The sequence below is a fragment of the Talpa occidentalis genome, unplaced genomic scaffold (genome assembly GCF_014898055.3).
Source record: "Talpa occidentalis isolate TD23 unplaced genomic scaffold, MPIMG_talOcc4v2.1 talOcc4.5, whole genome shotgun sequence".
Taxonomy (NCBI): domain Eukaryota; kingdom Metazoa; phylum Chordata; class Mammalia; order Eulipotyphla; family Talpidae; genus Talpa; species Talpa occidentalis.
Window position 1 is genome coordinate 57,980,364 of NW_023604861.1, and position 144,179 is coordinate 58,124,542.

A 144,179-nucleotide genomic window follows, 5' to 3' on the forward strand; every position below is an offset into this window, starting at 1 on the left:
CAGCACTGTTTTTCACAGTGACTGTATTAGATTACATTGCACCTATGATGCACCAATGATGTTCTCCAAATCCTCACCACCAGCAGCAACAGTGGGGTTTTGCTGAAGCTGCCCCCTGGGGAAGGCTGGGAGTGGCTTCTGACCACCAAACCACCACCCTAACCCATTGGCCCTCCAGGAGATCTAAAACTCAACAATTTCTTTCACAAATTCTGACTGTTTAAACAACAGTCATAACCCTTTCTGGCATAATCTTATAACCTTTCCTCCTAAGCTACAGTCCAAAATATAGGACTCTTTGGATGTCTGTCTTCCAAGTTCTTGTGACCATTTTATGGTAAGTTCCTGCACCGTCAGACCCTGCACTGTCTGATAGGAGTGGATACAGTGGATGAGGTTTGATTTGCTAAGTTTGCTAAGCACACTTAGCCCCACACACCTTAAGGTTAGCATGGGGAAGAGGTTCAGAATCTCTGGACCTACTTTTCTCTCTACCTTTGTGGTGACAGTTGTGCCCTACAAGTTCCAGCCATTTGGTCATATCTTTCATCTACCACATCTCGATGCCTCAGCTTCCGGAGATTGTGCACAACTCTGTTTATTTGGCCCTTCCATGGGCTGCCTTGGTGATCACTTGCTTTAGCCAATCGGATACCATTCCTCCAAGGACTAGCTCTCAGACCATATTTCCTTATACTTGAAAACTTTGAGTCTAGCACCATGCTCTGCACATGGCAAGCCCTCTGTAAAAGCTCATTTAATTCTATTTTTAGTAGACCTGACTCTTTCTGTTCATTCTCCTCTTCTTTTTACAGTTTCCATAATGTAAGTCTTACCTTTCCAAGAAAAACATTCCCAAAATATATTTTCCAGACTCCCTTTCTCCAATTGCAACCATTTTATTTAAAGTCTGCTAATTGGATGCACTCACACAAGACATGGATAGGACGTGAGCAGTGGCAGGCAGTGCAGGGAGACTGATCTCCTGGCAGGACTGGTGGCAAAGGCTGGTGGTTCTTTTGGGTAAGTGTAGTGGAGAACCTGCTGTGCTGTCCCCTGCATGATCTGTACCAGTGACGGGCCAGAGCAGAGCAGCAGTGGTGTTTCCACTAGGGTTCCAAATGGCAGATTAGCTGTGTTCCTGGCTCTGTGGCAGTCCAGGCGGGGCCTCTGCCCCTTGCAGAGGCTCTGGGATCTAGATTCAACTAGAAGACTGCATTTTGTTATTACAGCTAAGAACTGCTTCCAGCCAAGAGGTGGGGGCTGAAGTAAGTAGACAGACCTGGGTTTGAAACTTGACCAGCTGTGAACTAGTTGTATGCCGTCGGACAGCTCGCTTAATCTCACCATGGATAAAATAAGTAAAATTAGACCTACCACTGCCTTGTTCAGAGGGTTGAGAAGAAAATATTGGGAAAGCACTTAGCACAATGTCTGACATATAATTGATACTCAGTAAATGAAATGGGGGCTATTCCAGTGAGGCACGCATGCATTCCCTTTTTCAATCTATCAGATTATTTAAAATTTTTATGCCATACAGGGCCTCCCCGGTGGCGCAGCAGTTGAGCGCTGGGTTGCGAAGCTGCCCGCAGCCTCTGCAGTGCCGGTTCGATCCCCAGCTGCTCCCCGGCCACCTGAGGAGGGTCCCACATGGCGCGCAGACCTCTCCTGCCGCCCGCTGCTCCCCTCAGCAGTGTACTTCGGTCCTTCTGCCTGTTCTGTTCCCCGCTCTGGCTCTGGTGAATTCTCTCACCCTCCCACGCTTCTGACTGTACCCAGTGCTTGTATAAATAAATAAATAAAAATCTTTAAAAAAAAAAAAAGACATAAAAAAAATTTCTATGCTATAAAGATGCAAAATAAAAGGTTGGAAATTGCTGGAGATAAAACCTCCTTCTGTTTGCTGTAGAGGTGGTTTTCCCACCTGTCCTGTTCCGCAGGACATTTGGAATCCTCTGGAAGCCAGCACACTCCTTCAGAATGTGGTGTGGTCTCTCTACACTGGGCATTGACTTGAATTAGGCTAATGCTACCATGACCCTGAAGATAGTGATTTGTATGGGACAGAGGTGGAAGTAATAAAAATAATTAGTATCAGGTATGATTCCACCAATACTTTTGCAAAAAAGTATCACTTCATCTCATGAAATAGAAAAACAGCTTCTGCTCAATTCATCTTTGTTCTTTAATCATACATTTTCCTTAGTGTTTAAATCTTTCATGCTGGCTTCCCACTCCATTTGGTCCAGATATCCTCTTTGGTTATTTCTGGTTCAGCTGCTTAGAACATGCTGATTTACAGTGCTTTGCTAGAGATATGTGGTAGGGGAGGGAGCTGCCAAATGCAGTGGAAGACATTTGCAATTCAGCAGAGTGGCCTTAACGATGGTGCCATCTTTGTGCTGTCTAGAGATGATGTGATGCAGGAGGAAATCTCAATGTGATTAAAAGAACAGACGAAAATCCAGACAGGCAGCGTGGCTGCATTGAAGACCCTATATTTGTTACATATATAAAAAAAAATACCCACACTCCCAAATTGATTGTGCTTAGCTGGGAAAGAGCTGGACACACTGCAATGGTTGGAAGAAACTGTGCAACAAACTTTGTGTAAATGACCCTCACTCAAGAGTGAAATCCATGGTGGAGTCAGGAGCCCCATTTGCCTGCACGCTCCAGAGGGCTCATCCGCATTGCTTTGTTCCCACGACCCCTGGGCTCAACCTCATCCTCCCAGCCCTCTATTCTGTTCTACTCCATTCCCCTCCCTAATTCCAAAGTGAACATTTTATATAGATATGCTCACATAAAAATATGTATATTTGCTCGTAGAACAAATTAATATTTTGTCTTAAAATTTCACAAATTAATATTTTGTCTTTAAAATTTAGGCTTAGTTGAAATGTCATAGATCTGGCTTTTATAAACTGTCTGATCTTGCATACGTTATTATTCTTTCCTGTGCTTGGTTGCTCTTATTTGTGCTGAGTTTTCAAACATCTTTTCTTCATGGTCTCTGTGGGGTATTGTGGAAATGTAAGTCCTCCCTTCCCACTTTAAACTGAAAGGGTGCAGAGTGCTCTAACAAGATTGAACACTGGGGCACCAAACCAAGGCTCACCCCCCATTCCCTGAGGACCACAGCAGTGGGAGCTCTTGTTCTGACTCTGTCTTCTGCTGCCAACATCAAAGTGGTGGGAAGAATTTGGCACTTGACTGGGAAGGGGGTAGGCGGAGCACCCTCTTCCCCAGCAGCTCCCCTTTCCACATGACCTTAATTGGATTGACTGGCCATGGGTGGACTACAGGACATTTGTGTATTTGACTTTGGTAGAAACAGGACCTAAGTTGTACATGGGGGGTCCTAGCTGCCTTCCAAGGGCGGAATCAGAATCTTAGCCAACCACCGGCCTGCTTCCATCTGATATAGCAGGACCTTCCTTTTTATTATTTTTTATTGAGGTAACATTGGCTTACAACACTGTATATGATTTAAAGGCATAGGATCACATCCTTCAGGTGCATGTTTTCATACCACCCCACCACAAGGCACCGAAGACCTCCAGCTTAGCCCATCAGGCCCTGTACCCCATTTCTCTCCCATCACTACATCCTCCTCTAGTCGCCTCAATTCAGAGTTTATTATTGGTTTGGTTTTATCTGACCCTTTGTTCAGTTTCTTTGTATTCCATGTGTGTGACACACCATTTGGTATTTGTCTTTCTCCTTTTGATTCATTTCACTAAGCATAATCATCCCCCCCAGTTTCTTTTTCTTTTTTTAAATATTTACTTATACATACAAGAACTGGGGTACAGGCCAGAGGTGTGTGGGAGTGAGAGGATTCACCAGAGACAGAGTGGGGAACAGAACAGGTGGACTGACTGAAATACACTGCTGAGGGGAGCAGTAGGCAAGTCAGGAGAGGTCTGCTGCGCCATGTGAGTATCTCCCTGGCCAGGGATCGAACTCATGCTGCAGTGGCTGAGGATAGCTTTATAGGTTGTGTCTTAACCCCTTGCACCACCAGGGAGGCCCCCCGCCCACTTTCATCCATGTTATTACAAATGGCGAGAATTTATATGTATGTGTGTGTATTATACAAATATATTTTTAATTTTTAAAATATTTAAATATAAATACATATTTATTTTTATATATTATATATTTATATAATTGTTGCCCCATAGTATTCCATTGTGTATATACCACATCATCTTTTTTTAATTTAAATTTTATTTTTATATTCCCCATACAATTGCAACCCCCTTATTTTGACCCCAAGCCCTCCTTTCCCCGCCCCCCACCCCCCATAGAGTGTCTCTGGTTCATAGTTGTTTGTTGATTTTGATATTTTCTTTCTTATAGTTATTCTTTTTCCTGGTCCCTTATTTAGGTTTTCTAGATTCCTGCTATGAGTGAGACCATCCACACCACATCATCTTTACCCACTTGTCTGGGGCACTTGTTTTTTCCCTTTTCTTGGCTGTTGTAAATAGTACTGCGATGGACATAAGAGCGCAGGGTTTCTTTCAAATGAGTGTTTTTGTGTTCTTTGGGTAGATACCTAGGAGTGGAATTTCTGGATCATATGGTAGCTCCATTTTGAAAATCTCCCTACTGTTTTCCATAGGCACTACACCCATCTATATTCCCCCTAAAAGTGCACCCATCTATATTCCCCCCAAAAGAGTTCCTTTCTCTCCACATCTTCACCAGTACTTGTTGTTTCTGGCCTTTTTGATTTGGACCATTCTCATTGTGGTTTTATGTGCATGTCCCTGACAATAGTGATCCTGAGCATTTTTTCATGCACCTGTTGGCCATCTGTATGTCTTTTTTGGAGAGGTGCTCATTTAGCTCCTGTACCCCTTTTTAAATTGGATTATTTGTTTTCCTTTTGTTGAGTTATATGAGTTCTTCATAGACCTTGTATATCAACCACTTTTCAAATGTGTGACATTGATCTAGTCCCATTTGTTTATATCTTTTGTTTCTCTTTTGGAGACAAATTCACAAAGACATCGCTGAAGCCCATATTGTGGAATGTTTAGTCTACATTTTCTTTTATGTATTTGGTGCTTTCAGGTCCTACATCCAAGTCTTTTATCAATGTTGAGGTGTTTAATTTTATTTATTTTGGTGAATGGTGTGAAGGAAAAGTCTAACTTCCTTCTTTTGCTTGTGGCTGTCTAGTTTTCCCAGCAGCATTTGCTAATGAGGTTTTCTCCAGTGTATACTCTTGGCTCATTTGCTGTAAATTAACTGTCCATATAGATGTGGATTTATTTTTGAGCTCTCAATTCTATTTTATTGGTTAGTGTATTCTGTTTTTGTTCATCAATATACTATTTTGACTACTATTGATTTGTTAATTAGCTTGAAGTCTGATGTCTGAGAGTTTGATACCACTGTTACTCTTTTTTTTTTTTCTCCCAGGATTGCTTTGGCTATTTGGGGTCCTTTATGATTCCATATAAATTTCAATAATATTTGCTTGAAAGCCATTGAAATGCTGATTGGAGTTGCATTGAATCTATGTGTTGCTTTGGGTAAGATGGGCATTTTAATGATGTTCTTCTAATACATGAGCAGGGAATACCTTTCCATTTCTTTGTATCTTCTGTTTCTTTTAACAGTGTGTTATAACTTTCATTGTATAGGTTCTTCACCTTCTTTGTTAAGTTTACTCCTAGGTATTTAATTTTTTTAAAGATTTATTTATTCATGCATACAAGAAACTGGGGCACAGGCCAGAGGTACAGAGAGTGTGAGGATTCACCAGAGACAGAGTGGGGAACAGAACAGGGAGATCGACTGAAATACACTGCTGAGGGAAGCAGCAGGCAAGACAGGAGAGGTCTGCTGTGCCATGTGGGTAGCTTCCTGGCCAGGGATGGAACTCGTGCTGCAGCGGCTGCGGACAGCTTCACAGGTTGTGTCTTAACCCGTTGCACCACCATAGAGGCCCACATTTAATTGTTTTTGATGTGATTATAACTGGGATTGTTTTCTTGATTTATTCTCTTCTAGTTCATCATTTGCATTATAGGAGAACAAGTGATTTTTGTCAATTGATTTTGTAAACTGCCACATAGATAAACCGATTTGTTTCAATTAATTTTTTAGTAGATTCTTTAGGGTTTTCTATGTATATTTTTATATCATCTGCAAATAGCGATAGTTTTATTTTTCTGTCCCAATTTGGACTCCTTTGATATCTTTCTCTTGCCTACATGCTCTAGCTAGGACTTTCAATACTATATTGAATAGTAGTGGTGAAAGTGGGCATCCTTGTCTTATACCAGATCTTTGAGGGAAAACTTTTCACTGTTGAGAATGTCAGCTGTTTTGTCATATATGGGTTTAATTATGTTGAGTTATATTCCATCTAGTCCCACTTTTGAAGCATTTTTCATAATTGGATCTTGAATCTTATGCTTTCTCAACATCTATTGATATGATTGTATCCTTTTATCTCATTTTGTTGATGTGGTGAATTAGGTTGATTATTTTCAGACATTGAATCATTCTTGCTTCCCTGGAATAAATCCCACTTGAGGACCTTGCTTTTAAAAAGGAGACGCTTTTCTCTATAACTAGTCTTTATTAATGACCATAATTAAGAGGAGAAGAACTTTTAATGGAATCTGCTTATAAATTCTGAAATCTGAATTTAGTCTTAAACAGTTATCTGCTACTAACCAGAATTTTACTATCAGATTCATTTAGGTATTGTATTTGGAAAAAAAAATAAGTATTGCGGATTATGCTTACAATGAAATATGTGAATAAGTAGATAAAATACATTAACATTTTATTAACAAAATGGTAAGTGATGGTAAAAGAAAATTTAATGTGATACTGGGTATTTCTGGATTAATCTTGTTTTGGGGAAACTTGACTTAAATTTTACTGCTTGGAAGGGCTCTCTCATACTTTATTCTTAAAGTAGTACCCCTCTTCCAAACCCAGCTCAGTTGTTATTGCTTTTCCAGGATTGAGCCCCTAATTCTCTACAAGAGTGTTCATATCACTTGTCACACACCTAACTCTTCTAAATATTTTTTTTTTTTGTAGAAAAGTTCACATACTCTGATGTAACTTAACAGTGCTCAGTAAATTTTTTTTTTGTGTGTGGGACCCTCGCTGGTGGCGGGGGATCGAACTGGCGCTGCAGAGGCTGCGGGCAGCCTCGCAACCCAGCACTCAATTGCTGCACCACCAGGGGAGGCCCAGTACTCAGTAAATTTATTTAAAACAATGAATAAGTGTTTGCCATTTGCTAGCTGTGTAATCTAGGGATATTGCTTATTCTCTGTTTGCATGTAAAATGGTGAGAAGTACCTCATCCATTCAAAAGCAAATGAGAACTTTGGTATAAAATACTTAGCATAAAGCCTTGCCCCCTGAGTTCTCAGTAAATATCAGCTATTTAGTTTATCATTATTAACATAAAGTGTATTTTTCAGGTGGTTTCTTTGTGACCAAGGGCATAATGCTAGTAACTGAAGGATAGATATAGTCTACAGTAGCTCATAAAAGCAAGGTAACAGCAATAAAGCTAGAGTAATTTCAACTGGTAAAATGTTTCTAGTTCTATATACAATAAAGGGCAGGTTTCCATAGGGCCTGATGTACTCTCAAGGATACACTCAGCATATAAAAACACAACTCAACCTCATAAATTTGATCTATTCTCAAGATAACCATACCCATTATTAAGTGCATGCGTGTTGTTCTGGCCTCCCTGTGATAGTATGTGCTTTTGGTGGGTACTTTGGGTGGCCTGTTGATTTAAGAGGACTCTCTGAGAAAGGCAATGTTAATACCTGATTTATGCCTGTGTCCAATTTCCTATATTAAGCAGAGACCTCTGCAACCATTCTCTGACGGTCAGGTCAACAGCCAAGGTAGTTTTGATCAGTGTCTATTGACAATGATTGTTGAGGCCATTTTTTTTCACTGGACATTCTTTTTCCAAAGTTAGAATGGCATTAATTATTTTTCAACTTTTCCAGTTTGACTGCAGCTACTCTCTATCCCTTTGTCCAGCATCATGAATTTTTACTCATCTGCCTGGCTCAAACATGAGCATGTGCCCCTCCAGAAAGCTTCCCTGGTTTCCCAGGAAGAGTTCACTGCCCCTGCCAACAGCTCTGGCAACACAGGATAACTCTTATTTGTTTGTTGCCATGACCTTATTATGGGGGAAGTTTCTACAGTAAACTGTGAACCAATCAAAGGTGTGGATGTTTTTGATCATTTTTATGTAAATTATTGTAACAGGAAGGTTTGGGGACAGTGGGATGGACAGCTTTGTGACCTCAGAGCCTGTCTGTCTCCCTCAGACCAGAGTTTACTTCACTGACCACAAAGGCCGCCACCATGGAACAACCCCAGTCCCGTCCTTGATTTTCCAGTACTGCACAAGCCCACATTATTATGTGACCCCTGGGGAGCGTGTGGGAGCCCTGCTGAAGATGAAGGTTGAGTTCCTTATGGGAGCTGTAGGCAGGTGCTTTGGGAGATACCATCTGACCTGTAGACCTGACAGAGCATGTACTCTAGCATTGAGGACTAAAATCATACAGATATTTGATATACTCATCATTTGTGCAAGCATTCACTCATTTAGCCCTTTGACAATATTTATGGAGCAGCAGGCCGACCGTAAGGACAATGGTATGTAATCAGGCAGCCTCTGCCGTCAAGGAGGGTGTTTTAGTCAGGGCACCAGAAACAAATGTGATAACCAGGAATAGACAACTATAAATTGTGATCGGTAGAAAAGGCCAGAGTTTGAGCTGGAGAATAAGAGGAATGGAGGGGGTGGGAATGGATGTGTGTTTGGGGATAGATACAGACAGATGGTCAAGGAGGCCTTTTAAAGAGATGCCAGTTAGGGCCTCCCCTGGTGGCGCAGGCGATTGAGCGCCGTGCTGTGAAGCTGTCCTGCAGCCTCTGCAGCGCTGGTTCGATCCCGGCCAGCCAGCGAGAGTGCCAGATGGTGCAGCAGACCTCTCCTGTCTTGCCTGCTGCTCCCCTCAGCAGTGTATTTCGTCAGTCTGCCTGTTCTGTTCCCCACTCTGTCTCTCGTGAATCCTCTCACCCTCCCGCAAATCTGGCCTCTACCCAGGTTCTTGTATAAATAAATAAATCTTTAAAGAAAAAAAAAAAGAGATGCCAGTTAAATTGAGACTGAAAGGATGAGAAGAGACATGGGAACAAAGAGAAGAGAGAAGCACAGCTGGGCAGAGGGGCCTGCGTGTGCAGAGCAGGGCTGCTGGACAAGCTGCAGGAAGTCTGTGGGGCTGCAGTGCAGTTGCAGCAGAGGGAGTGGGATGCAAAGCTGGTAGAGAAGGAGGCAGATCAGGCTGGGCTTTGTGGCCTGGAGACAGGTGATTATTTAGTCCAAGGATATGGGAAAACTGCTGAGGGACTTAAAAGTGGGATCTTGAGTGCTTCCACCAGCTCCTCTTCCTTTTTGTGTTTCCTCCTTCCTGGGTTTCTGCAGCATCTTTCATTTTACAGGAGGGTTTTCACGGCGTGCTTTCAGGTGGCCACAAAGCTGTCGATGTTCTTGGAGGAAACACCATAGCTTTGAGGGCAGAGAGCCAGTAGCACCCCTTGGAATAGGCTGATTGCCCCCCCTCTTTGGCCGTCCCCCTCCTTGATCATCCATTGCTGGGCTACCGCACCACATTCCCAGTAACCTGCTGTTGGAGAGTCTGCTGTTTTCCATTGCATTTTAAAAATAAGTAATTAACATACAGCCTGTGCATGGACATGACAAAATGCAAAGCCAACAGCAGAGTCTGGGAGGTTCCAGGGTGTTGTGGCAGCTGAGAGGTTCTTGGTGCTCAGCCCTCCTGAGAGGAGCCCATTGCTATTCTGTTACCCACACAGCTTTGGAGGTAAGAATGGCCAGGGTGCAGGACATTTTTAAAAGCAACAATAGAAATGTTTTTTAGTCTGAGGTAAAGAACAGGTCAAATACCTGAGCCCCGGCCCTCCCCCAAAAGGCTGTAATCCTGACCTGACAAACATTGAAGAGCAAATGAGCACATTCTCACCACTTCAGTGTTCCTCTCAAACACGTGAATTTAAGCCAGCTGAGTTTGGATTCTGTTCAGTTTGTGCTTTTGCCAAGAGTTTTGTGGGTGTAAAGTTTAAAAATAGTTATGTACACATGGGATGTCTGTAGGGAAATGTGGGTAAATGCTGGGTTGGAAAAGGTTCTGTGATCAAGTGCCCTCAATGTTTAGCCCCAAATGTTTGTAAAAATGAGAAACATTTTAGAGATCAGAGTGACAACTGCATCTTGCTCTTGTTCCAAACTAGGGCACATCTGGATACAAATTGGGTGTGGAGAGAGTGCCTCAGCAACACACAGTGTGTGAGAGCTGGGGGGAGGAGACTGAAGGCCAGAAAAAAAAAATTTAGAGGCTAGGGCGTGACAGGGAGAACAAATTTCATATAGACAGACTAGAAAAGTCAGTAGAAACCAAAATCTATGATCCTTTGGGGCTTATGTATAGGGACTTGCTGGGGAGCCACCTTGTGAGTTTTCTCCCAGCAGTTTCTCCCTCTCAACACTCTAGGACATTTAAGTGGCTTCATCATGAGCTGGGCAGCCTGTTGGGGTCAGGTGCCTGGACTCAGGGATCTGAAGGTGGGGATTTATCACGAAAGGAGCACCAGTGAGGTGAGCCAAGCAGCTGTGCCTCAGGCAGACACGTACTTGCACACTCATTTGTTTAACTTTTATTTTGGACTGTGGACTGGTCTACAATTTGCCAGGATGAATAAACCTTGTACCTAAACATCTACAAGATTAAGGTGACAGGGTCTGTCCGAGTCAAGGACAAGCAAATGCTTGCACTTTATAGTGGCGGGGCTGCGCTTCCAGCAGCCATCACCTGACAGTCTGCTGAGGGAAGCAGTGTATGCACTGGGCCTGGGTGGATGGCAGGACCTTGATGTAGAGAATTGGACTAGCCTGAGCTTCAGCATGCAGGTGGAGAGCATAACGTATTTTTAGTGAAGAGTTATTTCCTGTTTGAGGTACCCAGCTCTGAGGCCACTGCTGGCATATCCCTGGGACCCAGTGGCTGCTTGTTTCATGATTGCTCACAAGCAAATCTGCTCAGAGCAAAGAAGAAAGCAGCACCCAGGTGCATTCCTATCAGTTCTTGGGAATCTCAGTGGAGGGTAGGGTGAGAGGATTAATAATTTACCAAAGGACCTGAAGATTCTTAGTGGGGGGTGGAGACAGAGGGGGTGAGATTAGGGAATTGGGCCTGGCTTTGAAACTGCAGAGCATGGATGAGGACGCAGGAGTTCTAGCAGCACTGCCATTCACCCACGTGGACTAGAAGGATGGGTAGGAACCCCTGGCTTCCCCTTAGGTGCTGGCCTCACCACCTCTTCTCTGCTTGTCATGGTCTAGATTTGGCCTCAAGAGACCAGAGGCCAACCTCTAGGCTTTAAGTCAAGGACAAAATTTCCCTTTACCCACAGTGCAGCTGAAGATGTCTCAGGAGGTGCATCCAAAATATGTGGCTGTATCATCTCCAGGTGTTGTACATTCCACCCTTTGATCAAAAAAGCTATCAACTGGAACCTAATTAGTGACCTTAAAAAGAAAGTCTCTTGTCAAAGTCCACTTATGAGGAAGTGCTGACAAAAACCTCTTCTCTGTTGCGGAATGGTGATGACTGGCACCTTAAATTGCAATGAAATAAGACAATGTCACCAGATTCTTTAATCATGAATAAGAATTACTAAGCTACTCATGTTTCTCTTTTTGCTTTGGCTTCTAGGAAATTCATCCACAGCAATTACATTTTTCTTTATGATTGGCATATTTAGACTCTTAGTCCTGGTTTTCTACTTCTACTTGCATTGTCTACTGTCATTGTAATTTCAGCTGCTTCAGTACTTCTTGTAGGAATAAAACAATGAACTGCAGAGTATAGTAGTAAGGCTTGATATTTATGCAGGTGGGCTCATTTTTATGAAAAGGGCAGTTGCTGACCCTGCTGGGGACAGTGGCCACCAGGTGGCACCAAAGCTTTCTCACAGCCACCTTTAGTGATGCGATTTGGCTTAAAGTATTTTTGTTTCTGCCACCATTTCTTGGACTGAGCGACACACATTTGCATTGGTTTCAGTCCAGAATGCTCTGAGTTTAGTAGACAAAGATGACCTAAGGGGGCCTCGCTGGCTTGTTTCAGATGCTCAGCTTTACAGATCAGTGTTTTAAATGGGAATGGACAACTCCCAACCAGACCGTGTGTGTGTGTGTGTGTGTGTGTGTGCATGTGTGTGCATGTGCTTGTGTGTGCGCACGTCCAAGAGGCCTCTGTTTCTCCATTCCGTCAACTGGTGGTAGAACACTCATCACAAACAAAAAGTTTTGGGGCCACTGGGAAAGGGCCTTTTCACCTCTGCCAAATGTTCTGGTGACTTCTGCCTAAAATGAATATATTGCTCCTAATTGTAAGCTCATCAGTGGACAGTAGTTAATCACTATCTCTAATATAGAAATTGAGTGTAAAAAGCACGCACCCACACAACATGCCAACACAAATATGCCAACATTACCTTTCATGTTTGCCATGTTCATTCACTCAGAGAAACTGTCACTTAAAAGACCCATTTAAGTGAACTTTTAAGCCCAAGAGTAGGAAAAAGCCTTCAGTAGAAGCTGGAAGAATGTAATTACCTAAAAATCTTTAAATGCAGGTTCTTGACCCCCTCATGAATCTATTTGTTATAATTGTGACAAAAGATGTTTCCTTTGAAAATCATGTTGATTTCTCCTGTTATTTTCTCAAGCTTTTGTGGTATCTGATCAATTATATTTCCAGAGAATTACAGAGATTCAGAGTCCTACAACTCATAGAGGAGCATTTGTGTCTGGACTAGGCACAGGGGGCAGTGAGGCCTGGGCAGAGAGCAGGTGACTGTGTAGTCACTTCCACTGCTTTCTTGAAACTGAGACTTGGGGCTATGGACCAGATCTGATAATCCATGTGGTTCTGAGGACCACAGAGAGAGAGGCACTCCTCAGTTTTATGCATTTAAAATTGTCTTGTAGGAATCTTATGAGTCTACTCAGGTGCCTCCCACCTGTTGGAGAATTGATCATCTGATTTACTTGGGGTTTTCTACAGTCCCATGAGCCCTCCCACCATCACAAGTCTATTTACCTCCATGGGTGACCCAGCTGGGGCAACCTATGATGACTTCAGTGGGATTTAGCAGATTAATTATGTCTTTAAAGCAGATACCAGGTGGCGTTCAAGGTAGGCCATGGTGGTACTGCGAGCAGTAATTTGGGGGACTCTTATTTGGAAAATAAGGGATGGAATGTTAGATATTAACTAGTCCAGGCACTTACTAATATGATCCCTCGGGCAATTCTGGGAGGAGGGGGAAGGGGTGCATGGCCAGGGAGACCCCATTTGGTTTCATATAATGACAGAAAGCCAGAGCTACAAATCTAAATTTCCCCCACCACAATTTAGTCCAGGAGAGAAATAATTTATGGGACAACTTCAATGTTTTTTAATTGAACAAATTTATTGAGCACCTAAAGTATACCAGCATCTTTTACAATAATCATCAAGATTCAGAATCCACCCAGTGGGTGTCAGGATCACCCCTCCCCTCCTCCCCACCCCCAGGGTGAGGAAAATGCAGTGTATGATAGCCAGAAACAGAAGCTAGTAAGCCAGGGTTTTGTCAATAGTGTCGCTCTGACACACCTCACAGAGCACATGGCATGGCGTATGGGGGGGCACCTGAATGTGGTCTGTAGGGAACTTCCTTTTCCTTCTCCCCTGTGTTTTGGGGGCATCTTGCATTTTCTGTTAACATCCTTTGGGGACCTTCTGCTTGGTAAACTAGACTGGACTTGGCGGGGGTCAGGAGGGTGGTGGATCACTGAAAAAGGGTGCCACCAGAGAGCATTACAGTCAGGTTCTAAAGCAAACCTAGGGGTGCATGCGGGTGCACTAAGCTAAGGGCACTGATCAAGGATGAAGACAGGAAGGGCTGTTGCTTGGCAGTTAGTCCCCTCATTTATGTCTCATTGGCTTGTGATACTCATGAGTTTAACCACTGTCCTTCGGATACTGCATCATCACCTCTTTATTAGTTTTCTCTTAGCATGTTGCTTTTCATCATGTCCTGACTGTGAGTCACATCTGTCAGGTGTGGGCAGCCTAATGGCTTTCTAGGAGTCCTCTGTTCAGAAAGAAGCTCCTCACTGTTCTGAGCCCCATGGTCCTGCAGTCACTGTGGAGCCCATTATCTTGGCCTGCTGACTTAGATCCTTTGTTGTTGACTGGAATCTTGAGTCAACCTCAGTCTATTACAAAGCTTGGCAAACTATTACCCTTGGGCCAAATCTGGCCCTCTTTCTGTTCTTGTAAATAAAGTTTTATTTGAACTCAGCCACAACCATTCATTTACATAACTCCCATGACTGCTTTCCCACTGAAATGTTAGAGCTTAGTAGTTGTGACACAGACGGTATGGCTGGTAGAACCTATAATATGTATTACCTAGCCTTTTTCAGTAAAAGTTGCTTACTCGCTCTAGGTTTATAAGAGACCACATTTTCTATTTACTTAAATGGAATCAGAATATCATTATCCAGAGACCTGGAATATCTGGGATGTATGGGGCAGGATGTAAGGTCACCATGACAGGGCTGGCAGCATCTGGAGGCTTCAGCTCAAATCTGATGGTTACTTGGAAGCTGTGTTGGAAAGGATTCTGAGGTTGTGTCTGGGCACTTCCTGAGGAGTAAAAACTGGGCCATGAGTGATTTAGGCAAAGAGCACCAGAGTGAGGAACAAGCAAGGTAACTCCTTGGTTTTCTCCTCCAACGGTAAGTAGCATCCAGGGAACAGCTGGGCACTGCCCCTGATGCCAGTGCTTGGCATTGCTGAGGCAGGGATTGTAAACATACCTTTGCTGCAGTGGGAGAGTGGTGAGATTTAAACACCACTTACGCTGTGACAGAAAAAGACAACAGGCAGGAGAAGCCAGGGCTGGGTTAGAACTCCTTAAGTCAAGGCTCCTAGGCCCTCATGGAAGCTAGCGATACACCAGTGTCCACAAGAGCAATTCATGTAAAGCTTGAAGAAGAGGGAGTGTTTACTAAACTGTGCAATTGAAATGCCAGTTAAAATACGACAGTGTGTTTAAAAATGAGAAAGGGTGTGTGACGATGCATGTCTACTGGAGAAAGCAGTCTCGAGTGTGGCTACTTACATAGCTCTGTCTACAGCTCTTACATTGCAATTTGTAAAACCAAAGACTTTTAAGTCTACCTACACAGGATGTCTAATACTTGTTAATCTGTGATTCCTATAAACCATTTTTCCTGGTAAATACAGGTAGTGGAATGGGTCTTCTGGAGACCCTCACTTGTTACGATGACTGTGTTGCTGAAGGTATACAAAAACGTAGTTTTGGGAACGCAAGTCCAGAAGTCTGACCAAGAGTCTGTTACTCATGCTAAATCCTTATGAAGCATTATTTACCGCTTTTGGGTAAATCCAGATTTCCAGAAGCTGCATGGCTGCAAAGTGAGGTATGACTGTGGTCTGCTGAGTCTGCAGCTGTCGGATCAAGCTGGCTTCCCCTCTAGAAGCAGTACTTGGAAATTCTGAGGCCACTGTTCCCTGGTCATGTAAATATCACTGGGGACCCCAGTGAGGTGCACGTTGTGCCTGTGGTTGTGCATTAATCTCATACATGCCACTTAATATCTCTTCCACATTCAACATTTTGGCTTTTTCCTTCTCAGTGTGAAAAATTGCCCAGTTTTTCTTTTCATTTCAAAAAATTATATGAAGTACACTCAACCATATTTCAAATGGAAGTGAATATTCAAAAAATATATTTTATGACTTAAGTTAGTTGAAAATTTATTTGCATAAAAATGCCAGTATTTTCTCACAGAGCCCCTAGAAATAGACCACCTCTCAGGTAAGAATGGGTGGATGGCAGATGCACTACCAATCTCCGTGAAACAGACAGTAGATTCCAGACAGACCTGGGGAAGCGGGGCTGAAGACATGGCAGCATCAGGCCCCAATGGGGCAATGAGCCCTGAGCCTGTAGGTCTGAAAAGTAGGAGTAGAGAGTGCTCAGATGTAGAATTCTTCCATGTCATTGTCCCCAGATCCAGACAACACTGGGCCTGGTGGGATGTCTCTGCCAGTCTGCTCAGCCTTGGGAGAATGACAAGGGAGCTCTGGGGGTGTCTCTGTCAGTGAAGAGGCGCTGGAAGCTGGGGGATCAGCAACAGTTGTCGCCAAAGAGCTGTAAGGTCCTTTGGTGAAGAAAGGGAGGGACGCCCAGGAGGACTCTGTGCTCACCCTGCTCCCAGCAGGCAGCGGTCCTTCTCTGGAATCCCTGTGCTTTGACGAGAGGCTGGTGCACCTTTCGGTTGGGAGGGGCGCTTCCGTGGTGCTGCAGAACCTACTGGGTGCAGAATACGCAGAGACCACAGAGAGGTCTGAGGCAGATAGTCGCAGGCCTGTGTCTACATCTGTTTCCTGGGCTCCCTCTAAATCATCGATGGAGAGGGGGTGGCTGTGCCCCAACTCTGATGCCCTGTGCCCTGGGCTATCTGTGTTTGAAAACCACTGTGGTACAGCTGAGGAGGGATCTCCTGTAGGCAAACAAAACAAGGACTTGCTTCTCTGGAAAGACCAGGGAAGGCTGGGAGGGGCGCTGGCTTGTCTGGTCATTTCCTGCTGCTGCCCAGTAGGCAGACCCGTCTGGCTGAGCCCCAAATATGGACGGTTGTGCAGGGGCTGCTGGCCACTGCCAGGAGTGTTGCTCAGTAGGACAGCACCTGGAGAAGGCATGGAATGAGGTTTCTTCCCTGAGCAGTGGTGCCCTCTGCTGGGTTTAGGAAACTTCTGGTGTACCCTTTGTGCCTGTGGGGGAAGAGAGCACATATTGCATTAGCGCAGGACTGGGGGGCCACCCGGGGGTGTTAAATGCAACATGGAAGTTGCTTGCTGATACCTGGAGACTTCTAGCAGCTAATACGTTACCAGGAACTCTAAACCAAAGACACAGGGAGCAGAGTCCAGGGATACAATCCACAAACTTCTCAGTTGGAGACCACTGAGTCTAGGAGGAGAGGAGGCCCCTTGGCGCAGCTGGGAATAATCCTTCCAGGACACAGGGGCTCATCAGATTAGCAACAAGAGTGAGGTCGAGGCTGAGCATGACAGAGGAAATAAGAATGACCCTTTAATGCAAAAAGAAAGCTGGTATGGCTTGTTTCCCTTCAGCCAAAGCACCGGGGTTCTGGAGATGTCACTGATGAGAGGATGGACGCCATCAGGCTGGGCTGTGAGTGGGCCATTTCAGATCAGGTCAACCTCCCCCTGCAGTGCCCGCGTGGTCGCCATCCCGGGGCGCCGTGGTCAGGGCAGTACGCCTTTGCCCAGTGAGGGTCTGTCGGGGTCAGCTCTGGTTCACTTGCTCCTCTCTGTATTTTGCATTTCAGAAAAAGTACAGGAAAAGGAGCTGCTGACTGTGGACTGACTCTGCAGATGGCCTACTGGGGCTTGGAGGAGCAGTGTCACCCTCACCCGCTCACTGTCCTCTTCTCCCCCACCCTCCCTGCAGCACCAGGGCCCTGTTGCTACTGCATGGAACAGGGAAATTTTTTCCAATTCACATTTCCTCCTGGGTCTGCTGCTGATTGTCTACTTGGTCCAGCTTAGTGCCCAGCCTACCTTACTATGCAAATTTTCAATTAGCTAATGGACTTGGGGACAGAAGGTCTGGATCATCTAATTTATGCGTCCCTAAATAAGAGGTTCTGACTGAAGTTAAGGTGATATGGAAGCCAGCAGGCTGAGACACACACTGGACCTTTGTACACAACCAACAGCCAGCCTCTCTGTTAAACAGAAACAAACCACAGCTGCTTAGGGATTTTTAGTTCAATGCAATATATATTACGGTAATATATATTACGGTAATATATAATGTAATATATAATATATATTACCACTACAGATATTGGAGGGGAGACTTAATGAGGACTCAGTCTTTGACCATGGGAAACTTCTGTTTCATCCAAAGGATGGAAGACAAAGAGAATGACTCAGACAGGAGAATGCAATCAAGGGCTCTGAGGGAGACACGACGCTGGCTGGCTGAGCTGCAGGGGAGGTGAGAGGATTCACCAGAGACAGAGTGGGGAGCAGAACAGGTGGATCTACTGAAATACACTGCTGAGGGGAACAGAGGCAGAGACAGGAGAGGTCTGCTGTGCCCTGTGGGTCACCTCCCTGGCCGTTCGGGGATCGAACTTGTGTTGCAGTGGCTGGCGATAGCTTGATAGTGCTGTCTTTAACATCTGCGCCACCAGGGAGGCCCACTAATATAGATATTCAGGAATTTCTATGGGTCCTCTACCCAGCATACCCCATTCTCTTCTTAATCTTCAGTCCCCACACTCTGTGTGGGGGTGTGCATGTGTGTTTGTGCCTGTGACTTGCTGATCCTCTTGCTGCCCTTCTGTCTCTGCAGCATATTGAAATTCCCAAGTCACTCTAAGGGTGGAGTTTAAGGTGAAGAACCGCGATTAAGGACATTGCTGTCCTTAATTGTAACTGTCCTGAGTTACAGATCAACAAATATGATGGAAAATGCTTCTAGCACGGGTTGTAGCTGGGTATGGTGTGCTCCTGATAAAGATTATGCTCCACAAGGCATTCTCACTGTAAGACTTGAGTTTGGAGGGGTTCCAGATTGTGGGGGGCTCAGCAGAATATAAGGGAGGAAGGTTCTGAGTAGAGCTGGTTCCTTCCAGGCTGTGAGTTGCCCACCAGGGCTTGCTGCTGTGTTTCGGGCCCCTGACTTCAGCAGCCCTCTGGCTCTGTGCTGCACTGCTCTGCTCAGCGACCTGGCTTCCCCGCACACTCTGTGCTCCGCAAGCGCCACCCTGCTCAGCACACACTCTGCTCAGTGTGACACATAACAGGAGTTTCAGCATGAGTGAAGTCACACTTTCAGGGTGGGGTACAGAGCAACCTGAGAAGGCCCAGGTGTGCCTGATATAGGGGGTACTGTGATAAACCAATTTCTCAATCACTTGAGTTTGGCTAAATAAAAGAAAAAATACTGCCTGATGCTCTTTAGAGAAGAAAGTACTAAGTTATGGAGTTGCTTCCAGGAGAGCCTATGTTTATCAGTTAAAATTTCTCTTATTTTTCCCCAAAGCCCAATTTCCCTGGTGCCGGATAGGACTTTCTTACTTGGTGTGTGCTAGTGTGTGCTGCTCTCTAATTTCCGTCTTCAGAGTCTTATTTGGGAGCTTGTGCTCGGGCTAAATCTGCACCAAGGAGGAACCTCTGTGGGTGTGCTTCGTGAGAAGCATCAGGCTACGATCCCATGCAAGGAACTGCGAGGGGACAACTGAGTCTTCCCACTGTCAGGGCAGAGGAGAGTTAAAATGATTTCAAATCAGGCACAACTGGCAGAGGATGAATACTTGGTAGTTTTGCAGAAATTTTCATCACTGTACTTGTTTAAGTCACTCCCTGTGCTCTGTCTTATTTCTTACTAAATCATGCAGGTGGAGTACAGATAAATCCAAAATTCTGCTTTGAAGAAAGGTGATTTTTCACCTGGTCGTTTTCAACACAGGGGTGCCTATATGCACTGGGAGGTGCCTGCAGGTGGGGGGCATTCCAGCTGGCACAGTGCTGACTGGTAATAATGGCAGGATCTCGGGCGAGAACTGGAGAAGGATGCCCTTCGGGGACACGCCTGCTGCGGAGCTGGTGGTACTCTACAGCTCTGCAGCTCTGCCTGAGGCAGAAATGTCAGCTTCTGTGCCCTTCCCGGGTGGCTGTGTCTGGCTTCTGTGGTTGGTTTGTCTGACCTGACCAGGAACAACACTAGAGGCATGAATGAATCACTGTAGGTGTTTCAGGACATTCTTCCCAGGTGACCTTTCTAGAGTGAAACAACTCCCTGTACCCTCCTCCACGGGGAGACTCCCCTAGCACTCGGGGAATGAATCTGGAACTTCTCCAAGTGACAGCAGCAGTGTACCTTGGAGTCATTGGCTTCCTTTCCTTTTCTTGGAGGCACTGTAGCCTGGCTGACTCACTGGACTCCTCTTTCTCTAAGAAACAGAATAGCATTACATAAAGGAATGTGCTTAAGGCAACTAGCCAGGAGATCTGGGTTTCTCTCTGAAACTACGAGAAATTGAAAGGCAGTAGTGGACTCATGAGCAGCTTCTCCTGCAGCTTTGAGCACAGGCAGTTTGCAGCTGGGGTGGTAAAGTGGTCTGAGTCAGGGTCTTTGTTCCGGGGCACAGAGATCGCATTCTTAGTGAAGGGGGTTCCGCCCTGCCTCGCTGCTCCAGGCAGTGTCTCATGTTCACCTTCCTACCTCTTCTTTCTGAGAAAGACCATGTCCTCCTGCTCTGTCCTCGGCAGAAACATCACCAGCATGACACTGTGTGCTGTGCAACAAGCCAGCGATGGAACTTAGGAAAATTAGGAGCAGTCTCAAAGAAACTGGACAGTGGGTTCACATGACAATCAGACTTTGCTCTAAAGAAAAACATACTTCTCCTTTCACTGTTCTCTGGGTGGTTTTCATATGTCCACTGAAAGGCACACTTTTTTTTTTTTTTTTCCCTTTTAACCAAGGTATAATGAACATGTTAGCTTCAGGTGTATAACCTGATACTGCAAGTGATCACAATAAACCTAGTTAACCCTGTCACCACACTAGCCACAATTTTTTTCTTGTGATGAGAACTTTTAAGATCTACTCTTAGCAACTTTCAAATATGCCACACATACTGTACATCACATCTCCAGGACTTACTTATACATGCAAGCTTGCATCTTTGACCCTTTTCATCCATTTTGCCGACTCCACACCTCTCCAGCTCTAGCAACTATCAATTTATTCTCTGTACAGATGAGCATTTTTTCTTTCTGAGAGTCCACGTGTAAGTGAGGTAATGCTTGTCTTTCTCTGGCTTAGCATAATGCCCCCAAGGTCCACGCATGTTATCAAAAATGGCAGGATTTCCTTTCTTATGGCTGAATACTACTCTACTGAGTATATTTGCCACATTTTCTTTATCCGTTTCTGATGGACACTTGCTTCTAAGCTTTTAGAAATAATGTGTCAGTAGACATGATTGTGTAGATAATCTTTTGGACTTACTGTTTTCGTTATCTTTGGATAAACACCCTGAAGTGGGATTGCTATATCAGAGTATGGTCATTTATTTTTTGGGCCCTGTTGATTTTTCTCTTCTCCTTAAAATGCTCTTGTCTTGGTTTCTGTGTCAGCCTGCAACATCTCTGGTTGCTCCTTTCGCTACCTGTATGAATGTCTAGCCTCTTCTACTCAAGGGCTGTTGACATTCAAGATTTGATCTTTACTTCCTCACTCTTTAACTCACATCTCTGGAAGGAGCTAGGTGTGGCTACTGTTTCCTCCTGCCTAGCCTCACCACCATGGCTTATATGCCCTGACCTTTCCCTCCCCTCTCCCTCTCAACTGCAGAGCACTCAGTGTTGACTGATGTCCACTGACTTTTGAAAGGATTTTGTTATTGAATTGTCCACTGTGTGAATGTTAAGTATTTATTCTTATTGTTTTGACTTGCTTTACTACACACAGTTCTCTTAAACTCCTTCTATTTTGTTAAAAATGGTTGCATTTCATTTTTTTCTTATGGCTGCATAGTATTCCATAGAATAGATGTACACGTGATCCACTCGTCTATTGGTGTACATTCAGGAACTTTCATGTCCTATCTATTGTAAATAATACTGCTGTGAACACTGTGGAACATAGAGATTTTTGTGTTCATTAGCACAAAAATTTCATGTTCTTTGGATAGATACCTAAGAGTAGGATTGCTGGGTCAAATGGTATTTCCATTTAATTTTTTTTAAGGTAAATCTAGATTGCTTTCCGTAATAGTTGTACCAGTTTATATTCCCATCAATAGTTGTCACAGAGCTCCCCTTTCCCACATCCTCTTTAGCACTTGTTGGAGGTATTTTTATTTTTTTAACAGATGATTTTTAATTTTTTATATATGTATTTTTACATCATTTTTCATTTTTTCACAATGTATGCATTTTCATCTTGGTTATAGCCCTCATACAATTCCCACCACCCTTGTTTTGATCCTATTCCCTTCCCCTCCCACCCCCCTTTGTAGTGTGGCTCTGGTTTATAGTTGCTGGTTGATTTTGATTTTTACTTTATTATAATTAGCCTTTTTCCTGGTCCCTTATTTAGGTTTTCTAAATTCCTGCTATGAGTGAGATCATCCAGTATTTTTTCTTACTGGCTTATTTCGCTGAGCTTAATCCCTTCCAGCTTCATCCATGTTGCTACAAATTGCATGAGTTTATCCTTTTTGATAGCTGAGTAAAATTCCATGTATATGTACCACATCTTCTTGATCCAGTCATCTATTTTTGGGCATTTGGGTTGTTTCCATAGTTTAGCTATTGTAAATAGTGCTGCTATAAACATAGGGGCCAGGTGCCCTTTTGAAATGTTTCTGTGTCCTTTCGGTAAATACCTAGGAGTGGGACTGCTGGATCATATAGAAGGTCCATTTTTAGCAGATTGTGGAATTCCACACAGCTCTCCATAGTGGTTGGACCAGTCTGTACTCTCACCAGCAGTGCAGGAGAGTTCCTTTTTCAGTTGGAGGTATTTTTTTTTTCTTTGACATGTGATTTTATTTTATTTTTTTTAATTTTATTTTTATATTCCCCATACAATTGCAACCCCTTATTTTGACCCCAGTCCCTCCCCTCCCGCCCCCTACCCCCCATAGAGTGTCTCTGGTTCATAGTTGTTTGTTGATTTTGATTTTCACTTTCTTATAGTTATTCATTTTCCTGGTCCCTTATTTAAGTTTTCTAGATTCCTGCTATGAGTGAGACCATCCGGTATTTTTCTTTTTCTTTCTGGCTTATTTCGCTGAGCATGATCCCTTCCAGCTCCATCCATGTTGCTGCAAATTGCATGTGTTTATCTTTTTTGAATGCTGAGTAATATTCCATGGTGTATATGTACCACATCTTCTTGATCCAGTCATCTATTTTTGGGCATTTGGGTTGTTTCCAAAGCTTAGCTATTGTAAATAGTGCTGCTATAAACACAGGTGCTCTTTGGAATTGATGTTTCTGTGTCCTTTGGGTAAACACCTAGGAGTGGAATTGCTGGATCATATGGAAGCTCTATGTTTAGTAGGTCCAGAAATCTCCACACAGCTCTCCATAGTGGTTGGACCGGTTTGCACTCCCACCAACAGTGCAGGAGAGTTCCTTTTTCTCCACACCCTCGCCAACATTTGTTGTTGCTAGTTTTTTTAATATGTGCCATTCTCACTGGTATAAGATGGTATCTCATGGTAGTTTTGATTTGCATTTCCCTGATTACAAGTGATGTTGAACATTTTTTCATATGCCTGTTGGCCATTTGCATTTCCTCTTCAGAGAAGTTTCTTTTTAGCTCTTCTGCCCATTTTTTGACTGGATTATTTTCTTTGTTGTTGTTGAGTCTCATCAGCTCTTTGCAGATTTTTGTGATCAGTCCTTTATCATTAGTGTTGTGTGCAAAAATGTTCTCCCAGTTGGTGGGGTTTCTCTTTGTTTTTGTTATTGTCTCTTTTGCTGTGCAGAAGCTCTTTAATTTGATGTAGTCCCAGCTGTTTATCTTTGCCTTCACTATCACTGCTTTGGGTGATGTGTCTGTAAAGATGTCTTTGATGTGCAAATCACGTAGCGTTTCGCCTATATTTCCTTCTATGTATTTTATGGTTTCAGGTCTTATATCTAGTTCTTTAATCCATTTTGAGTTGATTTTTGTGTATGGTGTGAGGTAGTGGTCAAGCTTCATTCTTTTGCATGTAGCGACCCAGTTTTCCCAGCACCATTTATTGAACAAACTTTCTTTGCAGTTGGAGGTATTTTTAATATGTGACATTCTCATGGCTGTGAGGTATTGTCTTAATGTAATTTTAATCTGTATCTCTCTTATTATAAGCAATGAAGGACACTTTTTCATATACTAATTGGCCTTCTAGATATCCTCTTTGGTGAATTGCCTGTTCGTATCTGCTGCCCATATGTAACTTTTTTTTTAATTGAAGTGTGTGGTTTTAAAAAGTGTATATCTTGAATATTAACCCCTAACCAGTTACTTATATCTTGTGTCAATGTTTTCACTCATTCGATAGTGTGTCTTTTTAATCTTGCATTTTCTTTTGTGATTAAAAAAAGCTCTTTAACTTGAGGTAATCCCAATTGTTTATTTTTGCTTTCATTTCCCTTGCCAATAGGGGTCAAGGCAATAAAAATATCTTTATAGCTAAATAATCCATTTGGAGTTTATTTTTGTGTGTGGGGCTAGTGAGTGATCCAACTTCATTCTTTGATAGGTGGCTTTTCCCAGCACCATTTACTGACAAGACTGTCCTTTTCCCATTGTATGGTTCTAGCTGCTTTATCATAGATTAGGCACTGGTATGTGTTTGGATTTATTTCTAAGCTTTCAGTTCTATTCCACTGATATGTACCTATTTGTGTGACAATACCATATTGTTTTTAGTACTGTTGTTTTATAGTAAAGTAACATGAAATCAGATGATGTGATACCTCCGTTTCTTTTCCTTTTTCTCAGGATTGCTTCTGCAATTCAAGGTCTTTGTGGTTCCATATAAATTTCCATAATTTTTGTCCAGTTCCTTTGGAAAACATTGCAGGTATATTGGTAGGGATCATGTTAAGTTTACCATTTAGGCAGATCAGTCACTGGTTATATTGATTGTCCCCAGTCACGAGCAGGGGAGGCTTCCATTTCTCACACTGCTACCTTGTGGTTGGCACTCCAGGCGCATCCCAGCTCCTGCCTTCCTATTATGTCAGTGGGGCTGCTGACCCAGCTACAGCATGGTGGATGGGCACAGAGCACAAACTTGTGTTGTGCTGGTGGTAGCATACTCTGGGCCCCTGCCAGTCACGTTAGGCTGCCACTGTGAGCTGCAGGAATGTCCAGGCAACAGCTTGTAGGGTGTGGCAGTGACTTAAGGAGGTTCTGGGCAGTAGGTGGTGATGTGTAGAAGTTTTTGGGTGCTGAGTAGTGATACATGGTTATGTTTTCGAGTAGGTGGAGATGTCAGCAGAGCTTCTCCAGTCTCTAGCAGGTTCTAAGATGGCATCCCTTGGCTGGAATTAGTAAGACTGCATGAAGTTTACAAGATGGCTTGTTAGTGTTTCTGACCTGTCTGGGGGTGCTATCCCCAAAGCTTCCTACCTTTCAGATATGGTGAGAGTGGTAACTGTGTTTTCTTCATTTAAGATTTGGGGGCTTGGGCCTCCCCTGGTGGCGCAGCAGTTGAGCGCTGGGCTGCGGGGCTGCCCGCAGCCTCTGCAGTGCTGGTTTGGTCCCTGGCTGCCAGCGGGGGTCCAGCATGGCACGACAGACCTCTCCTGCTGCCCGCTGCTGCCCTCAGCAGTGCATTTCGCAGGTCTGCCTGTTCTGTTACCTGCTCTGGCTCTGGTGGGTTCTCTCGCCCTCCCGTGCTTCTGACTGTGCCCAGTGCTTGCATGGATAAATAGATGAATCTTTAAAAAAAAAAAAAAAGATTTGGGGGCTTTATAGACTGATGGTACTGTGCCAAGTTCTGAGATGAGTTTGTGCATGAGCCCTTTAAGAGCAGGTTCTTTGTTCCTTGTAGGGCTTAGATTCTCCATGGTGTTTTTCCCACCAGCCCTGAATGCTGGGGCTCATCTCTGTTGTGCAGAATCAGAAGGTCGGGATGCTTGATGGAGGGCTAGCACTCCTCATACCCCGAAAAATTTTCTGCATATTTAGAATCCCTCCTGACTGCAAATCTCCACACCTGGGATGGGGCCTCTTCCTCAGAGAGCTTTGTTTTTCCTGCTTGTCTCATTTTATCCTTTGTGTGGACCTGTATTTGTCTGGTTTTCTGGTTCCCTTCCTTGAAAATTATTCCCTGCATCATTAGAGATTTGTCATGTCCATGGTGAAGGTGACTTAAGATTCTTTTTTAAGTAGGCTTTTTTTTTTCACTTTTGAATTGTATGAGTCCTTTACGTATTTAAATATTAAGCACATATAAGATGTACAACTTGCAGCCATTTTCTTCTCTTTCATAGCTTGCCTCTTCACTGTTTTTTTTTTTTTTTAGTTTGATGTAGTCTCACTTGTTTATTCCCTTTGTTTTTAGAATAAGATACAAAAAATCATCATCAAGGAGATTACCATCCATGTTTTCTTCTCAGAGTATTAAGGTTTCAGGTCTTAAGTAATTTTATTTTTTGTGTGTGGCATGAAATGGTAGTCCACTTTCATTCTTTGGCTTGAGGGTATTTAGTTTTCACAGCACTGTGGTGAATAGTCTATCCTTCCCCCTTATAGATTCTTGGCTCTTTTATCATAAATTGACATTATATGGATGGATTTATTTTTGGGCTCTCCTTCCATTTGTCTGACTCTGTTTTTATGCTAATACCATACTCTTATTACATAGCTTTGTAATATAGTTTGAAACCTAAGAGTTGATGCCTCCTGCCTTACTGTTCTTTCTCAAGAGTGAGATTCCTTTGTAGTTCCATAAAAATTTGAGGATTGCTGCTTTTTCCTGTGAAAAATAGCCTTGGAATTTTGACAAGGATAGCAGTGAGTCTATAGAGTGCTTTGGAAAGTATGGGTATTTAAATATTCCAATCCAAAATTCTTCCAATCCACAAGCATGGACTATCTAAGTCTTAAATTTTTCATCAGTATACGTGTCTTTCATGGTTATTCGTTTTGATGCAATTGTAAATAGGGTATCCTTTTAGCTCATTATAGAAATACACTGGCATTCTGTATTGATTTTGTACCCCGCAATGTTAGAACTAATGAACAAATTTAAGATAATGTTTAAAACAACATTTTTGGTGATGTCTTCTGTATGTTTTACATGGATGCTATACACTGGGTTGTAGGATAAGTCGTATTTTTTCAAGCAAAAACATGTCGTGACTTTTCTGACAACCCAATGTAATATATACCAGTTGTACATAGTGTATATTATATATTGTATCCTATATATATTATGTGTACTATATATTATACATTTTTACAAATGTATAAATATGTGATATATATCATCATGCATTATGTTATATATAATTATATATGGTTCATAAGGCATGTCATTACACATGGTAATATTTATTACATATAGCATATACCACATATTACATATGGCAGTCACAGGGTAAGTGTATTACATAGTACATACATTTATTATATATATATAATATGCACTATACCAAGATATGTCATTACACATGGAACATAAAACCACTTACTGCATGCATGATGTCACTACATGAGAATTATGTAATATGTCACTTATTGCCTGTGTGCTATGTTTATCACATGCACATGTTATTGCATGGGTGGTATATAATCTCACACTTACCACATGTGTAATGCATCACATTGCATGAGAGCTATATGTCCCTTACCACACACAAAATATGCCACTTACTCTCATAAGGACCATATAATATGTAACTTACTGCATATGCAATATGTTGCATATAACATGCACACTATCCCACTTATTCCATGGCAGCCATGCAATAAGTAAGATTGTGCATGTGGTAGGCAACATATTGCATATGGACCTCATGAAATAAATGGTGCATTGTATATGCAACAAGTGACATATTTCATATGCACTGAGAAGCACAGAGCTCCCATGCAATAAATGGCATATTGTGCATGTGATCAGTGGCATATAACAATGCAATAAGTAATGCATTGCACATGTGGTAAGTGTGATATTGGCAGCCATGTGATATGCTGCTTATATTAAATCACAATCTCTCTCCAGAAACCAACTCAAAGACATGGAAGATTATATCCCCCTTTGGAGAGAGTTCAAAATAGCTATCATGAAGAAATTCTAAGGTTAAAAAAAACTTTGACAAGCATACTAGCGAGGTCAGGAAAAAATTGAGGAAAATGTAAAAATTTAAGAAACAGATTGAAGATGTGAAGAATCCAATAAATGAGATCAAGTGTTACAGAATGCCATGGAAAGAGAGGAGTGAGCTTGAAGATGGAAACCTAGAAATAACCCAGGTGGAAGAAGAGAGATTAGAACTCTCTGACATCTTTAGGAAAGGATTCTGTGAAGAGAGAGGGGAACAGAGAACTTATTGAAAGAAATGACAGTTGAGACAGAGAGAGGGGCTGAGGATCAACACAGTGGTGGGGAAACGCTGTGAATAAGTCCGCCCATTAAAAAAAAAAAAACAAAAAAAAGCCCTAGGGAGGAAAAGCGCAGGTCCCTGTGAGAACCAGAAGATAAATGGGCGACTCCGTCAAACTGCCCAAAGAGGAAAGTTGCCATAAAAGAGGACTAGAAGAGAAGAAAGCTCAGACCCCTGCTACCCTCCCCCACCCACAAACCTGGCACACTCCGGCCAACAGAAAGGAGGAAAAAAACCCAAAAACAAACTAGAGATCAAGCGGGACGGTGAGTGGAAAGGAACTACTGCAGTCACCATGCCCCTTGAACAGGAACTGTGGAGAACCATGCGGGAATCACCACGGAGGTAAGCGAATGGCCCCAGAAGATAAGGACTCCACAGAGAGACCTGCAAATAGCCCAAGGCCAGTGGTAAGCTTGTGTGGAAAAGCATGGGAGCTCGAAAAGCATATGCAGATCGCGGCTGCCCAGGGCCCCAAGCCCTTGACCTAGGTTTGTGGGGAGACTTGTGGGAACCATCACTGAGATGAATGACCCTCACAGTAATCAAAAACCAGGCACACAGGCAGGGTGCAAAAGGTGCCACTTCTGCGGACACTGAACTGGGCTACCGCCCGTGTCCCGAATCTGAGGGCTTTGGAACTGAGAACTGAGGACTGAAATTCAGGTCCTGGGATCCCCACAATGGCGGGACACAGGGCAGAGACAGCTCCCCCAACCCATTGAAGCGCTCCACGCAACCCCCACTCTATTCCCCAGAGACCCACTGGGGGGAAAAAATGCAGTTCTGGAAGGATACTAGGAAAGCTCTCTGGCACCACCTAGTGACCAGAATAAAATCACCAACTTCCTGATGGTTGGAAGCCAGGGATCCCAAAACCACCCTCAGACTCTCAGAGAGGGTGGGCCATGCAAACGGGGTTAAGAAGGGAAACAAGGCGTGAAGCAAGACCCCATTCTGGAACTGAGAGCCAGGCACAGGATCCAGGGCATGGGACGCGCCATAACAGTGGACACTGCACAGTGTGACAGCCAGCGTTTTGGATCTGATAGCTCTGGAACTGAGACCTAGAGTGCAGAATTCAGGGCACCGGATCCATACAGCTGTGGACACGGGGCAGACACAGCACCCAGTTTGAACAAAAGTCCCTTTGTTGAGCTGGTCCTCTCCCCTCCTCCTTTTCTCAGAGAACCACTGGGAAAAAGCACAGGTCAGCAAGTACAGGTCTTGGGCACCACCTAGTGACCAGGACAAAATCACCAACTAGCTGATTCCCTGCTGGAACTAAGTAAATATAGAGGAAGGGAACTGTAAGGGACAGTGCCCAGCAACATAGCATCAACAGCCTGGTGGAGTTTTGGCATACAGTGTTGGACTCGGTCTGGTAAACAGTTTCTGACACCACTGAAGGAGCACCCCAAAGAGATGTCTGCCAACACCAGTGGCACAACATCCCAATGCATAGAACAAATTAGAAAGCAAACAACAGGGAGAAGAAAAAATATAAATAACTAAAAAAGCCCGCAGGAGAAGGACACACCACAAAAAGAAATACAGTCACCAGAGCTCAACAATGACATGGAAGAACTTCTCGGCCTATCAGAGAATTAATGATCATCATGATTAAAAAGCAGAAAGAAAACAAAGGAAAAAAATGATGTGAGACAAATAATCACTGAAGAATGAAATTGAGGCCTTAAGAAAAGAAAGAAAAGAAATGCAGGAGATTAAAAGATTACTAGAGGAGATAAAAACTCTGGGAAAAGCAATGAAAACAATCGATGAAAAGGAAGAATGGATTAGTACTATCGAAGATACAGAAATAAAAAGAGCCAAAAGAAAAGGAGAGAGAAGTGCAAATGAAGAAGTATGAGGATACTCTTAGACAATTATCAGACTTCATGAAGAGAGGAAATGTAAGAGTTATAGGAACTGAGAAGTTATTCAAGGAGATAATTGAAGTAAATGTCCCAAGCATGAAAAAGGGGACAAACATAGACATACAAAAAGTGAGAAGAACTCCCAATTACCACAATGAAAAGAAAACTACAGCAAGACACATAACAGTAAAGCTTAAAAGAGTCCAAGACAAAGAAAAAATAATGAAACTAGCAAGGTGGAAGAAACAGATAACTTATAAGGGAAAACCAGTCAGGTTAACTTCAGACTTCTCCGAAGAAACATTATGGACAAGAAGAGAATGGAGTAACATATTCAGCAAACTTCAAGACAGCAAATGCCAACCAAGAATACTTTACCCTGCAAAGCTCTCCTTCCTCTACGAAGAAAAAATATGGACCTTCTCAGATAAACAGAAACTCCAGAAATTCATTACAATGAACAAGAAGAACAGAATAAAGCAAGGAATAAAATCACAAAAAAGACCAAAAAAAAAAAATACAGATGCCAACAGATCAACAGTAACTAAATGTAAATGGATTAAACTCATCAATAAAAAGATACAGAGTAGCAGGTTGGATTAAAAAACAAAATCCAACCTTCTGCTGTCTCCAGGAAACACATTTAACCACAAAAGATAAACATAGACTGAAAGTAAAAGGTTGGAAAACAATCCTACAAGCAATGGACCAAAAAAGAAGGCAGGAACAGCCATACTTATATCAGATGAAATAGACTTCAAATTAAAAAAGGTAGCAAGAGACATAGATGGATACTACATTATGATCAAGGGGAAGATATAACACTCATCAACATATACTCACCAAATGAAAGGGCACCAAAATATATTAGACAAATATTATCAGCTCTGAAAACAGACATTAAAGAAAATACATATATAGTGGGAGATTTCACCAATGGACTCTCCCCACACTCACCAATGGACAGATCAATGCGACAAAAAATAAAGACACTAGAGCCCTAAATAAAGACATAGAACTCATGGAATTAACAAATATCTATAGGACACTGCACCCCCAAAAATCCGAGTACACATTTTTCTCAAGTGCGCATGGATCATTCTCCAGAATCAATCACATCCTGGGCTACAACACAAACATCAACAGATACATGAAGATCAAAATCATTCCAACTATCTTCTCCGATCATAAAAGCATCAAGCTAGAAATAAATCATGAAAACAAGGAACTCTCCACGTCATGGAAATTGAAATCAACACTACTGGAAAACCACTGGACTAATGAGGATATCAAAGAGGAAATTGAAAAATGCTTTGAGTTGAACAACAAGGAGGACACCACTTTTCAGAATGTATGGGATGCAGCAAAAGCAGTAATAAGAGGAAAATATATAGCAATACAGGCTCAATCAAGAAACAAGAAAGAACTCAAAGAATCAACCTAATCTCACATCTCGAAAAGCTAGAAAAAGAGCAACAAAAAAACCCTGAAGCCAGTAGAAGAAAGGAAATAACAAAAGCCAAAGCAGAAATAAATGAAATAGAATTAAAAAAATTCAAAAGATCAATGAAACCAAAAGTTGGTTCTTTGAAAAAATAAACAAAATAGACAAACCTCTAGCCCGGCTCACAAAGAAAAAACAGGAGAAAATACTTATAAATGAAAGAGGAGAAATCACAACAGAAATCAATAGAAATCAAAAGAATAATCAGAGATTACTATGAACACTTATATGTAAACAAATTCAACAACCTAGAAGAGATGGACAAATTGCTAGAACGATACAATCATCCAAAGCTGGACAAAGAAGAAATAGAACTAAACAGACCAATTACAAGCAGTGAAATTGAAAGTACTACCCAAAAACAAAAGTCCAGGACCAGATGGCTTCACAAATGAATTCTACCAAACGTTCAGCAATGAATTAGTACCTATCCTATACAAACTCTTTCAAAAAATTGAAAAAGAAGGAATACTACCAAATATGTTCTATGAAGCAACATTACACTAATACCCAAAACAAAGACAGCACAAAAAAAGAAAATTACAGGCCAATCTCCCTAATGAACACTGATGCAAAAATCCTCAACAAAATACTTGCCAACAGAATCCAACAGTGCATCAAAGGGATCAAGTAGGATTCATCACTAGTAGGATTCTAGTACACCATGATCAAGTAGGATTCATCTCAGGGGCACAAGGATGGTTCAACATATGAAAATCGATCAGTGTAATCCAACACATCAACAAAAAGAAAAATAAAAAAAAAATATGATCATATCAATAGATGCTGAGAAAGCATTCTACAAAGTCCAATATCCATTTATGATGAAGTCACTTGAAATTCTCAGGGTAGAAGCAACATACCTTAACATGATAAAAGCCATATACGACAAACCCACTGCCAATATTATTCTCAATGGCGAAAAGCTGAAGGCCTTACCTTTAAGATCAGGAACAAGTCAAGGTTGTCCTCTCTCACCACTGCTCTTCAATATAATACTGGAGGTCCTAGCCAGGGCAGTAAGAAAAGAGAAAGACATACAAGGAATCCAAATAGGGAAAGAAGAAGTAAAACGATCTCTATTTGCAGACAATATGATAATATACATAGAGAACCCTAAAAACTCCACAGAAAAACTACTCAAAATAATCAACCAGTTCAGTAACTAGCAGGATACAAAATCAACACACAAAAATCAGTAGCCTTACAATACACAAACAATCAATCTGAAAAACAAATCAAGAAAACCATCCCTTTTATAATTGAAACAAAAAAATCAAATATGTGGGAATAAATCTAACAAAAGAGGTGAAACACCTATATAAAGAGAATTATAAAACACTGTTAAAAGAAATCGAAGAAGACACAAAGAAATAGAAAGACATCCCCTGCTCATGGATTGGAAGAATTAACATTATTAAAATGGCTACCCTCCCAAAAGCAATATACAGCTTCAATGCTATTCCAATAAAAATCTCAATGATATTCTTCAAAGAAATAGAACAAATACTGATGAAATTCATATGGAACCACAAGAAAACACAAATAGCCAAAGCCTTACTGATGAAAACAAAGGAGAAAGGCGATATCACACTTCCAAACTTCATGCTATACTACAAAGCCATAATAATTATAACAGTTTGCTATTGAAAGAAAAACAGACACACAGACCAATGGAACCAAACAGAGAGCCCAGAAATAAAGCCACACTTATATGAACAACTAATCTTTGACAAAGGAGCAAAGAATATGCAATGGAACATGGACAGTTTGCTCAATAAATGGTGCTGGGAAAACTGGACCACCACATGCAAAAAAATGAAACTACACCACTACCTCTCACCATGCACAAAAATCAACTCAAAATGGATAAAAGAACTGGACAAAAGACCTGAAACCATAAAATATATAGAAGAAAATATAGGGAAAACACTACAAAACATACATCGCAATAACATCTTTAAAGACTCGTCACCCAAAGCAGTAATAGTGAAGGCAAAGATAAACACCTGGGATTACATCAAACTGAAAAGCTTCTGTACAGCCAAAGAGACATTAATCAAAACAGAGAGACACCCCACTGATTGGGAAAAAATCTTTGCACTCCATTCAGCTGATAAGGGATGATCACAAAGATATACAAAGAACTCACCCAGCTCAACAAAAACAAAATAAACAATCCAGTCAAGAAATGGGCAGAAGAATGTAAAAGACATTTTTTCCAAAGAGGAAATGCCAATGGAGAACAGGCATATGAAAAAATGTTCAACATCCCTTATAATCAGGGAAATGCAAATCAAAACCACACTGAGATACCACCTTACACCAATAAGAATGGCACATATCAAAAAAAACAAGCAACAACAAATGTTGGTGAGGATGTGGCGAAAAAGGAACTCTCCTACATTGCTGGTGGGAGAGCAAACTGTCCAACCACTATGGAACCTGTGTGGAGGTTCCTTTAGTCTACTAAAAATGGAGCTACCACACAACCCGGCAATTCCACTGCTAAGGATCTACCCAAAGAACACAAAAACATTGATTCAAAAGAACACCTGTACCCCTATGTTTATTGCAGCACTATTTACAATAGGTAAAACGTGAAAACAACACAAATGCCCAAATATAGATGACTGAATCAAGAAGATGTGGTATATATACACAATGGAATATTATACAGCAATCAAAAAAGATAAACTCATGCCATTTGCAGCAGCATGGATGGAGCTAGAAGGAATTATGCTCAGTGAAATAAGCCAGAAGGAAAAAGCAAAATATCGCATGGTTTCACTTATAGCAGGAATACAGGGGAACCAAATAAGACATTAGTGAGAAAAATAATAACAGTACAAAACACAACAAAGCAAAAATGGACAATTATAAATCAGAGACATACTGCAGGGGAGGGAGGAGTAAGGAGAGGGATCAGAGGGAGGGAGGGAGGAGCACAGGGGACTGAGGTGATGGTGGACAGGTGCACTGGTGAAGGAAACTCTATGGGGACTACACCTGAGGGGGTGTGGGGAAGCAAATATTGTTTAAAAATGAACAATGATGTAAAAAAAATTAGATAAAAAGAAATAATAGTTGAAAACTTTCCATACCTAGAAGGAACTGAATATACATGTCCATAAAATTAACAGAATACCTGGTTATTTAAATGCAAAGAGACCTAACTGAGACACACAAACTATTAAGAGTTTAAGACAAAGAATATAAAAGGTTGCAAGGGAGGAAAAAAATATCAAGCAATTTATAAAGAGCCATTAGGCTCTCATCAGATTTCAATACTCAACAATAAAAACTGTCAGACAAGAATAGTATATCCTGTATGACTTTCTTTCAGGTATGAGGAGAAAATAATGGCTTTCCTTTAATTCAAATGAAAGTGAAGGAGTTTACTACTATTAGACCTTTCTTTCAAGCAATGTATAAAGGAAATCTATATAAGAAAGAAAAAAATGACAACAAATTGAACAAAACAGAGGGACAGAACCAGGAAACAAAAGACAAAAAGGCAGTAGCAAGCCTTCAGCTATCAATAATCACCCTAACTTTGAGCTGTAGCTAGATGGAACTCATCAAAAGGCAGAGTGGCTGGATGGACTAAAAGCAAACAAACAAACAAAAACCCAACCCAACTATATGCTGCTGCTAAGAGACTCACTTACGCAAGACAAAAATAAATGAAGAGATGGAGAATGGTATTCCAAGTCAATGGATAATTTAAAAATGCATTGATAAATGCAATGACCACTATACATTGATAAAACAGACTTCCAGCCAAAAGAAGTAACAAGAGACAAAGACTTCAATACAACAGCAAAACATAATATTAATATATTTACACCAAAACATACAAAGAAAATGTTAAGGCCTAAAAGAAGAGACTGACAGTAACTTAATAATAGATGATTTTAATATTGCACTTACAGCAACACACAGATCATCCAGATAGAAATCACAAGGAAACAGTGGCCTTAAATGACAAACTAGATAGGAAGGAATTAACAGATATTTACAGAGCATTCCATCCTCAAACAACAGAGTACACATTCTTTTCAAGTTCACCTGGAATATTCTCAAGGTTGGATCACATGTTGGAATCTAAAACCAGTCTCAATAAATGTATGATTGAAATCACATCAAGCATCTTTTTGGATCACAATGACATGAAACTAGAAATCAGATGAAAGAAGAAAAAGAGGGGAAAGCACAAATTTCTACAGAATAGACAATATGCTACTGAATATCTACTAGGTCAATGAAGAAACCAAAGGTGAAAAAAATACCTGGCAATGAATGAAAATGAAGACATGACTTATCTTCTAACCTATAGGATGTGGCAAAAGCAGTGCTAAGGGGGAAGTTTATAGCAACAGAGGCCTACCTCATGAAATAAGAGGAATTACAAATTAATGTAAACTTACATCTAAAGGAAGGAGAAAAAAGATGCCAAAAGTCAGAAAAAAATAAGGAAATAATAAAAATTAGAGCAGAAATAAAGGCAATTCCAAAGTTCAAGGAAACCAAGAACTGATTCTTTGAAAAGAATAGTAAAATAGACAAACCTTAACTAGACTCACAAATAAGAGATGGAGAACATCAATAAAATCAGAAATGAGAGAACTTATAAGTTACTATAAATATACAAAACATGGATATTATAATTATAGGAAACAAATTGGATAATCTACAAGAACTGGACAATTTCTTAGGAACATTGAGCATTCTGAGACCAAATCCAGAGGAAATAGAAAATCTGAACAGACCAATTACAAGTAAGGAAATTGAAATAGTAATCTAAAAGCCCAGGACCAGATGGCTTTGCTAGTGAATTCTACCTTTCAAAGAATTAATAACTTTCCTTCTCTTCCAAAAAAATTGAAAAAAAGGGAAATCTTCCAAACACATTCTATAAAGCCATCATTACTGATTTCAAAACCAGACAAGCATTATTATAAAAAAGAACTCTAGATTAGTATCACTGATGAACATAGACGCAAAAATACACAACAAAATACTAGCAAACTGAATTCAATAATACATTAAAAGAATTATACACCATAATGAAATGGGGTTTATTCCAGGGATGCAAGGATGGTTTATTATATGCAAATCAATAAGCTTACTATACCACATCAACAAAAGGACAAAAATCATATGCTCTCTCAATTGACACACAAAAAGCATCTAACAAGATTCAACATCCTTTTATGATATAACTCAAAATGGGTATAGTGGTAATTTACTTTCACATAATAAAGGCCATATATGACAAACCCACAACCAACATTATATTTACTGGTGAAAAATCAGGTATTTTTCCTCTAACTTAAGAATAAGACAAGAATGTCTACTTTCACCACTAATTTTCAATACAATGTTGGAAGCCCTAACAAGAGCAATTAGATAAGAAATGGGTATAAGAGAAATGCACGTTGGAAAGGAAAATGTAAAACTACCACTGTAGATGACATAACATACATGCAAAACTGCAAACACACCAGTAAAATGCTATTGGAGATAATAAGTGATACAGAGTAATAATAAGTGAATAGAGTGGCAAGCTACTGTTTTGTTTCTACGTGCAAATAGTGAAGTAGCAGAAAAATAAATGCCATTAAAATTGACTTGAGAATTAAGTACCTTTATATAATTTTAACCAAAGACACACAAAACCTGTATGTACACTAAAAACTATAGGACTTAATTGAGAGACATCTTGTCTATTCTGAGAAAGATATTCCATACTCATGCACTGGAAGAATGAACACAATTCATGTGGCTATATTGGCTGTATTACCTAAAGTAATACCCAGACTTCATAAAATCCCTATCAGAATCCCAATGGCACTCAGAACTCAGGCTGTAGCAGTGATAGAGTTGAGACTTAACCCCTAGGCCACCAAGGTGGCCCTCTATGTCATTTTAAAATTAAATTTTAATTTTTATAAACTGATAAATGGACAGTTTTAAAAACAGCAATTTCATAAGGCTTACTATAAAATAATGGAAAGAAGTGAACTGAATTGAATTCAAAAGCATTGAATTGAAACTCTCACAAGACCCTGGGTCTTATTTCTGAGAGCAGGTATATTCATTAGAACCTTGAGCAGTGATGGGTATGTCCTGTATCTGCACTGTCTGGTACAGTAGTCATGGTTAATTTTCTCCAGAGAGGAATTCCTCAATTTCTCATGTGGACATGTGTCAGAAACCTGGAAGCTCATATTGTTGAAGAAAGTCAGAGTTTTGGTCTGGGGGTGGGGGATGCTGTTGAGGACAGAGAATTGTACTTCTTCCTGGTTCAGTGCAGCACTTCTACCCTCGACTATCCTTGGTGTCCTCAGATCCCCTGGTTCATCTTTCCTGAGAATAAACTTCATTCTTCTAATGGAATAGGGAAGGGGGAGCTGATCTAGGGGCTCAACTGCTATGCCTATGTATTCTAACAAAACTTTATTTACAAAAACAAACAGTGAGCCAGATTTGGCCAGTGGTCTTTTGTTTAAAACCGGTTTTCCAGTTGTACCACGCACTCACCAATTAAGTCAGGCTGACAAGCACTGCACATGCACTTGTTCCACTTCTGTTTTAGCTTGGCCATCTCCTTCCTACTCTGTTCCTAGGGTTCTGACAACACCATGCCTGGGGCTTCAAGTCATGCCCATTTACTGGCTCAGAATGAGAAAGACAAGAGTCAATCACTAGTTCCCTAGTTTGTGAGGACCGGCAGGGATCACAGTCTTCACTCTCAACCTTGCAGGGAACAGAGGGTATGCATCTCTCAATGATAACCTCTTGACCTCACATGCCTCCAGCTCTATCAAATGAAAGTGAGGATGTAAGCAGCACTGGTTCTCCTGAAGTGGGTCACCCAGCATACCATGAAAAGGGAAACAATGATCTTACATTCAGAGATTCTCTGACCATCTTCAAATGTAGGGGATTTATCACCACCTTTGTGTTTTGGTCAGTACTATGATCACTAGTGCAAGGATAACGAGGCACCATGGCTATCAAGTGACATAAATAAAAATGGACTGCCAAAACTCAAAGCTAGTGCTACTGTGAGGTGGAGCTAACTGCCCATATCGGAAAAGGAATCACATCCAAGAAAAGGTAATACCAATGAATCAAGTCTACTAAACATCTTCAAAACATTTCAGGGAACTTAGCCAAGTTTATGCAATGACCAGACTACCGCCAGTCATCATAGTTGACTCCTGGATTTCCTCAACTTTGCCCCCCTCACCCCCATGCCATCACTAGGATCACAGAATACCTGTGCTTGCCAGAAAAGATACTGGCAAGGTATTGTCTAGACTGAGGCCATGAAATTATGTCAAGAGGAGCAGAAATGAGAGACTATATTGTATATATTTTGTAATATATACTTTGCAATCCAGTGTGTATGTAAGAACCAAGTAGGAAAACAAAAATACCCCCCCTCCAGAGCAATTGAATCTATCTCTGGGGTGAGTCCCAGGCATTAGTGAAAAAGCACCCCAAGTGATTGTAACTTACAACAGAATTGGTATTGCAGTTGTAGGTCAATTTTCTGATTTCCCTAATCATGGCTCTATTTTTCTTAAGTCTAAGTAAGGCCCATTCCTACTTTTATGGCTGCTGAAAGAAACAGTCTAAATGATTAGATTTTATATATTTTCATAACTATACAATCTTCACAATTATTAAACCCTCTTTCTTACTCTCTGTGAAGAACACTCTTGCAGCTCTCCAGCTTAAAAAAATCTGTGATTCTGAAAAGCTGTGAAAATTGAGACCCAGGAAATTGTGCCTTGTAAAATATGCATGAAGACAACTAGCAGGAGAGGTGGAATTAGCACAGACATATTCTTATCTTGGTTCTTATCCCCACAATCTAAATCAGATCAGCATCTTCTCTTCCCCTCTTTTTATACAACTATTTTGACTAAAGTGCATTGAACTTGTCCTCTCACTTAACTGTTAGAAAATGATATGGATAATGGAAATTCCAAAGAGTTTCCATTGCTATGTTCCCCTCTCAAAAATTTTTGCTTTGTTTTTATCTGCAAATCTATTTTTCTTAAAAAACTTGCCTTTTAGCTTTGAGTCTTCATTAGTTCCAGCCACAGCTATGGCTCATGTAAGTTTTGTGCTTGCAATATTATCTGTTAACTCACTTAAAAGAGAGAACTGTTGAAAGTATTTGTAATGCTTATGCCAGAAACACAAGGCTGCCTTCAAAAGACTTCAGCCAAACAAAACCTCCATCCAGCCTTCCTCAGAACACATGGATGTCACTGTCATTGTAGATTTGAAAGAGCAGAGATGAATAGAATCTTTTCCTTAAACCTGCCTCACCGGGGAAAAATGATGGCTGAGATTAGTCTTATAATACTAATACCTCTACTTAGCAAATAGAATTTAGAATAGCATCTTGAGGTTTCATGGGTTAACAGTAGCATGCCAGCAGTATGTCAAGAACTCACTATTGTTACTTATGCAAAACAACATTACTCATGCGCTTAGATGCTTTCCTGGCCAGAACTGTGTGTGGATTTCTTGGGTGATGAAAAGTAAGTAAAAATATTATATAAGAAAGAATCCTGTCTTTGAAATGCTTACTATTCAAGACACAGATGCAGAAACAGAAGGACCTAAAGATGGGATAATTTGATAATGTTCAGTGACTATGTCAATTAACTACATATTTTCACTAACATTAATGGTATGCAAGTATCTTTGCGTGTTGTAGATGAGTTGTTTCAGTTTTGCACTTTCAGATATAGTAAAAACCTGACATGTGGTCAGCTGGCCCTCTGCCTAAATAAGTATCAGGCATTTTAACCTATTGGGACATCAGGGTTAGAGGACAAACAAGGGTCCAACATTACCTGCTTGGGATTGAGCCTACTCTAGAGTTAGAAGACCATTGAGAGGATAGGCCAGATTGCCATTTCTATGGGATCATGGAGAGACCTAATAAATAACAGCTCTCCTGGAACACCATGAGTGGTGAGTGTGTCCCCAGAAACCACTTACTGGTCACAAACTCACCCAGGGTGGTCCTTGGGCCTTCTATAGACTTGTGGACCAGACCCAATTGCATTTGGACTAGTTCTGCCTGAAATTAAACTCAGTTAAAATTCTGGACCATTAATGTAGGTTTTCTGATCTGTTTTTGCGTACAGAAAAATATCCAAAAACTACTTTAAAAGTTAATAACCAGTTAATTGAAGTTAAAAATTTCTAGCCCAAGTTTTTCTTAAATTTACTAATGAATTCAACTTCCAAGTCTTAAAACTCTATTTGCTAAATAAATTTAGCAAATTTTGACAATACTTTTTTTTTTTTTAAAGATTTATTTATTTATTTATACAAGCACTGGGTACAGTCAGAAGCACGGGAGGGTGAGAGAATTCACCAGAGCCAGAACGGGGAACAGAACAGGCAGACTGACGAAATACACTGCTGAGGGGAGCAGCAGGTGTGGCAGGAGAGGTCTGCGCACCATGTGGGACCCTTGCCAGTGGCCGGGGATTGAACCAGGGATCGAACCGGCGCTGCAGAGGCTGCGGGCAACTTCGCAGCCCAGCGCTCAACCGCTGCACCACCAGGGGAGGCCCAATAAATACTTACTTTTAAAAGGGTTCTTGTGGCTTAATTAACTAGTTTCCTTAATATTTTAAACTGTATTCTACCTTTAATGTACTGACTTTTTAAAAGTAGTTCAGTGATCTGATTAATAAAGAAAGTCTTTTAAGTATTTAACTCTTGGAAATGTAATCAATTATACATGTTAAAATATTAAATCATCTTAAATGTTTCAAAGTTACACATTTACTAAAACATTATCTGCAACTTAAAACTACATATACAATCAATTCTAAACTCCATGTTGAATTGCAATGACAGGTGAGTGACCCAACACCTGAACAGAACAGCTTCATGGGTGGACACAGAGCCACCTGAGGTTCCAGCTGCCTTGACCACCACCCAGTGAAAACCAGAACAGTGTGTGGGAGTATCCATGACCAGAAGCCCCAACTACAGCAATGCATACCTGAAAGCAAATAGTGGAGAGAAATAAAAATACAAATGGCCACAGCTATATAGCCCTAGGACTTCCCTAGGGAGCTCAAGAACTAAGATTGGTGGCTGCTGAGGGGAAAGAATAGGAGGCAGCAAGGGGGAGCATGTCTGGGCTGGGGGTCAACTTCCCAAACCAACTGGAGGGAAACCCAGGACACTGTGAATTCCTTGGATGATTTTTTTCCTGACATGAGAGTGAGCCCAGGCCCAACCAGGCAGTAGGAGCCTAGCAGTCTCCAACCCAGGAAACTGGGAACTCTGCAATTGGTGTCATGTGGCTACTGAAAGCTCCCTCCCAGCAGAAATCAAAGAAAAGCCAGGTTGGGACAGGCTAGACTCCATAAAAAGCTCTACAGCAGAAAGAAGTACTTTAGAGCAAACTCATAAAATCTCTAGGAAGGCAAACCAAGCATGTACTTCCCAACCCTGCAGAGTCAGGCAGCTGAGGCAAAGGCAGAGCAGCAATGACCATTATGGGCATAGCGTTAAATAGGTACAAGTGTGCCCACTACACAAACAATGCTGCCTCTGAGCCCAGTGCAAATTATTCCTGGAGTAGGACTCTGGTGGTGCTGACATTGGCCTTCCCACGGGGAGGCCCAAGCCTCATACATCACAACCCTGAGAAGAAAGGACAAGGAGGTGAGGAGGGAAGTGAAGACAACCTGAGCACAGAATTCAGCTCCTGTGGGATAAAACAGTAGGCAGAGGTGACTAATGTCACTCCTCAAACTGAGATTGAATATTAAAGCCCCAGACCCCCTCTTACCTACACACCAAGGTAAATTAAGAAGAGGACAAAGATAATCCCCACTGCCCCATCCACACGGACACATGTAAATAACTATAAATAAGGCAATATCCATGCCTAGAAAGGAATATCTCAACACAAGATGGAGAAGCAAAACGAGAAAGACAGAAATCCTGGGACAAATATAAAGGAGACAGAAATAGAGGAACTACCTGATAATGACTTCAAAATAACATTAACAATATTAAAAATGTTAAATGAGGTACTGAAAAGTTAGTCAAAGGCAGAGAGATGAAGATCTCAGAAAGCAGATCCAAGAACAAAGAGCTCTTCACTAAAGAGACTGGATATATAATAAAAGGTTCTGAATGAAATACAGATAAACTTAGTGCTTTAGGTAGAATCAAAATGGTAGAGGAAAGAATTTCAGATGTAGAAGACTCAGATTAACAAAGCACACATTTAGAAGACGAGAGAGCACCAAGACAAAGGAAAAATGAGGAAACTCTATGAGAAACAGCAGACTCAATTAGAAGAGGAAACCTATAAGTGATCAGACTTCCACAAAGGGAAGAAAATGAAATAGGAGTAGACACTCTATTCAAAAGAATAATGAGAACTTCCCAAACCTACAGAATGAACTAAATATGAAAGTCCAGCAAGCAGAGAAAACACCTAAATTCTTAAATGCTAAAAAATCTACATCCAGACACATTGTCAAACTATCAAAAAAAAAAGACAAAAAAAAAATTTTGCAGGAATTATGGGAAAAAAATAACTTATAAGGGCTCTCAAATGAGGATTTTCCAGGATTTAATTCCAGAAACTCTCTAGGCAAGAGAGTGGCGGACTTAGTTGTAATTCTGAAAAACAGGAATTGTCAGCCTGCAAAATTGTCAATTAAGCATTAAAGGGTAATAAAGGTTTTCTCAAACAGAACCTAATGAAGTTTGCCATTACCAGACCTGCTTTTCAAGTAATACTAAAAGGAGATCTTTTACAAGAAAAGATAAACTGAAGCACAAACTCCTTTACAAAATGACAAGAGCAATATGACATCAAGAGCGAAAATAATATGAGTCAACAACCCCAAATACTAAGAGGGAGGAAGAAATGGGTAAAACCAGTACAGTTAAATGTTGGAGAGCAGGGATCTAAATATAGGAATTCTAGTAAAATCCCTACGGTAACCACTCATCAATAAACCAGAATGGGTGCCAGCAGAAAAAGGAGCAAATAAATTGATAGAAATACTAAAGAAAGCCATCCAAAAAGAATAGAAACAAAGAGAGAAAGAACAGAAAATAAAACAAGCAAAAATCAAAAACAAAATAATTGAAAATAAACAGTGCATATCAATAATTAAAGGTGAATGGTTTGAATTTAACAATAAAATGACATGTGTGAACAATGTGAGTGAAAAAATAACAGCCACTGATACCTTGTTTAAAGGAGTCCCATTTTGAAAGACAAAAACTAAAAATAACAGGCTGGTATAAGGTGACACACTTCAATAACTCAGATTAAATCAGGAACTGCTATTCTCACATTTAGAAGCTAGATTTTCAACTGAAAAAGGTAATCAGGGACAAAGATAAACACTAAGTAATGATCAAGGGAACAACAAGAAAAAAACTCTTCATATTTATGCTCCAAATATAGGAGCATCTAGTTACAGAAAGCAACTATTAACAGACCTAAGACAATGTTGTTATCATAGACTTCAACACAACACTGACACAAAAGGGTAGATAATCAAGAGAGAAAATTAACAAAGAAATACATCTTAAAGGAAGTATTAGATGAGATGGATTTACTAGACATTTAAAGAATTTTCCATCCTAAAAACAATACACACATTTCATTCTCTAGTGCACAGGAAACATTTTTTAAGACTGTATCACATACTAGGACATACAACAAGTCTTAGAAAATACATGAAAATAGAAATTATATGAAGCATCTTCATAGATCACAATGCTATCAAGTTAAAAATTACCATAAAAATAATTCTAGAACCACCCAAAATATGTGGAGATTAAACAAAATGCTTTTGAATAACATGAGCTAGCAAAAAAATCAAAGATAAAAATCAACTAGATTGTAATAGAAACAGAAAGACAAGCTAACAGACCCTATGGGATGCTTTAAAAGCAGTACTATGTGGGAAGTTCATAGAAGTACAGGCCCACATAAAAGAAAAATCAAGAAAGATCTAATTTAACAATTTAAACCTGCAGTTTAAGAAACTAGAAAAAGAAACAAAAAGGCACCCCCAAAACACACACACATCAGAAGACAAGAAATAATAAAAATTGGAGTAGAAATAAATGAAATATAAAATGAAAAGTCCCAAAGATCAGTGAAAACAAGAGGTGGTTCTTTGAAAAAGTAAACAAAATTGACAAGCCATTAGCTAGGCTTGTGAAGGAGAGAAAAACACTCCAAATTAATAGAATCAGAAATGAAAGAGGTAAAAGTATAACAAATGCTGCAGAAGTAACACATGATCATAAGAACCTACTATAAAAGTATGCAAACATACTTTTGGACAACTTAGAAGAAATGAACAAATTCTTAGACTCATACAACCTCCCAAGATGGAACTAGGATGAAATATACACCTTAAAGAGACCAATCACAAGTACTACATTTTTGAAAGCATAATAAAAAGCCTCCCCAAGAATAAAATCCCATGACCTGATGGCTTCACCAGTGAGTTCTACCAAACCTATAAAGATGATCTAATATCTAGCTTACTCACATTCTTCAAAAAAAAAATTGAAAAGGGAGGAAATGTCTCCATACATTCAATGATGCCAACATTTCAGTAAAACCAAAACCAAAGACAGTACAAAAAAAAATTATAGACCATTATCTCTGATGAATATAGATGAAAAAATTCTCAACAATCCAAGCAAACTGATTACTGCAACATATCAAGAGAATCGTCCACCACTATCAAGTAGGCTTCATCCCACACATACAAGGCTGGTTTCATCATACATAAATCACTGTCACCCATCAGGTCATCAAAAAGGAAGATGAAGGGCCTCCCTGGTGGCGCAGGCAGTTGAGCACAGCACTGTGAAGCTGTCTGCAGCCTCTGCAGCGCTGGTTTGATCCTGGCCGGTTGGGGAGAAACCCATATGGCGCAGCAGACCTCTCCTGTCTCACCCGCTGCACCCCTCAGCAGTGTATTTCGTCAGTCTGCCTGTTCTGTTCCCCCAATCTGTCTCTGGTGAATGCTCTCACCCTCCTGCACATCTGACCTGTACCCCGGTTCTTGTACAAATAAATAAAATCTTTAAAAAAAAGGAAGATGAAATCACATGATCATTTCAATAGATATCAAAACAGCATTCAAAAAGATCCAACATCCATTTATGATAAGAATACTCCAAAAAACTGGGAATAAAATGGAACCTATCTAAATATTATAAAGGTTATGTGACAAACCTACAGCCAATACCATACTTAATGGCGAAAAGCTGAAAGCTTTTCCACTAAGAAGAACAAGACAGGGATGTCCACTGTCTTTAGTGTTATTCAACATAGTCCTGGAAGCTCTAGGTGAAGCAATTAGGCAAGAAAAAGATAGAAATTGGAAAAGAAGTGAAACTGTCACTGTTTGCAGATTACATGCTAACGTACTTAGATAAACCAAAAGATCCTACAAAAACTTCTCCAGAGATAATAAATACATTAAGGTAGGGTGGCAAAATCAACACACAAAAATCAATGACATTTCTGTATGCAAACAATATATCAAAAGAAAGGAAATTAAGGAATATAGTTCTATTTACAATCATGCCAATAATAAATACCTGGGAATAAACCTAACAAAGGAGGTGAAGAACTTGTACAATGAAAACTATAAAACTATTAAAGGAAATAAATGAAGACACAAAGTAATAGAAAGATATCCCATGGTCATGGCAGGAAAAATTAACATTATTAAAATGGCCATTCTACCCAAAGCATTTACAGACTTAAGGTAATACCTATTAAAATACCAATGCCTTTCTTTTTTTAAGGAAATGGAACAATTATCAAATTTACATGGAACCACAGAGCCCTCCCAATAGCTAAACCAATCTTGAGAGAAAAGAAAAACAGAGATATCACTCTTCCTTACTTAAAACAATATTTCACAGCAATAGTAATCAAAACAGTATGGTACTGGAATGAAAAACAGAAACTCAAATCAGTGGGAAGGAATTGAAAGCCCACAGATAAATCCATATAAATATGGACAGTTAATTTTTGATAAAGGAAATATGCCTCACAGCAAAGATATCCTTTTTAATAAATGGTGCTGGGGTACATAGATAGCCACAAGGCAAAAAAAAAAAAAAAAAAAAAAAAAAGCAAAACCTATATTTAAAATCATACATTAAAATTCACTCAAAATGGATTAAAGATTTGGACATAACTGAAACCATAAATATAGGGGACACACTATAGGACTCCTACCACCAATATGTATTTGGAAATACTACCCCAATAGCAAGGGGAACAGAAGCAGAAATAAATGAATGGAACTATATCAAACTTAAAAGCTTTTGCATCTCAAAATAAACTGTCACAAAAGCAAAAAGGGAACCTACAGAAAGAGAAAAAATATTTGCATATCACACAGTTGACAGAGGTTAATCTCCAAAATTTACAATTTACACAACCCAACAACAAAGAAACAAATGACCCAAATAAAAAAATGAGCAAAGGATCTCAACAGACACTCCTTTAAAGAAGACATTCAGATGGCCTATAGACATAAGGAAAAATGTTCAACATCACTAATTATAAGAGAAAGGCAAATCAAAACCATACTGAGATACCACCTCGCCCCTGTGAGAATCATCAGTATGAAAAAAGAACAGAATTAACAAATCTTGGTGAGGTTGTACTGAAAAAGGAACTCTTATTTGCTGTTGTTGGGAATGCAACCTGTACAGCCCCTGTGGAAAATAGTATGAGGATTTCTCGAGAAAACAAAAATGCAGGGCCTCCCCTGGTGGCACAGGCGGTTGAGCGCAGTGCTGTGGAGCTGTATGCAGCCTCTGCAGCGCTGGTTTGATCCCGGCCCGCCGTCAAGGGTCCCACATGGTGCAGCAGACCTCTCCTGCCTTGCCCGCTGCTCCGCTCAGCACTGTGTTTCAGTCAGTCTGACTGTTCTGTTCCCCACTCTGTCTCTGGTGAATCCTTTCTTCCTCCTGTGATTCTGGCCTGTACCCCGGTTCTGTATAAATAAATATCTTTAAAAAAGAAAAGAAAAATGAAAATTTCATTTGACCCAGCAGTACCACTATTAGGTATTTACCCAAATAACATGAAAAGTCTAATATGAAAAGATCTATCTACACCTATGTGCATGACAGCACTGTTTATAACTATCAAATCATGGAACCAACCCAGGTACCTTTCAGATGAAAGGATAGAGAAAATGAAGCATATATCCAAGGGAATATTACACTGCTATAAAGATGAAACAGTGGCATTTGGAACAAAATGGATGGACCCTGAGATGATTATGTTGAGTGAAATTAGTCAAAAAGTGAACGGCAGACTTGAGATTGTTTCACTCATTTGAAGAATATAAATATAAATAATTACATGCAAACAATAGCATAAATAAAATTTGAAGTTGGCAAAAAGAAGATAATGGTTACCAGAGGGAAACTGGGGAAGGGTAGAGGTGATGGGAGACTGAGGTAGACTGGATATGGACATGGGTGGTTTGGTGGAGGGGAAAAAAAATAAATAAAAAAAAAGGAAATAGCCAACCTGAAATGCAATGAATATAAAAGACAAAACAAAACAAACAAAAAAAACCAGACACACAAACCAGTGGGATAGAAGTGAGAGCCCAGAAATAAACCCACATACATATGGACAGCTAATCTACGATGGAGTGAAGAATATATACTGGAACAAGGAAAGCCTCTTCAATATATGGTGGTGGGTGTTGGGAAAACTGGGCAGCCCCACTCAAAAGAATGAAATTAGACCACTAGCTCACAGCATACACAAAAACTTACTCAAACCATGGAAAATAGTATGAGGATTTCTCAAGAAAATAAAAATGCAGGGCCTCCCCTGGTGGCGCAGGTGGTTGAGCGCAGCGCTGTGAAGCTGTTCGCAGCCTCTGCAGTGCCAGTTCGATCCCAGCTGGCCAGAGAGGGTCCCACATGGCGCAGCGGGCGTGAGAGGAGAGGTCTGCCACACCTTGTGGGAATCTCCCTGGCTGGCCAGAAATCGAACCAGCGCTGCAGAGGCTGCGGACAGCTTCACAGTGCTGTGCTCAAACCGCTGCACCACCAGGGTTTTCATAAAATACCGAATATGAACAAGTTATTTCTGAACCTAACACAAACATTTTATTATGGGTTTTGTTTACTATTTCTATACTTCTATTTTTTTTCTTCTGCCATTAAAGCACAAATATCCACCAAGGAGATAATTATGTCATTTCAAACAATTTGGTGTTGCTAATCTACGTACATACTCTACCACTGAGTGACACACCCTACTTGGGGTCACTCTTCTTGCTACGTTGTATCAATACATGGGCAAATATTTTTGCCAGTGGTTCTCCCAACAGGGAGGGACAAGTAGGGCCTTTGCTTTCATGGTTGCTTAACACAATTTCCAGAATTTAAAGAGGTTTTTCACATGATCCATCTCCCTTAATTTAAGTTAAACTTATGAAAAGTATAATAGTAATAATAATGATGCTAATATCCCCCTAATTCCTCTCTACTAACAGACTCCTGCAACTTCCACTCATATTGTGGTTAACTTTGATCACTGTTTCATTAGTTCTGCATTCCCTTTATTTCTCTTAAGCTATTTAGATACTTTAATACCTAAAGTTACATGCTACTCCATTGGATTCTACATCTCTCAACACTGATAACCAGACGTTCATGGTTCATGAGATAAGAGGAGCCAGTTGAGTCTGAGGCCCAAATATTTGATATCCCATGTAAATCTGGTGTTAAAGGAGTGACCCCAGAGAGCTGAGCAACTGAAGAGAGAGGTATGACCAGGAGAGAGATACTCAACTGCTCACAACTCAGCCACCAACATCACTGGACTTTCAGGGATCTTGGAAGGCAAATTCATGTATTCACTTCCAGGGCCCTAGCACATGGCTCCTTATTGTTGCCATTCATGGGCCCACCAGCCTCCAACCTGTGCCTCTTCTCTCGCTACTGGCTTTGTCTGTTCAAGCTACATGACCCTGCTCCTTCCACCTAGGTGACTGAACCAAGTGTTGAGACCTGACCAGGAAAGCAAATAAAACACTCAGCTAAGTCAACTGTATTCTCTCCTAAACAAAAACACACAGCTGGGGGTGGGGGATGGTCACATCAATGGTATAACACGAGTCTGGAGTTGAGCATAAAAGAAAAATGGTTAGTTCTGACTTAACCATTTCTTCAGGGGATTAAAGAACTTTTTATAGTATTAGGAGGTTATAAAATTGTTTTATTCAGCAATGCCCAAGTTGTAGAAATTTCATCCTAGATTTTCCTTACTATTTCTTAAACAGTTTTCAATTGGCCCTTTCAAAAGATGGCTATCAATATGGAGAGCTGTGTGCGATTTCTAGACCTACTAACATAGAGCTTCCATATGATCCAGCAATTCCACTCCTAGCTATTTACCCAAAGGACACAGAAACATCAATTCCAAAGAGCACCTGAGCTTTGGAAACAACCCAAATGCCCAAAAATAGATGACTGGATCAAGAAGATGTGGTACATATACACCATGGAATATTACTCAGCATTCAAAAAAGATAAACACATGCAATTTGCAGCAACATGGATGGCGCTGGAAGGGACCATACTCAGCGAAATAAGCCAGAAAGAAAAAGAAAAATACTGGATGGTCTCACTCATAGCAGGAATCTAGAAAACTTAAATAAGGGACCAGGAAAATGAATAACTATAAGAAAGTGAAAATCAAAATCAACAAACAACTATGAAGCAGAGACACACTATGGGGGGTGGGGGGCAGGGAGGGGAGGGATTGGGGTCAAAATAAAGGGGTTGCAATTGTATGGGGAATATAAAAATAAAATTTATTTAAAAAAATACAAGAAAGAAGCTACCAGGGGAAAGTTCTAAATTCTCCATAATATTTGGAATGGGAGCTTTAACTACCTTATTAAATGTTAAATAAAAGTGTGACATCAGAAAAAATAAATGTCAAAATTGTAAAAAAAAAAAAAATGTCTATCAAAAAACTGAATTTTGTCTCCTAAGACTGAATGTATTGCTCATTTAGTTGTCAGAGACAGAAACTCATCTCATATAGTTCAAAAGGGAGATTTACTGTAAGAATATTGAGAAGACAGAACAGGAAAAATTGAGTGAGCCCCTAGGAATAAGTGGAGCTAAGGAGACACATGCAATAACCCCCATTCTTTTTCCTCTCTGGCTTTTTCATGCAGTCAGTACCATTTTCTCTAATGGCAGGGGAGGTTTCTGTGTGTGATGGAAAATACAGCTCCTTGCCACTCTTCCAAGCTCCACATTTTGAGAGCTTCAGCTATCCAGGAGATTTTTCTTTCAGTCAATACCAGTTCCCCAATATCAAAATGTCACCAGTAGGCAGTATAGACACATCAGCTATAGAGTCAAGATAAGATTATTTTAATGTGGTGCTTTGGCTTAACTTGTGTGTGTTCAAGGAGAGGGCTCACCGCAAAGAAGGGAATGCCTTAGTTGGTCACAATATGGAGATACTCAGTGCTGAATATTAATTAAGGACATCTTAACCCTTATGCTTTAGTTCATGTTTATATGGTTAGACATTAGGTTTTCTTTTAAACAGCTTAATTAGATTTCTTATTTAAAATTGTTTAAATGTCTTCTCAATTAGAAAAGAAGAATATTAAAAAACATTAACATGAAAGCTAAGTGACAAGAAAGACTGTGAAACCTAATTTTGTGGAAATTTGTAGGAAATGAACAGGAAGCCAACTGCCTAATGATTTAAGTGTTATTTCAGCCTTGAAGTTTTAGGCATTTTTCTTTGCTTCTCAATTTCAGATAGACAGCATTTTCTTTTGTCCAAGGGAAAACATATTTGCAATTTTCTACACCTACTATTTCATATAAACAATACACAGGGATCAGACTAAAATGTCATACATTTTGGAATTTTCAATATTCTATACATTTTTTTGTCAAGCACTAAGGAACATTTTCCAGTATAGGTCATAAGTTAGGCAACAAACCTTAATAAATTTAGTAAGATTGTAATCACATCAAGCAATTTTTTGACTACAGTGTTATGAAACTAGAAATTACAAGAAGAAAATGGAAAATTCACAAACATATAGAGATTAAACAACATACTACTTAGTAAATAAGTCAAAGGAGAGAGGTCAAATTTCTCCTTGACAAAAAGAAAAATAAAAAAACACTGTGAGACAAATGAAATACAACATACCAAAACATGGGACTCAGTAATAGCAACTATGGAAAGGATGTTCATTGCAATAATAGCTTATATCAATAAACAAGAGCTCAATCAACCTAACCTCTACCACAAGGAACTAGAAAAAGAACTAATTAAGCCCAAAGTTGGTAGGAGGAAGAAAAAGCAGAAATAAAAGACTAAAGAAATAAAAGACTAAAAAGTCAATAGAAAAGATAAATGAAATGGAGGGGCTTTTTTTGAAGGTAAGCAAAAATTATAAACCTTTAGCTAGACATACCAAAAAAAAAAAAAAAAGGATATTTAGGAATTAATTTAACCAAGGAGGAGAAAGATCTGTAAACTGTAAGACATTGATGAAATAAAGTGAAGAGACAAACAAAGGTATTTCATGCTCACAGACTGGAAGAATACTATTAAAAAATTTATACTCTGCAGTGTCATCTATAGATTCAATACAATCCCTATAAAGACTTCAATTACATCTTTTATAGAAGTAGAAAAAAATACTAAAATTTATATGGAACCACAAAGACCCTGAAAAAGTCAAAGCAAACCCCAAAAGAGAGAAAAAAATGGGAGGCTTCGCACTTACTGATTGTAAGGTGTATTATAAAACAAGAGTAAATCAAAATAGTGTGGAACCGGCATAAAAAGAGACACATAGGGCCTCCCAGGTGGCGTAGCGGTTGAGCGCTGGGTTGCGAAGCTGCCCTTGGCCCCTGCGGCACCGGTTCGATCCCCGGCTGCTCCCCGGCCACCGGAGGAGGGTCCCACATGGCATGCAGACCTCTCCTGCCGCCCGCTGCTCCCCTCAGCAGTGTACTTCGGTCCTTCTGCCTGCTCTGCTCCCCGCTCTGGTGAATTCTCTCACCCTCCCGTGCTTCTGACTGTACCCAGTGCATGTATAAACAAAACAAACAAATAAATAAATAAAAACATGCCTCTATTAAAAAAAAATTAAAAAAAAAAAAGAGACACATAGACCAATGCAACAGACTGGAGAGTCCAGAGCAAACCCACACAACTAATATTTGACAAGAGAGCCTAGAATTCTGAATGGAGAAAAGACAGTCTCTTTAATAAATGGTGCTAGGAAAAATTGGATTTTCACATGTAAAAAAATGAGACTGAATCTCTAATATTGTGATTTGTAAGATATATGGATTTGGTCATTCAGATATATATATTTCTCATACATACACCTGAGCATGGAGACTGATCACCAGGGAAACCAACATGAATAGATGGTGGAAATTTCCTACCCCCTGTTTTCCTGGGAGGGGAGTGGGTCTAGATATTTAGTTCAACTGGCATTTGACAATCATTTAATCAATTAAACCTGAGTAATTAAGCCCCATAAAAACCCAAAGGGCAGAATGCAGAGTTTCCAGGTTGGTAAACACTTGGAAATTTGGGGAGAATGGCACACTCGGTAAGGGCACACCTGGAGAAAGTCCTGTGCCTTTCCCTATACCTTGCTCTATGCTTCTCTTCTATCGGGTGATTACTGAGGTATATGCTTTTTAATAAACTGGTGATTTACTGAGTAAATAGATTTCCTTATTCTGCTAGTTGCTCTATCAATGTACTTGATCCTGAGGAGGGTCTCCCAAGTAGGTCAGGATCACAGGTAATAAGCTGTCACCTAACATCTGAGGAGGTCATGGGAACCCTCAATCTGTAGATGGTTGGTCAGAGGTGAAGAAAACAGACTAGCCTTTCAGCTGGGGTCTGAAGTGGTGGGTGATCTTGGGGGGTCTAAGCCCTTAACCTGTGGAATTTGAAGTGTTTCTGGGTAGGCAGTGTCAGAATTGAGTTAAATTCTCCCAGACTTTGCTGATGTCTGAGAATTACTTGTTGGTTGGGGTAAGCCAACACACACTCTCAACTTACAATTGGCTACAGGACACCTATACAATCCCTACCTTACACCACTCACAAAAATTAACTCAAAATGGATTAAAGACTTAACTGTAAAACTGGAATCATAAAGCTCCGAGAATATTGGGAAAAAAAGTTTCTTAACATGGGTTTTGGCAATAATGTCTTGGATATGATATCATACTTTAGATAAGGAAAAAGCAACAAAAACAAGCAATTGGTACTTCATCAAACTAAAAAGTTCCTGTGCAGCAAGAGAAATGATCGACAAAAGGCAATCTAAAAAACTGAAAAATATATTTGCAAATCATATTTGATAAGGGGTTACTATTCAAAATGTAAAGAACTCATCATAGAACTCAAAGGCCAAAACCCCCAAATATCTAATTAATAAATGGGCAAATGATCTGAATAAGTGTTTTCCAAAGAAACATACAAATGGCAGCAGGCACACAAAATGGTGCTCAATATCATGAATCATTAGGGAAACACAAATCAAAACCACAATGAGATATCACTTCACTCCTGTTAGAATGACTGTCATCAAAAAGTGAAGAGGTAGCAAAAGATTTGTACAGCAAAAGTGACAGTAACCAAAGCAAAAAGACACCCTACTGACTGTGAGAAAACTTTTGCACTCCATACAACTGATAAGGGACTGATCACAAAGATCTACAAAGAGCTCACATGACTCAACATAAACAAAGTAAACAATCCAGTCAAAAAATGGGTAGAACTAAGCAGACACTTCTCCAAAAAGGAAATGCAATGGTCATCAGGCATATGAGAAAATGTTCAACATCACTTATAACCAGGGAAATGCTAATCAAAACCATAATGAGATACCACCTTATACCAGTGAGAATGGCACATATACATATATATATATATATATTTTTTTTTTTTTTTTTTAAACAGCAACAACAAATGTTGGCAAGGGTGTGGAATAAAAGGAACTCTACTACACTGCTGGTGAGAATGCAAACTGGTCCAATCACTATGGAAAGCTGTGTGGAGGTTCCTCAGCCTACTAAAAATGAAGCTTCCATATGACCCAGTAATTCCACTCCTAAGAATCTACCCAAAGAACTCAAAAACATTACTTCAAAAGGATACCTGCATCCCTATGTTTATTGCAGCACTATTTACAACAGGTAAGCTATGGAAAACAACCCAAATACCCAAAAATAGATGACTGGATCAAGAAGATGTGGTATATCCAGACAGTGGAATACTATTCAGAAATCAAAAAAGATAAACTCATGCCATTTGCAGCAACTTGGATGGAGCTGGAGGGGTTTATGCTCAATGAAATAAGTCAGAAGAAAAAAGAAAAGTATCAGATGGTTTCACTTACAGGAGGTATATAGGGGATCCAAATAAGGGATCAGGGAAAAAATAAATAAAAAAACCAAAAGTAACAGGCAACTAAATCAGAGACATCTTGTAGGGGAGGTGGAGGGAGAGGGATCAAAACAGAGGAGGGAAGAGCATTATGGGACACTAAAGGATTATGATGATGGTGCATGGATGAACTGGTAGGAATTTTTCTTTTTTAGTATTAAGTTGGTAGGAATTTTACAGGAACTACACTTGAGAGGAGAAAGCAAATATCGCACAAAAATGAACACAGATATAAAATATATTTTTTAAATATTAAAAAAATCAAATAATATACTGAAGATAAACTCCAAAAAAAAAAAAAAAAAAAGAGAGAGAGAGAATGTAGGGGAAAGGGAACTCTTGTGTACCTTTGGTAGAAATGTAAATTGGTATAGTCATTATGGAAAACAGTCTGAAGTTCTTCAAAAATTTAAAAATAGAACCAGCATATAATCTACCAATCCCTATTCTGGAGATATATATATATATACACACTTCCAAATTAGTGGATATATATATATATATATGTACACACACACAAACACAAAGGAAATTACAACACTATGTCAAAGTTGTCTGCAACCCAGGTTTGCACTTGCATTATTTATAATAGCCAAGACATGGAAACAACCTAAGTGTTCACTGATGGATGAATGGATAAAAAAGAAGTGGTGGCATACATATGTACATATATATACATGTGTACGTATATGTACATGCATGTACATACAGGGGAGTACTATTCAGTCATAAAAGGAAAATCCTGCCATGTGTGACAACACAGGTGAATCTTGCGGGCATTAAGTGCAGTAAGTCACACAAAGGCAAATACTGTACTGAGATCTCACTTATGAATGTGGAATCTCAAAAACAAACAGACCTAAAGATCAAATTTGTGTTACCAGAGGTGAGGCAGGGAGTTGTGGGAACTGGATGCATATGGCCAAAAGGTACTAGCTTCCAGTTATAAGTACGTACAGGGGATGTAATGCACAACATGAAAACTGTAGTTAACACTGCTGGATGTTATATCTGAAAGCTGTTAAAAGAGTAGATCCAAAGAGTTCTCATTACAAAGCACTTTTCCCCTTTGTTTTGGGTAGCTATATGAGATGAAGGATATTAACTTATTGTGATCATCATTTCACAATATATTTAAGTCGAGTACTCAATTACTGAAATTGAGGTGATGGGAGACAGACCAGGGTTCCAGTTTATCCTCATTCTTGATCTCTGACTTCCCGTTAGCTTTTTCTCCTCAGTGTTGGCCTCACTGATCTAGGAAGAGCTCAGGTCCAGAAGCACAGCCTGTCCTGCGTGCCATTCTCATGCTAGAGTATTGCAAGCCTCTCTGAGTGAGCACTGACTGATGCAGCAGTCTTAACAAAGTACTTGTATTATCCTCACTTGACAGATTAACTATCAAAAGTGGGGGAAAGAAGCTTCACAGTCATAGAACTAGTATCTGGAAGCGATGAGGTAGAAGTACAAAACGTGACTCACAGGTTGAAATTCAGATCATCCTTTTTTAAATACGCAAATGGTAAAATGATTCTTAAATTTCAGGGATTGAATATAACATATATAAAATGCCTAGAACATGAGAGATGCAGTTAAAGGCTTAACAAATGGAAACCACTGCTAAAGAAGATAACACAGTGCATGCCATTTCAAAGCCCTATCTGGTTTTAGTTAAAAGACATCTTAAAGCATAAGCCACCCAACCCACTGCCCCAGGTGCTGTGGCAGGAGGGGAGGATTGTGTCCCTGAGGACACCAAAGGAGGATTAGAGTTGGATCGGGGTTTGGCGGGCTTTATGACAATATGAACCTGGACAACTGGCAGGAAAAGAGGGCACCTCATGGCTCTACCCAAGTGGTTGCTCCCATTCAGTCACTATGACATTTTATTTATGCCATTTTGAATTTATTACCTCTCCTGAACTCTTTGGCAAATAGCAACCATAGGCATTTAAAACACTTCCAAAAGCCAGAACAGCATCTCTGGTCTAAAGACATCAATGGTTACAGCTATTAAAGTCACAGCTATTAAAGTCAGCAGCCCACATTGCCTTTATCCATGATCACATGAAAAACATTTCTGCATCTTCCGAAGAGTCATAGTGGAAGACCATCCACCCGCTGTTACCCTGGCTGATTCTTGTAAGAGGAAGCTACTGACATTTAGTACCTAGGAAAGTTTTTCAGATCTAGGTTATTTATTTCAAATAATGAAAACTGTGTTTCTCTGTTTGGCGTTCAGGAAGTTCACTACTTCACCCTCAATTCCTTTCTGTCTGTCTTTCTTATATGCTTTCTGTTCTGTTTATCAGGCCAACTATGCTGCTCTCTCCTTCTCAATATACTTAACTGTTTTTATAAATAAGCCAGTTTATAACTTATACATTCCAAATACAGATACTAAGAAGTTCTGAAGAAGAAAAAAATAAAATGAAACAACATCATGTTAACTTTGTAATAAGTGAAATGAGATATACATGACTTGCTTTCTTCCCAGAGTGGGCTGAAGATAATTACATGGCCAGGCAGAATGCTATGTTTGGTTCAATCAGGTTCCCCTACTCACAATCATGGAGTCTGAAGCTCCCCATTGAGACACTGTGAAGATGTGGCTCTGTCACTTGTTAGTAACAGTCACTTTTCTGTCAGGGGATGCACAATGTTCTTGTGGCAGGAACTTAGCCAGCGAGGTCGGGGGCAGGAAGGTGGGCAAAGAGGCTGGGAACCATTCTGGGCAAAGCAGAACTATCACATCAGCCGTTTTCCTTTCTGTGTTGCAGAATGCACACAAAGGGTACTCTGGCCAATCTGCCAGCTAATGTACACTCAACTTGGTCTCCTGGTAGCAGAGTTGGCATTGTAGTGTTCAGGCCAGTGGCTTCCAGCAGATGATTGGACTATCCTGCAAGCCAGGACTGGAGGTTGTCCAGGTTCTGCCTCCTGCTACTGCCTGTCTTCTCCTGGCAGCTCCCTCTCCAACCCCCAACCCCTGCCCTGAATGAGGCCTTTCACTCCTTAACTCCTGCTTCCCTTCAGGGCCCACTATTTATCTCTCCCACCTTTGGTTCACACAGCAGAGAGAGGGTTCACAGCAGCAGTCACTCAGTGGGAGAGGTGAGGGGTTTCACCCACAGTCTGAGCCTGACTGGCTGCTGCTGACTACTGCAGGGGTGTTTGGAGGCCCAGGGGCCCTTTACATACCCTATAGCCTGGGTGGGTGGTTCTACACTTCTGAGGACACTTGATTCTTGCAACGTGGGTTTTGTTATTTTTGGTTTATTTTTTAAGCAGGTGTTTATTGAAAGAGCTTGCTGTGAGCAGGCTCTGAGACAGCTGCATTGAAACATATTGACTGGATCCTCCCACACCCCCTTCCAGACAACTCAGGAAGAAAGTGACTTCTTTCAGGTAATTAAACAAATGAACAATAAACCAATGTAAACTTTTGAAGGGTGGCAAAGCTGTGTCTGAATACAAGAGGGAGGGAGATTTCCTTCACATAAAATTGCTGGGGGTCCAAGGCTCATTCTCTCAGCATCAAGCCAAGAATCAGGCAGAAAGTTGTTTCAGACTAAACTAATGTTTGACTTTCCATTTGAGTGAATGAAAGCTGACTGTGTGAAAGAGAAAACTAACCAAAGGGTCTAAAGCCCATTTGGCAAAAGATTCTTTTCCTACATTTTTGTGACAAATGAGAAAGAAAGAAGTAAATAAAAAGGTTTAAAGAAAATTGACACACAGTTTAAATGACAAAAAACACCTAGAAGATAGACTTCAAACTATACCATAAAGCCATAATAATTAAAACAGCATGGTACTTGGATAAAAACAGAGACACAGATCAAGGGAGTAGAATTTAGAGCCCAGAAATAAACCCATACATATATGGATGGCTAATTTATGACAAAAGAGTGAAGAATATATACTGGAACAAGGAAAGCCCCTTCAATACATGGTGTTGGAAAAACTGGAAAGCCACATGCCAAAATAATGAAACTAGACCACTGCCTCATACCATACACAAAACTGAACTCAAAATGGATAAAAAACTTGGATGTAAGCTATGAAATCATAAAATTTGTAGAAGAAAACATAGGCAAAACACTCCATGACATAAGTTTGAGAGATATCTTTGTGGATTTGTCCACAGCAGGAAGGAAAACAAAATATGAACAATTGAGACTATATCAAAGTAAAAAGCTTCTACACAATGAAAGAACGATAATAGAGAAAAGTAAATGTCACATGGTTTCAGTTATATGTGGAGTATAGAGAAACCAAATGAAAGATCAAAGACAAACTTTAAAACTGATCCTTGAAAGTTGCCCATAGATTTGAGGCATCCAGGAGGGGCAGGAAAAGGAGAAGGGGGAGAACAACAGGGAATAAGGGGGAACAAATGGACTATGACAGAGGACTGTGGTTGCTTGGTGGTGGGGATGCTGTGGTGACTGAGTGGGGGTAAATCCGATAATGCCAAAACATTAACAAGGTCAATAATAAAAAAGAAGTTGGGGGAAAAATACCAGAGTACTCTGCTATGCTGGTAGTGAAAGAGTGACAGTGATTTTTTTTTTTAAAAATCTATTTTTCAAAAAAAATTGGGTAATTTGATTTTATATCTAATGTAATAAAAATAAGAAAATTGGAAACAAAAAATATATTAACACAGGAAGAAAATTCATTGGAAATTAAAGCAGGTTTTTTGGTCTGGTGCTTCAGTTAGGTCATTCTGACATAACAACAAGCAGGATTTGGTCTAGACCAATGGATCTGAACTCAAATTGCTCTAATTTCAGGCACTCAGGAAGCATTGCTATAGCCTTCCTGTCTTCCCCACCCTATGATAGGTGCCCCTCCAGCATACCCACTACCCACTGCACCCCACTTCCCTGAATTATGGCTAGTGCATGACACCCTGTGTGTGGTCTGGGCTGGCCGTGAACTTGGAGCATAGAGATTCTTGTTCCTCTTATTCATTCCCAGTACCATGTGTAGCTGAGAGGAAATACTCAATGTTGCTGATTTCAGCAGCTTCTGAAATGCTGGACAGTCCATTTATGTTGCAGTTCTCTTACAGGAATAATGTGGTTGCCAACAGAGGATAGACCCTGCCTGCTGCAAGTCACTTGCCACCCACAGAAACAGCAGCACTGTATTCCAGATCTACCACTAACCTTCGAAAGCAGAACCCTGGCCAGATCAAACTGTAGGTCGGGGGAAAGCTGCTCTAAGAAGGAGAGTGGAAAACATCAAGGCTGATAACCATAGATGGGCAGGCTAGTTCACCCCCCGCCCCAAAAGAATTTTTCTCTTTTTTCCAGGCCTGAAAGGACTATGATGTTACTTATACAACCAGTGTTGGGGGAAAAGCATGTCCTGCATGAACTTCACCCACTGATGTTTTATGGATTCCACCCCCAGCTCTATGCCAAAGAGATCCCAGGAGCCAATGACTACAAATTCCACCACGCCATGAATCTGCCACGACTCATGGCTTCCTGAAGGGGGGGATTGCTAGAACTGAAGGTGAAGTTAAGCAGCCACACTTGGTATAAACCAAAGACATGGGGGCTCGTGCATGCTCTGTTGGTTTTGTCTGCCTTCAGTGTGCTCTTGGGGTCCCAGCTCAGACAGCATTACCAGTAAGATGCACTGACCAATTAATCCCTCTCTCTCTTACTCTTTCTTCCTGGGTTCCCCCTTTTTTCATTTCCCCTTTGTAAATAAATCTTTTATCAACCTTTCTATGGGTGCCTGCAGCTGAGTTTTGTTATGTTATTTTTTTTAGAGTGAGGGTGAGGACTCACACTCGGGCCATCCCATCTCCTTTTGGAGTTGCCATGCAACAACAGGACTATGAAACCTAGGTGATGGGCTGGGAAATGCTTTTCTGGGGGTGACTTTCAACCACCCCGAGTAACAGGTAAAATAACCCAGTGCATGCAATGCAGTTGCAATGCAGTTGCATTAAAGAAAAACAGTTTTAATTTTTAAAATTGCTATATGTATGCATATATATATTTAAAGATTTTATTTTTGCATAGAAGAACTGGGGTGCAGGCCAGAAATGTTGGGGGAAGAGAGGATTCACCAGAGACAAAGTGGGGAGCAGAACAGGCAGATCTACTGCAATACACTGCTGAGGGGAGCAGCACATGAGACAGGAGAGGTCTGCTATGCCATATATGGGTCAGTTCCCTGGCTGGGGATCAAACTCAGGTCATCCATAGTGGTAGAACTTCACAGTGGTAGCACTGAGACTTAACCCTTGGCCATCAGGGAGGCCCTGAAAACCAGTTTTCTTCAGTATGGACTGGAAGGCGTAAACCTCAGGGGCATACAAGCTGGCATGCCCAGCTTGTGTTCACATGGTGAGTGTCTCCCAGCTTCCATGTGTGGTTGCCCTGCCCCACGGGTCACGGCACCCCACCCTAAGGATACCACGCCAGGGGGACAGAGAAACAAGATAAATCTCCCTGTGTAGGTACCTGAGTACCTGTGTATTGGGCATGGACATTGGGCTTGGGGCTGGGAACAAGATGAAAACAGTTTTAGTAGGCTCTGCTCAGCCTCCAGACACCTCTTACACTTTGTAATTTTTTTGTTTTTTGAGATAGAATTCCCATGTAACATTGCTGGGTTCCTTGATAAAGGACAGGGGGCATGCAGCCTGCACGGGCACATGAGTCAAATGTTTCTAAGTCCACTCCCAGCCCCCCACCTGCTGGTAGGACTGGGAGATGCAGTTACCTGGCCTAAATCTCAGGTGTACATCTGCAGGTGGGCAGGGAATTGTACAAATGCTGAGAGGGTTAAGTGAGGTAGTACAGTATACTTAGCCCAAAGCACAGCACCTACTGGACATGTGATTAATATTGGTTATAGCTTCATTTATTATCATTATTTCTTGAGAAGATTTCCCAGCATAAGTATATACTCAGGCAAGAAGCTGACCCACTGGAGATGGTGTGTCCCCATCTCTGGCAGCTAGAAGCATGGGTGCCAGGTTTGGGGGTGGACCCCTACTTGTCCTTTGATCTTCCCACAGATGTTAGCAGAACCCTCTCCTTATTCCTCTAGCCCCTCTGGGAGAAGGGGGTCCTCTTCACTGCCGGGTGGCAGGGCAGTGGGAGAAGGGCTGCTGTTAGCACAGCACCACTGTGTGTGCGGAAGGGAAGACACACAGGGCCTCCTGTGGGCCTTTCCATTCTACATCCTACCCCCATCCACCTTCTAACTACCAGGCCCATGTTCAGTCTGCCTCCACCAGGCATACCTGAAACAGTCCAAGTTTCACACCTCTCAGCCTTCTCTTTTTCCTTTTATTTATTCAAACACTGACTGTCTAGTATGTGCCAGAAACTAGGAGGCACTAGGGATACAGCAGAGGATACAGCAGTGGCCCTCCAGGTGGGGGGCCAGATGAGCCTGTAATTCAGTCAGTACGTAGTGTGGGTAGAGGTGACAGTGCTGTTGAGAAAAGCAAGCAGGGCAGAGGGGGCGGTCACCTGTGTGTCTGCATGTGAGGGACAGGAGAAGGAGGGTGTTTTTCAGAGTGGCCAGGGAAGGCCTTGCTAATGAGGTGGCACTGAGCAGAGAGCCGAAGGGGGTGAGGGAGTGAGCCATGTGGCCAACTGGGGGTGTAACGGGCAGCAGGGACAGAGCGGGCTCAGGGTGATCTCAAGGAGCCACAATGAGGTGAGGGTGAGGTGAGGGTCGTGAGGTGAGGTGAGGTGAGGTGAGGGTCGTGAGTCAAAGAGAGGGGAGGGGAGGGGAGAAAAGAGGAGAGGGGAGCTAGGAGGTAAGTTGGGGCCCCAAAGGCCTCTGTGAGAAAACTGGGGCAGGATGGGCAGTCACTGGGGGTTGTAAGCAGATGAGTGACATGATATGACTTGTCAGTGGACAATGGACTGAAGAAAGGTGAGGGCAGAAGCAGATTGGTCAGGAGGCTCCCGAGGCTCCCCTGAGGCTCAAGGCCAGCGGTGGCAGTGAGGAGGAGGTAGATTCTGTGTGTATTCTGGAAGGGGAGTAAGCAGGGTCTCTAGAGACTGGAGCACTCAAAATGACTCAGTGTTTTTGTTTTTCTTTTTGTCCAAAAAACCAGAAGAATGGCTTGTCCTTTTCTGAACTGATTTTTCATCAGATACCTCTCTGCCCTCAGGGCGGCAGCTTGGAGCCCAGACAGCTGTCCAGTCCCACTAGTAGCCCTCGCCTGGCCTCTGTGCCTTTTGTCGCCCTGGGGCTCCCTTCACCCAATTTGGCTTCAGCTCAACTCAAGGCAGGCATGAGCTCTGCTAAAAAGCCTTTCATTATTGTCCGTCCTACCTTGGGGCAATAAACCAATCCACTCTGTTTATATCAGATACTGTTCACTGCTTCATTGATGTGACCAAGGGGTACTTCAAAGGCATTCATTCTGATGTCCCATTAACACTGTAAAATAAGAATTATCCTAAATGTTCAAATTGGGAAATGGAGTTCCCACAATTTGATGTCACATGCCCAGGGTCACTCAGCAAGTAACAAGAATCAGGATTCAACACAAATACACTCCAAAGTCCAAATGAACTCCAAAGTCATGTCATATATGGCACATGAGAGTTTCTAGACTTTTTGACATGCATGTCTGTTGCATCCACTCGACTGAAGCTATTGAAAGAGGGCGAGGGACTGGCCCACAGGGGTTTCCAATAAATATTCACCAAAGGTTTTTTCCTCGGTGTGGGGTCATAATCCAGACATAAAAGATCAGAGAGGGGTTGTGGACCCATTTGACTCCAGTGATGGCCTCTGACCCTCTTCCTCCAATTCAAATTACTCACTTGACAATGTAGTGATGGGGACAGATACTATTGAGTAAACACATAACTATACAAAATAATTTCAGATAGCGATAAGAGTATAAAAAGAAAAATGAGGTGATGTACTAGAGAGTGCTGGGGGGGATCAGGTGAATGGAGCTACTTTAGGTGGGGCAGGCAGAGGAGGTGTCCCTGCATCCTGAGTGGTAAGAACCTGCCATGTGAAGATACTGAAGATCATTCCAGGCAGAGGAAAGAGAAAGTGCAAAGGTCCTGAGGCAGGAATGAGTTCTCTACATCTGAGGAGACCAATAAGGAAGGTGTGGAGAGAGCAAGAGGGGAAAGAGGTGAGATTAAAAGCCAGGGAGATAAGGAATAGCCACTTAATGACAAGTCTAAGGGCTTGCTGAATATCTGGAAGGGAAAGCAAGGGCCATGGGAAGCCTTTGGAAAGTCTTAATCTTAAAAGAGAATGGCCTAGGGCACCTTTTATGGTGATGCACATAAACACAACACGCAAATTGTGCAGTGGAAAAAGGCCCTCGGGTTAAAAATTTTGCTGTGAAGAATAATTTGGGATGCGTAAGGTGAAGTATAATAAAGCAACCCTCATTTCATAAAGCAAGCCTCAGTTCCATTTCTGGAGCCGACCAAGTTGCTCAATCGCATCCTCCTCCATTGAATTTTTTCCAATCTTTATCACCCTCTACATCTCCTAGAGCAGAAAATAAAACACCGTACACCTCGGAAAGAGCAAGGCTTTGTCTGCTTTCTTGGAAAAAAAAGTCCACCTGTGTGTTAAAAGTGGAAATGTAAAATGACACAGCTGCTATGAAAACACTATGGTGGTTCCCTAAAAAATCAAACGGAATTTCCACATGGCCCAGCAATTGCTCTTCTGAATATAAACCCAAAGGAAGTAAAAACAGGGACTCAAAGCAGTATCTGTATGACCATGTTCATGGCAGCATTATTTACCACTGCTCAATGGGGTAAGCAATTCAAGCGTCTTAGCAATGGATGAACAATGTGGCGTATTCATATAATGAAATATTACTCAGCCTTAAAGAAGGAGAAAATTCTGACTGACGCTACAACCTGGATGAAAATGTTATTCTAAGTGAAATAAACCAGACACAAAAGGACTTTATGATTCCACTTATCTGAGGTATCTAGAGTAGTCAAATTCAGACAGAAAGTAGGACACTGGTTGCCAGGAGCTGAGGGAGCAGAGGGGATGAGGACGAAGCGTTTAATGGGTGTAGAGTTTCAGTTTTACAAGGTGAATAGGTTCCAGAGATTTGGCTGCACAACAACATGCCTATGCTTAACATTAGTGAACTAGACACTTAAAAATAGTTAGGACGGTAATTTTATTGTTATATGTATTTTACCAAAACTAAAAAAAATTACATTTCTGGAGCCCACTCAGTTGCTCCATCGCATCCTCCTCCATTGCATCCTCCCTGTTCTGACAGAAGTGATTATCTCGTCAAGCTCCTTGTTGAGGGAAGAGGATAAGCACACCAACCTGCCTGGATGGGACCCTAAAAGCTTTCCAGGGAAGCCCAGAGATTGAGTCAGGCAACTCTTCCAACTAGTAACAATTCTTTGTGTCAGGATTTCTTGTCTTTTAAATCTTACTTAAAATGTTTGGTTTGAGCTAATTTCTTCTTCAGTCTTAAACAGGACACAGAGAACAGCTGGTAACCATCCTGTACGGAAGCAGTCTTCTGCACGCTCCGACACTGCTGTTAAGTTACCTTGCTACTTTAAGTGCACAGGGCAGCCTACTGCCAGTATTTTCCAGCCTAAAATTTAGCCGTATTTGCTTTATGGAATTGAATGTTGGGTCCTCACCCGTGCTTTTGTCTGTGTTTGCATGGATCCCAAATTGCTTCTTAAAGAGAACTTTGGCCTTGCCCATCACACTCCTGTGCAGGCCTCCAAAGAAGCATGTGACCTTCCATTCAAGCCTACATCCTGTGAGCCCCTCAAAACTCCCTAAGAAGTCAGCATGCATCATGGCTGAGTGGCAGGGATTGTAAGATGAGCAAGACTGCAGCCATTTTGAGAAATAACTGCCATCTCAAAAGGGCACAGCTAGTTTCATTTCGAGGCAAAAACCACAAGCCAAGGGTAAACGAAACTTAGCTGGCACCATGAGAGCTATCCAATCAGGGTGGACCCTGCCCCAGATGTGAAAAGTCCCCGCATCCTGTCAACAAAGTACAAAAACAGCTGGTTGCTCTGGGAGGGGGTCCCTCTCTTAACCTGATGAGACTGCTGTGTCAGTACTCCAGGCAGAGTCGGACCCTAGCTTAAGCTAGCAATAAAGCCTTTTTGCTTTTGCATCTCTGGCTCCATGTGGTCTTTGGGAACCCCAGACGGAGTTGAGGCGCCAACTCCTAACCGGATGACTGTCCTGTACCAGCTTCATGGAAGAGTTGCATGCCAGGCGGGCAGCTGTGACTAAAGAGTCAAGTTCACTGTTACTCCCTAGCTACCGAAAGCTTGACCAAGAGAAACATATTTTTGGAAAATATCTGCAGGTGTATCCCTTCCTGTGGGAAGCGACAAGGGGGGACCACTTTGTTTTGCCCAGCCTCTCTTTGTGCTTTTCTGCAGTGCACCGCAGGGCACCAGGGCCAGCACAGCAGGTGCTGTGTAAGGAAGAGGCATGGGAGGCCCTGCTGCAGCTCTCAGGTAGAGCGAGTTACTCTTGTTCATATCAGTGGACATGCAAGGGTTGGGGGCAGTGCTTCCAGGACTCAGAACAAGGAATACTTCTGTCTCCAAAGCATAGTTATTTTCACCGCATAGATACTAAGTCCTAACACTGATGATTTTCCATGTTGCTTTTGCTGTTAGATAACTCAGTCAAATTTGGAAACTATTTCTGAGCAATTCTGTTCAAAATTTTCTGAGAAGATATTTTGTATTTGTGCTCTCCAATATGGTGGCCACTAGTTGCATGTGTCTACTGAGACCCTGGAATGTGTCTACTGAGGCAAGGGGAACTGAGCTTTGTATTTTATTTAATTATCTTAAATTTTAAGTTGAAATGTGCAAACATAGCCAGTGGCTATCGAGTGAACAGCACAACTCAACAGAACAGACAGGAAATGACAAGCGTTCTCGAGGTCACACTGATACCCTAATTTCAGCTTTTCAGACCTAGTCTCCCAGGTAGGAATGGATCTGTAGTGGCAGGATGGGGACAGGGCAGGTTTTCTGATCCGGCAGAAGGGGTAAAGGAGAATCCTGGAGCCCTTGGTGGCTTTCTCAGGCTTTTATTGAGCTTTTACATGTAGTGCAGCAACCAGGTGCATGGCAGGCATGGACTAAGTTGTAACACTGGCAGACCTCCCCTAGCAAGTCTTCACTCTGGGCTTCCCTGGTGTTCTTTCTCCCCTTCTCTCTCCTGCCTCTTCTGCTTCTTCTCTTGGTGAGGGACTATCTCAATACTCCTCCCATGGCCCACAGAAGTAAACAACACAGTTTACAATAATGTAACAACTGCAGGTGCCCCATCAGGCAGGGCAATCCTAATGGTGGGAGGGCAGAAAAGCCTGAAAAACCATTTACCCTACAGGATCCCAGGCTGCAGTGGCAGTGCTGAGCCCCAGCCACTAGACCACCACTGGCTGGTATCTCACAAAGCCACAGCAGGAACTTTGCTGCCGCTCAGGAAAGCAAGTGAAAAGAGGCAAATTTGTTTAAAGAAATAGAGCTAAGGTAAAGTTTATTAAGGAGAAAAGGAACAGAAATAAAGTGGGACTCGCAGGCTGGTTGAACCAGGCCAGGGAGGGGCAAGGAAGCTGAATGAGCCAGTGTCTGGGAGGTATTTAAATCTTTTTTCTCTATTATAAAATCTAATCATCCTCTCTGTGACTGGCCCTCAGTGGCTGTACTTCCCCGGGCAGCTGTGTCCAGCTTTACAGCTCTTTTCTTACTTAGTCTTTCTTTCCCCGCCCCTGTCCAAGTCTTTTAAAATTTACTGTCCTTATTAGCCTTAAAATTTACTGCCCTCATTAGCCCTCCTGGATGTCTCTGTCCTTATCTCAGCAGCTTTCTTAACTCTCCCAAAGTCCCTGCCTGTGCTGCTCCGGAAGTTGCCTAATTAACCGTCACTTGCCCTGGGCCTCAACACTTGGTTCACTGTACTTTCCAATCATATTTATCCTTCATTTCAAATACTGTCAGTATGCCAATATTTTTATTAAACTTCTTATTGGCATCTATTTTTTTTTTAATAGAGGCATGTTTTATTTATTTATTTATTTGTTTGTTCGTTTTGTTTATACATGCACTGGGTACAGTCAGAAGCGCGGGAGGATGAGAGAATTCACCAGAGCCAGAGTGGGGAACATAACAGCAAACCGACGAAATACACTGCTCAGGGGAGCAGCGGGCGGCAGGAGAGGTCCGCGTGCCATGTGGGACCCTCCTCCGGTGGCCGGGGAGCAGCCGGGGATCGAACTGGCGCCGCAGAGGCCGCGGGCAATTTCGCAACCCAGCGCTCAACCACTGCGCCACCAGGGAGGCCCTTGGCATCTATCTTTGTCAACCATCTTAAATCTTTTTTTTTTTAAAGTGAGATCTACATATAAACACAAAAAGAGGTAATAGCCATAGTCCCAATGTTTTGACTAGCACTCCTTCCCCTGTAGTACAGAGTAGTGTGTTCATTACAGGGCAGGGAGGCCAGGGCTGAGGGAGGGGAGCTTTCACTTCTGTTTCTTCACCCCGGTGCTACTAATTCAAATGTTCAATTTGTGAAAATTCATTGAGTTGTGCATTTATGGTGGGTGCATTTTTCAGTATGTATAATGTTTATAATATTCTTCAATAAAAATGTAAAAGTAACTATTATGTTCAAAATATAATGTTAATTTAGTGGAAAGATTCATAAATCACAGGTCTCCTTGACTTCTGAAGGCTAAAATTCAGTATCAAGTACTGATGCAAGTTTCTGACATGCATTTTTTAGAGTGATCTCAGCAACTCCTGATGCTAAAAACTAGCCCCCCGCCACCTCCCTATCTCCCTGCCTTTTCTACCTACATCAGGCAATGCCAAGAAAGGAGGACAGGTGAGTTGCAGGATGAGGATGGGTTTTTTCCATCTTCTTAGGTCTGAGTAAAACACATTTTCAAATTGTTATAAAAGGTTGAGGCGCTTTCAGAAATAAAGGCCTCTCGGGTTTTCTTCTCCAAAGGAATTAAGTGGGAGGAGGAGTCTCTGAAATATGGGAATATAAGTCAACAGGGCAGGATGAAAAAATAAAATGCAATCTATATTTTCAGAAAAAAAATGAAAACTACCCATCTAAGATTTTCTTCCCTGTATAACCCCGCCTGACCATACAAAATCATTTAGAGAAAATTATAGCTGAAAATGGAGCCTTAGGGCCTCCCCAGTGGCGCAGCGGTTGAGCGCTGGGCTGCAAAGCTGCCTGCAGCCTCTGCAGTGCCAGTTTGTTCCCTGGCTGGCTGGCGAGGGTCCCACATGGCGCGCAGACCTCTCCTGCCATGCCCGCTGCTCCCCTCAGCAGTGTACTTCGTCAGTTTGCCTGTTCTGTTCCCTGCTCTGTCTCTGGTAAATCCTCTCACCCTCCCGCGCTTCTGACTGTACCCAGTGTGCATATAAATAAATAAATAAATCTTTAAAAAAAAAAAAAGAAAAGAAACTGGAGCCTTAGAAAACATACTGCTAAGGAGAATATGGCTAAACTGCATCCCTTCCCTGATGGCCTGAATACCTTAGTTTTGCTAAAGATGGAAACTTTTTAAAGTAACTTCAAAATATGGGCAGGGGTATATCTCATGCTACAGCAGACAGCTGCTTCCTGCAGGGGAGCTGTCAGTGTAACCTGTCCCAAGAGCCATAATGAGGAATTACAAGCAGCGAGTGGTCATTGCTGCCCGTGTGCATTCAATTCCTCCACACATTATTATTTTAAACAAAGGATTGCATTCCTGACACCAAGATACAAATCTTTCTTTTCACACTCTGATGCTAACTTCAAAAGCCTGCGCCTTTACGAGTTTTTTTTTTTTTATAACCTTTTAAACACAAGGATCTTCTTCAAAATATTTTTTCATGGTTCCATTGAGCGCAGTGCAGGTCAAGCTTTCACACTTTGTTCTTTCATTTATGTTATTACAGGGAGCAAGAGAGGAAAACTGTTCTGATTACTGCAAAAGAGGGGAAAAATCCCTTCAGAGACAATCAATTTCATTTTGGTCTTTTTTTTTTTTTTTTAAAGATTTATTTATTTACACAAGAACTTGAGTACAGGGCAGAGATGCAGGAGGGTGAGAGAATTCACCAGAGACAGAGCGGGAGCAGAACAGGCAGCTGGACCCAAGACACTGCTGAGGGGAGCAGTGGGTGAGGCAGGAGAGGTCTGCTGTGCCATGTGGGTATCTCCCTGGCCAGCCAGGAATCAAACCTGTGCTGCAGAGGCTATGGACAGCTTCACAGCGCTGCGCTCAACCCACTGCGCCCCTGGGGAGGCCCCATTTTGGTCTTTCATTATAAACAAAATCCTTTCATTTTACTTATGGCCACTGCATTATGTTTTGCATAAAGAATTGGTAGTCTTCAGAAACAGAAAAAAATTTCTTACACTTCTAAAAGGATGACAGAGCAAATGCTAACATTCAATTTATTGAATAAGTTTATTATATAGTTCTTTATCTAGATAGTTCAAAGGGAAATCTGAAAATTACCAAGTTCCTTTAAATAGCAAATATCTCAAGGTTACCTTTCTCAAGGTTACCTTTCTACAACAGTGTGGCCTGGTTGTAGTTTTAACCAGTTATCTGACACATACTAAGTTCGCATTTCATTTTATGACCTGTGGATTATAGTACTGAAGTGCAATGCCAAAACTAACAAAAAACTATGAAACTGTATCCGTGATTCAAGTAATCACAAGCAGCGCCTTCAAGACAATGGCCCCTAACTCACTATTAGCTTTCTCACTTCAGGTAGTCAAGTGCAAAAACTGAGCTGCCAGAGGCAGAGGATTTTCCAAAAAACCAAAGTCCCATACACTGAGAACTTATTTACCTGTTACTTCAGAAGTGTCTTGGTTTGGTAAACACTTAACAGGTAAAGTGTAGGGTGTCCTTAAAGCTATAAACAGAGTATCTCTAAAGAGTGTGGAACACCAGTGGAAGGACGGGAGGAGAAAGGGGTTCAGTAACTAAGTCAAGACATGAACCACAAGTAACAGGAGAATTTACTGCATCCATTAAAATGTATTTACTTACCCCTTTCCAAGTTTAATGAAAACATAAAGTACGAAGGAATCACTTACTCCTTAAAGCACTTATGAGAAAGTAGTATTTCAAGAGCTCACCAAATTTTAACAACCTACTGCCAGCAGAAGGGTGGGGGCACTCCAGAGGGACACATGGGTATAGATATCATCTCTACTGAATGGCCATATATAATAATTTACAATTTCCATAGACTGGTTTTCCTGGAGTTCCTTTACCTAGGTAAAAACACCCTAAGTGTGAGGGAGCACATTCGGAAATCATGAATAACAAGCTCCCTGGGATCTAAGTGCATCTGAAATCCCCAGAGGCCACAGGTATTTCCCGGAACAGCCTTTGAGAACCCTGGGGAGGAGCAGGTAGTCATCTCACCCAGCACATGACCATGACGGTGAAGCGAAAGAGCCCTTCATGGTTTAGGTAGTCTGCACACCTTGACCTGACCTCAGAGCCAGACTGAGCATCACTGATCTCTCCTTTATCGTTGCCCTGTAGCACCCACTAACTCAGGTTCCCAGCAGGGGAGACTCACTTGTTTCTCAGTTCCCCCAACACAGACAGAGAGACAGACAGACTTTCCTCAAGGTACCTGCAGAAGGATCTTGTTTCCATCGTGGTCCTCCGTCTGCCAGCGTCCCTCACTGATGGGGCTGCAGGGGTTGGGCAAGAGAGGAACAAGCTCCCCGATGTCCTTGACTCGGAACTCCAGCACCGAGGAGTCGGTGGGGACGGGGGTCTGGTCACTGGGCAGTCTTTTCAGGGAGAACTGGATGTCCACATCCAGGTTGGAGAAAATGGGGAAGATGCAGAAGTCTGTTTTCCTCTGGCTGGGGCTTCGCCTGAGGATCAGCTCATAGAACTTGAGGATGTCGGAATAGTTGTCGTGGCGACAGTAGATGGTGAAGCGCACGATTTCCTTGCCATAGTGCACGGGCCGGATGGCCCACAGCGGGGTCCCTGGGGCCAGCGTGAAAAAGTCCTGGCTGCAGGGCAGGTAGGGCAGGAGCCTGCCAGGCACGCGCTCCGTGTGGTGGTGGCGCCAGGGCGGCCGCTGCAGGGAGCGGTGCAGCTGCAAGATCTGCTCCTCCCCGTACTCCTCCTGCAGGAAGAGCACCACAGCCAGCGCCGGCTGCGTGGCCTTGGGGGGCTTCCTCTTCCGCCGGTATGCCCTCCTCTCAGAGACCCGGAACAGCTGGAGGTCTGGGTGGATCCAAGCCAAGACCTTGTCGATGGCCTCCTGCAGGGGCTGGGATTCTCCCGGGTCTGCAATGATATGGATGCTAACCAGGAAAGGGTCCTGTGCTTCTTCCACAGAAAGTTCACCTGGGAGCGCATAAAAGAAAAACAAAGAATTTGCGACTGTGTCATGAGGGTGACATGTAAGACCTGCAGGAAGAGATGCTAAATTCTAACTGCACTGTGACGATCGTTATGATTTTCTGATCCCAAGTTCATGTGCAAACTTTTGTTGTAGGACCCTAGAAGCCCAAACTAAAGAACTACTGCTACAATGGTACCCACTCTGGGCAATGCTAGGAGAGCCTCTGCGCTGTACTTCATCGGGCTGAGTTTACCTTCCATCAGCCACAGAAGTTAGATGTCCGTTCATCTGGAAGGGAGAACTGAGCCATCAGAAAAGACGTGCATTAAGTGTACACCATTTGTTATCTCCTTATCCCACACATCTTTCCTGCACCCTGCACTCCTCTGGTTTCATTAATTTTGCTTGTTCCTCGAACCAACACGTATGGGATCCTTTCTTATGCTTTGTGCCAGGTGGCACTTACTCTCTGAAAGATCAAGCCCCCTGGCTGCCGAGGGGTCCTGCCAATGGTGTCTGGATGGTGGGGTGGTCTGGTTATGATCAGCTTGCTGTGGGAGACACAGGGGGAGAACCCGGGCACATGCCATGTTCTTGTTGTCAGAGCCTACTGGGGCTGCGGTTAGAGGTGGAACATCGGGAGCTGGGGGCACCACTACCTGTGTATTGCTGCTCATTGGGCCAAGGCCACACAGTAGCCAACACAGCTCAAGTGGGTCAGCTACCTTCCCTATGTCCTCTGGCAGAACATTGGGAAGTCTCGAATTCCAAGGATGAAACTGACTGTTTAACCTGGGAACATGTTCCCAGGGGATCAGCTTTTTGCTGGCCACAGCGGCGATTTCAGGTAGGGTTTGATCCAACAAATATTCTGTGTATTCTATCATATAAACCAAGGGCTTGCTCCTTTAAAACATGGCTCTGTTTGCATTTACATGAGTTTTATGTGATCTAAGGGGAGGCAAGAAACCGTTAAATCTAATGTGACTGAGGGTTGGAGTTGCCCACCATGGAAACCTGGCTTCATACAATGCCCACAGACTGTCTGCAATGCCCACAAGGGTTAGGCTGAGGGCAACCAAGTCATCAGCATTCGTCAGGTATGATGTGCTCTTAGGAACCATAAACTCCCTCAGCTCACAGGAAAAAATTTTTTGTTGCTGTAGGTGAGCAAGATATTCCAAGTGGGCTTACAGGTACATTTCATCATATGAACCAATAATAATATGGTTTTAGTTTTGTTGGATCAAAACCTGTCTGATATTTTAGTCCAACTCTGTTAAGATATCTTACTTAGAAACTATTTAGTTTGTTGTTGCCTCCCTTCCTATTTACTCATTCATTCACCCATTTCTTGAGCAGTCATTGAATAGGTACCAGGCCCCGGGGAAATAAGGAAGCTGCACTCACGGGTGCTACAGGCTCTGGGGTGAACAGGGTTCCCTTAGAATTGTGCTGTGTACAACCTGCACAACCACAGGCAGCAGCCCTTCAAAGAACCATAAGCCACAAATGAGAACGTCACGGTTTAGTTCGGAAACAAAGACATAAAAAATCAAAATTCAATCTGAGAGATGCCTATAGGAAACCCACCAGAGTAGCATCCAGCTGAGGGGTTAGAGTCTAAAGTCACCATGAGATAAAAATTATCAATAGACAGTATTACCACTGGAAGTCCCTTGAATTTACAATATAGGAGAGAAGGTACTGCCTTGCCACAGGCAGCAAGCCAGATGGATGTTCCTCTGGTTGAACACTGGATAAAACACCAGGCTTGCTGCATGGTTGTGTTATAAAAGAACAGTTTTGTATCATTCAACACTAGACCCCTAGTCAATAGATAATACCTTCTACTCTACAACAGGCTTTCAGGAACCTGTGAGGCTTCTGGAACCTAAGGATAAACCTAAGGATGACTAAGGATACAGCAAAGTTAACTTCCAGTACTGCCATGGTCACTGTGGAGGGGCAGGTGGAGTTATTTAAACTCCTTCTTGCTCTCTAGCTAAGCTTGTATTTCTCAATTTGTTTGGGTTAAATATGAGCATGAGCCACTTTTTTCCTCCTCTGAGAAGCTTTGGGGTAAAGGACATCTCACTTAGAGTAACCTCAAATATGGCAATAGCACTTCTGGAGAGGGAAGACCTTTTATGAAGGCTCAGAACTACAAAAAACAAGCCCATTTGGAAAGGGGGTGGTAATTCTGAAACATGGCAACAGATGTAGAAGAAAGGGGGGTTGAAGCCACACAGAGCAGGGCTTCAACTCTACCGATAAGGGGCAATCATTGATAAGGGGAAATTTTAAATTTTAATTAGGAAATTTTAATTAATTTTAATTTGGGTCAGCAAAGGAAGCAGATGGAGCACAAGGGAAGAGTCTAGACAAGAGATAAGGAGGGTGGGACAGCACATGAGATTGCATTACTGGCCCTTGTTCTTTACTCAACATTATTTCTTTGCTGCCATGTGACTCCAGTTCTTCCCACTAGGTGGGTGGAGTGCATTTCCTCACTGACTTCGGACCAGACCACAAGCTTAGCTTCTCCAATATAAAGAGACAACAATGACATGTTTCAGCTTCTTGTGCTTCTGACATCATCATAAGAAGAATATGCTGGGAATAGTCAGAAGGATGAGAGATATGTGGGTAAGAGTCACCCTACTTGAAACACAAGACACATGGTAAGAGCCATCCAGCTGAGCCTGGTCTAGATCAGCTGACCCAAGACACACCAGAAAAAACAGATGACTATTGCTTTAGGCTGCTGTTTGTGGATAGTTGATACTTAGCAATATTTATAGATGCAGGTGGAATCAGTAGGTATAGATTGTCAGGCAATTTAGGAGTCCCAAGTGACAGGCTTGGGGGTGGGAGCAGGAGAGCAGTGTTCCTTCTGTTTCTGGTTTGAACAACAGGTCTGATGTTCACGCTTAACTGAGGCAGGAAGTAGAGGAAGAAGAGCAGGTTTGTAGGAAAAGATAAGGGATTCTATTTTGCCATGGTGGCTTGAGAGGCCCGAGTGACTTCCAGGAGGGACGTTATGTTGGCAACTGGACCAGCCCATTGTTGAGGTGACAGGTTGAATTTAAGGATGGGCCAGTTACCTTTAGAAAGCAAGGGCTTGTTCCTTTAAAACATGTCTCTGTTTGCATTTACATACGTTTTAAGTGCTCTAAGGGGAGGCAAGAAATGTAATCTGTTTTATGTAGTTATCTGATAAATGTGTGTACCCATATTCATTTGAATAGTGAAAATTCACCATGATGACTTTAAAAAACATTTAGAATTCAAGGATCATTCTGGTTCTTTTCTTTACTTGCTCTTTCTGCCCACCAGGCTACTTTCTGCTTCACTGAACATTAGCCCTGCTATCAGCAGAAACTCGGTTGAAACAAATGTAGTGAAAATGCAAACCAATATATTTTTCCACCAGTCAGTAACTCCAGTAGAGAAAGAAGACACCACAGCCATCTTGAGGGCACACTGCTTTGCCATGGTACCCTAATCTCCCAACAGTGAAGAAATGTGACTACTAAACATTAATGAATGCTTAACATAAACAGGGAGGGACAGGATGGTTTTCAACAATTGGGGGGATGAATTTACTTGAGAAAACTGCAGATGATTTCCGTGATAATAAACGATATATGGAGTAGAAAGAATCTGGAAAATGAAATCAGAGTGGTCAGGTTCTTTAGTGCCCTCAAACCCCTTAGATGTTTGAGATCTTCAAGACCCGTTAAGAGGCTGATCCCCTTTCAGGGTCTTGAGCACGAGGTGATGTGTTAGCTCACACACGACACTCACAGTGGGCCAGCACTTCTCCAAGTATGAGCTCACTTAATCCTCATAACAACCTTAAGGGAATCCTCATACCCATTTTAGAGGGCAGGGAGAGCGAGGCGCAGTGAGCTGCTACGGCCACACAGACAGTCCGCAGATGACCACTTGGCTGCAGCACCGGGGTCTGTGCCACCCCTCCAGGCTCTGCAGAGGAGTTGCTCATCCTCACCACCATATTTGCTTCATGGCAGAACAAGCAGCTGTTGTTCTCCATCCCTTTCTGGCCACACAGCTACTACCTCACCTCCCTCTCCTCCACCCCTAGCTCCACTGACCTCTCAGTCACCACTCAATAGCTTCATATCTTGGATGCTCATTTACATCTTCCTTCTTCGAGCCCTGAGTTTCTGAGGAAGAATAACTCAGAATCAGCCTCCCTTTTGGCACATACCCAGGTTTTTACATCTTAGCACTGCCCTTGAGGGCAACCCAACCAGGCCAGCATTGCAGGTGGATGCAATAGGGAAAGAAAAGCCAAAGAGTGACACAAGAAACCTCGCAGGGTGAGGGGCCTAGGAGTGTAGAGACCCAGGGTAAGGTAGCTTCTGAGTGCTGGGTCAGAGCTCTCAGGGGCCTCAGAGCTGGACGGTCTGTGGGCCTCACAAAGGTTTCCCAGAGAGCAGTAACAAAGACCTTGCTGAAGTCTGCATGGGTGAGTGAATGTTTACTGTTTTGCAAAAGGGCAAGATGCCAGGCCTCAGAGCAGGGGCTGGGCTGAAAGGCATTGACCAGGCACCACTTGCGCCGACTGCCTGGCAGCTAGGGAGAGCAAGGAAGGAAGACGAAGACCTAACCCCAGCACTTGCTTTAAACTGTGTGAAGAAAGGAGGTGTAAGTGGCTAAAATCCTGCCCTAAGAAGAGTGAAAAGAACACATGGTATACAGTATGCTCTGGCCATCACCAACATGTGCCCACTGCACAGGACCCTAAAATAAACTTGTTTAAAGAGCCAGAGAATGCAGCGGGCTAGATGGGATACTGGGTATTTGATGGACAGGAGAGAAAATGTGAATTATTAATTGTCATGAAAAGCCTCGATATCTTCCTGCAAAGCAGGGACTGCTCTCTGCCGTTATCATATCTATTACATGTCTTCTCAAAGACCTCAGAGAGCACCTGTTCAGTTAGGGAGGATACAGACCAAAAACAAACCAGGTAAAAGATACCAGTTATAGGATGGGAGCTGTTTACACATTGTTAACAAAGCTTTCAAATTAGTTTGTGCTTCCCAAAAGGACAAGGAAGGTTCTTTTCTATGTGATTATATACAATTAGATATTTTGATGAAGTCAAACAAAACAACTTTAAGCATTGCACTAGGTCAGGGTTTCTATGAGGTGTAAAGTATACTATGAATCTGAGTATTTGTTACATTTCTCCCCAATATTTCACCTCTTCTGTCTACCCCCCCCCTTCTTAGTCTCTTAAGAGAAAACAATTTAGACAACAGTAATTGTGCATTAAACTCCTATTTGCTAACAATATCCTAAAACCTCTACATACACTATGTCATTTAATCTTTGGAAACAATACCACAATAAAGGTATATTTTCATTGTGCAGGGGAAATGCTGACTGACTCGCCAAAGATCAGTGAGCTCCGGAAGAGCAAGGGCTATCTGAACCCTACACTTGTGTTCCTCCCCAAGGAGCTGGCTTTCCAGCTCTCAAGTCACTCATACTTACATTCATCTTGTTGGGCTCCTACCCTGAACCTCAGCCTGCTTGCCTGATCACAGAAACAATGGCTCACTTTTTTCAGGCCACTTGGGAGGACAGTCTTCTGAGAAAGTACTGACCATTATGCCTGGGAAGTTCCTGGCAATCCCTGACAAATGTGGGTCTGATAGATGAGCGGGAGGAGACTGAGGTCCTCTGCTTGTGACAGATGTCCTTCTGGATGCTGGATCTCCCACTGGGCATTCTCAATGCCATGTGCACGGAAACCCATTGCTGCCATTCTCTGCATCTCGGGTTTCGCACCAGCCATGTCTGCACTGTCTCCTGATACTCTGTGGCTCCAGACTGGCCCTCCCCAAGTTGGCTAACTGCTGTGTCCCTAAAGCACGTCCCAACAGCAGGTATTTCTAGTTGATTCCCTAGATCTCTCCTCCCAACGGGACTGCCTGGCTGAGTCCCAGGATATGGTAAGTTCAAATACCTCTTGCTAGATGTTTTTGGCAATGATTGATATTGCTGTCAATTTATCCACAACTTATCACTGATAACTGCAACTGTTCATTTAATCAAGGACTGTTCATTGAGCACCTACTACATGCTGGGCACCACAGGATGCAGTGGTAAGCAAAACAGTCTTTGCCTTCATAGATCTTATGATATAGTGGGAAAGACAGATAAGAAACCAATGTAGATAAAGTCAGATAGCTAAGTGAAAGAGACACTTCAGTCCTAACTGTTTACTATCCGCTACGTAAACTGCCAGGCACCATTCCAGGCTCTAAGAACTTCCAGCACATCAGTGGTCCATAAGGCCCTTGGAGGCTGACAGAATCTGAATGAGAGCAGCCCCAGCTGATGCAAATTGTGTGGTTTAAGGAATCCAGCCCCAGCATTAAGCTGGAGGCCCTCTAACCTCATGCACATGAGTTGAATAAACTCCTTAGAGGTTGAATAAACTTATTTACATTAGGAGCTAGAATACTTGATCTACTGACCTGTCAAGCAGACTCAATGATCAAGAGGTAGAAAACTCAGATGAAAGGGTGGGTGAAGTACATAACGAGGACATACCCAGAGTGTAGGCTGATGCTGGGCAGCAAAATCAGGACAGAAAGCAGAGGGGGCAGAGGCTCTAGAGCAACAAGGCACGTAAAATCCACTGTGCTGGGAAGTGCCAGAGTGGGCCAACCTCCCCTGTTGAGCTGCATGGTCTTCCTGGAATGCCTGAAATAAATGCTTTCACAGGGGCTTCCAAATTCCTTCCCAGGAGAGCCTATTCATCTGGAATGTAATGAATCAACTTGCCTCATCTCTTTTTTTCAGTTTTTTTTTTTTTTTTAAGCTAGTTTCTTGAACCACTAAACTAATTGAAAAATTGAAGCAATTCCATTTGGCCCTGCCAGTGCCTCTGATAAAACCTCAGACTTCTCAATTATTAGTAATTTTATGATTTCAACAAGACCATTGGGTGGTCTGCAACTTTCGGCTGTGAAAATGGGAAGACTGATCCCACTGCCAGCCCCAAACTGAAGTCAACATTAGATGCAGTGTTGGGAGTAGTGGGAACCTGGCAGCAATGAGGTGACATGCAGTGTTTTTAATATGGGGCACCCACACCATTTATAATATAGATAATAAGGTCCTCTCTCAGCCTGAATTTACAGAACTTTCCTGTAACTGAAGAATAGAATGTAAGCTGTAAAAGCCAAGCCAAAATCTGTAATTTCATTTGATAGAATAGGAAAATACAGAATCATTCCTGATCTTCAACCCTCTCAAGTTTTTGTAACATGGCTGAGGTAGAATTCTAGTTATTTGGCTATTCTCTCAATTTTCATCATCTTCTGCAGATACAATGATAAAGATCTGGATGTGTGACTCACATTCCTGAGCTTATTCTGAAAACAGGATACTATTAAGAAAGACTATAGAGAGTGAGGAGATATTTTAGATATCCTGAATTTTTTTCCACTTAGAAATGGGACATCCGTTTTACATTAAATGTATTTCTAAGCTCATTCTGAAATGAACCTTCCTGATGAGAAGAGGAGGAAGGAAAGGCCAGATACTAACCAGAGAGTCATTGCAAAGACACTTTATATTATGACATAGCTTGACATAAATTCTGGAAAAGGACCAGGAAGTTGTTGGGAATAAATGCAGCTAGGAACATATTAGCACTCCTAGCAGAGTCATCTAAATCCTGAGGACCGTAATGATTTTGAAAGTTCATGAGAATGTGAGACAGGCCCCCACACAGCAAAGTCCAGTGCTTACCAATTTAATAAGGCCCTTCGTGTATTAAAGTTAAAGGGCACAAAATGACTGAAAAGATTCTAGTGTCCTTTCTTCTACTCCATATTTCAATTCTTTGAACCACATTATGTACTGTCATTTTAATCAGTAGCAAACTCATCCTAAGAGACCCAGAACTTCATCAAAAGTCTGAATTTGGAGATATGGTAGCAGGGCTTACAAACAATATGGTAAGAATATTCATCTTGTTTTAAGAAGCAAAATACATCTATTGAAACAAAACAGACAAAAGAAGAGGATAGTAACCAAAGCCTATCCCAAGATTTGTTCATTAAAGAACTCTAGGCCTCTCAGCCTTCACTAGAAGAATCCTTGTAATTATAGTAATTAAGATTTTTTAAAAGATTTATTTATTTAATTATACAAGAACTGGGGGATAGGCCAGATGCATGGGAGGGTGAGAGGATTCACCAGAGACAGAGAGGGGAGCAGAACAGGCAGACTGGCGAAATACACTGCTGAGGGGAGCAGCAGGCGTGACAGGAGAGGTCTGCTGCGCACCATGTGGGAGCCTTGCCGGCTGGCTGGCCAAGATCAAACCAGCACTGCAGAGGCTGCGGACAGCTTCACAGCGCAGCGCTCAACTGCCTGCACCACCAGGGAAGGCCCTAATTAAGATTTATTTTAAGAAGGGATTTATTTTGGCAAGGTGTCAAGAAATCAGATGAACAAAGATCAGTGCTTACAACTGTTCTAGGAAAAAACACTACATATGGGCTTATTAAATAGATCCTGGAAGCCACAGTAGAAATATGGCTTTGTTCATAATCAAACTATCAACGTAAGAAGAACAGCTCCTGGACTTATTTTTTGACATAAAATCAGACAAAATATTCAAATGTGTTGGCAATTTGAATAAGGGACAAGTTCCTGGTCCTTGTTTCTAGGTTTCCTTAGAAGCCTGGACTTTGCAACCCAGGTGCAGAACAACTGCAAGATATGAGCGAAAATGAAAGAAGGGTAGGTGGTGAGCCCAGCTCCCTCATTTAAGACGAGGTCAGGTGACCTGCTCAAATTGATGAGGTTAGTCAGTGGCAGGTCTAGAAAGAGAACAAACATCTTCCAACTCTCAATTTGGGGCTCACTCCTTCGCACCTCAGCATGTGTCTACTCATACTCATGGCCCTGAGACCGCAAAGAAAGCAGAAGACATGGTTCCTTTGGGAGTTCACACCCTAACTGAGGAAGAAAGGTGTTTACACATGAGCAGTATTAGAAAAATACAAAACTGGAATAAGCTTGAAATGAGGTAGCAGATAAATTTCAAAGTTAATAACCAACGTTTCCCTTTCATATACTTTTCCCATTGCCTTCCACCTTCAGTGTCCAGCCTGTTGTTCATGGCTGAACAGGAAGGGAGAGGTACATAAATCCATTAATCAAATTTCTGAATTTATGTGTTCCTCCCCTCCCATCCAATCATGGCAAAGGAAATAGTCTTGATGGGCAAGATTCTTTGTCAAAAAGGTGGAGTTTTAGAGCCAGGAAAACCTTTTCCAAGTAAAAAAAAAAAAAGGCTAGACACCTAGAACATAGGGTTTGCCCCATGAAGAATGTGTGACGAATGTATGATGTTACAAGCACCTCATTTTCAGTTCAGAAGATGTCAGGTTTGTGGTTCAGGTTGGAAGAAGGTGATAGGACCTGAGTCTAGATGCCAGAAGGTTCCTGAGAAGGGTCGTGTCTGCAACTGCAGCGGCAGGGACCCCAGAGGATAGCAGACCTTGCCAGGGAATGAGAGCAGCAGCTAAAGTTCATCCTGATTACAGAGAAATATAGGCGTTCAATTTTCACAGCATGTGACTGCAAAATTCATACTCACTGTAATTGGAGGTTCCTAAAGAGTTCTAATGGAGAATAAAAGTGTTATAATCCAAACTAATGGTGACCACTCAAGCATGCCAACTCAATGAAAGACTTCCAACCTCAAAATCAAGTTATCTGTGACCCCTACATATTGAAGCCTCACTATGCTTGAGCCTAGGCAATGAGCTATTTAAAGTGGAATCACAAAGGAAGTCCAATTCTCCCCGTTACAGACAAGGAAAAGGACTTCTTACAACTTGATACAAGAAGGAAAGTATCCCAAACACACACGGCATGGCTCAGTCTCTTTGTATAAATAATAATGTCCTAAGATGTCAGGGTGAGCTAAAAATAAAAGATGTTGTGACAGCAGATAGAATATTCCTTCCTTTCCATAAGTTTGTTGTACAAAATAGAAGTAAATGTGGAAGAAGAGTAAGTTTACAGAGAAGAAAGGAAGTCTGATGAGATGCTCTTCACTTTCCTCATCAATTCTGAATATTATAACTTTTAGTGGATAAGACCCAGCTTTTTGTACAGCATTTCCCAAATATTTCCAAACTTTCATCCCATTAGAAAGAAAACTAAGAGCAACAATATTGATATGAATAAGAATAAAAAATATGCAGAGCAAGGATAGCCTTGCTGTTGCTGCTACTGCTGTCTGAGGTAGGAGCAGGTATATAATCAATACCTTGTTTTTAAGAAGCAACAGAAGAGACCTTCAGTGAGACCTACCAGCACCCCTGCCCAAACCAGCAGAGGCCTCACAACCTTCAGCAAGACCCTGCCAGCACTCACCCAGACAACCAGAGACCTTGCAACTTTCTGTGAGACCCCACCAGGGCCCACCTAGAATGCCAAAGTGACCAGGAGCCTGGAGAGACACTGCCAGCACCACTCAACCCAGAAGAGGCCTTGTGACCTTCTACAAGACCCAGCCAGTGCCCATCCAGGTTGACAGAGTCCCCACAGGGGACTGCCAGCACCCTGCCAGCACCTGCCCAAACCTAGAGAAGCATTGTTATCTCTCACAAGATCCCCACCAGCACCTGCACAGCCTAGTGAGACCCTGGATCCATGTTAGAGAGACAGTCAGAGTGAACAGAGGCCACACGGCCTCCCATGAGACCCCACCATCTGCTCACCCAGATAGGTGAGACCCCTGACCAGTTGCGGGTGGGGCACACCTAGAGGAAAACCCACAAAGAGCAGCTGGGTTCCAAAGCTAATTATAGGCGGAAGGAAAAACCCCAACAAACAGCAACATGAGTCCCTAAGGGAGCAGTACAGCAGGGAGAGAACAAATCTCCAGAACCCCAGCGCATAGACACAGAAGCTTTTTTTGTTTATTCCTATCAGACATAGAGTGGAGAATGGCAATGAGAAGAAAGAAAACTCAGAAAAGCAAATGAATGTCCTTAGAAGTAAAATCAAGGAACTGGAAACCAAAAATGAAGCGCTAAATTAGATAAAAGATGAAATTTCAGGATTTCAAAAGAGAGATACAGGAGATAAAAAATTCAGGAATAAGTCATGGAAGCAGAATAAAGTGGAACAATGAGCCCGTGTAATTAAAGATACAAATGTACAGGTGGAGAAGTAAGGAGAGAAACTAAATTTAAAAAATGAAGAAAGAGGGCCTCCCCTGGGGGCGCAGCTGTTGAGTGCTGGGCTGCGAAGCTGCCCACAGCCTCTGCAGCGCCGGTTCCATCCCCGTCCTCCAGCGAGGGTCCCACATGGCTCGCAGACCTCTCCTGCCGCCCGCTGCTCCCCTCAGCAATGTACTTTGGTCCTTCTGCCTGTTCTGGTGAATTCTCTCATCCTCCCGCACTTCTGACTGTACCCAGTGCCTGTATGAATAAATTAAAAAAAAAAAATGAACAAACACTCTGAGAACAACCCAACTCCATGGGAAAAGGCAACACAAGAATAATAGGAACACCAAAGAGGGAAGAGAGAAAGGAACAGAAAATGCACTTAAAGGAATAATGGAGAAAAGCTTCCTGAACCTAGAGAAGAGAATAAATGTACAACCCCTGGAAGCTAAAAGAACCCTGGCATACCTAAAACAAGAGCAACACAAACATACCAAGTGAAATTTCCAGAGTTCAGGAAAAAGAAAGAATATTGAAGCTGGCAAAGGGGAAGAAGCAGATAACTATAATAGGTTCCCCGATCTGGCTAACATCAGACTTCTCTGAAGAAACACAAGTGAAGAGAAGATGGAGTAGAGTGTTCCAAAAACTTAAAAAGGAAAATTGCCAGCCAAGAATCCTCTATCCTGCAAGAGTCTCCTTCAGATATGAGGGAGGAATAAAGGCCTTTTCAGACACAGAAAAGCTCACGGGGTTTGCAAACACTAAACCACTCCTCCAAGACATATTGAAAGGAACTTACACACTGAAATCAAAAAGAGGAACATACACAAAGAACTAAATAAGGAAATATTAAGGATAAAATGGGAGCAATGGACTATCACATATCAATAATCACTTAAATATAAATGGACTAAACTCACCAATCAAAAGACAGAGTATCTATTTGGATCAGGAAAAAGAATCCAACCCTCTGCTTTTTATAGGAGATAGACCTAAACTCCAAAGACAATCACAGGCTCAAAATAAAGGGTTAGAAAACAATCCTATAAGCAATAGGACTCTAAAAAAGGTAGGGACAACCACACTTACTATCAACCAAATAGATTTCCAGTTAAAAAAGGTAACAAGAGACAGAGTGGGACACTATATAATGATTAAGGGAATGATACATCAAGAAGCCATAGCATTCATTATGGTATAGGCACCAAGTGAAGGAGCACCAAAATACATTAGGCAACTACTATCACTCTGCAAACAAACATTGGAGAAAAAAACATTTGTGGTAGGAGACTTCAACATCCCACTCTTAACAATGGATGATCAACCAGACAGAAAATATACAGGGATACAATAGTCTCATAGACATACACAGGGCTCTGTACCCTTCCAAAAGTAGAATATATATTTTCCTCAAGTGCACAGGTGACATTCTCCAGAATAGACCATATTCTATGACACAAAACAAATATCAATAAATTTATGAAGACTGAACTCATATCCAGCATTTTCTCAAACCTTATAGGTATTAAACTGGAAATCCACTCTCAAAAGAAAGCAGGGAAATATTTTTTTAAATATTTATTTTTATTTATTTATGCATACAAGAACTGGGGTGTAGGCCAGATGTGTGGGGTGTGAGAGGATTCACCAGAGGCAGAGTGGGAAGCAGAACAGGCAGTTCAACTGAAATACACTGCTGAGGGCCGAACAGGAGATGTCTGCTGTGCCATATATGGCATAGCTCCCTGGCTAGGGATAGAATTTATGCCACAGTGGCGTTGAGACTTTAACCCTAGCACCATCAGGGAGGCCCCAAGCAGGGAAATCTTTTAATACATGGAGGCTGATAACCACAATAGTGAAAGACCACTGAGTTAAAGAGGACATCAAAGAAGAAATTAAATAATACCTTGAGACAAATGAAACCAAGCACACAAGCATTCAAAAATTTTTATGGAACTCAGCAAAAGAAGTATGAAGAGGGAAATCTATAGCAACACATGCCCACATCAAGAAACAAGAAATGGCTAAAATAAATACCGTCTTTCTCAACTTGAAGAATTAGAAAAATGAGAATAAACAAATCCAAAACCCAGTAGGAGAAATAATAAAAATTAAAGCAGAAATAAATGAAACAAATTTAAAAGACAGTCCAAAAGATCAATGAAACCCAAAGTGGGTTCTTTGAAACAATGAAACAGAGAAATCTCTAGCAAGGTTCACCAAGAAAATAAGGGAGAAATCACAAATAAATAGAATCAAAAATGAAAGAGGAGGAATCACAACAGGTATTGCAGAAATTCAGAGGACAATCAGAGACTAGAGTCTATATGTGAACAAATGTGATAACCTAGAAGAGATGGACAAATTCATAGAATTATACAATCACCCAAGACTGAATAGGGAAGAAATAGAAAATCTTAACAAACCAATCACAAGCAAGGAAATGGAAGCAGGAATCAATGACCAAATGGTTTTACAAATGAATTCCTCCAAACCTTCAAAAATGAACTAATACCCATTTTGCTCAAACTCTGCCAAAGAATCAAAAAAGAAGGTATTACTGCCAAAGACATGATGATGTCAACATTATTCTAACACCAAATAAACAAACACTAGAGAAAAAAAAGAAAATTACAGACCAATCTCCCTGAAGAACACAGAAGCAAAATCCTAAATAAAATCCTAGCAAAGTAATACAACAATGCATTAAATGTATCATAAACCATGACCAAATGGGATTCATACCAGGAAACAAGAAGGTTCAATATTTGAATCAATCAACATAATTCATCACATCAACAAAAAGAAAGATAAAAACCACATGATTGTATCAGTAGATGCTGAGAAAGCATTTGGAAAGACCCAACACTGATTTATGATGACACCCTCAAAAAACTGGAAATGGCGTATATCTTAACATAATAAAAGCCATTTACAACAAACCCATAGCAAATATCATTCTCAATGGTGAAAAACTGAAATCTCTTATGCTAAGCTCTGGTTCAAGACAAGGATGTACACTCTCACCACTGCTATTCAGCAAAGTATTGGAAGTTCTAGCTACAGCAATAAGACATGAGAAAGACATAAAGGAATCCAAACTGGGAAAGTAGTAGTAAATTTATCATTATTTGCAGATAACATGATAATAAACATAGAGAATCCTCACAAGTCCACAGAAAAACAAATTGAAACAGTAAGTTTAGCAAAGTGGATGGGTATAAAATCAACACACACAGTTGCTTTCCTATATACCAACAATGAGATAGAAGAAGAAGAAATTATAAAGTGATGCCATTTACTATTACACCCCCCAAAATTATATACTTTGGAGTAAACCTAACAAAGCAAGTAAAAAAATCTATACAAGGAAAACAATAAGATATTGTTGAAAGAAATAAAAAAAGACACAAAGAAATGGTTAAAAAAAAATTCCCTGCTCATGGACTGGAAGAATCAATATTGTCAAAGCAGCCATCCTACCCAAAGCAGTATACAGATTCAACACAATCCCAATAAAAACATCAATGGTGTTTTTCAAAGAAGTGGAGCAAATACTACTGAAATTTATATGGAACCACAAAAGACCCTTAATAACAGAAGCAATCTTGACAAGAAAGAGAATGGAGGTGTCACACTTTCAGATTTCAAAGTTATATTATAAAGCCATAATATTTAAAACAGCTTGGTAGTGAAACCAAAACAAAGACCAATGGAATAGGAATGAGAGCCCAGAAGCCCACATATATATGGACAGTTAATCTATGACAAAGGAGCAAAAAAACATATAATGGAACAAGGATAGCCTCTTCAATAAATGGTGCCAGGAAAACTGGATAGCTGCACACGAAAGAATGAAACTAGACCACAATGTCACACCATACACCATAGTTAACTCAAAATGGATAAAAAACTTAGCTGTAAAGCCTGAAACCATAAAGTACACAGAAGAAAACATAGGCAAAACATTTTGCGGGTTGAGCGCAGCGCTGTGAAGCTGTCTCACAGCCTCTGCAGCATCGGTTCGCTTCCTGGCCAGCCAGGGAGATACCCACATGGCATGGCAGACCTCTCCTGTCTCACCTGCTGCTCCCCTCAGCAGTGCTTTCAGTCTGTCTGCCTGTTATACTTCCCGCTCTGTCTCTGGTGAATCCTCTCACACTTCCGTGCCTCTGACCCATACCCCAGCTCTTGTATAGATAAATAAAATCTTTAAAAAACAAAACAAAACATTTCATGATAAAAGATTCAGTGATGCCTTTTGGGCTTCATCCCCAACAGCAAGAAAAACAAAAGAGAACATAAACAGATCAGACTATATCAAACTAAAAGCTTCTGTACATCAAAAGAAACCCTAACTAAAAGGATACTATTCATCTGACAAAGGATGGATATCAAAGGTATACAAAGAAGAAAAAACAAAAACATAACCCAATAAAAAAGTGGGCACAAGAACTAAATACACGTACCTCCAAACAGGTCATTCAAATGGCCAGCAGGCACATGAAAAAAACACTAACAATCACTTATTATTAGAGAAATGCAAATGAAGACCACAATGAGATACCATCTCACACCTGTGAGAATGGGCCATATCAAAAAGAACAGAAACAAGTGCTGGTGCAAGTATGGAGAAAAGGGAACCCTCCTGCAGTGCTGGTGGGAATGCAACTGGTCCAGTCCTTATGGAAGCCATTATGGAGGTGTCTCAAAACATTAAAATGGATCTGCCATTCAACCCAGTAATTCCACTCCTGGGCATCTACCCCCAAAATTCAAAAACACGAATTTAACAGGACACTTGCATTCCTGTTTTTATTATAACACTATCACTACAGCTAAATTATGGAAACAACTTAAGTGCCCCAAAACAGATGAGTAGATCAGGAAGATGTGGTAGATACACACAATGGAATATTACTCAGTGATCAGAAAAGATAAAGTCATGTCATTTGCAGCAATATAGATGGAGCTTGAAGGGATAATGCCAACTGGAATATTTGAGAAAGAAATACTGAATGGTGTCACTAATATATGGAATAATAAAGTAACTAAACTATATTAGATAAAGACAAGCTTAAAAACTAACCTTTGATAACTGGCTACAGAATTGAACCACCAAAGGGGAGTGGCAGAGGGGTAAAAAAAAGAGGGAAGGAAGCACAATGGTCTATTGGTGGTGGAATATGGTTGCGTTGGAGGTGAGTGCACTACGGTGGTAATACCTGATGGGGGAGACACAGTATTATCTCAGTTAAAAATAAATAAACAAAATAAAACCCTACTTTGGATGTTGGGGAAAAAAACAGCAGAAGACTTCAACATGCAGATCTCTAAAACCTGAGTCTCTCTGTTTATAGTCTACTCTTCAGAACGTTTGTGCCCGTTTTTATAGTTTGTGCACACATATATATCCATCCATATTGTTTTCTGTTCCTAAAATCACAATTTTTATGGGACCCTAGTCCTCTCATGTATGCCAAAGGGAGAATGAAATGGTACCTTTGGAATATAACCCAGCAATATGGAATTGAAGCTTTGAAAAGTAAATACCTTTTTTCGCTCAACTATTCCACTTGAAGGAATTTACCCTAAGGAAGCAATGAAGGGTATGCACACTTAGTATAAAAATATTCCTGGAAATGCTATTTTAAGAGTGAAAAGTGAATATAAACCTATATAATTGACAACAGGGTACTGGTGAATAAAGCATGGTGCAGAAATTCAATGAAACAGGATACAACTATTCCAACTACAAGTTTACTGATCAAAAATGTTCACAATATACTTACTGAAAAAATTAGACAAACTATACAATACTCTTTTTTATAATAGTATATATGCAGGAATATAGATGCTCAGAAAAAGACCTATAATATAAAGGCAGACACCAAATTCTACTACTACTGGTTATTTCTAGGTGGCAGACTACTTTTCTTCTTTTGGCTAATGTTACTTTTATGCAACGACTATTTGAATAACAGTAAATTTATTTTTTTAAAGATTTATTTATTTATTTATACAAGCACTGGGTACAGTCAGAAGTGCGGGAGGGTGAGAGAATTCACCAGAGCCAGAGCGGGTAACAGAACAGGCAGACTGACGAAGTACACTGCTGAGGGGAGCAGCGGGCGTGGCAGGAGAGGTCTGTCACGCCATGTGGGACCTTCGCCAGCTGCCGGGATCGAACCGGCGCTGCAGAGGCTGCAGGCAGCTTCGCAGCCCAGCGCTCAACCACTGCGTCGCCAGGCAAGGCCCAATAACAGTAAATTTATTTTAAAATTAAGGAAAGGACTAGGTACATCAGGGGAATGTACATGGAAGCTATTCACTTCTGTCTCCTCTCTTGGAAGGGAATCTGACTGTATAGTAGACCAGAGCTCCTGTGTGTTACTTCACAGGGAAATTGTGGTTATGTCAAGAGTGCCTCTATTTTTCTTCCAAACTCTGGGTAGAAATCAACACCCTCTATGTAGTTGAAGTTACACAGTTAAAACTTATCTTTGGAGCCATAAGGCCGTAACCATATTTTTTTTATTTGGAAGAGGATATCAGTGTAGCAAAGGAGTTGTCTGTGTGATATATTGTTCTCCCCCTTTGACTTCCTGATGTGTATCTTTGGTTATTGCATTTTTCTTATCAACTGTGAAACAGTAACACTGTTTAGCTTTCCAAGTTCCCTTTCAGAGGATTATGAACATATGACCCCCAGGGCATAAAATAGCAGTGTAAATGCCCTCACACCTTCATTTTCAGTAGTGTCATTCACTTGGGCTTCATCCTCTACCTCCATGATCCTAAAAATAAAGCTGCCACTTGCTTTCAAAACAGCCCCTCCCCAAAACTGCTAGTGGGACTGATAAAGTAAAAATCCTGTCTTAAAGTAAACCACTCTTGGTGGAAGAAGACAATTTTTTTCTTTTAAATTACCAATAATTTAAGATTTATCAAGTAGAAATTTTTCTCATCTAGGCATTATGCAAATCTTAGAGCCTTCAGATTATATTAAAAATTAGAATCTAAAAGAAAGAAATTTGGGTAAGGCACATCAATCGGGGAAGATGGAAGAGAACTTGCTCACTGTGGGCTAGGTCAGTGCTCCGCAACATTTCAGTACAAAACAATTCACCTGACTTTAGATGGTCTGGGGTTGGGCCTAGGATTCTGCATTTCTACCAAGTTCCAGAGTGATGCTAATGCAGTGGCCCCTGGACCATTCTCTGAGTAGCAACTTTTCCAGTTTGGTGATTTTATATCACCTGCCAGGCCAAGAATTTCTTCTCTGGGCAGTTGACAAAATGTGGAGTGCATGGACCCCTACCTTCACCAGCTGGTGTTCCGTGGTCCTCAGGCCATGACTAAGTGGCTGCAAGACCCAGATCTGCCAAAAATGACACACATGGGACTGTGGCTTTTTTATTAGTATTACCTAGAAGCTACATGCTCACTGGCTCCAGTCCTAAGAACAAGGTCCAGGAACATAATGAGTGTCTCAAACCTGACATATTTGCTACAGAAAGCTCCAAGATTTGGGGGTCTAGGAAAAGCCACCAGCAGCAGGACCTTGCGTCAAGAGTTAGGACAAGTTGGAGTGAGGCATGTGCATGCCAGTGAGGAGGAGGGAGGAAGCCTGAAGTGTTCTTTCCACACAGCTACCAGCGCAGTAGCTACAGGTACACTGGGGTCCCATGCCAGAGAAGGTGAGAAGTCCTTCTGAGTAAAGAGTTTTGGTTCTCCAATCATTTTGGAAGGCAGAGCAGCAAAGGAGGACAGAATGGAAAAGGAAATCAGATTAGTCAGTCCGAAGGCACAACATCTTAGTGGTTTCTGACTGGTCTCTGCAGCCATGGTCACACATTAAGATGGATCGTGTTATCAGTGACACTGTCAACCAACCCAAGGCCACAGAGAGCCCGGCTGGGTTGTGAGCCATTCTAGCTGTGCAGCAGCTCACCCCAAAACCCCTTTGAGAACACATATGCACAGGAACATGATCATGGTGCCAGTATGGTAAAAATGGAAAGCATTTTTTTTTTTAAAGATCCATCTATCTATGCATTCAAGAGCTGGGGTACAGGCCAGAGATGCAGGGGATGAGAGGATCCACCAGAGACAGAGTGGGGAACAGAATAGGCAGATTGACTGAAACATGCTGCTGAGGGGAGCAGCAGGCGAGACAGGAGAGGTCTGCCTCGCCATGTGGTTTTGTCCCTGGCTGGCCTGGAATTGAACTCGTGCTGCAGAGGCTGTGGATTGCCCCAGAGTGCGTGCTTAACCCCTTGCGCCACCAGCAAGGCCCTGGAAAGAATTCTTATTTGGGGTTTATTTGCTGGAACTTGCCCGCTCAAGTGCTCCTGGTTCTGTAGAGTGGTAGAGCAGAAATTCAAAACCCTTCATTTTCCTCCACTTGGAAACAAGTATACCATTTCCCTGAAGCTTTGATTTGTTTTATGTCAAATGTTGGGTTTACAGTGGCATATCAAACAACAGCATTAGTGTTACTAATAAACCCTATTAGTTTATTAGTTTACTAATAAACCCTTTGGAAACTAAGGAAATAGAAAATGAATGAAAGTAACAATGAACATAAATTGAGATGCTTAAGATACTTGTCAGGTTGATTCCCAAAGACTACATTATCATCAATAATTAACTCTGAAAGGCTGTATTCTAATTTAGAGAAAATCAGTGATTTTTCTTTTGATGCTTTTACTGCAGTATGAGTATGAAGCTGGGGGGTGGGTAGGTGGATCTTTTAGTCTTTTTGTGAACTTGTATATGTTGCCAGCTCTATGCTGATCACAAAAGTAAACAAGTTCAGTGGCTAAAATTGTTCTTCATAAGGATTAATGAACAGGGCTCCCCGGTGGCGCAGCGGTTGAGCGCTGGGTTGCGAGGCTGCCCGCGGCCTCTGCGGCGCCGGTTCGATCCCCGGCTGCTCCCGGCCACCGGAGGAGGGTCCACATGGCGCGCGGACCTCTCCTGCCGCCCGCTGCTCCCCTCAGCAGTGTACTGCGGTCCTTCTGCCTGCTCTGCTCCCCGCTCTGGCTCTGGTGAAGTCTCTCACCCTCCTGTGCTTCTGACTGTACCCAGTGCTGTATACAAAACAAACAAATAAATAAATAAATAAAACATGCCTCTATGAAAAAAAAAAAAGTTTAAAAAAAAAAAGGATTAATGAACAGATTGAGTCCTGTTAGATCTTATAGAATATAAGATTCTTAAGGATTATTTACTCTGAAAATCATAATCAATAAAGTATTATACAGAACAAAAACTGTGAAATTTATAGATTGATCAATGTTGGCTACAACCACCTTTCAATATTCATCCATCTTTTTTTGGAGATATGGTAAAAACTGGCTCTGAAGTGACAAAATCTGCGCACAAGTTAATCCTCTCCCCTAATATCAAGAGGAAGAAAATATTTTGTTATCACAAGACAATTAGCTCTTAAAGATGGAGACACAAGTCATATATGTTCAAATAGTCCCCATTAGTGATGAATTTTACAGTAAGCAAACATATCTTTTCAATATATTGCTTTTAAAGCTCCTAACATTTGCTTATTAAATTATAATGAGCTTATCTTTCCCCCCAAGCTGAGGGAATGTGCAGATGTGGTCAAAGATAAAATAAAAATATGTTTCAGATCCCAAAACTACAATGCAATCATGAAACTGTTGGGAAATGACAAGAGAGAAGACAGCATTTATATGGCGGGATGATCCTGAGAGTAAAAAAAGGCAGCCTTGGAAGAATGAGACGTCCCTCCAGACAGAGCAGCAGGCAGAATTCATGAGCCCCTATGCTGGGTCTAGGCCAGCTTTGCAGTTAACCAAGATATCTTGACTTTCCTATTGAAAAAAAAAAACAAAAAAAAAAACAAAAACAAAAACACCTGGCCCTTCTTTCTCAAGGTGAGTGTGTCTAAGGGTCAGTGGCACCAGCTGGGCCTAGATGGCCAGATTACAGATGTGGCAGCCTAGCTGGCCAGATTACAGATGTGTAGCCAAGAAGCTACAATTCCGTGCAGCCCATGGAAGCTCGGGCAGGCAAGGGGGGAGGCGTGCAGGAAATGGGGAAGTTACCTGAGCCACTGGAAGGACAGAGCAGGAAGCTAGGAAAAGTGAGGGAAAAGTCAGGGTGGCGTGATACTGAGGTCTGGGTGGAATGAGGAATGGATTCCATGACTCCCACCTGACCATCACACGTGCTTTTTTGCACAGCCTGGTATGTGCTTCTGGGTTCAAAGCAGCAGAACGCACCACTCATGGCCATTTTTCCCTAATTTCCACAGATACAGAGAAACCCTTAGGGCATCACTCAGGCCCCTCTGTGTCCACATCAATTACCTTTGCTATGGATGCTTTGAAAAGTATTTAGGGACACAAAACCACAAGGCATCTACGCTGACTCTGAAAGTGCAAGGGCCAGGTAAAGAGTTGCTGATACTTGAGAGTCATGAAAAGAAGCAGTTTTAGGGCAGACATTAGGAGGGTCTATAGAGAAGGCCCTTTGTCTTAAACAAAGAGAACTAGTTAATTCCTTGACCAGCTCTTACTAGCATTAACCCGGAGCCAGAGATCCTTAAGAAATGCAAAAAGTGTGATTAAAGTATCATTTTTAAGCTTCTGTCATCTTCCAAGAGTAATTCTGTAAGTCTGATCATCATGTTTACTTGAACAGAAATATTCAATCATATGTGATGGGAACTTCATTAGCATTGCATGGCACAGTTGATTTTTCCCCTTGGCATAATTATTGTTTTTCTTATCCTGTTTAGAAAATTTCCCCTCTTTATTTAAATCACTTAAGAATGCAAATGGTACATAGTGGTTTGATGATCTTCTAGCCAGATTTCTGGAAAAACAATCTAAAATTCTGAGCATAAAGTCATCTTCATTAGAAAGCATGATTTATTAAGATCTCATGCGTGCTATGTTTAGCTTTTCAGAAAACAAAAAGTCTGTTTGTTCTGTCAGTCCAAACAACTCAAATGGACTCGTTGCGACCAAAAAAAAAACTAACCACACAAAACTAAACCATTCATTAAAAAAGATCCCTCGGCCCATCAGCCACTGCACCCAGTGCTGGAAGTGACAGAGGACGTAGTCAGTGGAAATGTGATTTGGTGACATGAAACAGGAAAAACAGGGTGCCCAACAATCCACATGCCCTTTGCACCCCAGACCTTGCTCGTTTCTTTGAAGAGGAGGGCTAAAAAGCAGTGGGCACCCCTCACCACAAAGTCTCAACCAACACTGACTTGTAGGCAGCTCACAGCACAGAAGCTCAGACTGATTCTGAGTTGCCTCACCCTGTGATTAACACACAGGCCACCAGAGAGGATGTCTCCTCCAGACTATTATGCTGGATCAGAGAAAGCAGAGAAAAAGTAGATTCCTTGATCCTTCTTTCTTTCCTCTCTTCTCTCGTTTCTTCTCTCTTTTCAGAGAAGTTTCTAAGATACATTAGCCACCCAGAGTTTCTGTAACGGTCCTTTGGGGTATCCAGTCCTATCACCCCATTCTACAGAGGAGGAAACTGAGGCCCAGAGAGGGTAAACTGCTTGCTGGAGTGCACACAGCTAATTCACAGCTGAACCAGGACTAGAACCCAGGACACCTGAGTCGCACACCACTGCCCTTGTACTTTCTCTCAGTAATGACCCTCCTTCGCCCATGGGGCAAACAGTACAAGAAGCAGCTTCTGCATTCTGAGGGAAAAGACGACTAAGTAGAGTGACTAGAGGAAGCTCTCCTAACAATTCTAATAACGTAGAAGAACAGCTGTGGACAAGCAGACACCCTAGCCTGAGCTCACTCCAGGAGGCATTCACACCCCTGTGAACTCAGGAATGAGTAAAGGAGCATAAAGTGAATGCTGAGTAAGAACCACTCTTAGACAGAAGAATCCATTTTCTAAGAGTGAGTGGGGAGACTGTCAAATCCTAATCAGGAATCAGTCAGAAATAAGCCAATAGCGGAGAGAGGCTGACCAATGGCAGCAGAATGACAGTGCGAGGCTGGAGCTGACCAGTGGGGCCTGGGATGGGTCAGTGACAGTGTAGCCCTCTGGGTCCTGCTGGCCACCGGAGGGCACAGACACCTAGCGGCTTTGACAGGGAGAGTGCCCTAGAAATCCTAAATCACTCAGGACGGTAAATTAACAACCTCTCTACTTAAATGCCCTGAGTGTGATTAGTTTGTAGGGAAACAAGATTTTTAAAATATACTTGGAAAACAGTTTTTATTACTGCAGTACTGTTGAACCTTTGTTTTAAATGATAATTTTAGGACTCTTTATTTTTTCTTTTCCCAGGAAGGATTCTCTTTACCTTTCACTGCTTAAGAGCCATTAATTCTAGTGTGGCCAGAATTAAGGCTTGTTGCCCAGGCACAAAGGCAGGCTGGGGAACAAACTAGGCAAAGATAGCCAAGGGTCCCACAGTATCTACCCATCCCATCCTCCTGCCTAGAATGAGGATGTGATGGCTGTGGTGAAGGCAGCTGTCTTGTAACTCTGAGGCAACGCTGATGATGGAAACCAAAAGCTGAGGGTGATGTAGCAGACAACCAAAGAAGTTTCCAAACCAAATCCGAACTGGCCCTTTGGTGCTTAATTTTTTTTTTTTTTTTTTTTTTGGTGCTTAATTTTTTAAATACTGTTGGGAGTGACCCTACTTGTTTGAACCATTATTTTCATATATTCCTATAGTGAAATACATTTCCTAACTTATATATGAAATATATGTGCATCCTCACTCACCAACAGGCCTTATCCCTGAGAATCACACAGATTCAAAGAGAAAATAAAGCAATGAAAGGGTATTGATCCCAATTGCACTAAGAGAAATTCCAACTCAACAGATCGCAATTAAAATAATGGAAAGGAAAACATCCCAAACCAAATTACCGGTTTTGCTGACAAGAGAGATGCTTTGTTGTGACCCAGAGGACTGATTTGTAAGCTATAAATTGAGCAAAGGCTTCAGGCAAGTATTTTATAAAAATTATTCTTAAAGAAATGTAGCCTCTGGGCAAAACTGAGTGGAATGAAAATGGTAGCATAGAGAGAGAGTTCAAGAGAGTGTTTGCTGATTTTAGAAATGCAAAGCTTCAGGGAGTGAATGCAAATCATTGTAGCATTATTCTCATTATTTCTAATGGTTCTTAATAACTAAGGGGCAAAGTTGAGCCTCCAATTGGCTGAAATGATCATAAAGTGCTTGTTGCATTTATACTAATAACTAAATATAATTTAACACTAAATTACAATTCCAGATCTACAGCGTTCTGCACAGTCTCCCATTGCAAAGAAAACTAAGCCAGAACATCAATAAAGAGAATAATCCAATTAAGTGTCTTTCCATTTGGGGACTATTTAGAATTGAGAGTAGAACAGGATGATGAGATAGGAAAAAGCAATTCAGTATTTACTTATTCAAAAAGAAAAAAAAAAAATCAGGGCTTCTTTGTAAGACTTTTTTTTTGTTATTTAAAAATGTTCAATCAATCTGAATGGCTTTGATCTTATACATGGTTTGATCATTATAAATGGTTCCTCCATATGAGACCATTAATAGATTTAGTTGTAATTTAATATTTAAGGTAAGTGCCTTTTAAATACTCAGTATCTTTATAAACATTTTATAAATATATTACCCTTTTCTTTTACTATCTATAAGAATCATCTATGATTACTACCTGCAGATACAGAAACACAAGGGAGAAAATGTGCAACCCCATGGAGCCGACAATAAGCTGAAGCTGTTAGGCTGCAGGCAAAGGGGTACTTGAAGAATGTTTGCTGAATGAAACTGAGATTCTTCAGTGAAGATGTTTCTAGAGGCATCTGTGCTAATGAAACCTGGACTAGTTCCTGCAGGCTGTATTCTCACTGTGAAAGTAATGGTATATCTAGTTCTGAAATGAACGTCCAAATTCTATAGGAAAAGCCTCTACTTCTAACAGAGTTAAGACATATTCTCACTTTTTTTTTTTAAAGATTTATTTATTTATTTATATAAGCACTGGGTACAGTCAGAAGCACAGGAGGGTGAGAGAATTCACCAGAGTCAGGAACAGAACAGGAAGACTGATGAAACACACCACTGAAGGGAGTAGGAGGCGCGGCAGGAGAGGTCTGCCACGCCATGTGGGACCCTTGCGGGCGGCTGGGGATTAAACAGGCGCTGCAGAGGCTATGGACAGCTTTGCAGCCCAGCGCTCAACCACTGCGCCACTGGGGAGGCCCTATTCTCACGTTCTTGTCAAGGATACCTCCAGTGATTCTTATTTACTATTAAGGCATGTGTTATGTAGATGGCCTTCTCCACCTATGTCTGTGGATGGGAATGACCCTGAGGGGGGCTGTTCAGACAATACTGAAAGATTTTTTAAATGGTACTTACTGCTGGTAGAGGACATGTGGCTGTAGTCAGACCTGAAACACAAAACCTTAGCATTAGTGGGATTAGATTTTATTTTTCTTTATTCAAATGACTTATTCAAGCTAAAATTTTAGTCAGCGGTTAGTAGCACATAACTCGTAAAGAAATACCACTAAATTAAAAACTGTAGTGGCTGAGGATTATTTTGCATAAAGTTATGGTTCAATTTGAGAGCAAAATTTTAAAGGCACTTTAGAAATCTGGGATCCTTCATTTAAGCTCAGTGAATCTCACAGATGGGAGATCAAATACAATCAGAAAACCACCTAAATGTACTGGCAAATTTTGAAATGGTAGTCTCTTTTTCTGAGAAGCTCAACATTTTCAACAGGCTCTCAGAGGAGAGGAGTTCCTGACTTCCCAAGGTCAAACCCCTGAAGGTGAGCACCCTTCCAGTGTTAGCACCACACCATGGGCACTGTGCAGAGGTCTGGAGGGCCTGGTGACAGGAGGAGGGAACTCTGGCTGTCAAGTCTCCATATTCATGGTCTGCTGACCATCAGGAAACACAGAGGCATAAAGACTCTGACTGAGTTCAGTTCTATCTGAGAAGTAGGCTGCTGGACATTAAGAGTCTCAGGATGTGGGCCGTGATCAAGACAGAGAAAAGCAGGGTGAGGGCTTGGGAAAAATGACCCCTCAGTCTCTATGCTGAAGAGTTGCTGCTGGCTCCAGTTCTGTGAGAATGGGAATCCTGCCAAGGTTCTGCCTGCTTAATCTCCACTGAGTTTCTGCCCTACTGTGTGGCCATAAGCCTTCCCTCTCTGGCACTGTGTTGCTATAGGAGATCTTGGTTTTCTCCCTCCAGTGGCCCAAAGTTATTCTCAATAGGAAATTAATCTTTTAGGCATATAGGGATTTATTCTGCCAAGGTGGTAGTTAGGAAACAGATAGGGAAATAGAGTGCTGAATTATGTTTAATTGTATAGCTACACATTCCTTTTATTTATTTAGTCTCTTGCTGCTTTTCCTGAATCACCCAAATTTTACTCAATTTTTTTTAAATTAAAAAGCCACATATAAAATTTTAAAAAATATGATAAGCATGTCTCTTACTAGTTAAAATAACCATTATCTCTGACACAAAATGATGCACTGATTTACTAGTAGAGGGACAAAATAGAAGAAAAACAACATATGGTTTTCTCTTTTCAAATGAAACACTTAGTAATCACAGAATCACTGAATTTTTGAAAGTCGAAAGAATAACAACACTAACATTTGCTTATTTCTTTATTACCAAGTGCCTCTCCATAGATCTAATCAAATTTTTATATTATTAATTAGGAAATTAAAGTTGTTGCTTGTAAGGATGCAGCAGGTAAATGATAAGCGCTTGAACTAGGTGTGCAGGGCAGTAGCAAGGAAGGAGTCAGAAGCTGGAAGGGACTGGCTAAGGCATGATGACATGCTGGCTGAGGGAAGATGAGAGAGGAGAGTCAAGGATCAGTAACATTTCAGAACCTAGGGTTTGTAATATCAGCTTTAGTGCATTAAATTCTTTCTGGAATCTGGCAGGACATTAATAAACTTTAGGACAATTCTGAAAATTTTAACTATATATCAACACAATGAATGCTCAACAAATATTCACTGTGGTAGAAGCAATGGAGAAACCATTCCATTACAATATGATCATGTTCAGATGACCAAACTTTAAAGAAACGTCATGACAATTCACACAAAATGTTCAATAAAAACATGAGATACTAGTAATTATTTTATAATGAAAAATTTGTATTTGTCAGCTAGGATTTTCCAAATATTCCTGCAGCAGATGGGATTCACACAGCATATATTTTAAAGCTCTACATACAGATGGATATGTATATAGAATGAAATTTACATTTGAAACATATTTCAAGAGTCTTAAAGTATAATGGCATTAATTTAGGGAAGATTCTGGTATAACTAATACTTCTTGCCAGGAATCCTTCTGTATTTCTTGTGACTAAAGGCACTGACCAGGTCACACCTGACGCCTGCTCAGTCTCCTGACTCACCCCACCTCATTTCTTCCTCATAGAGCAGCCAATCTTTGCAAAGCACAAATGTGATCATGTCAGTCTCTGGATAAAGCTCAAGCTCACTAGTTTACATTATATATCCCTGTCTTCTGGATGGATGGCCCAGCTCTGCATTCCCACCCATCCCCCAACTTCCATCCCCATTCACCATCAAAGAAGAAATCAAGTAGAAAGAAAAATCCCCTAAAATCTCACATTGCTCTCCAGCCTCTGATCCTGTTTATGTAATTTGTACACAGTTGCCATAATAATGAAGATAGAACTTTAAACTGCTCTTTTCACTTCCATCATCATTATAGGCTACTACAGAGTTCCCATAATTATAATTTTAAAGTGATTTACTGATCATTTATTCAACCATTTCCCCAATGATTGTTCCTGATGGTTCACTTTTACAAAGCACAGGATGATGACATAATTAAAAATACAACTTTAGATTCACTTTCTTTTCCTTGGAAAAGTTATCTTGAGAGGAAATAGGGACTAAATCAAGGTATGAACATTTTTATAGCTTTCCAAACCACCAAAAAGATTATTTACTGGAAATACTGTCAGTGAATTATAAAGCTTAAGATAATTTTGTGCATAAATAGATTCAAACAATTTCAAAGAACCAGATACTATCCTTCTTTAAAGGGGTATGTTCCCCAGATTTTTTTTTTTTTTTAGGGTAGGAGGGAACAGCAGTAGAGTACCTGTCTTGGGAATCCTGTTTATTGGTCTCCCATCTTAAGAATTTACCTTGCTGGTTTTGCATAAAATGAAGCATGAAAGGTGAATCTGTGAATTTAAAATTTATGAACACATGATGTAGCTAATATTACAAGGATTATATATTTTCACATTCTGACACATAGAGTAGGCACAATTCCAAATATTTCATTTATTTAATACTTGCAAATAATGAACAGAAAGTTAGATGTGATCTCTGCTATATTTTAATTGCAATTATACAGATAAGGATTATGTATAAAGTTCTACACCTGAGATAGCTTACCACTGTTAACAGCCTACTTGCTAATTTATGTAAACAAATATATTAGCAATACCCCCCCTAAATTCTTTTTTCTAGGAAAATCTTGCCCTAAGAATTGATCTTGACATTTCTGTAAAGCATCAGCTGAATGTATCGTGGATGCCATCTGCTAACTTTCAGTCCATTACATTGATACCATGGTAATTTAGTTAACTAGCTCCACCTGGAGCACAAGAGCATAGCGTACTTAATAGATCAGCTTGTCTGCCAGGAAAGGTTTCTCCTTTTGTCTTTTAAACCTGTTCCATTTAAAATTTATTTCACCTAGACCAGTGAATTGTTACTTTCTTAAATCACAGCCACATATCAGCTGGCAGGCTTCCAAAGATAAAGGGCATGTTATGATCCTACGTCTTCAGAAGCTCAGTGACAGCTTACATGGAAGCAGAAGTCTTTTGACTGAAAATAATCCATCAAGCATGGTCAAAAGAGTGACCTAAAGGCCAAATCTCGAGATACCGCTAATGAAAGAGCCATTACAAAACATTTGTTCTACTCATTCTATGTCTTTTATCTTGGATGACAACAACACTGTCTCTCTATTAAGGGATCCTGTTTCTTAGGATAGTTTGTCACCTTCAGTAGCTGATTTGAGATTTTTCCCTAACAAAAAGCACACAGAAACACAAGCCTTGATTTCAAGTGGATTTGGAAAATGGGAGTTCCAAAATGACATCAATTGCTACAAAAGAATACCAGTTTGCTTTTAGTCTTAGCCAGTACTAGGTGAATTAGACAGCAACGGTAGCATTTCGAGCAAAAAATCAGCAGAAAACAAGTACAGATCAGATGGCTTATTAAGAGGCAGCTTCACTAAGTGGGAACTGTGCTGGAGGACCAGGCTTCAATGTTGGCCACTAACCATGAATGGTCCGAACCTGTTTCCTGCAAATGTTTATCTATAAAATTGTAATAATTATACTGAGGCATGTCATATACTTTCTCAGATGTTCTGAGTGGTGATAATATTGCTTACATCAATTAAAAGAATCAGCACATCCACTGTGAGTATAAAGAACATGTGTTGAGTTTGCCTGAAAGTATATATTTTTATATACCAGGTTTATCACTAAATTAAGTTTATCACTTCAAGTGTTTTCCATATTATTAATAGAATGAGAAATTAAGGATTTTCTATATCAGGCACTATTCTAGGAATTTTAGATAAACACACACAATCCACCCACGAAGTGGGTACTAATATCATCATCCTTATTTTACACAAAAGAAAATGGAGGACAGAGACGGGGCAAGTGATTAGCTCAAGCTTCCCCAATTCCTGAGTAGAAAAGTCAGAATCTGAACCCCAGCAGACTGGCTCTTTTGACTGCAACTTTCAAAGTGATTGGCACAGTTTGCCCACTGGCAGCAGGGCCCACAAAAGTTCTTGGAACTGTCTCTGATTATGTTACTAAAGGAATCATTAGTCAGCTCAACCAAATCCCCTGCTCCTATGTTTTGTTCACACCAGCCTAGCAATAATCCCTCTCCCCAAAACTCTGATGATCCCAACTCCCCATGAACTCTCTCTGCCAGGAAGCTGAGTACTGCTGCAGGAAAAAAAAAAAATAGCCAGGCAGGCTGGTATTCCCATGAAGTTACATTCACTAATCTCAACTGGGTTCTCACTCAGTGTTGCCCCCAAAACCATTTCAAATCACGGTCTCTTGGAAGAGGGGGGCTGTATTTACATCGAATGGAAACCCATCTTTCCCTTTGGAGGGGATCACAAGCTGCTTTGAGAACATGATGAAAAAGTCTCTTTTCATAAAAATTTACAAAGCCATCATTTTGTATACAATTTGAAGCACTTTGTGGACCCCAAATTAATGATTCCTGCTTTAGCAGATGTGTCACTTGAGCTGCATCTTAGAAGAAGAATAGAGTTTCACCTGTGGACAGGCATGCCAGGTGGAGAAGATTATAGCTGGCAAAGAGGGTAGTTTGCCTCGACAAAGGCAAGGAATCAGAACAACCCTGGCAATGTGGCTGAATGCAGGGGGCAAAGATGGACCAGGAAGCAAGGCCAGAGAGAGAGGGACCCCATGACACTGGGGCTTCTAAGCTGCATTAAGCGTTTTGCACTTTTTAGATGACAGCGCCACTAAAAGTTTGGAAGGGAGAAACAATATGATTTGTGTCTTAAAAATGAGAGCAAATATTTATTGAGTACTTTCTACCCAACCTTGTCTGGTAGCTATACGACAGCAGGATGGGGTAAGAGGTGCAGCTTTGGAAAAGTAGGAAAACTATGACTAGCACTTTGGATAACTATACTATATTTCAAAGGACATATGACTATATGGCAAATCCAAGGTTCATAAGCATACGCTAAAACCACTGTAAATGCATGCTTTTTTAAATGCATGCTTTTTTACCTTTATCTTTCGCTAAAGGATGCTACTGAGACAGTAAGATTTAAACAATTCTGTCCTGTTACAACTACACATTTTAGTGACAGGCAGAGAACAGAAGCTCTGGGGTCAGTGTTTTCAGTAAACCCCTCCCAAGAGCCCTTGCGGCTGTTCTGTGTTTGTGTGGGCTCTTGGGAGGATGTGACCCCCTGGGTAAGAGCTACTCCACTTCAAGAGCAAGTCCTTGGGAAAGTACTGTCTTAGGTGAGCTTGGCAAATCTAAAACAAAGGCACTAGTGGTGATTTATTTAACCCAGCTGAAAATAAGTTGGTCAATTTTGTTTTGTTTCTTCTATTCATGGTACAACTAGAGACAGGACAAAAAAAAATGCCAAGGATCTTCAATTAAAGTTGCTAAATGCTACAAATACAAAGCGTGGGGAAAAGCAAAGGAGTTCAGCATTTTGAATCAGGTTACTCCACCAGAAAGTAATTGGGTTCTCTAGTGAACCCTAAATGATCACAAGTTTGGGTCATAGGGAAAGCCCATTGCACTGTAAATGCTTTAGGGTATAAAAATTTGGGCCAGGAATATGGGGTGGAGGGAGGGGAAGGAAGGGTGGAGCTAGGCAGGAAGGGCTTCCTTTTTGGGGTCATGTTAGACCCCTGGGTCCATTCTGGGCCTGGGCTCTCTTCCTGCCCTCACAGAGTTGCCAAACCCTGAGATTAGTCTAAATCTTCCCAACCTTCCAGGATGGATGGCTTTCTGCAAGCTTGGGCAGCCAGTAGCTCCAGCACGCCCCAGGGTTACTTTAGATAGGAAAAGACACCCTTTCCTTCTGGGTGGTTAAGGCATCCTGGATGTGGCGCTGACTCTGCACAGGGAAATCCTCTAAAGATAGGGGCTGGGTGGAAACCTTTAGAACACTATTCATCTCTTTAAAGACTTTAGGTCTTTTTTTCCCCACTCAGGAAAAACGGTGCTGTTGAGAGAAGGCTAATTAGTCTCCAAAGGATTTTGCTAATTGTTTGGATCCGTTGAAGCGAAGAGATTTTAAAGAAGCACCGTCTTCATTCCACCTGTGCTCAAGGCAAGTGGGTGCAGCTGGGACAGGTGCACGGGGTGCGGGAAGGTGGTGGAGAGTTTGTCTCAGGCACAGTCAAGCTATTGGTACAAAATGAAAAATGCCATTCTCTTACATCTAAGTCTTCTGAAAGACATGAAGGCGCCAGATGCCCTCCTCCTTTTCCCTCTCCTTATACCCAAACCCCCATCGTGGGGTCGAGAGGGCTCCAGGTACTGGACTGAAGACCGGGCAAAGGTCTAAAGAAGCGCAAGAGCACCTCTCTTCTGCAATCATGATAACGGGGGGCACGCATTTGCCTGGCACGCCACATCAGCTCGGCAATAACGGAGAGCAAGAGGGGTGGGGTGGGTGTGTGTGGGTGCAGGGGTGCAGGGAGGGGAGCGGTTACACTGAACCCCCGAGATCTTCCACTTTCATCCCCCTCCCCAGGGTGGGCCTGCCCTGCAGGGAGCAGCGAGGGTCCAGGCGGCTCTGCCTTCAGGGCCGGCCCTGGAGAGAGTGGGCCCGCCACGGCCCCCTCCGGCTTCCCGAGGGCGCCGGGCAGGAGCGAGAGCCCCCGCGGTGCCATCCCGCGGCTGAGGCTGACGCTCAGCCCCGGGGTCCCGAAAGGTCCCAGGCCGAGGGGAGCCGCGGCCAACTCGGAGCGCTCCCCCGCCAACTGCCCCGCCGTCTCCGCTCACCCGCCGGTCTCGGCGCCCGAGTCCACGCAGTCATCCTCGTCGCCGCCGCCGCCCTTGGGATCCATGGCGCTCTCCCCGCGGCGCTCCCTCCGGGCCGCCCAGCCCCGTCCAACCCGAGCCGGCTCCGCCGCGCGTCTCGCGGCCGGGCTCCGGCAAACTCCTCCCGCGGGCAGATGAGCGCCGCGCCCTCTCCTGGCGGCGCGCGGCCGGGCACCCGGGGTCCAATCCCGCACCGCCGCGCCCCGCCCCGGCCGCCCCGCCGGGGGCGCGTGTGCGCGTGTGCGCGTGCCCGGGGTGTGGCGCGCGCGCGCGGTGTGCACCTGTGCGCGAGCATGTGCGAGCGGGCGCCTTGCGCGCCTGTGTGCGGTGTGCGTGCCCGCGAGGTGTGTGAGGTCGCGTGCACCTGTCTGAGGAGTGAGGTGGACGGTGGGCGGGGTGTGTGTGTGCAGGTGCGCCCCTCTATGTCTGTGCGAGTGTGCCGGGCTGTGCTTTGTGATGGCGGCGGGGGGGGGGGGGTCCGTGCGCGCGCGAATCTGCGTGCGTGGACTCCCCGCAGGCCCTGGGACCGCGGCCCCGGAACTCGGAGTCCCCCGGTTGCCCCAGTTTCTGAGTCAGGCATGAGAATACCCAAAGCCACCGTGAAAACAAGGAGGGATTTGTTTCACTTGCGGGACCAGTTAGAACACCTAGGTTTTTTCTTATAGTTTCTCAGAAGTGCCAACACCGAATTTATTGTCACCTTTCTCAGCACAGGTCTGAGTGGCTTCCCACGATCCAGCTTGCCAGTTTACAATGGGTGTCATGCACTCCTTCGCTATTTTTAAACGTCCTTTAAAAATAAAGAAAATTGGATGAACCTTCGTTGTTGCTGTAAAGGTATGATGGATATTTATAAAGTACCCCTCTTGGCACCTCAGGGTGAGCTAATGAGGCAGAATCACAACAGTTTGGATTTAATTGTGACAGGTCTGCCCAAGATGTTGGAAGGCACTCATTTCTACTTCTCTTTCAAGCAGAAAATTTACCGTCTGTGGGGTCGAGAGGGCTCCAGGTACTGGACTGAAGACCGGGCAAAGGTCTAAAGAAGCACAAGAGCACCTCTCTTCTGTAATGTACTCATCTGTAACGTGGAACTACTGATAGCTACTCTATAGCACTGTAGCAAATTAAATGAGATCCTGTGTGTAAAATACTTGGCACTGGTCCTGATACATGCCCAGCAGACCTCACCAGGAGCTATCATTACACTTAAAGCATGCGCTTGCTACGTTCCCAGTCTCACCTTGCAAAGGGGCATTACTCAGTGATACTTGCAATACTGTGAAGGAATGTATTTTCTTTCCTCTCTTTCCTTCTGTTCTTCCTTTCTACTTATCCACCTAAATATCACTCCATTTTTGACTCAGTTAAATAACACAAATGAGAAATCTGAAAGACTAGAAATGCAATCTCACCAGCAAGAGAAAGCACAAATAAACATGCATGCCAACCCCAAGACTTATTTCAATTGCCCTTTGTAATGGCAGGACAGTCCACTGAGCAGGTTTTCTATGATCCAGCGGACCAGGTAAAGGAGGTAAGAGTCCTAGAGCCCACCGTGGCTTTTCAGGCTTTTATTGGGATTTACCAGGCACACGGCCGGCAGGGGTGCTGGGGGGCCGGGATTGAGGGGGCTGCCTCCCAGCCCCCAGCAAGTCTTCACTCTTTCTGGGCTCTCCGGCATTCTCTCTGCTTCTCTTCTCTGCTTCTGCTGGTGTCCCTGTGACGCCGCCCTTAAAAGCCAAGTCTTAGCCCAGGTGACTCCCATCTACCTATGCCCACACCCTACTCCAGGTGCCCGCCATCAGACATGCATTCGGACCACAGGATTCCGTCATCTAGCCTAGTGGCAGGAGGGCAGAAAAGCCTGATACTTTTTACCTTACCCTACAGTCCACCCCCTCAGGGTTTTCTGCCAGACAGTCTGTATAAGTCATGTACGTTTCTCTTGGCAATAGAACACTACAGCCGTGGCCCACAAAAGCAAATGAAATACATAACAAAACACAACAGAACATAAGTAAGTCCAGGCAGGGCACCAACCTAGTGGCAAAAGACAATTATTGGCACCAGCAGGTGATCACCACTTCTGCTGCCAAAGGCACTGCTTATACAAGGGGGGAAACCACTCACGGCATCTGCTGTCATACACCAGGAGCCATCAGGCTTCCTGGCCTTCTCTTGCTGTGGTCTTGGCCACAAGCCACATACCGCATCCCCCCCAGCATGCACTCGGTCTGGGACTGGCGATTCTATTCTGTTGGGGGTAATCGCCAACCCTCGGGGTTTCTGTCTGCGGTCGCTCCAACACTTGGCTTTCATAGCCACCAATGCGACACGCAGACCCCTGCACTCAGGCCAACCCACTGCACAAGCACATGGGTCGGGGATCCATGGATACAAGCTCCACATGCGGACTCCCTTGGGTCCCCTCTTTGGCTGTGGGCTCCACCCCAAGCCACGTTCCCCACCGGTTCCCCAAGGGCAGGTTCCTTAGCTCCTCACCCTCACTCAACAATGAGCAGGGCCTCACCCACAGGTGATTTTAAGAGACTCACAGGGCTTCTTTAGCTTACTTAGTGTTTAACAGCTGCTCAGAGCTTCTCAATCTCAGTACCAGCTTTTTCATTCTCAGTTGGCTTTTTCTCCTCTGCATCTGTTCTTCTCTTCTCGGCTTCTGCTGGCGTCCCCGTGATGCCACTATTAAAAGCCCAGTCTCAGCCCAGGTGAATCCCATCCACATGTGCCCACACCCTACTCCAGGTGCCCGCCATCAGACATGCATTCGGGACCGGAAGGGTGGAAAAGCCTGATACTTTTTGCCTTACCCTACACCCTTACTGAGCATAAAATTTCTACACATAAAACAGAAATTATACTCCATTTGTGCTCATTAGCAGAAAGAAGATACCAGTACTTCAAGGGAGACCCCTCCCACTCCAGAAAATCTCACATATGGCAAAAGGAACATTGTGAGTGATTATTGCACAATGTCATTAATGACCCTTTTTAATTAATTCATTCAATAATTCACCCTCAATAACACCAGGGTACATTCTGGATATAGAAATTAGAGAAAACAGCAACAAATACGATGCCTGCTCTTGCAGTATTTATAATGTGAAAGGAGAAGATAATTAAGCAAGTAAATGATATAGTTTAAAATATATGTAAAACATAAATGGAGATCAGTGCTATTATGGAAAAGAATAGTGTGCCCCTGAGAGAATATAAATTTGAGTGTCAGGGTAAGCTCAGTCAGGAAGGGCTCTGTTAGCTATCTTCTGCTTCAGGGCCTCCGCACTTTCTATTCCTTTTCCCCGGAATCTTCTCCCAGATTTTCTGCAAGATGCCAGGCATGTTTCCTTCAGGACTCAAACTACCCATTATTAGTGAACCCTTCCCAACTAGCTCTAAATCATAGTACTGCCCCTCCCCCCATCATGCTCTACTCAGTCTTATAACTACAAGCACCTGGCATCTATTAAATTCATTTACTAATTATCTACTTCTCTCTTCCCACCCCTATCCTGAGAATGCTAGCTCTATGTGGTCAGGGACTCTGTTTTGCTCACTGCTGTATCCCAAAAGCCTGGGTTAGTCACTGAAGCAAAAAATATGTGGAATGAAAGGGAAGCAACCCTAGTGTGGAGATAGGGAATAAAGAGAGAGTTCCATGCAGAGAAACCAGCCAGAGTGAGATAGGGTTGGGCAGTGAACATTCAAATAGTGGTGGGGGGCAAGGTGGGGAAATGAAGGAAACCGGGGTGACAGGAAGAACACAAAATGCCACTAGTATAGTATAGAATAGTATATTTACCACATAGGTAAATATAATGACTATTCTACCATTTTGTTATCCTCTTTTTTAAAGAATATATATATATATATTTAAGATTTTATTTATTTATTGTATAGAAACCTGGGGCATAGGCCAGAGATGTAGGGGTATGGGAGGGTTAGAGGATTCACCAGAGACAGAGTGGGGAACAGAACAGGGAGATCCACTGAAATACACTACTAAGGGGAACAGTGGGTGAGACAGGAGAGATCTGCTGTGCCATGAGGGTCACCTCCCTGGCAGAGGAACTCAGGCCCTAGTGTTGATAGCACTGAGACTTATCCCCTGGCCACCAAAGAGGCCCTATTTTGTTATATTCACGAAAGAACTTATGTAGGGAAAAGAAAATGTCAGGCTCTCCTGCCATCAGGATAGATGATGGATCCTTGCGGTCCTGAATGCATGCCTGATGGCAGGAATAGGGTGTGGGCCTAGGTAGATGGGATTCACCTGGGCTAAGACTGCTTTTAAGGGCGGTGTCACGGGGACACCAGCAGAAGTCGAGCGAGAAGCAAGAAAAAGCAGAAGCCGAGAGAAGGCTGGAGAGCCCACAGAGTGAAGACCTACTGGGGGCTGGGAGGCCTGCCAGCCTCCCGGCCCCCCAGCATTCCTGCCTGCCATATGCCTGGTAAACCCCAATAAAAGCCCGCAAAAACCCCTGAGGGCTCCAGAACTCCTCCTTTACCTGGTCTGCATGGGATCTTAGAAAACCTGCACTGTGTCCTTTCCTGCCCTTATAACCTATCATTCATTTATTCTGTACAGGCACAATTCATATTTGTCACCTCATTTAATCCCCAACAAAGGTCCATGAAGTAGGATTTTTTTTTTTTTTACTTTATATTTGAGGGACCTAAACCTAATACAAGTGCCTTGCTCAGGCCACCCAAAGTGAGTGGAAGAGCCAGGTCACAGATGGAGTGCATGCCAGTGACCTGCAGAGCTTTCTGAGCCAAAAAGATGACATGAAGGAAGAGTCCAGTGAAGAAACACTGCAATTAGCAGAGTCCAAAGAAGGAGGGTGGTGGGAAATGAGACGCTACTTAAATTCTCAGGATTTCTCAAATATCCAAAGAAAGTTCAGACCAGACAAAAAACTTGGGACACATCTCAAAGTGACACATTGACCACCGACACAAGTGTCACCATGTATCATTGACCCAGCTGTCTAATAGCAACTGAGTAGTGCTTCAATTATTATTGGGAATAGGAGTTTGAACAGTAGTCAATATTCTCTGAGTAGATGTCTCCCAGTACTGTGTGGGATCCCTCTTCTCTCCCCAGGTCTCAGTAGCCTCACTTTATTTGTAATTTTTGGTAAAAGTGTGGACAGCAAGTAGTCAGCGTGGGGACCATATAGTAGTTCCCATCGTCTTTCCATGGTCTCCAAACTCTAGTTCTAGCATTTTATAGTTGGCCACTTACATTGGGAGCAATGCCCCCCTCGCTTGCCCCTGTAAGATGGGGGCAGAGGAGTGTCACTGGGAGACACAGGGTGCCTGGCTACAGCCCTAAAGGTGTTCCCATCAGCCTGAAGACAGCATGGAGAGAGTGAGGTTTGGCAGGAAGTGTAATCAGGCAAGAGATATGAAACTTGAAGACTGAACCTGCTTTAATCTGCCCAGTTTCTAGAAGAGAAGGGTAGCCTGTGGGTCTGGTACTCCTAGGCAGCCTATTTGGCTGCCATTTTGTCACCTAAACAAGGTCAAAGTGGCCTGGCCACTTAGGAACAGGAGCCCAACCCTTCAGCCCTTCAAATCAAACAAGAGCACAAAGCTGGATCACACTGGGAAGGTTATGCATCACAAGATATGTCCGGAATGCCTGGGAGCTAAGGACCAATGCATAACATGTACTCCCGACTTATACATCACAAGGTATGACCGGGAATGCCCGCCCCGGGTGGGGGGGGGTGGCCGAGGACTGATGTATGACAAGGGACCCCAGAAGCTGATCAGTGGAATGCCTTATTGATAAGATTGGAACCATGGCTGGGGATTAGGGTGTGTCATCAAGTAGATATGAAGTGTCTGGAGGGCAGACTCACAAACCCTAATCTTCTACACCTTTCCCCTTTCTTTAATCTCCTTACAACCAATTACGCGTGTCAATAAAAGGGCCAGGATCTTGCTCTTCAGCAGCATCCTGCATTATGTATCCTGCTCCATGACTCCCGTTTGTCAGTGTGATGTTGTCCGACACAACAGTAGCCCATGGACTATTTTTTAAAAGTTTCAAAAGTTCTTCCTTAAAAGACAAAACTTGCAAGCTATGACCATAGATCTGAGGTTTATAGCAGGGGAGGGGGAGGGAGAGTGGTCAAAACATGGGAGGGAAGAGCACAAGGGACTGTGGTGATGGGTCACAGGTGCTAGTGAGTCATAGGGCAACAGATAGCTTCTAGCGTCAGAATAGAATGGAAAAAGCCTCAGAGGAATAAGGAAGGCTCCAGAGATAAGGGCAACAAATTCCAAAGGGGGTTAATCAAATACCCCCTGGACTAGGGGCAGCATGACATTCTTGGGCAGGGCATTGAAAAAAGGACTCTAAGATAAGGACTGAAGCAAGATGTAATTCTGGGCATGGAGATATTAAGACAGAGTAGACTACTAAGAACTACCCAATCACAGAGACTGATGGGGCTTTAGCATAATTAGGGGAAGAAGGTATATATTCCCTCAGGCACGACTCCTCTTCTGGCTTCGTTACCCCTCCCTGGCCTGGCTCCTTAACCTGGCTCCTTTATTTCTGTTCCTTTACTCCTTAATAAACTTTTCCTTATATATCTATTTTTTAAAACAGATTTGCTTCTTTTTGTTTGCTTGCCTGAGAGTCTAATGAAGTTCCTGCTGTGGCTTCCTGAGACAACAGCCTGTGGTAGTCTAGTGGTAGGACTCAGCACTGCCACTGCAGCCTGACATCAATTTCTGGTTGGGTAAATAGACCTGAAATTACGGTAACACTAAAGTGGTGTGAAAATTATGGGAACTACACCTGAGGGGAGAAATAAAATACTGTCCAAAAATGAACAATGACACAAAAAAATAAATATTAAAATATTAAAAATGAAATTCCTTCCTGCATGTCAGGCATTGTGGTTGGAGCTTTACATACGTGATCTCTCTTAATATGGGGTTGTTTATATGAATCCCTCAGGAGATTCCAAGGCCTCTAAAAACTGGCATGGATAAATGTAAGATATCACTGATTATTAACCATTTTTCTCAGACAGGTCTGAACAACACTCTTCTGTGTTGGATTTTGCCTATAATACTCATTTCAGATTTTTGTTGATGTTATTGCATATTTTGATGTATTAGAAAACAAGGCCATTATCAGTCCATTTATTTATTCAGGGCTCACTGTGTGCCAGGCAGTGGCTGGATGCCAGGGACACTTTGGGGAACAGGCCAGAGGCAGTGGCTGGCCTAATGGAGCTTTTCAGGTAAGGAGAGGGCCCATTGTCTTCCAGGTCCTGCTCTGGGGGCTTCCTCAGCAGAGTCCTCTGTGCCCTCCAGCACCTCACAGGGGCTTGGGGTATTGGCTTTCAGAGTAGGATTGTAACATCAGAGCACTTTACTAGAGGGGGAAAAAAAAAACCCTCAAAATACTATGGTGGTAAATAAAGAGCATCAATTTTGCTGGCAAAAGAGAGTAGTAATGGTGAAGGTCAAGGTAATTGGAAAGGGGTTTGACCAAAAGAAGTTAAGTAGCTGTAAGAGCTTTAAGGGCTAGAGATTGAAAAAGGAAAAAACAAAACAAAACAAAACAAAAAAAAACCATCCCGGGCATGGGATGTGCCTGGGTTTGGGTTTCCAAGAGACAGGGAAGCTAGGCCACTCCAAATCTTGTGGACCATTTGCTGTAAGGCCAGCTTGATCTAAATAGTTTAGGGTATCTAGTAGTAAATAGAACTGTTAGGGGGAAAGGATGTCCTAAAGCTAATTCCATACAGGCTTTGTGGACTCCACCCCCACCCCAGGCCAAAGCCAAAGACAGTGCGAACTCCAAATCCCATCACCACCAAAGGGAAGGTGGCTGGGACCTGAGGGCGGGGTTAAGCAGCCAGGTTGGTATAAAGGCAGACACGTGGGCTTTGGAGGGGTCCCCCATTTTGGCTCTCCGCCAGCTCACAGCGTCTGGCCAGCTCTGAGAGTGACTTTGGTTTTCCAGGTTGGCGGATCGGGTAGGACGCATTAAAGACTTTATTTCCCTATTTTCTCCCTGAGTTGTACATTTTCCTTCTTTCCTTTTCCCTTGTAAATAAACCTTTTATTAACCTTTTGTGTGTGCCTGTAGTGGAGTATTAATAAGTCCCTTTTAAGCGCGGGTGAGGACCCACAGCCAGGCAACCTGTTCAATATTGGGGCTGTCCTATAACAGAACTGCAAGATGTGTTGGTTTGGGATGTTATGTCCATTCGTTTTTATTTAATTTTTTATTTTAAAAACAAATTTCCAAAAACAAAAATTTCAGGTTAAAGAGAGATAGGAAAAAAAATCTCTTTCTTCCAAATCTCCAGAAGAGTTTGTCTAATGTGAAAAATAAATATTATGATCATGACAAGAAAAATTATAAACTATTGACAAATCTACTTAGACAAAGAAAGCCACTAGCCTTGCATGCAAGCATAAGGGGACCAGATGGCAAAGGGATAAATGAAACCAAGGATAAAATGTTGTTGGAAAATAATCTCATTAAAATATAAATGACTCCACTTCGATAAGGAAGAGCAAAGATCCTGGTCCTGCTTCGAAGTCTTTTCCAGAACTTTTAGCCTGTAGTTTACGGATGAGATTGGGGTACAAGAATAGACACCCCACAATATGTCATTTGGCATCCCTCCAACTTTGGAATTTGGCATAAAGCAAGGTGAGAATGTGGAAGATCTTGGGGATAGTGCTGTGGGAATATAAGAATGAGATGATCACCCAGACTGAGGACACGGCCCTGAGGAGAGAAGTGCCTTCCGCTCACCTTTTTATCATCGTTATAACATCTAGACTTGGAAAGTTTGGCCCTTTGTCCTTTTCTCTTCCACACACTTTCCTTCAGGGACCAATCTTCCACAGCTCATACTGCCTGCATTAGTCTGCTAGGGCTGCCTTAACAAAATGCCATATGTCTGATGGCCTAGTCCACAGAAATTTATGTTCTCACAATTCTAGTGGCTGAGAGAGCAAAGTACTTTACTGTAGAAAACAAAACAAAACAAAACAAAATAATATGGTAAATTAAGAACATCATTTTGCTGATAAAAGAGAGATTAGTAATGGTAAAGATTAAAGTAATTGAGAGGACCAAAATCCAAAATCAGGGTGTCAGTTTTGATACAGGGCAGCAAGGGGCACCAAAACTGGCCAAGGGCAGTGCCCAAATAGTTTACTGGTCACTGAGTTCTTCACCTGTGCATTATTACAAGACCATTCAGGTTCAGAGAGCAATAATAATGGGATTTATTTAACCAGGGAAAAGAGTTACTGATACCAGAAATGGCCGTTTACCTCACCCAAAGTAATGTCCAATGTTTGCAAGTCATAAACAAAAAGCATCTAAGATGGCATCTTCCTGCCATTAAGGACGGAAAGCTTCTCTCCCGAACAATAGGCCACGCTCCCAGATGGCGTCTTCCTGCCACTATGGACATGGAGCATGTGCCAGCCAGACTACAGGCCAGGTTCCAACTCACAAAGACAACAGAGGACCCAACAGGAGATGCTCCCTGGAGCTGCCAAGATGCCCCAGCACAGCTCCAGATAAATGACACTCAAAAAAACAGCAGCTGCAGCGGCCAATGTGCCAGACAAAAAGCCACACTCATGCAGCTCAGCAAGGTGCCCTCCAGGTCATTGCTTTCTCTGCCAGGCTGTAACATCAGCAAAACAGGAAAGAGTTTCAGTCACTTGGCTACTTGCAGAGCCTCTGAACTTTTCTATTCTGAGGTTGGCTGTTGGAGGCCTCTCCATGTCCTTCCGAGGCTCCCAACAGCCTTCTGGAATATCGGCATGGTGGGGACCGAAATGGCTGACCCCAGAATCCCTGAAGATCTGAAAATGCTGAATCCTGGGGGCCACTTCCGCAGTCCCTTGTTTCTTATCAAATTCTCTACCCCCACCAATACTTTGCTCATATTTCTCCAGGGGCTATCAATCCTCACTATTACCCATCTCCAGGGATGCCACCTCTAACAGTCTTTGGCTTCAGCCACCTGTTATGGTTTTTCTCCAAGCCTCTCCCCTAGGGGAGCAGATGGCTACCTGTTCACTATGTCATCACACGGTCTTTCCTTTCTACACCACAACCCTGGTGTGTCCAAAGTTCCTCTTTTAAAAAGGATGCCAGTCAGATTGGGTTAGAGCTCTCACTAATCCATCATTCTAAATTAATTACCTCCTTAAAGAACTTCTCTCCAAATACAGTCACATTCTGAGAACTGTAGCAGGGTAATCCCCAGGGAAATGGGAGGCTCCAGGTTCAGTACCCCACCCTAAGGAAGGCTGTAGCTGAGCAGGGAGGAGCGGCTAGAATAGACTGGGAGAAGGAAGAAAGGAGAGATCAAGAAGGCCTGGAGGAGGCACTTGGAACAGAAAGACATGAAAAAGCTGTGCTTGCTTCTTGAACTTGTACCAGGGAAACCTGGGGGACATAGAAGAAGACACTTGAAAGAGACAGAGACATGGGTGAGAGGCCCCCATGGGGAGGCCAGCAATGGCAGCCTTTATCTGGATTTTGATGTTGCTCTTTTCCTTGCAGGCATGACTGGCCCCTTCTGCCCCTTTCCTACGGTTCTCCACCGGAAGGTGCCTTAGGCTGTGGCAAGCTTTTGGTCCTGTTTTGAGCCAAACCTGTTTGGCTGGGCATTTACTCATGAGGAGATGAGTAACTTTGAGTGCATCATGGGGAAACTATTTTAACTATATTCTTCCTCATCTGTTGCACACTAATTGTATTTAAGTTATTTTCTATTGAAGGTCTTGTGCACCAGAGTATGTTTTGTCTTAAAGCAGCAGATAGCAGAACCTATTTAGAACAGGTAGGTTTGCAGGCCCCAGGGTGCTCTGCCTCTATAACAGTGCTCTGCCCTTTAACAGTACCAGGGGTTAGGGTTTCAACATATGAATTTAAAAAACACAGTTAAGCCCATAACACTGCCTATGACGAAGTCTCATGTAGAAGGAAGGAGAGAATAGATAATGGGTAAGAGAGTAGACGCTGGTCAACTGCCCACGTTCAAAACTTCCCTCTCTCACTTACTATATTGTGAGCTGGGGCAGGTTGTGTTAGCGCTCTGAGAGTCAGTTTCCTTGTTTTTATCAGGGGTACACTAAAGGCTTAGCGAGGACTGAGAAGTTTTTCCAGATAGAGTGCTGACATAGACCTGGAATGCAGGAAGTGGTGGGCTTTAGCATTTTGCTCTGCAGGCAACTTCCAGACCAGCATCATGGTTCGTGACCTCTCTGGTTCTATATCTCACTGTCCAAATGTTCTTCTTTTTTTTTTTTATAATAAATTTTATTTTTATATTCCCCATACAATTGCAACCCCCCAATTTTGACCCCAATCCCTCCCCTCCCTCCACCCACCCCCCCAAAAAGTGTCTCTGGTTCATAGATTTTTGTTGATTTTGATTTTCACTTTCTTATAGTTATTCATTTTCCTGGTCCCTTATTTAAGTTTTCTAGATTCCTGCTATGAGTGAGACCATCCGGTATTTTTCTTTTTCTTTCTGGCTTATTTCGCTGAGCATGATCCCTTCCAGCGCCATCCATGTTGCTGCAAATTGCATGTGTTTATCTTTTTTGAATGCTGAGTAATATTCCATGGTGTATATGTACCACATCCTCTTGATCCAGTCATCTATTTTTGGGCATTTGGGTTGTTTGCAAAGCTTAGCTATTGTAAATTGTGCTGCTATAAACATAGGGGTGCAGGTGTTCTTTGGAATTGATGTTTCTGTGTCCTTTGGGTAAATACCTAGGAGTGGAATTGCTGGATCATATGGAAGCTCTATGTTTAGTAGGTCCAGAAATCTCCACACAGCTCTCCATAGTGGTTGGAGCAGTTTGCACTCCCACCAACAGTGCAGGAGAGTTCCTTTTTCTCCACACCCTCGCCGACATTTGTTGTTGCTAGTTTTTTTAATATGTGCCATTCTCACTGGTGTAAGATGGTATCTCATGGTAGTTTTGATTTGCATTTCCCTGATGACAAGTGATGTTGAACATTTTTTCATATTCCTGTTGGCCATTTGCATTTCCTCTTCAGAGAAGTTTCTTTTTAGCTCTTCTGCCCATTTTTTGACTGGATTATTTTCTTTGTTATTGTTGAGTCTGATCAGCTCTTTGCAGATTTTTGTGATCAGTCCTTTATCATTAGTGTTGGGTGCAAAAATGTTCTCCCAGTTGGTGGGGTTTCTCTTTGTTTTTGTTATTGTCTCTTTTGCTGTGCAGAAGCTCTTTAATTTGATGTAGTCCCAGCTGTTTATCTTTGCCTTCACTATCACTGCTTTGGGTGATGTGTCTGTAAAGATGTCTTTGATGTGCAAATCACGTAGTGTTTCGCTTATATTTCCTTCTATGTATTTTATGGTTTCAGGTCTTATGTCTAGTTCTTTAATCCATTTTGAGTTGGTTTTTGTGTATGGTGTGAGGTAGTGGTCAAGCTTCATTCTTTTGCATGTAGCGGCCCAGTTTTCCCAGCACCATTTATTGAACAGACTTTCTTTGCTCCAATGCATAGTCTTTGCTCCTTTGTCAAATATTAGTTGACCATAAATCTGTGGGTTTATTTCTGGATTTTCTATTTGATTCCATTGGTCTGTGTGTCTGTTCTTGTTCCAATACCATGCAGTTAAAAAAAAAAGATTTATTTATTTATACAAACACTGGGAACAGTCAGAAGCACGGGAGGGTGAGAGAACTCACGAGAGCCAGAGCGGGGAACAGAACAGGCAGACCGATGAAGCACACCGCTGAGGGGAGCAGCCGGAGCGGCAGGAGAGGTCTGTGTGCCATGTGGGACTCTCACAGGCAGCCGGGGATTGAACCGGTGCTGCAGAGGCTGCGGGCAGCTTCACAGCCCAGCGCTCAACCGCTGCACCACCGGGGAGACCCTGTCCAAATGTTCTTGACTCTGTCCACCTGACTGCCACGCAGTCACTCACTCACTCGGTCAGTCATCAAAATGTCACCAACCTGGGCATCCTGCTGGGTCTGGCCCAAATGAGATAGAGACTTTGCTCTTGACCCCTGATAGTAAAGGAAAGTAAACCCCAAACCTCGATACAATGGTTACAGATACACCTCCTTGAAAATTGGAGGTGCCTTCTCCCTGCCTCACTTACATGCAGTCTCCTTGGACAACAAGTCCCAGCAGGACATGAACCAGACTTTCTGAAGGGGGCTGGGGTGCAGCTGGGAAGGAGCAAGGTGGATAGATAAAAGGAGGTGAGATGAAGGGGGGAGGGAGACACATGGAGGGAGGAAACATGAGGAGGAGAGAATATAGGGACAGTTGGTAGGAATGCTTGGAAGAGATGTGGGTGAGAGGAAAGTGGGGAGACTCCCCTTTGGCAGAGACAATGGCAGCTATTATCTTGATGTGCTATATTTTGAATTGTGAGTCTCTCCTCATTTCCCAGATCTCTGGGACTTGCCTAACCCCTTTCTTGTGGTTCCCCACCAGAAGGTATCTTTGACCACAGGTCGTACTTTCAGACCTCAGAAGCCCCACTTCATGCCAAGCCTGTTTGGCAGGAATTTGCCAGCGAGGGAATGGATACTTTGGGGAGTTACACTTGGAAACTATTTGAAATCCTTTCTTCTCTGTCACCCTCTAAACGCACCAATTCCCTTAAAAATCTTATCCTCTAAGAGTTCTTCCCTTGTCATTGGGTGCACAGATGGCGTCCCTTTTAGAGCATGCACCCCTTAACACTTTAGGGTCTCTGGGTACCTTTCAGTCGTGTGCTAACACAATGTCATTGAGGTTATGGCGGATGTGTGCATGTCTCAGTCTAGGAAAATGTACAAGATGCTGTTAGAGCCAGTGGAAGGGAGGAGACAACATATCTGAAGCAGGGTGAGAGGAGAGGAGGAGAGAGGAAGTGACTGGGGAGGTTTCATAAACCCAGAGCAGGAATCATAAACTGAGACTTAGAGGGTGATGGAGTTCACCAAGCAGATGGAGAGAGGAAGGCAGGAAGCTTTCTTCTTTGAGCCCCTCAACCTTCTCTTCCCCTCCCTTGTTCTCCACTCTCCACTTACTTCTGGTGGACTGATGCCTGGACATCTGGGTCTGCCCCCCGGGTCCAGTGAGGACCTTGGAATTTGACTCACAACCATCCATTCTATGCCAATACTTGTCTTCATCTTGCAACTGCTCCAAACGCCATTTGAAACTCCAAGATACAAATTTATGATTACCAGTTCCAGACCTTTCTACTTTTTTCTGTCTTCACTGGTTCCTAAACCTCATGTAGGCATCTATTTGTATAGCTCAGACTCACACCAGGTCTCTAGGTAGATCCACCTTTGGATGCTGCCCTGCAGCACAGCTTTTAGAACTTTCACAGCTGCCATCTGCTCACAGAGATCAGGCAAACACCTCACACGGCGCTTGGCTTCCACTTGGCTCTCTCTCTACCCTCTTCCCACTCTTGTGAGGGGTTCTGCCCTCCTGGTCCATCACCTGCTCTTCTCAGGGACAGAGTAGGTCCTGAGACAGAGATAAAAAGGGCACAATCCCTGCTGCTAAGCAGTTGCCAGCTGTATTCGAGGGAAAAAGTAACCTGAGAGTTGGAAAACAATGTGATCACGGTTCTTAAACCCAAAGTCAGGCTGGGGGGCTCCTTGTTGCCCGGTGCCCCTCTGGACTTTTTATATGACACATTTTGGTATACTTACCTTGTTTGTCTGCTCTTTTGTCAAAACTATTTTTCTGTGTGTGGTTACACAAACACTGAGTGAGCAGGGGACCCTTTGGGGGCTGGCTGGGGTGCTGAGCCAAGCCCCAGGCTGGCACAGCTACTCTGCTGGGTGGACCAGTAGGCAGCACCCTGGCTAGCGTGACTGTCCTCTGGTGGCAAAGAAAAACTGACAGGATCTTTGGGGCTCCCGCACACTGGCAATGATGCTCCTCACTCTGGCAATTGTGTGGTTGTTGTTTTAATGTAGCCTGAGGACCGGGCCTTGTGAACACACACTGCGACTACCTTCAAGAGAAAATCTCTCCACCTGGGGCTGTCACCCTCTCCAGTCTTCTCAGAAACTTTATCCTATTTGCTTGGCCCTTTTCTCTGCTGCATCTTCAATCTCTCTTGGGAGGTCTCCTATCAACATTTAAATACACTGATCTAGTTCATGCTGCAAAAGAAAAAAAAAAACACCTTTTTTTTGTTTATTTATTTTTATTATTATTTTTTAATTTTATATATTTTTTACATAATTTTTCATTTTTGCACAATCTATACATTTTCATCTTGGTTATAGTCCCCTTACAATTCTCCCCTCCCCCTTATTTTGATCCTACTCCCTCCTCCCCACCCTGTAGTGTGTCTCTGGTTTATAGTTGCTTGTTAATTTTGATTTTTACTTTATTCCAATTGGTCTTTTCCCTGTTCTCTTATTTAGGTTTTCTAAATTCCTCACATCCTCCTTCACCTGCTGCCTTTCCTCACAGCACGTGTTCCTAAAGCGCTGTCCACGCTTGTCATCTCCACTTCCTTTCCATTCCAGGTTTTGGCTTCCTTTGACACTACTACCCCCTCCTTTCTTCCTGGGACAGCGTCTTCCTTGGTTGCTATGGTATAGTGCTCCTGGCTGCTGCCCTTCCCTTCCAAGCCCTCCCTCCTCTTCCCCCCCCCCCACCGCCACCCTGCTGCACCTCCCTGTCTCTGCAGCATCTTGCTCTGCTGCCCATGACTACAGTCCTTTAGACTCGGTTCCTCAGCTCTCTTCTCTTTTTAATTGCATGCTCTCCTTTGATCCGTGACTTTACCCTGTGCACATATAGCTCCCAATGTGCATCCCTAGCTCTGACACCTCCTTACTATCTCCTTGACATCTTTCCTTGCATATGCCCAAGCCTCATCCAATTAAAGTAATACAAAGCTGGACTCATGAGCACCTCCCCCACCCCCAGCTCAACACTCTCTCCCTCCATGCTCACCTCGCCATGATTCTGTCCCCCACTTCTCATGTCAGTGAGTAGAACCTAGAAAACAAGCCAGAGATCTTGGTGTCATCTTTGAGAATTTCCTCTCCCTCAATCATTTACCAGTCCATATCATTTCTGTTTGCTAGGTGTGCCTGAAATCTTTCTCTTGTCTCCAACTCTACTGCTATCACCTTAGTCCATTTTTCCTTTCTCTGCTCTAGTGTATTACACTAGTCTTTCATAGCCTGTCCCCATCTGTTCCTACTCCACTCATTCAGTCACCATCTGTAGCCAGTGTTCCTCCTGAAAGACACACCTGGCCATATCACTCTCCGTAGCCTAAAGTCCTTCAGTAGCTTTTGTTAGTCTCCAGGAGGAGGCCAGAATTGAACCAACCTCCAGGCTTGTGTGAGCACAGCCCTCCTCTATTCTCTGTGCTCTGACAACATGGCCTTCCTTCGTCCTCAAGTGGCCAACAGTGCTTCTTCTCCAGGCACAGTCTTTGCCCATGCCAGGTTCTCTATCTGGAATACTCTTATCAGACTTCTCTATGTGTTAAACCTACTCGGTTGTCAGATATCTTCTGAGTCATTATTTCTCCCCAATTTATGCATTCCGAGGACCTTGACAAAGCGGTCATTTTATATTTGTTTGTGTGCTTCTTTGCTCACTCCCTCTTTCCACCTCTAAGTAAAAGCTCCATGAAGACTGCGGTGTTTGGTTCTTCGTTGTAGTACTGTTATAGGACAGGGAGAGGGGCAGCCCAAACCCCGCAAACCTGCCTATTTTAAATGGGTTCTGCCATCCGCCGCATCAACACAAAACATAGGAGACTTTAATGGGAAGGAACTTTAATAAAACTAGGAAACAATACAGGTAAGGCAAAGAGTCTAGTTTCTAAATGAAGCACCCAAAGTTACCCGTCCCCTTGTGGGTAAAAGTCCATCCATATGGGATCGGCCCAGAGCAAGGCCCCAAAGCCTGCCACAAGTCTAAAGCATCTTCCAGTGGGGACCCACAGAAAAGGGCCAGAAACAACCAGACAAGCCCGGAAGGAAAAGAGAAAAATCAACATCAAGATAAAAGCTGCCATTGTCACCTCCCCACGGGTCTCACCCACATCTGTGTCACCCCGTCCACGACCAAAAGACAAGCGCAGCTTCTTCACGTGTCTCTAGGCTCCATGCGCCTCCTCCAGGTCTCCTGGCTCCATCCTGCTTCTTTCTTCCTCAGTCTCTTCTGCAGCTTCTCTTCCTGCTCAGCTTCACCCTCCCTTGGGTGGGGCAGGGAACCTCCCCCTTTCCTGGGGACCACCCTGTTACAGTACCACTGTTTAACATAGTGCTTCCGTGTTATTACAACAGATGCTTCCATGCCGAGCACTTAATACTGAGCCTAGTCTGTGGTAGACATTCTGCAAAGTTGCTGAAAGGAAGACCAAGCACATGGCCTGTGAACAGTATGATGTCTTTTACAATCCCTTGAAGGAAACTAGAAAAATTCTCAGAGATAACCTCTTTATAAAAAAGACTTACAGTTTTATTAAAGCATTCATCACGGGCAAGGCAGAATATGGAACAGAACAGGCAGTTCAAATACATTTCATCCTGCTGGGAGATTGACTTACTGGAAGAAGCATGAAAAAGGGGGACAATTAGTGACCTCTGGACTCTTCCCTACGTGAGTAATCTAATGTGGAAAACATTTTCGTGTGACCCAGCTATATATTGATGCTTTCACTTCTCCATAATATTGTCCAGAATACAAAGTAGTATATATGAATTATCTCTGGGTGAACTGGGTCATTTTCCTCCCAGTTGACCTCTGACTGGCTATTTCCTACTGTGACGGTGTTCATGTCTCCAGGATTCTCCTAGGGTGGAGGCTGCTAGGCACTGAGACTGTCGAGGGCTGTAGAATCTTCTCTTCTGGAGGGGAAGGAGTTGTCTTTTAAAATGAACATTCCTTAGTTCCTTGAGGTTAGGTTAAACATTTTCCTGCTGGAGGTGAGAGGATGGATCCCATGAGTTCCCCAGGTCTCTCTCTGCATTATGATTCCATGATACTATTAATGTTTGACAGAAGGGCAAGTCTAAATGTGCAATTCCATATAACCTCAGAGTTTTCTCTTGAGGATAAAATTGGATAGAAAATGGAATATATCATAGTGATGGGAATCTGGCTGTGTGCTTTAGAATAGTAACTAGCTACACAGCCGTGTCACCTAGGAAACAAGCAAAGCCCAATATGGGGATCTTGGAGGGTTTATGCTACTGACTCAAAATTTATCTGGATTTGGCTTCGTGGTTGGAGGGAATGCATGTGATATTTTATCTGTGAGTCTGGGAATACAGACAAATGGTGTTCTAGTGATTTAAGAAACCAACAGCGCAAAACCAAAAAGATCAAGGTGTAACCACTGGCTTTCTGTTAAAAAGGTGGGACTGTGGGTCAGTGAACAGTGGAAAGTTTTAGGTTGTTTTGCATGTGATGCTAAATATCAGCATGATTCATTTCAGAAAAAAAAAAAAAGGCACACAACATCTACCCATTTGGTCTACATGAGGGCAAACAATGAGATATTTGGAAACATTCAAGTAACTGGCATTGCAAAGACAAACTTTCTGGATGAACAATTATGTGGGTTCCTTTCAATCCCTCCTTTGGTGCTGCATAAAGCATTTTTGAAAAGTTGTTATATCTAAGTAATATTTACACTATATTTATGGCTATTGAGAGTTTTAAATTTTTAAATAAACATATTTTGAGTCTATCATAGAATTTTTCCCAATAGAAAGATTATGGAAACTTCAACTTGACCTCTCCAGAAATAGTAAAAAAGGCAGCCATGCCCTCCTCCCTGGAGCACTCCCTTCCTTTGACATCTCCCCTGCTGGGTTTGCTCCCTTATCTCTGGATACTGCTGTTCAGAATCCTTTGACAAATTCTAGAGATCAGCCTGACTTCTTGTACTGGAGTCTCTCTCTCTCTCTCCTTTGCTATCTCCATCTCTTCTCATTCTCCACTCATTTCTTTGGTTACCCTCTGCATGCTCATCAACTACGAATATGCTGATTACTTCTAAATTTTTATCTTTGAGCTATTTGTCCCAGCTGAGTTTCAACCATAAGTCCAATTCCCTACACAGCATTTTCACTTGGATGTCTCAGACATATATCAAGTTCAATCTGTCCAAACAGAAATTATGATCTTCCTCCCCAATCCTGCTGCTCTTCCTCCAACTTTCATAGTAAATGGCCTTACCATCCACCAGAAACCAATGATTTTTGAAACCTCCATCTGTCCCAACTTTCACATCCAATCACCACAAATACCCTCATAAATATCTCTTGATTTATCCCCATGTCTTCATCTTCAATGTCATCCCCTCAGGCCAAGTCAATATCGATAACCTAGAAGACTGTGATAGCCTTCTTAAGTGTATCTTTGCATCCACTCCTGCCCTCTGACCTCTATTCCCTATGTCAGGGAGATAAGTCTTACAGAAGCACAAACCAGATGATGTTACTGCACTGCCTAAAACCCTCTGATGGCCTCCAACACCTACAGGAGCAGCAGGAAGAAGGGACTAGCAGGCATGACTATCAGTGACGTCTTAGAATGCTGAGTTGAGATGCCTGTGAGATATTCAGTTAGGGTCACTGGGCAGATGCAGGAGGTTATAACTTTGGTAGTGTTATAGGACAGGGAGAGGGGCAGCCCAAACCCCGCAAACCTGCCTATTCTACATGGGTTCTGCCATCCGCCGCATCAACACAAAACATAGGAGACTTTAATGGGAAGGAAATTTAATAAAACTAGGAAACAATATAGGTAAGGCAAAGAGTCTAGTTTCTAAATGAAGCATCCAGAGTTACCCGTCCCCTCGTGGGTAAAAGTCCATCCAAATGGGATTGGCCCAGAACAAGGCCCCAAAGCCTGCTACAAGTCTAAAGCATCTTCCAGTGGGGACCCACAGAAAAGGGTCACAAACAACCAGACAAGCCCGGAAGGAAAAGAGCAAAATTAACATCAAGATAAAAGCTGCCATTGTCACCTCCCCACAGGTCTCACCCACATCTGTGTCACCCAGTCCACGACCAAAAGACAAGCGCAGTTTCTTTACATGTCTCTAGGCTCCATGCGCCTCCTCCAGGTCTCCTTGCTCCATCCTGCTTCCTTCCTTCCTCAGTCTCTTCTCCAGCTTCTCCTCTTCCTGCTCAGCTCCACCCTCCCTTGGGTGGGGCAGGGAAACTCCCCCTTTCCTGGGGACCACCCTGTTGCAGTAGCAGCTGCTGTCGTTAAGAGCTAAATGGAGTTCCCCCAGTCCAGAGCTCACAAAATGACAATCATACCTGGGTATGACCATAGCATTTTAGAAGCTTTAGCAGATGGAGAACACTTATTTGCTGGGACCCCCAGAACTAACCTGTGTTTGGGGGCTGTTTTGTATATACCTAAATCAAGAGATTGATGTGCAATCAACATGGCAATTCATACATTTAGAGTGAGAAGTGTAACTATCAAAATCTCCTAAAGACTTAATTTCACTGCTCAATACTGATGCTGCCTAAAGACAAATTATGTAAGACAAATTACAGTCAGAAGATTACTTGGTGAGTATAAAATCCATGATAGGAAAGTGAGATGAATGATTATTACTGAATTGTTGATCCAGAATATTCACATCCATAATTTTAGGCACTACTGAAGCTGTGTCATAAAGTAATGTTTGGGCTTAACTAAACATAACTTACCCCACTGGGATAAGAACAGTGGATGAGAATTTCTTTTGCAAAGCGCTTTTATGCCCTTTTAAAAACAAAACAGCAAACAACTAAACAAAGGAAAGCACAAGCCTTTATAAATGTTCAGCATTTGGATAGAAATATTTAGCTCAAAATATATCATTATTCAAAAGGTAACTTTGTACTCTCCACGGAACCAGCCATGTTCTAATTTATTAAACTTTTTGCCCTGAGGAAGATGAAGCAGTTTAGCAAATAGTTATTTGATTCCTCTCTTCTGCTTGGGTCTTAGGAAAAAAAAAACAACAAACCAACCCAGAGAGCGATAAGCACCAGGCTTCTGATGTAGTTGCCTGGGGGCAAAGAATTAGTGAGAAGCAGACTCTGCTCTAATGAGCAGATATTGAGAGAATCACGATGAATATTCTAAGCTCAGATCTGCTGAGATTTGTGCTATACCTCCTGTTCCTCTCTTGCCCGTTACAATGATATTGAAAATTCAACTCAGTCAGACATTGTTCTACATGCTTCAAATATATTAGCTCATTGAATGCTTAAAACCCTGTGAGTTAAATGCTCTCTTTAGTCACAATTTGCTGACAAGATAACCGAGGTTCAGTGAGATAGGTAATATACATAGCCAGCAAGTGATTGAGATGGGATTTTTAACCCGGGGAGTTTGATTCCTAAGTTCACAGGTTCAGGATCCCAACCTCTTCCTTTTGCTCTCTGCATGGGGGGATGGGAGGAGGAGCAGAGACAGGAAAAGAGAGAGATGTTTGAGGAGACATCTGCCTACAACTAAGGGGTTCCACCTGAGGATCAGAGTAGGGGAGGGGGCTGATGGTGGAGCTGGGACATTGATGCCTTTTCTTTTTTTTTTTTTTTTAAAGATTTATTTATTTATTTCTACAAGCACTGGGTACAGTCTGAAGCGCGGGAGGGTGAGAGAACCCACCAGAGCCAGAGCGGGGAGCAGAGCAGGCAGAAGGACCGAAGTACACTGCTGAGGGGAGCAGCAGGCGGCGGGAGAGGTCTGCGCGCCATGTGGGACCCTCCCCCGGTGGCCGGGTTGCTGCTGGGGATCAAACCGCTGCTGCAGAGGCTGCGGGCAGCCTGGCAACCCAGCGCTAAACCGCTGCGCCACCAGGGAGGTCTGACATTGATGCCTTTTCTATTTTTTCTTTCTTACCCACCTACCAAAAGATGGATAGCTTTCGTAGGTACTTGGCACCTGACTACTTACTTCAGATAAACGAGAGGCAGAGTAGGGAGAGCTGAGTGTGAGCCATGCGGGGGAGGGGGTCACAGTGTGGGTCTACTACTCCTAGGCAGCCTATTTGGCTGCCATTTTGTCACCTAAACAAGGTCAAAATGGCCCAGCCAGTTAGGTACAGGAGCCCAACCCTTCAGCCCTTCAAATCAAGCTAGAGCACAAAGCTGGATCACACTGGAAAGTTTATGCATCACGAGGTATGTCCATAACACCTGGGGAGCTGAGGATCTATGCATAACATGTGCATCACAAGGTATGTCTGGAATGCCCGCAGGGGCTGAGGACTGATGCATAACACGTACTCCTGACTTATACATCACAAGGTATGACCGGGAACGCCCAGGGGCAAGGACGATGTATGACAAGGGACCCCAGAAGCTGATCAGTGGATCGCCTTGTTGATAAGATTAAAACCATGGTTGGGGATTAGGGTGTTTCATTGAGTAGATGAGAAGTGCCTGGAGGGCAGACTCAATCCCTAACCTTCTACACCCTTCCTCTTTCTTTAATCTCCTTCCCCTTAATCTCCTTTTGTTCCTCCCCCTTACAACCAATGCTGTGTGCCAATGAAAGGGCCAGGGTCTTGCTCTTCAGCAGCATCCTGCATTGTACAGCCTGCTCCACGACTCTTGTATGTCAGTGTGGTGTTCAACGCAACATCACAGGTCAAGCCAAAGGGTTCCCTCTCCTCTGGTCTGTTTTGGACATGCAGACAGAGCTACACTGTCTTGTTCTTTCTCTAGGTCACTTAATGAACACATGTTCTTCAGGAAGAGCAATACATGACTGTTCAGATTTCAGCTTTCTTTCAGCTTTCTAAAAAATTCCACTCCAGCTGTGCCTCTTAGAGATGAAAGTACTTACTCCCAAGTCAGCTTCGCTGTCCTTTGTATTTCTGCAAAGTCTGTCGTCTTCCCTATAGGGTTAATATTTTCCATTGTATTATTGACCTTTCTGTCTTACACTCAGCAGGTGACATTATTTGTAAGTTATAATGGTGTAGGGTAAATAATTGTCAGGCTTTTCTGCCCTCTCGCCATTAAGATTGATGATGGATCCCTCCAGTCCTGAATGCATGCCTGATGATGGGCATCTGGAGTAGGGCATGGGCATTCGTAAGTGGGTACACCTGGGCTGAGAGACTGGGCTTATAAAGGCAGTGTCGTGGGGTCGCCAGAGGAACAACAGAGTGAAAAGAGTGAAAGAGAAACAGACCAGAGAGTAAAAGCGAGAGATAACAAGGCTACAAGAGAACGCTGAAGAGCCCAGAAAGAGTACAGACTTGCCGGGGGCTGGGAGGCCTGCCAGCCTGCCAGCCTCCCAGCCCCCTGGCACCCTTTGCCTGCCATGTACATGGTAAATCCCAATGAAATGCTGAAAAAGCCACCAAGGGCTCCAGGACTCCTCCTTCACCCGTCTGCTCAAATCATAGATCCTGCACTGTGGCCTTTCTGCCACTGTAGATGGAATCCAGGTATATGGGCTGAGAGATTACCCCCTTATGCGGGTGTGTACTATGTATCTGTAGGGCCCATGAAAAAACAGTTTTCTCAGATTGTTTTTCACCATGACCTTCTAGCACAGGTGGCCTAGTAGATAACTTGTAGCCTTGAGATGTAGTCTGGACGTGCAAAAAGCAGTAAATAACATATAACCTTGATGTATAGTTTGTATGCATGAAACATACTCCTATAAAGTAGGCATAAACTTGGCCTGTGCAAGTGTTGTCTATAATACATCAAATAAAAGCTGATAAGCCTTCTGGAGGGGGGACACAGCTACTATAGCTTGAGTCCAGGGGGGCTGCCACCATGTGGGCACTAGGACTGGGAGACACTACTGCTGCTGCAGCCCAGCTGGGCTGAGGCCCGCTGGCTGATACTGGTGGGTGGAGGGCTAAGGAGGGTTTCCAAGGCAGCCTTAAGGGACCTCAGGGGCCCTCTGGGCCCGGAGATGCTCTAAATATTTCTGCTGCCTGTATATTGTCTTCTGCTGATGCAATAAAGACTTGTTGTTCCTCTGCCTGGCCTTCCTGACTCTGTTCTCTTGTCTGCTGGCATCATGAATCCAGGCAAGAAAGGAGCTATTGCCCCACAGAGTCCTTGTGAGGATATTATCCACAAAGGGGCATCAAATCTTAGGCTCAAGGTCATTGTGCCCTGCACATTCGCAACTTGTTTATCAGCAACTTTGGTTTTCAAAGAAACCAATCAGGCTTTCTTGGGAGAGTCACCCAAATTTTTGGGCCAATAGTAACCTTAGTTTAGTTCCCTGAGAACAGTAATTCCCATTTGGTTAAGTTAATAAAATTGTTTTCTTAACTCCTGTCTTTAACTTTAATTTAATGGAAATTACAGAAATGATCAAGTAGATCAAATCTATTGTGTTCACAATCCTGCATCAAGTTCTGTAATTATCTGTGTATATTTGAAGTGTGAAGTTTAAAAAAGACTCAGCATACTGATTGATCAACATACTCCCGGCCTTTTCTTTTCTTTTTTTTAAAGATTTATTTATTTATGCATACAAGAACTGGGGTACAAGCCAGAGGCGTGGGGGGTGAAAGGATTCACCAGAGACAGAGCGGGAACAGAACAGGCAGATTGACCGAAGTACACCGCTAAGGGGAGCAGCGGGCGAATCAGGAAGGTCTGCTGCGCCATGCGTGTTGCTTCCTGGCCATCCAGGGATCAGTCTCCTGCTGCAGAGGCTGCGGACAGCTTCATAGGTTGCATCTTAAGCCCTTGCACCACCAGGGAGGCACTCCCAGGCCTTTTCATTTGCTATTCTTTTGCCTGAAAATTGCTTACTTCCAATGGTCTCATGATTTGCTTTACTAATTCCTTTAAATCTATGCAAACAGCAACTTAGTAACAAAGCTTTCATTAATCATCTTTTAAAAAATTATACTTCATTCTTCCCTTACTCTGCTTAGCTTTCTTCACAGTGTTAGTCACCATCTCTCACACTATATGTTTTAATAGATTTTACTGTGCTTATTTGTCCCACTGTACACCAGGTATTGTTCTAGGGGCTAGGGATATAATGATAAGCAAAAACATACTTATCTTTATTTTTGAAATGCTTCTTAAGATGGTTATGCTCAGAGTGAATCTACTAAGGTGTGGCTGAGTAACAAAAAGATAATGAAAATATCTCAGGCACAATAGAAATAAAGAGGGAAAAATTGTCTAAAAAGATTTCAAACATCTGCCCACAAATTAACTTATTTTATTAAGTTGCATATGTTATTATAGAGTTAGTGATGGGAATTCTTAATATTAAAAATATATGCCTATGGTAAAAATTTTAAATTGAACAAAACTATGTAGAATGAAAAGTGAAGCTTTTCCTCTTTTGCATTTCAAACTTCATGAGTGTGTGTGTGTGTGTGTGTGTGTGTGTGTGTGCTTGTGTGGTTTTTTAAAAATTGAAGTACCATTGGTTTACACCCTTATTAGTATTTTGGAAGTATAGGATCTCCCCCTCACAAACTTCTTGTCTTTTAACCTAACTGCCTCCAATGTTTTTTTTTTTTTTCTGTTCTCTTCAGACAGTTTCCATGTATATACTCACATATGTGAATCTATTCTTTTAACTAATTTACAATATTATATACAGACTGAATTGCCTTGATTTCCCCCTTAACATATTTTAGAGATATTCCTATAAATGAAAGTATGCAGACCTCCTTTGAAAAATGTTCTCAATATTTCACTTTACGAATTGCCACAAACATGAGTTGAACCCAAACAATACCTCAATGAACGTCCTTATAATACCTCTTTGTTAATTTCCCTATGTGTAATTAATCTATAGGATAAATGATGAGAAACAGAGTTGCTGATATGAGTATATTTGAGTACATGACACAGTGTAAAGTATTTCTTCCTGCAATTCATCTGTGTGAATGCAAAACTTGGTTTTACTTCTAGCATTCCCACTGTGTCAGTCTAACATAGGGCTGGATATTTCATCCCTTGCTGTCCAATTTCCTATCCTAATAATGAAGATATTTAATAGCTATGCAAATAACACACCAGGGATGTAATTTATTTAAGTGGCACCAGAAAGCACCACTTATGCACAGGGAGAATTGACTTAGTAATGCAATTCCACAAGCCTTCATTAAAAGCTCAACTCATGGGCCTGATTCATCCTTTTGTGCACGTCTCAGTCACACGTGTGGTCCTCAGTCATCTCAGAGAGGAGCATATAGGCGCCTGCTGTGCTGCACCATCTGAAACTGTGACAATACTGAGCCTGCTGGCCGTGCTTCTGGTGGCCCAGCTGAGGTCAGCAGGGGGGCTTCCCACAGCACACATTAAGTGGAGTGAGGAAAACCCCTCTCTTGTAGGGAAGCAAGGGGCATTCAGCCCTCCCAGAACATCTGGGCTTGATCCACCTCTGCCTATAACTGTGTGTCAGAGACACTGCAGGGATGGCACAGTCCTTGTGGAAGTCCTTACAGAGAATATTAGACAGCACTGTTAACCTGCAAGTGTGAGGATCACAAGTAGCTGTTAGAAAGACGGGTCTTAATCACACACAGATCTTAAAACAGCCTTAGAAGAAATACTACCAATAGTCAACACTTTTGGTTTTTTTTCCTACAAGGCAGAAATATCTTTATATTTCAAGAAGTAAGGTGACACTTTTCCTGGGGTATACTGGTGGTTCTCTGGGGGTTTGTAGTATTTGCCAATTTCCATAGTATAACTCCTTCCACTGTGGCTGGTTGGAAAGAAATGTCCACATTGACTTCGTGTACTTCAACAGGCAGGTCAGTCCTAGCTCACCACAGCATGTTCCCTTTATAGAGAAGTAAGAGAACTGTTTAGCTCTCCAAAAATAACTCCTGTTTGCAAATTTTCACCATTGGTCAATACTGCCACCTGTCCAACTGACACTGAAAGGATAAAAATCATCTTACAACTAGCAACACAGATTATTGGTGTTCCAGTAACTACTGCTGCTAATGAAACCTCAACAACCTAAGAGCCCTAAAAGCTATTATGCTCACATATTTTGTAGGAATTTGGACAGGGGATACCTTATCTCTGTTATATTATAGGAACTGCAAGCAGGAAGACTCAAAATCTGGGTTTACTTGATAATTAGATGGTTGGAATAATTGAGATGTCCTTACTTATAAGTCTAATGGCTGCTCCTGGCTTTCAACTTCTACTGTAGCTGAAACTATTGGTCAGAATGCCTGCATTGGCCTTGCTGTGGTTGCATGGGCTTTCTTATAGAAAGAGAATGAGGTTCTAAGAGTACCAGGTAAAGCTGTACAGCTTTTATGAGAAAGCCCTTATTTCTTTCGTCAAGAATGTATATGACATATGTCATTTCTGCTGAAGTTATAAACCCACGGAGATTCAGGTGTCCATAGGTCAAAGTCACATTTCAAGAAGAAGATGGAAGATAGGTGTTTTTGTAGTCATCTTTGGAAAATGTTGTGTAACAGAATTGGCATTTAGGGAATTCTTCGGAGAAGTAGACTAGAAGTTGACTCCCATCCATTTCTTTCCCAAACGTTCCTCAAAGCTTTGCTCTTTGAGAGAGACATCTTGGGGCTCTGTTAACTGTTTTCTCTAGGAAGTAGACTATATTCTAAACCCTATCACCAGAAAATAGTATGAGGGGACTCTTAGCTTAAGAAACCTGAAGAACCATATTAATCTATCCAACAAAATGGATTGGGTAGCTACCTGCTTTGTGCCTGACACTGTGCTGGGCACTTGGGAGAACAGAAGAGATGGTCTCAGCACTTGTTCTAATGGAGGAGACAGACACACAAAATAACAAATAAATAAGCAAACTATTGATAGCATATAATGAGTGCTAAAAAGGCAGTAAGTAGGATATATGATTGAGAATGACAGACAAGGTGTTTATGTTTGATGGGGCCATCAGTAACTTACTTTCTAAAGAAGTGACATTTAAGTGACAATAAGGAATAGGAAAACTCATGCAAGGAATTTCTCTGAAACAGGAGATAGCAAAATGCCTGACATAGGAAAGAGTGAAGTGAATTCTTAGGGGCATGCTGGGAAATGGCAAAGAAGAAACTGCCAAAAGGCATATCTTGGAGTAGAGACAAAACTGTGGACCCATCAGCTCAGAGATGGCATTTAACAATGGGGGAAGGAGGTGACCCTGGGTCAGTGAGGAGAGGGCAGAGATGAACAGTCCCAGTGCACAAAGGAATGGCCCCATTTAGAAGCAATGCAGTGTGGAAGTGTCAGAAGAAGAAGGTGGGAAGGAGAGCAGCCATGGAAGAGGAAAATGAGAAAGCACAGTGAGATGAATGCCATAGAAGGGAATTCGATGCCTCTAGAATGCAGGAGCAGCCATCTGTTAATTCTGTTGATCAACCCAGGAAGGTGGCGCCAGACACAGAACTACTGTTGATGTTGATAAGAGATTTTTCACTGGAGTGGAGAAACCCACAGCCCCATTAGAGTGGATGGTGAAGAGGTAGAAGCAATATTTGTGGTTGAATGTCTTGAACATTTTGCTGGAAAGGAGGAAAGAGAAATGGAACATTAGTGTATTCTAAAGCAAGCTTTTCAGAAAACTAGGTATATGTAGTCTTAGTCCATCTGGATTGCTGTAACAAAATGCCAGATGGGTGGCTTGTAAACCATGGAAATTTATTTCTCACAGTTCTGGAGGCTGAAAGTCAGCGATCAGAATGCCAGTGTGGCTGCTTTCAAGCAGGGCCCTCTTCCTGGTTGCACACTGCCAACTTCTTGCTGTGGCCTCAGAAAGAGAGGGAGAGCTTTCTGGAGTCTCTTTTCTGGGGTCACTCTAATCCCATTTGTGAGGGGTCCCCTTTCATGACCTGATCACTCCTGAAAGTTCCCACTTTTAATGCCATCACTTTGAAAGTTAGGGTACAACATATAAATTTTGGAAGGACACAAACATTCAGTCCATTGCATAGTAGGTATTAATTTGTTTTGTGCAAATGAAAATTTTTGGGAAACTCAGTTTTAAAAAGTTCTTGTGACCTATCTTTCCAGAAGCCTGGTAAGCTAGTGTACATTACAAATATTTCTTCTTAATAGATGCTTGAAAACTCTTCTTTTTTAAAAAAGAAAATTCAGGTTGTGTTCTGTAAAACTAATGGAACACACTATAGGACCTACTGAATTTCCCTTAATTTTTGTCCTAAAGTTTTAAAAGGGAAGATTCAAGAAAAATTAACGTGCATTTTTGTATCCCTTGTAAAATGGTAATATGCACATTATCAGTTGAGTTACTCAGTATGCTTTATATAAAGAAATTTGTGATAAATTCCCCTGATTGATTAAATACCTGAATCAACTTAGATATTTAAAACTATTGATCAGAGAGTCAAGAATGAATCATAACATTCTCAAATTTAAAATGACCTTCAGGGGATCTAGCCAACACTGCCACTTTTTTTTTTTAAAGATTTATTTATTTATTTATGCAAGAACCAGGGTACAGGCCAGATGCATGGGAGGGTAAGAGGATTCACCAGAGACAGAGCGGGGAACAGAACAGGCAGACTGATGAAATACACTGCTGAGGGGAGCAGCAGGCATGACAGGAGAGGTCTGCTGCGTCATGTGGGACCCTCTCTGGCCAGCTGAGATCGAACTGGCACTGCAGAGGCTGCAGACAGCTTCACAGCACTGTGCTCAACTGCCTGAGCCACCAGTGGAGGCCCAACCCTGCCACCTGTTATGGAGAAGAAAGGAGGCCCAGAGATGTGGAAGAACATGCAATGCCGGGACTCCTTAGCAACGAGCCCCCTCCTTACACTCCAGTCCTCTGGCCACTGCCCCCTGGGAGACCCCAGTAGATGTTCCTTTCACCACTTTGAGCTGCCAGAAATCTTGGCCATAGATCTTGTCCTCAGCCAAAGCAACCAATTTATCTCAATTGCCAGATAAGATCTACTGTTTAGTCTTAAAAACTTTTTCAAGTTAATAATTCCAGATATTTTTTAGAAAGCTCCATTATAAATTATATTAATTTTTAAAAATGGATGAATGGAAGTATTTATAAGTTATGGTATGTTTGGAACCTGGGAAGTATTTTCCTATCCAAACCACGTTAAACATGGTGGTTAATGTCTACCACCAATGTTCTTGACCCATTTTGTGGCTTCAATGTATTTCTATGACCCCTTAGGTTGGCCTATTATATGGGGACTTGGTATGGTAAGGGTTTATTCCACCTAAAGTCTCTCCAGAAGGGAGTACAAAGTACCCCTCTATGGGCCATGGCCCAGCAGGGCAAGCAGCAATTGTGCGCTCCTGTTGACTTCCTTCATGTGTTTCTTCTTCCATGTCGTGGGAGGTGAAATGGCTTTGCAGGCTGCCAGGGGCTTATTCATTCCTTCTCACAAGAATATCTTTTCACTGGAAATTTCCTTTGCTTCAAAAACTTGGGACTTGAACATATGTTCTCCTCATGAACTCCTTCTACACTATGTCAAATCTTCCACTACCTTCTTCCCACGTCCAAAGGCATAGAAAAGCAAAAGCAGAGGTGGACATGTGTCTCCACTTCAAAGAGAATGGCACATACTAAAATAAAATCCAGCAACAAGTGCTGGCTAGGACGTGGGGAAAAAGGAACCCTATTACACACATAGTGGGAATGTAAACTGGTGCAACCATTTTGGAAAATATTAGGAATTACCTTTAAAAAGTGAAAATGGAAATAGCATATGACTCCTGGGTACCTACCCAAAGAAGGTAAAACCATCAACTCAAAAAACAACATGCTCTACAATGTTTATTGTAGCACTATTCACCCTAGCTAGGCATGGAAACAACCTCAAAGTCCATTTATAGATGACTGGATCAAGAATACGTGGTACATTCATGCTGTGGAATATTATTCAGTCATAAGGAAAGACAAAATTCTGACATTTACAGCATAATGGGAGGAGTTCAGGGAATTATGTGTAGTAAAACAAGTTGGAATGACAAAGACAAGTGTGGGGTATTTGCATAGAGATGATTTGACTAAGTAAAATGCTTATAAAACTATTGGGCATTAATAAACAGAAATTTCTGAAGTGAAGAGAGAAAGAAGAGGCAGGATAGGTCAAAGGAGATATAGGGGATGCTGGTGGAGAAAAATGCTAGACATAGAAAATTTACAACACTCACTGTATAGATACTTAAAATTGTGAGATTGGTTGACGTCATCAAGGAAAGGGTGCAGATACGGAGGGGGTCCATGAATCCATTCCTCATACTCTCGTGAAGTATTACGTAAGTACAATGAATTGCCAGATGGGAAGTTGTTGCTTTTTTTTCCACTGAAGGTTAATAAATGTAAAAAAGTTAAACAAAAGAATTTGTCACCATTTCTGGTAGCCCTACTTCCCTTCTTTCATTCCATCCCTCCCTCCACACCACACAGCCTAGTTTGGGCTCTCAGCATTTCTCAGTTGTCATCACTTTGCCTCAGAGCAAGTCCTCCTGCCTGCTCATTCTTCCTCCACACCACAACCGGAGCAATCCCCTAGCATCCTAAGGGTGATTGCTAAAGGTCCATTCTTGAAATGGCAATAATAGTCTAACATTGAGATATTTACAAATCTAGATGGACAAGACTATACTAGTCCAAGCATTTCGCAAACTGAGAAAATAATGTAAGCTTTGCAAAGAATATCTGAATAAAGGTACAGCATTTTTGGCAATTATTTTTCATTCTTTCTAAGTCATGAGTGATAATTTGGGAATGAAATTGTATAGAAAAGACAGGGACATCTGTCAGTTCTGTGCCTGTGACTAGTTAGTTTTAGTTCTATATACATGTTCACTTCTAGAATAAAAATTTATCATTGTCTGTCAAGAATAAGTTGGATGCAGACCCAAGTGAAGGCTGGAGAGTAAAGTGGATGACCTTTCATTTTCCTTGACAATATTGATTTGATTTTGGAGTCAATTTCTGCAATAATTCATCAGGGCAGAGAACTTGTACTAATTTTCATTTTTTTTTTTAATTTAAAATCCAACAATCCATCCTATCACTTCTCACGCTGTATCTTTATTTCGTTTAGTTTTTTGGTCCACATGGAGGTAATCAAAATAAAAGATAAATATGAAATTACTAATATAAAATGCTATTTTTATTGTGAGCCCTTCAGAAGAAAGGTTTATGATCAGTGCTGATCCTACTAAAACTGAAATTCATTTAGGACGTACACAGTTAGATCTTGTGCTGAGAGCTGTGTAGAAATGATTTTAAGCAATCCACACTACAACCTTTGGGGTCAGCTTCTCTTATTATTCCCGTTTTTGAGACAAGGCACAGAAGAGTTAAGTAACTCATTCAGGAATAGTAAGGAGACATTTGAACTCTAGAGTCCTTGCACCTAACCTCTGTGGTGTAAAACCTAAAGATGAACATCTACCATGTCATGCTTCAATTATAGTGAGTTCTAAAACTTTCAGACACTAGGACCAATGATACATGAGGACTAGTGACCTCTGTGAACATGAAGTGCAGAGAGTACATACGTACCTTGGTTGGAGCTGGATTCATTTTCAAATCCCTTTCCTTGAGCTGCTCTATTCCCTTTTCTTTTCCTTTTGGTTCCACCCCTACCAATATGCTTTTTTTGTCTTGAATTCCCCAAATTTTGCAGATGTTAGCCACAAATACTGTTTTCAATGGATATTACGGTTTTTGGATGTAGGAACTGGAAACAAAATGAATCTTTCCTGGACAAGGGATGGGAGAACTTGAGTGAAATCTTGAGTAGGAAAAGGAGGGGGTATCAGAGAGAAGAGTCTGGGCTAAGCACTGGGAGTGAGGATAGACTTTGGGGGAGGATCTAGAAAACAGTAATACACCATATGTGATACGGCCTTTCTTTTGCAATAAGCTCAGAAATGATGACATGCTGAAGTAATTTGATTTCCTGTGAAAACTCCTGAAAAGCTGATTTCATGTTCAGGTTGATTTAGCTTGAATCAGGGTCAGTGGGCAATGATAAAGGAACATGAGCATGGAAGATAAAAAAAATTTAATCAGAGAGTGGCATTTAGGGTGTCAGAAGTAGACAATTCTAAATGATGATCTTGTTCAAGCTGTGATAATGGGAGATGTGACCGAAAGGTAGTGGCAGTGAAGTTCTTTGGAAGTGAAGAAGACTGAGGTAGAATTCATTCAGAAGAACCCTCACACTCTGATCATTACTTATTCCTTATTGCTGTCATTATAACAAACCAGGCACTGACTTTGTTTTTTCAATCAACTCTATCTATGTCAGATCAAAATATCCATATGGAAGGTGAAGGATTGAGGATTCTCAAGATGGTGAATCACCGTTATGTAGACATTTTGAAGTAGGCAGGAGCAATCAGAAAGTGGATATTGGCAATTTCCAGGAAATGAAATTTTGAGATTGGAACAGGTCATTGCATCTAACTTGAAAGCTTGAAGAAAATGGGGTCATCATATTACCCAAAATTAATGTTGGCCAGAAAGATGAAAGGGAGACAAAGTGCCTGGGAAGTCTATCAAAGGAAAGACTGAAAATTTGGGTAGCGGGAGATGAAGGACAATGTTATAGCTAAGATGAAACAGCCTTAGAAGTGAAATCTACATGGGAAGCAAAGGTCAAGAAATAGAGGAGGAGGGTAGTAGTCAGGTTGTTTTAGTGGCCTGTAGGGAACATTCTTCTGGAAATAAAACAAAACAAGACATCGAGGAGGGCTTTAAACAGTCTTTTAAGTCTTTTTCCTGTGGTCAAAGAGAGAATTTAAATTTTATTGGAGTAAGGTACATGTGAAGATTAAATCAAATTTAAGTGCACTATCAAGTATTCTTAATCAAGGAGAAGTCAGAATTTTAGATAATATGAATGGAGAAAGAAGGGACTGGTTCTGTTGACCATTTCCTGGAGATGTCTCTCAGACACTCAGATGCATAGAATCACCTGGGGGCCAATGCCCCTAGACCTTAGGCCCCACTGTGAGGGACAAGGCTATAGAGTTGGGGTTTCCATACCTGGGATCCTCAAGAAAGCACTCCAGAGAACACTGATATGCAACAGGATTTGGAACCAAAGCTATTTAAAAACGTGGAGATTAATTGATGCCAGATCCAAAAAATCAGGACTCTTGAGAAGATTTTTCAAATAAAACTATTCCCCCCCAGTAACATATGGATGTTCATATAAAATAGCTAAAGCAGTTGTCATAAATATGGAATGGGGGTGGTGTATTTTTAGTAAACTGTATAATTTCTATTTTAGAGATGTTGAAGACCCAAGTAGATTAAAAAAAGGGCCAATGAAATGAGTAAATCTGTAAACACGTTAGCACTTCTGTTATTTCTTTAATGAAAATTTCAACTGTTTAGATACCAAATGTGACCAATGACTTCTAATTATTAAAGGTGCTGGGAAGTGTGTGCATATGTGCCTGAGTGTCTGAGTGATGTCTATATGAATGTACATATGTTGTGTTTATTAGCATGTGTGGGTGCTTCATTTAGTCAGAAAAGCCTCATCTTCTGGGAACCCAGGGCTCAGTAAAGCTGACATCCTGCTCAGTCCATGCCTTGTATAACATTCAGGTGGTGAAAACATAATGCTCTTCAAGCACCTACCTGCTTCCAGTTCACCAGACATTTTCTCTAATTTTTTATAGACTCCCTGACCTCTTCAGTACTCACCAGGATTTCAGTCTCTGCTACATCCAATTTTGTCCCTTTTAATAGAATCTAATTAGATGCAAATACAAATCAGAACTATTGTCAGAATTCAAATGGGTTCTGATGAGAATTAATATTTTCCATTTGTGGAGTACTGATTCAGAACAGACAATGAAGCAAAAATTCAAAATGAAGCAAAAACCACTTATTTTTCAAGCAGAAATAACCATACTATATTTTTCTTATAGACATTATAATTTTGTAATCCAGATATTAGAGCTTTATACTATAAACGATTTCTTATGCTCCCTCCCAAATCTTACCCTTCAAATCACAATTGAATAAATGAATATGTGACAGAATTAATTGAATGCTATTATCTTCACTTTAAAGTTTTATTCTTGGATCTCTGTATCATTAACACAATTACCCAGGAAAGCATTATATTAAACAAACACACAATGGTGACATTATGGTATGTATTAATCAGAATTCTTGTGTCGGCAAGTGACAAATTCAACTCAGACTGATTTAAAGCAAAGTAAAAGGAACTTACTGATTCATGTAACCACAATATTGAGGTACACTTTTCATAGAGTTGGACCTAGAGAGCCACTTTTCAATCTTTTTTCTTTCTTTTTTTGTTCCCTTTGAGTATTGGCCTTATTTATTCCTATAGCAGATAGTTTTTTTCAATCAACAAAGATATCTCAAGGGAGCATAACCTTTAGACTTCAGGACTCAAGATCCCAGAAGAAGAATGAGCATTGGTTGTGCAACCTTCCCAGGCTGGGCAGGTTGATTCAGGCAAAAAGAAGAATCTTGGAGCGTTAGGTGTGTCTGACAACTCTTAATTCTGAAACAGGGGACCATATACACAGGCAGGCAGGCAGGCAGGCAGAGAGACCAAAAAATGGAAAGACTAAAAGGCCAAATAGCAACTGAGCCTCCTTGCCTCCTGTGCACTGTCATGTGCTCACAGTCACACAGCTGCTACACGGTTGTGCATGCAAGGTCCATCTGTTGTTTGCTGGATGTCAAGAAAGGTGGAAAACATAACTGATATATTTCAAGGTTACTGGCTGTCTATTGTTCGAAAGGCAAAAAATGGTCTGATTTAACTCATTTTCCTTACAGCATGTTTGAACCGAGGGCAGAAAACTCCTTGAGAAGGTTGTGATTCATGGTGGTCTACATGCCCAGCTCTAAAACCATCATACAGCCATTGAGCTGGCGTCCTGTAACCAGCCTGACTTGGGTCACATGCCCAGCTCTGGGACAATGCGATCAGCAGTATGCCCACTGCAGCCACCTTGGATGTAAGAAGGATGTAAGAAGGAAAGGGTGGTGGGTGGATTGGTCATGTATTTTCACCCCAGTAGAAGCCTGCCTTGAATGGCAGGTAAGATGAGACCTATGAGGGTGTTGCCTAGGACAGGGAGAAAAGCATCTGCAGGGAATTCAAGGAAGTATAATGGATAAGACATTAGCAACAGAGGAGTCTCATGTCAACCTGAATGTGTGTGTGTGTATAGTGATGTTTCTATTTTTGGGGAGTGGATTTCAGACCAGGACCAAGGCTATAGAGACTTGAAATTGAGAATAAAGTTGTCCAAACACAGTGGGTTAGTTTTTTTTTTTTTTAGAAGATTTTGCAAGGATGAAAGCATTTATTATTAAGTGCTGGAATAGTTTATAATGATGTGTGATTGTAGATCTAAATTTAAAGCACGATTATCATGATTGTGTGTTTTGTCTGGAGTTCAGCTGAGCCGAGAGCTTAGTTGTCTGGTGTCAGAGTGGCCCACTAACGCTACAAACCAGAATGAAAGTCACAGTGATGCTTTTAATTACTATGATAGTAAAAGCAAGATAGTAAAATCTAGAACAGGAGAAAGCACCAACTCCCCCGTGTTCTGTTTTCCCTGTTCCATGAATGGCACACCTGGCAAGGTTGAAGTGAGTCAATGCAGATGTGGGGATCATCTTGCTGTTGAGGAGTCCCCAAATAAAAGCCCCCTGCAGTTTAATGGTCCCTATGGTTTTATGGATTATATAGAAACCTGTTCAGACTTGTGTTTAACCTGGAAGCTGCTGGGAGGGAGGAAAGGTAGTGTTAGGGGTGCGAAGCACCAGACACTGAGTCAGTGTGGGGACAGTGGTTCCCACTAAGGAGTCCTCCATATTGAGGTGCCTGGGCTCAGAACACAGATATGCAGTGTGGAATCTCCAGCCCTCCTTGTTATCAGTGCTATGTTCTTGGTGCCCAGAGTTCCTGCTGGTCAAGCTAAAGGCAGGGGGCCTTTCTCTAGGGCAAAAGTCCTGGTATGTTGAAACCAGTATCTGCTGAAAACAGCAGGCAGACCTTACGCCAGATTAGCAAGATCAACTAGAATACCTTACTCATAAACAAAAGCAGAAAGTTAGGCAAGAACAGGGATTAGAGATAGTATGCTTTGATTAGCGGGAACTATGGAGCCCCCCAAGCAATAACCCCTGGTTACTCCACCCTTGTTTGCACAAGACGTCAACACATCCCCAACAACGCACCGCCATGAATGTGCATTCCTCCACGTACCTGCCCATCTTCTCTGAACCTGCTTCTAAACAAACATGAGACTGCCCAGAGATCAGGCTGCACTTTTTTAGGTGTCAGCCCCTCTAGGCCTCTCTCACTTAGACTTCGAATATTCTTTCTTTCATCCCTTGCAGCTTCCAACACTGCTTCCCTATGAGGGGGGCAACAATGTAGAAGAGCAGGACCAACCAGAGGGACCGAGTCCTTGGCTGCAACTCCCCACAACATCTCCAGTGTCCTGACTGTGAATCTAAGACTGTGTGAACCACCTAGCCTGTCACTGTTGCTGTGAAAACAGAGTCCATAACCACTCAATGAGAACAGCCTTCATCTTGTCTCTTTTAGATTTCTATTTTTGTGAATGTGGCCAAATATCAAGTTAGTTATTAGGAATGATTCTAACCACACCTTTCATACACATTGATTACCATAAAGGAAAATTCCAAATTCTTTTCACGCAAACTGTACATGTTCTTTACTTTCACTTGTTCAGGTGGTTTTGGAGTCAAATTTTTATTTTTTTGATAAAATTTATTTATTTTTATATATTTGACACCATAGTTCATTTTCGCACCATGTTTGCTTTCTCCTCTCAGGTGTAGTTCCCATAGAATTCCCACCACCTATTCACCCGTGCACCGTCACTCTAGTCCCTTGTGCTCTTCCCTCCTCTGTATTGATCCCTCTCCCTCATCCTCGCAGAATGTCTCTGATTTATAGTTGCCTGCCAATTTTTTTTTGTTATTATTGCCCCCCCTGATCCCTTATTTGGTTCCAAAATATTCCTCCTATAAGTAAAACCATCCGATATTTTTTTTTTCCTCCTGACTTATTTCACTGAGCATAAGCCCTTCCAGCTCCATCCACGTTGCCGTGAATGGCATGAGTTTATCTTTTTTGATTACTGAATAGTATTCCATTGTGTCTACATACCACATCTTCTTGATCTAGTCATCTATTTTGGGGCATTTGGGTTGTTTCCATATTACCTATTGTAAATAGTGCTACAATAAGCTTTTATCATATTAAGGTATGTTCCTTCTATCCTGAGAATTTTGAGGGCCTTCATCATAAACAGATGTTAAACTTTGTCAAATGTTTTCTCAGCATCTATTGATATGATTATATGGTTTTTCTTTTTCTTTTGTTGACGTTTTGGATATTAATTGATTTTCAGATACTGAACCATCCTTGTGCTCCTAGAATAAATCCCACTTGGTTGTGGTGTATTATCCTTTTGATACAT

General features: G+C 42.1%; 1 protein-coding gene and 1 long non-coding RNA gene across 2 annotated transcripts; one reads left to right on the forward strand and one right to left on the reverse strand.

Moving 5' to 3' along the window:
• Window positions 1-13,656: 13,656 nt before the first annotated feature.
• FAM124A (family with sequence similarity 124 member A) lies at window positions 13,657-105,711 on the reverse strand. Its single transcript, XM_037527265.2, has 4 exons — window positions 105,633-105,711; window positions 98,409-98,440; window positions 72,009-72,742; window positions 13,657-16,973 (listed from the first exon to the last, which is right to left on the reverse strand). Exons 1-4 carry the CDS (start codon window positions 105,695-105,697, stop codon window positions 16,176-16,178), a joined length of 1,629 nt encoding a protein of 542 aa, XP_037383162.1. The 5' UTR covers window positions 105,698-105,711; the 3' UTR covers window positions 13,657-16,175.
• A 30,927-nt stretch (window positions 105,712-136,638) lies between these two features.
• LOC129146913 (uncharacterized) lies at window positions 136,639-143,380 on the forward strand. The gene is made up of 3 exons (XR_008554280.1): window positions 136,639-136,958; window positions 141,493-141,674; window positions 143,068-143,380. It is a non-coding gene; the product is annotated as an uncharacterized LOC129146913 (long non-coding RNA).
• Window positions 143,381-144,179: the final 799 nt, after the last annotated feature.

Coding starts and splice junctions, on each gene's coding strand:
- FAM124A (XM_037527265.2), bottom strand. CDS start 105,697: ATGGATCCCAAGGGCGGCGGCGGCGACGAGGATGACTGCGTGGACTCG. Junction 98,441..105,632: donor TCGGGCGCCGAGACCGGCGG/GTGAGCGGAGAC, acceptor TTTGTGTTTCAG/GTCTGACTACAGCCACATGT. Junction 16,974..72,008: donor GAAACAAGATCCTTCTGCAG/GTACCTTGAGGA, acceptor CTTCCCCCACAG/GCACAAAGGGTACACCAGAA.